The sequence below is a fragment of the Varanus komodoensis genome, unplaced genomic scaffold (assembly GCF_004798865.1).
Source record: "Varanus komodoensis strain SLA01 unplaced genomic scaffold, ASM479886v1 scaffold35, whole genome shotgun sequence".
Lineage (NCBI taxonomy): Eukaryota > Metazoa > Chordata > Lepidosauria > Squamata > Varanidae > Varanus > Varanus komodoensis.
In genome coordinates, this window is record NW_025335856.1 from 9,077,090 (window position 1) to 9,208,638 (window position 131,549).

Below are 131,549 nucleotides of genomic sequence, written 5' to 3' on the forward strand. Positions count from 1 at the left end.
TCCACTGGGGGAAAAAATAAAACCAGTTTTTAAACCACAGGACAATACTGTGTGGCACTAGAATGTAACTTGGCAAGTTAGTTTTCATTTAAGATGTACCTATACACATGTCAGTCCTACAGAAACATTTCAGAAGCATTTCAAAACCGAAGGAAAAACTGCCGGACATGAGAAATGGGGAAGGGAAACAGATGTGTCACTGATGGCACATGTACTAATCAGTAGGTACCGACCAGAGTTGTAACACAATTAGCATTGGTTTAGCTTTAAAAGAGAAAGGATTGGCTTCAACCTGAAGAACTGTTTTGCTGATTCAGAGTTCATCCTGAATTCAGAGAGGGGAAAGGATTTTTAGAGGGCAGCAAGGATCCTATTGAATTATTTCTACCATTCTTCAAACATTACGTGTACCTTGACACTTAGTATCCATTTTCTCTGCATAACAATGGTGCTACAATATTCAACAAACGCTTCCTAGGTCCTTCTGTGTTAACACACTTCAATAGGCATTTCTTCATCTCTGCTTTAGTTGCAGTATGAAAAGTTCACAGCTGCCTTTGCAGTCCTGCTTCCAAATGTCCTATGTGCTTCAGTAATTAAAGAGGAATTGTGAAGTTGGCGGGTAGTTGGCGTAGGAGTCATTTCTACAATTTTGTATACAAGATCTCCAGTTGCAATCTGCAGCTAAAGATTGAAAAGCCAGCAGGACTTTGTACCCCCCTACAGAGTAGGAGAAAGCACTACAGAAAATTTTCACTCCCAGGCTGCAATTGCTCTTCTATTATTAACCATTGTCTGTTTTCCACTCTGCTTCTCAAACATTAAATATTAATTCCAATCCATACTAAAAAAAATAAAGTAAAAATCCCAAGGCTAGCCAGTGGGTCCAATTTATTCAACCATGCTAAATCATTAGTATGCGTGGCATAAATCAGGCAGTGGGCAGCCTCCTTATGGAAGCATTTTAACTTTCCCAAGTTAAAGTTGCAAGCAGCTACTATAAAGGAAGGCTTTAGACCAGGAGATAGGAACGTCTTTTATCCTGAGGGACAAATTCCATTTCAGAAAAATTCCTGGGGTGAAAAGCCAGGTGGTGGGCCGGACCGAAGACAAAGTGGATGGGGCCGGTTAAAAGGAATGGGATCAAATACTGATTAAAAATTCAAATCAGGCTATTCTAGCATACAGCTATCCCTGCCAGTAAATAAGCCTTAAGAGATGCATTTCACCCCTTAAGAAAAGGAGAAAGAAAAACCTCCAAACAGGTGGGGGTTAACGGGACAGGGCATGTTCATCAGAGAAGCCGCAGATGGGCAAGCACGGCCAAGATTTGGCCTCTCAGTCCTGAGGTTCCTCACCCCTGCTTCAGAAACTCTGTTCAGAATTGCAAAGTGCCTATTAAATGCGTGGAGCTTTTGGACTTACAAGCACCTGCCTGGGTCTCTTGTTCAGGTGACACGGCCCTGCTTGTAAAGAAGGCACAGAAGAGTACATTCCTCTTAATAATACATAATTTCAAGTAGGCAGGCAGGCAGGCAGGCCAAATTGCTAAGTGAATGAGTGGGTGGCGACAGTGGAACCTCTGCCTCACTTGATGCGGCAAGAGATACTGGGGTGGGCACACCTATATGCACCCATTGCTAGGAAGCAGGATCAGCAAGATGCAGTTGCATTCGCACCCCACTCGTGAATTTGTGCAGACAACTTGGTTGGTCACGGTGCGAACAGGATGCTGGATTAAATGGGCCCTTGGGCTGATCCAGCATGGCTCTTTTTATCTTTCCATGAGATCTGCCACATCCCATGACCCCGGCTGCTATCTGGGAATGATACGATGACTCTCTACAGCTTTCTGGATGTCAAAGAAGCCAATAGCTCTCTTTAGCCAATATGATGGTGTATAAATGCTGATAACTAATGAAAGACGTCTTATGCCCTAAGCACACATAAAGTAGAGGCCTTTGAATCCAGGGATGAGGGTTCAAGTTTTAGTTCTGCTCTGTGGAGGACCCACAATGGTTGCAGTTGAAGGCCCACTGGCACATGTAGGACCCTCGTTTTGGGCTCAGTGCATCCCATATGACTTCATGGTCAGAGGACCATCTAGAGTGGCATTCAATCCACTTCAACCCACAGGGTTGCAGTCTGGAGGGGAACTTAGAAGCTCTCTGGACAAACAAGTTCTATTTGCATGCAAAATCATATATGACAACTTCCGATAGACCCGACGTTCCCCAAGCACTTGCTTGCACAGAAAAATATTGCATCTGTCAGTCACAGTGATATCCAATAGATACCAAGAACACCAGCATAATTTTTACGGCCACTGTGAACACAGGAATCGCTGTTGGCCTTAGCTATGATTGCCTGGTTAACATGCTGATTTTTTCCCCCTGGAAACCCATATTCAGGACAGGCAACAAAGCTCTTGTGCAGCCACAATTTATTATGTGATCCAGTCCTGGTTGTCTTTAGGCAAGTCACTACCTCTCCTCCGCATATCTCGTATCTGCAAAAAGGAATAATAACTGACCACAAAGACTTGCTGAGAGGGTGAATAATATACAGCATATAACCATTCAGCAAGTTAAAACTGACATAAAACCTTTTTGGAAAAAAACCCCTTCAACTCATATTTGCCTGAGAAAGCTAAGACCTGGAGTCTAAGAACCAAGTGAACATTCAGAAATAAGTCCGTGCTTTAGGGACTATTTCATTTCAGACTCGGAGTGCTCAAACTTCCCTGAATGCATCCCCATATTCAGCAGGAGGAACCATTAGTCCTGTACATCCAGGGGAAGGGGGAGAAACAAAAGCAAACCTACCTGCAGCTCCAACTGAGCAGCCAGCATTGGGAGGAGAAAGAAGGTATTTGTTACGAAACAGACTGTAGAATAAAATCCTTGTTTTCTGCAATGCCCTGCTTCTTGAAGGAACTATCAGGCTTGATGTCTGATATTTCAGCACTGAGAAGCTTGTTTGTCCAACAGAAGGAGCAGGTACTTTTTCTCGCATAGGCCGGTCTACGGCTCTCCAGAGCAAAAGCATTTTAAAGAACCTTATGTGGCATTGCTTTTTTCCTCTGCAACTACTTTGTCTCTATGTATTTTCAGCTTTCTGAGCATGACCAGACTACCCACACTTTTATGTCTGAGCTTCTTGCATCCATGTCCAAGCCTCTTGTTCATTCCTTCTTGTGAGCAGGATAACAAAACAGGAAGCCATAATTTAAAACTGGCTTTTGAATCCTGGCTTATTTGGAAGCCATTATCTGTATTGCCAGGTACATGCAACAGGAAGCTTTGGTTAGCTGAAGCTTCCTGCTTTATTCTCCCATACACACAAAACAAGGAATGAAGCAGAAACAAAGGAGCTACAAGATGCTCAAAGCTCACACACATCCTTGGCTTACTAAGACTACATTTAGTCATGGAAATAGGGCTACTCCCGTGTGGTGTAGTGATTGAGAGTGCGAGATTGGAACTCAAGAGATCTCAGTTCTAGTCCCCACTCAGCCATGGAGGTAACTGGGTGACTTTGGGCCAGTCACAGTCTCTCAGCCCAGCCTAGTTCACAAGGCTGCTGTTGTGTGGATATTTTCAAGACAGAGAGAATTATGTAAACATCCTTGAAAAGAAGAAAAGTGGGACATAAATATAATAAATAACTACCACAGGGAACTAGCTACAATGGATTATCATGTCATCTGAACCTAGACTTCTTCCTGCAGAGTGGCTTATTTTTCAGGAGCATTCATCCTACAATCCATGGCATATCCAAGGGTTTCTTGGAACCCTGGAGAGCAATGTTATCATGGAATATGGGGGACTGCTGGTAAACCTCTTGGCTAGAGCAGTAAACTCCCTGCTACACTTCACTGCAACCCTAACCTGGTGCCACCACCAATGCCCAAGCAGCTCTTATTTATTTATTTATTTATTTATTTATTTATTTATTTATTTATTTATTTATAAATAGCATTTTTATGCCACCCCCATCGCAACAAAGCCTCAGGACGGCTCACAGCAAAAACAAAATACATAAATATAACAATTAAACAGTAAAAATATCAAAACCCGGTGCAGCTCGGCTTAAAAGATTTAAAATCCTATAAATATGAATAAATTAACAATCAAAATGAGTTTTAAATAAAAAGGTCTTAGCCTGGCACTGAAAAACAAATAACGACGGTGCCAGGTGGACCTCTCTGGGGAGCGCATTCCATAGATGGGGTGCCACCGCAGAGAAGGCCCTCCTCCAGGTACTCACCCTCCTAATATCCTTCATGGAGGGTTCCCGGAGAAGGGCATCTGTAGCTGATCTCAAGGGGCAGGAGGGCATATATGGATGCAAGCGTTCCTTTAGATACCCAGGTCCCAAGCCGTTGAGGGCTTTATAGGTCATAACCAACACCTTGAATTGGGCCCAGACTTCAATCGGGAGCCAGTGAAGCTGACGGAGAACTGGGGTTATATGAGAACAATGCCCAGTCCCCATCAGCAGCCTGGCAGCTCTATTCTGCACCAGCTGAAGTATCCGGACCATCTTCAAGGGTAGCCCCACGTAGAGCACGTTACAGAAATCTAATTGGGAAGTTACCAATGCGTGTGTCACTGTCACCAGGCAGTCGTTCTCCAGGAAGGGACGCAGCTGATGTATCAGCCGAAGCTGAAGGAAGGCGCTCCTCGCCACTGCCGTCACCTGGGCTTCTTAAGACAGCTCAGGGTCGAGGAGCACTCCTAAGCTGCGAACCCTGTCCCTCAGAGGGAGTGCAACCCCATTTAGAACAAGGCCCAAGTCCCCCATCCCGCGGCCCGAACCACCCACCAACAGGACCTCCGTCTTGTCTGGATTTTGCTGGATTGACCCTCATCCAGCCCATTACCTCGACCAGGCACCGGTTCAGCACAGCCACTGCCTCACCTGGATTGGTAGAAAATGAGAGGTAGAGCTGGGTATCATCAGCGTACTGATGATTCCACAGCCCACACCTCCTGATGACCTCTCCCAGCGGTTTCATGTAGATGTTGAACAGCAAGGGGGACAAAATGGACCCCTGCGGAATTCCATGGTATAACTGCCATGGCGCAGAACCATAGTCCCCCAGCACCACCTTCTGAAATCGCCCATTGAGATAGGAGCGGAACCACTGCCACCAACTCCCAATCCTGCTAGCCTATCCAGAAGGATACCATGGTCAATGGTATCGAAAGCCGCTGAGAGGTCCAGGAGAACTAACAGGGACGCACTCCCCGTCTCTCTCCCTGCACAGGTCATCATACAGGGCGACCAAGGCAGATTCAGTGCTGTACCTGGGTCTGAAGCCGGACTGAAATGGGTCCAGATAATCAGTTTCATCCAAGAGTGCTTGGAGTTGTCCCGCCACCACCCGCTCTAGCACCTTGCCCAGGAACAGGATGTTGGCTGCCGGTCTATAATTGGCGGCCACCTCTGGATCCAGGGATGCCTTCTTTAGGGCTGGCCGGACTACCACCTCCTTTAAAGGGGCAGGTACCCGACCGTCTCTTAAAGAGGTGTTGACCACCTCCAGGATCCAGGACAGTTGGTGGGAAGAAAGAAATGCAAGCAGCTCAGGCCAAACAATAGTGATCTTCAAGCAAAACCTTCTTAGCAAGTGACTCTAGTCACTACACTCAAATCAGCTACTTTCCACTTCCTCATGGCCTGGGAATCCACCTGACTACCTCAGAATCTGCCAGATTACTTTGTAGCTACTGGTGCATGGACCTCTTAGGTGTGTTCTATCCCATCTTGCCTGTTTACCTAGAATGATTCCCTAGTTTTGCAACTGATTACCCTCTTTCATCATTGCCACCTTAACTCACCTTAACATGTCCAAGGTCAGATCCTGCAAAGGCCCAAACTTCACAATCCCTAACACTAACCAACTTAACAAAAACAACCCTGATTCAGAGAACTATTTCAGTGAGATTTTAGACTTTTATTCCACTCTGAACATGAGATCCTTCTAATGCCACATCACAAACTGCTTTGGAAATGCCTCTTAGCTTCAAAGACACTTTGTCATGTGGCATGTGGAAACTCCTTTGAGCACATGAAACTCGTTGTATGGTCTTTTAAATTTATCATAAACTACGTCCAGGATCCAGCCAGGAGGGAATGAGGTACGCTATATCAAAACCGCCTCTAAAAAAGGAATAAGCTTAAAGAGGCAAAAGAAACTTCTTTAACACTACAGAAGATGGAAATCACATTCAACAAACCTTAATAATGTTGCAGTACTGAAATGTCAAATACGTACATGGCAGTAGCGAAGAAATAGCTTTAGTGAAGTCCAGCAAAATGATCTCCACAGCTTGATGCACATAAAATATCACTTGTTTTGAATATTCACTCTTCTCACAAGATATAGTCTATTGAGTGACTATATCCAACGTATTTCAAGTTCAAGTCAGATGAAACATTTAAAATAAGTTCATGTCTTACCTGATTCTGCTGTGCTTTCATATAAGGCAGTGAGACAAAATGGATGATCTATTTTTCAAAGTGTCATATGTGAAAAAATTACTGAAAACAATATTTGATAGGTATTGCTACCTCTGAATTTGGGAAGGTGAAAATCCTCCAGCCCATGAGAACTGGTGCATGTTTCATTTGTGGTTTGTCACCATGTTTGTAGAGTACCTTCTATAACAGCAATTAATTCATACTGATATAATTAATTTAAATCTTGCTCAATCTCCTGGCAGCAACAGGCTTTGTAAAAAAAAAAAAAAAAAGTCATCTTGTACTACAAATGAATGTAGGCTTGACCTGTTTGCAGCTGTTTCTTTTTGAAATCTAACACACAGAAAGGAGCACGAGGAAAAAAAAATAGGATATTAAGCTACATAAACTGATCTCCCAACTGAATGGCTTGGAGGATTACTTGTCTGAATAATTTCCCTCTTACACTTGATAGAAGAGCAACATGCAGCTGCCAAAAAGTACAGGTTCAAAGTGTTTGCTCTTGGTATGCAGAATTCTCAACACTGCCTTTAATCTCACAGAGAAGAAGAGTGGGCTGCAGCCTTGAGAAAGAATTTTTATCATTAAAAATAATCTTTGCTGAAGAATAAAAATGGATAAGAGCCAAGGTCATGGTAACTCTTTGGCAACATCTTCTAACACCAAGAGATCTGTGACATACATGCAGATGGTGTTGCAAATGGGCCATTAGTCTACACCATCTCGTCTGGCTGTTCGAAATACTCCATCCCCTGCCAGCCTGGATGGACTGGGTTTGCAGGAAAGACACATCCAGCATCATGAATCTCATCAACTCCAATTGGTGCCCAGTTTTCCCTGGCATTGCAAGAGGCACCAAACAATGTGCATGATTTGTCTTTTCACAGCAGTGGGATAAGCTCAGACAGAATGCCAGGCAGGATGTTTGAAGACTGACACCAATTTCAGGTAAAAGGTCAGCAGTAACTAGCAGGCAAACCAAGCTTCCACAAAGTAGCAACAGTCTTTTTCTGCAGCGTCTGTCTTTGTACAAGCAATGAGAGGCACTCAGCCTGAAATGTTGGATGTAGCAAATTGGAAACTGACACCAATTCCAGATAAAAGGTCAGCAGTAACTAACAGTCCGATCAAGATTCTACTAGAAAAAGACGTGTGAACAAGACTCAGGAGTCTGGGGTATATTTTACACTGCACCATCCTTCCTCAGTTTGACACGAAAGAAACTCTAATCATACATCCCACATAAGATGAACGTATTAAGTAAATGCATATGTTTTATTTCTCAAAGGTTCTTTACAGGATACAGATTTTTATATAATTGGGAATATTCTGGCAAGGTGAAATAGGAAGAATAATGAAATGGATGGGGAGAAAAGGGACTGAGCTTAGGGCAAGCAAAGAAGATGGGCATGGGCTGACCCCCACTGACTGACTGCAAGAAGGTTGATGGGAAAAAAGTGGAAAAAATTACAAAGTGAAATCTGAGGTCCTTGGGGTGTATTCTTACACATGGTTAGATTCCAAAAAGGTCCCACAGTTCCCAGCATTCCCTAGCCAGTACCAGGAATGGTAAGACTTTTTCTCTCTTACTAGGCGTAGGATTTTACCCTTAAGGTATCAGTTTTAAATAAAATGCCACAGTCTACACTTACGACTTCAAAATAGGCTACCAACACTTTTAATTGCACTGCTCCTAAGAGGCCAGCCTGATATTTCAGGAAAAAATGAAACTAAACAAAGCAGGAGCAAAGTTTTTTGAGACCATGGAAATAAAACTGTGGGCAAATTTTGCCTGCATATTTCCTTAAGTTCTGCATATTTCAGTAATGCTATTCCTTACCCCTTTCCCTTCAGCCAAGTGGATCATTTTAGCAATACGTAGATGAATCAAAAATCAAAAGCGCAGGAAAAGGTACTCAAAATGATGGCAACCCTAAATGCCAATCAACAGACAAGGGGGGAATACAGACAGCTCCAGCCAGCAGCTGAGTTCTCCACTTACTCGGATGCGCTTCGCTCGCCGCATGTCATCAGCTGTCATCAGGCTCTGGGTAGCCACCACAGTTGGTTCGTGTGGCTGGAGCTGCAACGGGTGACTCTCAGGCTGCTGTTCCAATGCTGACGGAGCCTCTGGTGGCACTGGTGTCTGTTCCTGTTGGTCCAAGCCATTCAGTGTGGTTTGCCCAGTCTCATCAAACTGCCCCTTGCTGGAGAAATGCAGCAAGTCCTGAAATTGCAAATGAAAGGGGCAGAGGTTGAATGCTTCCAGTTTAGTGTCTCCATTTTCTCACTAAGATGTTCTAAAACTTCTTGTAATTTATTGGATTTTTTTTCTAAAAGTATACCACCCTGATTTTTTTGACTAAAGATGTACTTTAGAAATATTTTAACTAAATAAATAAAAAGTGCCCTGAATGTTGGATTAGATTGTTAAGATTTGGTTAAAAACTTGGTTCCTATTACCTGTATTGCTAGGGCCACTACTCAGAGTGCATAGGTACAACAATACAAGCTTGGATACTAAGGCCCACAGATAAGAATCTTCCTCATTCTGGGGAATCAGGTGATCCTAGAACATCTGTTACATCCTAGTAGGTGAAATAACTTCAAAGGTTGCTGTCCATGTTCAGCAAGGGCAACTTATTGATAAAAGAGTTTGACCTAGCCAGCAGTACTCTCCAGCTGTCCCCCCACTCCACCATTCCCTTTTGCAGATGTTGGGGACTCCAGATGTTAAGCAACTAGTATCTGGAATCAATTACACTTTTACATGATGTTACTTCTGTGTCAACTTTAGTTCTGGGGAAATAATCAGGAATGAAACCAAGCAGAGCTTTTCTCTGTTTTTGATGCAAAGTCTTTCATCTGCTCTCTTCCAAAGTACCTGAGTCTCTTCTACACTTTTTCCTCCATTTTCACTGGTTACTTCCAAGCTCATGAATTTTGGTGGGCGGCCTGGTCGCCTGCCTGGTCCAAATCTTCGTTTTCCTCGCCCACGACCTCTGCCCCTTGCTCTGAAAAACAAATAAGAGGGGGAAATCAGTATTCCTCTCAGACTTTTTGAACATTTGCCATCCTGAGACCTCAGTTAAGGACGGGGTAGAAATGCTTTTAATAACAAACCAATAAACACTCACCCAGTTCAGTCAATTTCACAAAGGCTTTAACCAGAGGTAGGGAGCACTGCCCCTCTAGACATTATTGAACAACAAATCTCATTGGTCCTAGACAGCACAGCCAGTGGCAAGAATGGGGGGAATTACATCCCAACATCAGGATGACCAGTTTCCCCATCCTTGTTCTAAGCGATAAAACCTGGCAATAGCTTGATGGCACAGAGCAGAGTTCTATCCCCTGTCAAAGAAAAATGTTCCTGTGCTGATAGAAAAATGGGGAAAGGTTGTATGAAGGGTTCGTCCAGTTACCAACAACAGCCACTCAAGTGCTTCTGAAAAGCCCACCATCAGGGCATGGCAGCAACAAATCCCTCCTCCATTATTTCTCCCTTGCATCCAATAGTCAAAGAGGTGCTGACTCTGCAAAATGGTCCACCTGATTGATACAACAGTCAACATGCCAGTGTAGATGTCCAAAATGGGCAATCGGCAACAATCCCTAAAATATCTCTGCTGTTTCTTACTGGCATGGATAATTTCTCACAAGAAGGCAAGTACATCTCTGCAGCAAATTCTTCAAATGCCAGCTGGAATCATGAGCTGTTTGACAGGAATGTTGTGGGGTGGCAGAGTGTGCATGGGTGGGGGGAATCCAGGATAAGCTGTGATGCAGGTAGGCAGTGATGCACCAATTTCTGAGCCCAAAATGGGCCTTGGGAAAAAGACACAAGCTTGAAAATGGGGTAATAAAATTACCTAAAACACTCAAATAACAGGGCTTCCCTCCAGAAGACGATTATGTGACCAGTTAACAACTCGGTTAACTGGGTCTGAGAGACCTGGGCTTCTAGATGTCAACCTGGCCTTGCAACGCTCTGGGATATAGAAATGCGCCTCGGCTAAATGGTATTTTCTACACAGCTGAGCCCTGGAGATTGTAACCTATCACATATAACAGAAATTAGTCTCTGAATGCTGTTCCTGAGAAAGCTCTCTCTCCTGCTCTCAAACGGGAGTCTTCAGGGGACAACAAAACTAAGTAAGTAGTGATATCTGAAAACCTCAGCTTCTACATGTGAGCAAATACCTGCTGAAGAAGTCCAGCTTTTCATCATGGGAATTGAGGTGCTGCTGGAGCTGTTCTGAGCTCATGAACCGCCGATTACACTCATAACATGGCCAGTTCTTTTCTTGCTCTCGAAGAACTGTATTAGACCAACAAATAATAAAATTTCAAACACCATGAAGCATTTCTGGTTTCTGCTAAACATAATTTACAGTTTTATAAGAATAACTGGGGTGACATACAGATTATCTTTTATCTGTCTCTACCATGAGTTGGATTCAGAACAATGAAGAGCAAGATAACCAGGAAGGGTAACAAGATGCACAAAGAATTATCAACTATCTACTTTGCCTACTTTGATTTTGCCATCTAATAAAAGCTGCTCAGTAGATTGCCCACTGAGCCTTTGCAACTTAATTTCTGCTAAGTTTACAATGTTTATTTTGCATAAACACACTCAGTTTGTTCCTTTTATCTTCAATCCAATATTTCATATTTTGCACAGCACAGACTTTTTGGTTAGGAGAGGACACTGAATAAATGTACAGATAATTGAGACACAATAGAAGTGGTATGGTAGGACATTTTCCTGAAAGCTAAGAGGGGAAACAAGAAAATTGTTCAATTTTGGGAAAACATTCGTAACAACTTCTGCTATTTGGGTGATATATGGAGTGTACCCACTAAATGATGCTGGCACAAATTGCTAGAAATACTGGTAATTGCATGGAAATGTATATATTGCATTACTCCCTGCACATTTTTAATCATGTTTCAGTCATGAGGATTAGACAGTTGCATTTTTGTTTAAATTATAAAGACACTCTCAGGAAGAGGAATTCTGTTGATTACAGAAAAAGAACAGCTTAATCTATAGATCAGACTGGACTTCTCAGATTTCCTATCCATTAGCACCTTTCAATAAAGTGTCTAAAGCCTATATTTGTTTCGTTATTTGTTTTTTGGCGCCAGGCCAAGACCTTTTTATTTAAAAGTTATTTTAATTGTTAATTTATGAATTGTATATATTGGGTTTTTAAGTACATGCTGAGATGTCTCCAGTTTTTTAACTCTAATTATATAACTGTTTATTTATGTTTATTTATTAAGGTTGTAAGCCGCCCCAAGGCTTTTTGCAAATGGGGCGGCATAAAAATGGTTTAAATAAATAAATATTTGTTTTAGCATTTTGTTGTTGTGAGGAATCAAGGTAATAGTGACTGTGCACCATCAATCATAATGATGAGAACTCAAAGGATGATGATTTTGGTACTTCTGTTGCAAGCCATGTTTGTTAACTGCAGCTATTATCAAGTGCATCCAGAAAGGCAGCCTCCACTAACATAAAGCATTTTGCATGGAAATAAAAAGCTTGACGGCACAACCTTAACACTGATCAAAGCATTATTGGAGCCTGGCTGTAAGTAGACATGTACAATTTTATTCCTATCGAGTATTGGAATATAACCTTATTTTAAACTCCCACTGGAAAAGTAAGAGGACGATACCTTTCCTCTCTTCCTCTGATACATCATGGATCTTCTGATTGACGAATTCTGCATATGAGGCAGCATACCACACCTGCATCAGATGTACACAGAATTAAAAAGAAATAATGTGAACAATACTGTGAGGTGGTTTATGCTAAGAGATACCGTCTGTTCCAGCATTGCTGAAAGGTATTCTTGTCTGAGCAGTGGTTCGGTTTTAAAGGCGGTTTCTTGAATACAACCAGAAGCATACTCCACACTCATGTTTCACTTGTGGATTTCCCATTGGCAGCTGACTGGGCACTGTGTGAACAGAAGGTTGGACTAGATGAACCCACAGTATAAGCCAGGGCAACTCTTGCCCTCCCTGCCTTTCCTTCTCCGTGCTCTTCTTTCCATGGGCGGGCAAAGACACTTTTATTACTTTTTTGTAAAAGCAGACCTTTGGCATGTAAGCAGGTCTGTGGGGCTGGTTGCAGTTTTTATTGCTGTTGTTGTGATTAAAACAATAATAAAATAAATACATTTAATCTACTTTGTAGTTAAGAATGCAAGCCATGTATGCAGCTTTCATTGTGGAAAGACAGGGTTCAATTCAAATCAATTACACATCAAATGAGGGCTTTAGACTCTGATTCATCCTGGCCATTTTGGGTGCTTGCAGGATTAGGATACAAGACTGTAAAGGAAGGGGAGACGGCAGGAAACAGGAAAAGTCCAGATGGCAACATTCATCTTTTGACTGTCCTCCAATTCTCAGGCTGCAAGCTTAACATAAAAAGTTATTCTCCCAACTGACCCTTCTAAGTTCCATTTGATTTGTTTTCAGAATGGAATAAAAATAACTTCACAGGGATTGGAATCACAAGCAGAAAAATATCATTGCACGCACAGGCCAGGTTGCAAACCTCACAAGTTCACTGATTGAAGTAAATGGTGGCTCGTTAGCTGAAAAAAGCTGTAGGAATGGGGAAAAGATGATCACATACATGGGCAGGCACAGCAGAAGTGCCACAAAGGAAAAGAGAAAGAATGAATTCAAAGTAAACCAATTTGCAGCACATTCTTTTAAGGCCTTTTATCCAGGATGCATGATATCCGTAGGACCCATTTACACAGACAGTGTAACACCAGACTTATTTTACCCTCCAATTTGCTTACATGTTCAAGGGGAATCAGTGGCTAGAGCGATCAGAGCATCAGCACAGACCCAAACAGAGCAAAAGCTCATGACTCATTTCTCCTTTCATTTCAGCAGAAGTGATCATGTTAAAAATAAGCTGCATTCTTATTTTTTTCCCAGTGGGCAGACTTCACAATTCCATAGTGGCCTGAAAATGAGTCAATTTACACAACAAACTGCATAACCAAGACACCTTGGAATTCCTCAGTTGTGAAGATCAGGTAGTTGTGTCAGAACAAGAACCATGGGGACAGTGACTGAATAAGTGCAGCCCAGACTATCATTCAGACGACCATTCCCTGGATTGCTGCAGATGTATCATATATTTTAAACAAAGCAGACCCTTTAAAATATCGATAATACTGTTAAATAAACAAGACCGATCATAAACTTGATGATCATATGGTTCTACCATGCATCTCCCACAACTGTGCCATTTCCAGAACATCTCTGCTCCCAATCCCTTTCTGATCAGCACAAACCATGAGTGAAACCATCAGCTTGATGTGCAAACAATGGCTCTAAGTAGGAATGTGCAAATCAGCAAAATCTGAGCTTGCCACAGTTCTCTGAGTTCCAATGCAAAGCTCTTTCAGACTCAAGTCTGTATCAGATTTCTTGTTTTGTTTTTCCTTCTTATATGAAAATCCATGTGTATTTTCACGAGCATCTTTGAAATGTATGTTTTCTTCTCCCATTGATTAAACATATTTGTATACAACTTTCAAAAGTATATGATATTTCATGCAAAATTTTCAAAAGTGCATGTTGTTGAACATAGTTTTTTGGTCTGCAAATCATATGGCTCAAAAATGCAAAGATTTTGAATGCAGACTGCGTCTGAGTACGTATTCTGTTCAGAAGGTATTAACTGAATAAATCTTGATCAAAAGCAAATTGAAACAAGTTTCTTATAACTTGTTTAAGTTTAGCTTGTTCTGGTACATAAAAAGCATACCAGAAGCTAAAAAGCCCACCAACCCCAAAATGCATGCTGTTAATTACCTGCCACACTGAATAAAATGGGGCCAGCTGATTAAAAAACCCCCTAAAGTTTAAATGTTCAGTCTACTCTTTAAAACTTGCAGCCTTACTTTATACAAACAAATACAGGAAATCAATGTAATCTCCTTAAAGGAAGGTCCCCTCAATAGATATACAATAAACTCTCAGCATCCCAAGCAGGCACATGGGCAGGCCAGCTGAAAGGTACAGTAAAATCAGAGATGGGTACTTGTAGTTTGTTGCCATGCATAGCCCATAAAGAAGCAGAACGTATTTCTAAAGATCAAAGGATAAAAAGGTTGCGGGACAGAAAACAGAGCCATGCTGATGGTGATGCTGCCGTGGTCTTAATGCCTCTGCTGCACTCAAAGCTCTTAATTGTGCTATCACCCCTTCTCACCAAAGCAAACTGATAAACTGATAAAGATACTTCCTACCAGGCTAGGAACCTTGACAAGGGGAATTCAGTGTGTTTTGCTTTTTGAAAAGGAGTTATACAATGAAGATTGCCTCTTACCTTGAGTTCCTGTTTGGGCTCCACATTTTTAATTGTAGTGTAATAAATATGATGGCCATATTGGTAGGCTACTAGGTTTTGTTCCAAGTGATTCTGGGCAGGGCGTACAAACATCATCCAGTTGCAAAGAGACTCGCTGGACAGCTCAAACCAGAGATCCTCCTTTAGGTCTCGATCTTTCCTGTCACCTTTGTCCAGGGACACCTAAAGTGCAATTAAATATATATGCACAAAGTTGATCAGGGTGACAAGCACACTGTTAACGATACTGCTAGTCCACTATTAAAGAATAAATATTTATCACCAATCTGGAACAAATGGAGAAGATAAAGCATGAGAGTGCTTTATGAAGCATTATAACCTGTGAACTGAGATGAGCCTAGATGCAGTGTCCTGCGGGGGTACATTAGTTTAAGGCATGTACTTCAATTGATAATGTGATTTATGTCACCCATAGAAAAACAGCAGCATTGTGTGACACCTTAAATACTAAAAGGAGCATTATCACAGAAGCGTCATTTGATGAGAGAGAGAACGTTTTAGGTGCTACAAGACGCATGGCTGTTTTTGCTGCAGTAGCCTAGCCTGATCACCCCCCTGACAATTATTTAAGACATATGCTCATTCCTTTTATACTTGTAAAACAGGGTTATTAAAAAATCCAGCTGGACCTACGTATACACAGACCCTTCCAAGGCTGCTCGAACACACGGGAAATGCATGGCAGTTCTTACGGAAGCTCTATAGCCAGTTCTCTCTACTGCTAGAGACAGGTATCTATACCCATCTTTGTGGCCTACCTTCTACATTTCATGAAAGTAGGCTCCAGCATATGAATGCTATGCCACAATGTAAGACAAAGTGAGCAAACTGTGATCAGTCCCAACCAGCATAGTTAATGAGATGACTGAATTTTCAAGCCAAAACAACTGAAGGGTCTCAAGTTGCTCAGCCTTCTTTAAAATGCCAAAAGGTGTTGTGTTGTTTCTCATCATTTTGTCCTCTACTACATAAAGGATGCAAAGATGCTTCTGGAGTTACATTCCATGTGACATGTTTATACTGAATGCATATAAATGCATGATTATGTTTCCATTTCTTGTGAGTAGATAAAACTGGTTTGCAGTACAGAACAAAAGGCATTTCTCAAAACAGGTAGGCTGTATAGGACCTGGATGGCTGTGTTTACCTTTAGATGGATATAGCAATCTTTAAGCTCTGACTGCCTGACCAGGGGTCCTTCCACAGGTCCGAACTGTGTGCGCTTGGGAATGCGTCGTTTGGAGAACACTCCTCCCAGGAATCGGTCTATGTAAAGCACTAAGGGGAGACTGGCTCTTGCTCTTGTCAGCACTGGCCGGTTTGGGATTGGATGCAAGGGTCCATGTTTTGGACAAACCGACGGATGTGCATTATTGCACTCTTCACACCCTGAAAGACAGAGATACAAAGGACAAAAATACATGATGTAACCTCACATTCACACACGTCAAGACTAACAGAATGTACCAAGTCAAAACCAAACATCTGCAATGTCCCACACACAGGAAGTAGCTGCATGTTCTGTCTCCAAAAGCATGAAAGGGGGAGAAGGTAGGTAGTCAGACATTTGTTATTTCATTTTCCAGAAGCCCTGCCAATATGGCCAACACTCATCAATGCTGGAAGTTGGCCCCAAAGACATGATCTACTTTCTTCCCGCATCCATTATTTAAGTGTGTTGCCCCTTGCTGCAGCACATTACAATCTCTTTGACTATGAAAAATATGCCTTAGTTTAAATCCATCTAACCTGAAGACATTTGGATCAGTGAGACAGGAAAGGAAGATAGAAGCTGACTCTCTCCTTTCCACATCCGTTTCTGAGATATGTGGCAATTTACTTTTAATGGCACCATCTTTGCCCTAAAGAGCTCCCAATAGGGAAGCAATGGGGGCTGTGGGGGGCAGCCCAAGGTGTACTCAAGTCCCTTTGCATCTTTCCTTTGTCTTCTACTTCCCTCTGCCCTCAACAACCTCCTTGTGCAACACAAGGGAACAGCACAGATGGTTCTTGTAGCCCCTTAGGCCGACACTGGTAGCTTTGCGCTAAAGCCTGTGCAGTAGAACATCAGTGTGGATAACTGTGAGGAGCTGACTGAGCTTGTTCTTGACACAACTGGTGGCTCTGTGGCAGCAATTTCAACACTTCCTATTGGATTTTTATTCTCTGGCTCAAAGCACCGATGTATTCAAGCCAATTGTTTATCTGGTCCTAGAAGAGTACAAGTCCAATCAAGTGGTCTGCAATTCATACATTGCAGTAATTAGCCAGCAAAAGGTAAGAGTCTAAACCAAAAGTTAACAGCTTCCTTGTATGCTTACACAGGTCATTTGGGTCAAAGGGACGAGGTGGATCTGGGTCCCATTCTTCCATGTCTGAATCTTCCCCTTCTTCCTCTTCCTCCTCCTCCTCCTCTTCGTCCTCCTCCTCTTCCTCCTCCTCATCATCATTTTCCTCTTTTGCTTCCATGCCACCCATTGGGTTGTGCAAAGGTTCTAGAGGACCAGGATCTTCCACGGCCTCCATAGGAGGCAAAACCTGGCTGTGCACTGGTATTGTCACCTTAAAAAAAGATTAGAAACCGCATACTGTTATTCTGAGCAGCCAACCAGAAAAGAATGATACTGTCCTGGTAACCACCTCTTGCAAGGTACCTGATCATCTTCAGTAATCCCTTTGTTTTGATTCATAAGACTAGTGAGGTATGTGCACTGGATTAACTTTTATTAAAATGGGCATGTATATTATAAGCATATTCAAACTACCAAAAGGTAGGATTCACACAGATATTCCGAAGGGCACAGCAATTATAGGCAGCCTATCAATACATGTAAATAGATAAATAAATAAATAAAAACCCTGCCCCACAGTAGCATCTTTAGGTCCCTCCCCAGCTAAAGCTGTCAGATGTCAATTTGGCAATGCCACCTCAAAGCCTCCAAGGCCGCTGGAAAATATGGAGCTGCTGCATCTCCACTCCTGCTACACAGAAACAAAGGGAGCTGCTTAATACAGAGTCACACCTGTGTCCACCTAGCCCATGACTGTTAAGATCTGCTTGCACTGGCTCTCCAGGGTTCCAGGCAGGAGTTTCCTATCCCTAGCTGAGATTCTGGGCTTCAGATCAGGTATATGCTCCATGTTAAGCATGGGTTTTACCACTGGCAGGGGTGGTGATAGCTACCCAAAAGAGCCAGAGCTCAGGGATACGGAACAAAACATTGGACAAATTTGCAAACCTTAAAATACATTTATTCTAAAGACACTCTGAGTGTGCACACGTGCGTCTGTCTGTCTGTCTGTCTGTCTGTCTGTCTAAAGGAGCCTGTTTCCTAAAGACACTCCTATCTGAAAAAAGGGATGTAAGGACAAGGCAGAGGGGGCATTTGGTTTCAGAAAAACCTCAGGCGGAGAGATTGAAGATGGGGAAACAAGAGGTGAAGCACATATGGACAAAAGGCCAGCTAATCCAGGAGGATCAGATGCAACAGAGGTCATTAGGACCCCGCACCTTTATTTCAGCAATAAATAAAGCCGGGTGGCAGGACAAATTGCCTCCCCAAGATCTGGGCTCCAAATGAAACATTTAGGCTCCCACTGTAGTTGGCTGCTCACAAACACCCACTCTAACCTCTGAACTATCCTCTTTCACCTTGTTCCAACATCTTCCCTGGGACTGCAGTAGCTATAAGGAGACAGAGCTCCAGCTTTACTCCACAGCAAGCAGAACAAACAAGTGGAGAGGGGGGTAGAATCCTCTACTGTGGTTTGGAATGTTGAAAGGATTAGGCAGGATCTCTGGGTTGTGATCTAATCTGGCCAATGTTGTGTAACACAGCAACACTAGCACTTTTCCGGTCACGGGTGTGATCACATCTCATCTATTTCATTCTCCACACTTATTAAGTGCACAGGAAAGTCATCAGGAAGATGAGCTTTGCATGAGGAAAAAAGCCAGCAGGTAAAGTGGTGAGTAAGGTCTGGTGTCAAATTTGGCTCTGGGGCAGCTGAGATAAGTCCCTGTGTTCAGTGACCAGCCTTAGACAAGTTACCATCTATACTTGTTTTCCTAACTGTAAAGTGAGTGCATATTAGGTGCTTGTTTTCATAAAGCCACATATAACTTAGTCTCAATACTGTGAAAGTATTTAGCATGCTAATAATAAGGTGGTAACCAGCAAAAGGAGCACATTAAATCAGCAAACCTTTGAATCTTCAGAAAAGCCCTTGGCAAGCCAACATAGCCCTTTCCTTATTCTGTCTCAAAATGAAGCCACCCAGGGTCTCCATTTTCTACTTTAATTAGTTTGACATTAAAATGTGCCCTTAAAACGATCCTGCCTATAATTTTCTCACTCGATGAAAGCAAGAGAAAACAACAACCAATGCACTTAAAATACAGAGTTCAGTTAAGAAACCAGCTAATTAAAATCTAAAACCTTAATAACAAAAAAGCAACCTCATCACTGCTCAGGGGCAATGGGTGCTCTAATTGTAAGAAACACTATATTTTATTTTCTACAAAGAAAAGAGTTAAATGCCCACAGTGCATTGCAAAGCAGACAGAAGTCAGTATAATGTGTGGAGACACTGCCCTGAGAGAGCTTAAGGAACAAACTAGTCGCAAAAGATTATGATTTTTCAATGAAGGTACGGTCCTACGCATGTTTAGACAGAAAGGGCATTTGCTCAGCCAGGAGCTGTATGACTTTTTCCCATCTAAACATGCACCTTAAGAATTATAAGCAAAATCTCAAGGAAATATTTAAACAACACTGGAAACATCTAGGGCCATGTATACTCCACATTTTAAAGAAATATTGAACCCAAATGCTGTGCCAAAGACACTCAACCCATCTCTACAAAATATCCTACAATGAATAAATTACAGTTCTCCGCATTCCTCATCCAGCATGCATACCCTGGATATATCCAATTCAAATGAACCCAAATAGTACACACAGAATTAAACAGTTTTCAAGGCATGCTCAAAAACTGGCAAAATGGCAATTGGCAGGCCCCACTGGAAAAGAACTTCCACAAGTGTGAAGTCACCATGGGAAAGGCAAAGCAACATACCAGCATCTGCCAGTTTCATCTTCCTTAACGTTGGGCCAAAGAATGGAGTCTCTGATGCAGGTCCAAACCTTGCAGGTAGCTCATGTGAGTTACCTGCCCCCAGCATATATATGTGGCTAAGGGGGTGCAGTAGGCATTGGCTCATGTATCCCACTCTGCATGCAGCCTGCCTCCAGCCATTATGTTGCACCTAGCCCTAGCGGATGACCTTCAGTGATGCTTCTCTATTTTAAATAACCCACAAAACAGAAGAAATGGGAATCTATATATTCACATTGCAATGAAAGGTGAAGCACAGAACTCTAATTCAAGAGGGAAAGCATGCCTGGCAATCTACCCTGTCTGTTTATGGGCCCTGCTCCAGAGCCATGTGCTGTGGGGTTTCAGCAACATTGCGGAAGACAGAGAGGCTTGTGGAATTCCTCGCTCTGAGCCACAGCAAAAACAGTAGAAGAGTGCGTGATTGAAAATCAGAGCACTCATGTTAGTGCCGTGGTACTTTTATTAGCCAGATTTCTTTGTCTAGAGCAAGCTCCACAAGCTAGATCTTTCACGAATGTACAATGCAGCTCAAGCAGGTATCAGGAATGAGGTATCAGGTAGGAATGAGTATCCATCATTTTTAAACAGTGGCAAAACACCTGAAGACACCAAAGCTATAGCGCCCTTCCTGTTTATTTTTCTCTGTATAAAATGTGCTGCAGCTCCGGCCATGAAGCCCTCACCTCAGGTGGCACATGCCTGTGTGTCATGCTGCCTGCTCTGTCCCATCTACTGCCCCAGTTCACTTGCCACCTTTAGGTGCAGTGGAAGACGCTGGCTCATGGTTCAGTCCTGAAGACATCTGCCAATCCAGCCACCTTCTGTACGTGAAACAGGAGGGGACCAGACTGAGCCAGCCATTCTATTGCAGCTGCCGGTGCACTATTTTAAATTTGTGAGGACACCTGTGAATTGCATCCCTCGCAAGAGAGTTTGCCAAAGAGGACATTTTGGGAAGGTGGAGCGGATGATCAAAGCCCCGGTGCTTTACCATCCCTACAATGGCCTGTTGCCAAATCCCATACACCACAAATTTTACTTTTTTATACTTTTCACTCTGCACTGATAAACTGGGAGGCATGGCAGACCCTTCCGAATGCCAGACTTGGAAAAGGAACCTCCGGTTGCTGATGCCCACCCTGGAGGAAACTGCAGGTCAGACGAACTCCCCTAAACGCTCAATAAGTATTCCTGCCAGGGATACATTTAATATTTCATATGGCAAGCCTCTACTGTTTTATATTGCTATTCTTCTTGTCTTCAACATTTTCAGCCTAAAGCCACTTCTCTAAAACGCTTTAAAGAATAATTTTAGCATGGCCAAGAAAAAGCCAATGGAGCAGAAATGATTTTCCCTGCTACCAGGCACACACCCGCAAGGCAACATTAACAAATTTGCATGCCTGCTGGCAGAGAGTAGTTCACACAAAACTTGCCACTGCAGCGTATCAGAAGGGCACTTCCTGCATGTAAGAGAAAACAGTGCATTCATGTTTACGTAAGTTGGGAGGAATGATGAGATAAGTAAGGTTTTGGAAGACCTGATTCAGTAGGTCTTTCCAAAAACAGCAGGAACCATGATTAATATTTTAGCAGCTTTTGTAGTTCAGGAATTTCACACAAAAAGAGGGTATGTGTAACACCTGCAGGGCCAGCAGCTGCTCTAATAAAATGATAACCATTCACAAACAGGAAATCTTTCCCTGGGAATCTTGGTTTGTCAGCCCAGTTTTGCCATCTAGGCTGGACCTTTGGAAAGGTGGCTGAGGATACAGTGACAACGCATGCTGGCACCAACATGTTCCTCTTATTATCATCAGGCTGCGTAAGGCATCATGCATGCAACTGCTTTAAATGTGCATTATTTGTGCCATATTCAAGGGGATGTGGATTTTAGGTTAAAGTACCTCTTTACTGTTATATCACCTGAAATAATGCAGACAAAATGGGAATGAATGAGAGCATGATTTATTTGTCCTAGCCTAAAGAAAATGGACTGATGGAAAGACTGCCAATAGTTCATATGCATTTTTGTTTTGAAAACATCCATAATAATGTTTCAACTATTGTTCAGTAGTTTCAATGCTTCTGTGCCTTTTTTATTTCTGCTCAAGTAAGATACATCTGTTCAACTAACATGTTTTCTTGGTTGTTTGGTTTTCCATAATGCATGTGATAGATTATTCATTGTCTGTATTCAGTCTGTTAATGTGAGTATATACACATATTTATCAACTTGCTCGTCTACTCAGAAGTACAAGACACTGAGTTGCATCCAGGATCTGTCATCAGTGGACAGAAGAGCTTCTCTCATGGAAGGTACAGTAGTCCCCCAAAATTCGCAGGGGTCGCATTCCTAGAGCACCCGCAAATTGTAAAAAACTGCGAATTTTGGATGTGGTAAACGTTCATTGCCCAAAGCCTTAGAAGGTGCAGGGCGTTTGGGCAGCATCCTAGGGCTTCAAGAAGAACGAAACGGAGAACACTCAGCGAACAGCAGAGATACGTCACAGGGCAGCAGCCATTCAGTGGTTTGTGCGAAATTGCGGGGGTTTCTGCGAACAATGTAGTTCGGTTCCAAGGAAAATTCTGCGAAAGTCTGAGGCCGCAAACGCTGAACCGCAACTTCACGGGGGTACACTTTACCTCTGTGAGAGTCTCCAGGATTGCATTACGATAGTTCTCCCCATTGCCATAGTTCACCCTATTAAGCAATGTTCCTCAACCCTCTCTGTAGCTTTCAAGGGACTGAAGGGGCCACCATGGGAAGGAAGGGGGAAGGAGGGGGTGAAGGAGTTCTCTTCTGCCAGTCCAGCCGCACACACCTAAGCCTGGATCAAACCCAATCTCGTCAGTGGGACTTATCCCCAGGCTACTATGGGATTGCAGCCTTTGCTTTTCTTTCAGTTATATTTACAATGGCATTTCACATGTCTAATCGTATATAAGCCCCACTGAGCTGAAAGGGATTTCCCCCCAGATAAATGCACAAAAGATTGCAGCCGTAGTCTCTTGTACAAAGTCTTTCTGCTGTTATCATCTTTCCTTTCTCTCTGACAACGCTTTTCAAACATTCTTTAGCCAAATTTAGAAACATTAATGTTTTCTGTCCTCCTAGATTTCTTTTTCCACCTAAAACATTAATACCACCTTACCCCGAATTAGATTTAGTTTTGATGACTTAGCTAGAATTGGACAGCCTTTCTCCCTACACTCTTTTATCATAGCCTTTCTCTTTGCTCCTAATTTTAAGGTATCTGAACAATTTTCTTATGCGTTGATGACTGTTCCTCAATTCCTTCCACATCATTTTAACTTTCTCTTTAGACAGTGCTGCTTTCTGCTTCTTTGTACTATATATACCTTCTAAAGTGTGATCGGTGTTTATTCCCTTTTTGGCAATACAGTGTCAAACTCTTCACTAGGTTATATTAGAAATTCTGGCTAGAAACCATTTTAGAAACTGAAAGAATCACACATTCCCTCCACACAAACCTAGGAGAGGTTCCAGATTCTTGAAAGCAGCTTTTCTGGGGCTAGAGAGGGGCACAGTTGATGGGGGGAACTCAACACTCCACCTGTGCTAGTTGATACTCAGAAGGGATGCACAAAGGATAGTCACTTTTCTTCCCTAGGAAATTGTTGGGTTCCGTGCAGGTAATACATCTGCCAACTCTGTTGCTTTTCAGGCAAAAGAGCTGATTTACTGAAGACATATTTATTAAATCTTAGTTCCTGAACAAATGAACCAGATTTGGAACACAGACTGGATCAATAACATTTACCAAATGGGTCTTTTGCTTCCTGTAAGGTCAGTAATTTGATTTACTGGGAAGGAGGCAGAACCAGAAAGTACAGCAGGTGAACAGGGAAAAGATGCAACATCATCCATTCTTCTTTTGGCTAGTGCTCCCACTTTTCCAGTTTTGGACAAACAGCTTAGCTACACAGTATACTTACCATGTGAAAGCAGTCAAGTTCTGACTTTTGAGAATTTGGAAGGCTTCCTCCCAACATATGGCAGTCAAGGAAATCTGAAGATGACTCGGTGGGAGTCACACTAAAAAGGAAAGAGACACTCCATTTATCTCATTCAGCTAATCCCTCTACCAGTTGGGGAGCAGGGGAGATTAGATGAGAGAGATTAGCAATTATCATAAGAGTCCATTAGGCTTCTCTTTCTCTTAGTATGACTGCAAGCCAAGCCCTCCTGCCTCCTTTGAATGTCGGGAGGAAGTCTTCAGTCTCAAAACTGTCCGAATCTGAATGCTTTATTCAGGGACCTGGTTCGCACATAACACTACCCTGTGGCTTATTTAGCTCATGTATGGTTTGATACATGTATGATTTAGCTCATGTACAGACAGTTGAATGAACTATGGGTTGATTATTTCCCTCTTCCTTTGCCGACTCTGTCCCCATAACCAAATGAATTTTTGCCTTGCATTACTGCCATGAAGAGCAGCTTGGTTGGTTTTTGTTTGTTTACCACTCTTGCCTGCTGTCTCTGTAGTTTGGCAAAACAACCCAAAACAGCCCAGATTGTTACGAACTCAACGACAAACCATGGGATCTATTTTTGGGTTCTGTGTGGTTAACACACCATGTGCCATTTGCACAACCCATGGGTGAAATAACCCAGGCCACAGAGTGCACGTAGGATCTAAAGAACCAAACCATTAATTCATGAAGTCTTGTGCAAAAATTGTTAGTGTCTTCCAACGTGTGCTGGCTTAAATATCGATTGTTCTAGCAGTTTTTAGAATATCAAAGTGAAATTTATTACCTCATTTTATAATCCACTAACAGAGCTATGAAATGGTTTGCACTTACTACTTCCACACAATTGTCTTTTATATAGTGGTTTAAAACTAAAAAAGGATCACAAGCTTGCCACCTTAAATCATTCGGTTTCCAATGGCAAAGGAGATTAAATTAGAAGCTAGCACTTCTCAAAGAAATGCATCCTCACCTCTTCGCATCCTCCAATCCTCACATCCCCTAGCCCTCAATTTCATGCTATTCCTAGTCAATTTCACACTAGTGAGCACATCACGCAGAAAACCAGGACTATATACCTCAGACACATCAGCAAGTAATTGGAATTTTTAGCCTTTACAGTTGTATCTCAAATACAAACGTGAAAAAAGTTCTGACAGTATAAAAGAGGAAATGAAGTTATCTCCTAAACTGTGTGGGAGTATGAATAAAATGATCAAATGGGTTTCATTTTGCCATTTAAATGAAAGACATTGTCCTATATTTCAGAAGAGCAGGCCTGGGTTAGACAATCTTCCTAACATTCCTAATGCTAAGGGACTTGTCACTGATGTGCTAGTTGGCCTTTTAACTGGCCAGAATAAGAGCATTTACTCAATTTTGCATTGTCCGTGACTGTATGGCTAAGGCTGGAGATAGATGAGGTTTTTTTCAAGAAGACAAAGGAGGTGTGATGAAAACATCAATGCCTTAAACGTACACCATCACTGGTATATTTTTTCTTGTTCCACTATCATCTCTGGTCAAACATGGCAAGATGGGTCCTTTCAGAGAGATAAAGTTGGTGGGTATAAGGGACAGGACCTTATCAGCAATGGTGCCAACACTGTGGAACTCCCTTCCAATGTGCTTATGCCTAGCCTTCCTTAGTGCTTATGGTTAGATAGGCCCTAAAAACCTTCTGTTTCAATACATATAGACTGCATGACCACAGCAGATTTTAAGAGCTGTGCACATTTCTGTTTTATATTTTGCTTTTGGAGTACCTCTTACACTGAGATTTGAGGAATGACTCCTTTATTGTTGGTACTAGCAATAAAACCTTTTAGAACATTATTCCTATTGGATGGGAGAGATTATTTTGTGACTATTATGTTGTTAAATTTGTTAAGTTAGCTGTAGGGAAGAGTAAGCATTTTATTTTTCCCAATATGTCATTTACTGTTTCACTGATCTATTTTAATTGATTGTTAACTTTAATATATAATCTAGGCATCAGTGGTCAGCCAAATGTTCTTTTATTCTATTAGTATGTTAATCTGAGTTTTTTGTTTGTTGACATTTTATATATCTTGTTTTGTTTTGAGTTTGATGTAGCCTCACTGGCTATTGTGCAATCAACTGACTACTTTATATATACTATTTCTATTGACCCGCTCCTTTTGTGTGTAGCTTTTGAAGGTGCAGCCCCTAAAAGCAGCTAAAATGTTTTCAAATAAACAAATAAACTGGGTTTGTACATCATGATCATCAATGGCTTTGAAGAAAGAAAGGAAGAAAAAAGATCATCTCAGGAACAACTGGAATAATGAGGGTGAGATACAAAGTACAGCAGTGAAACCTGCCTCTAGGAAAAGAAAATCTCCACAGATCTGCCCAAGATTAACAAAAATAGCTGGGCTTACCTGCTGTGTAGCTGCATCCTGCTGAACATAAGCCACTTGGGATGGGTCTGTAAACAGAGTCTGCACAAAATAATAAAGCACAATTAAAAGGATCACATTTCTGTTTGGCTGACCTGAGGCCCAACTTTTCTATCAGAGAAGTGGCATTGGATAAACAACCCATTTCTTTTCATTTTTGCAATACCAATGGCATTGGCTACAACAATAAACTCTTTCCAATATTCTATCTATTTATTCAGGCATTCAAAATCCAACTTGCTTTATCATTCTCATGGACCCACATCAGGTAGCCTACCCCAATGCCCCACCCTGGCATTTCTGCATCTTTTTCAATGTCTGCAGAAGGAAGGACAAACATTTGTGCCATGTGCAATGACAGAGGTGGCGGCTATGTCACCTGTGCAACATCACCAGTAGGGCTATACAGTATGGCCTCTTTTCCCACTCATGTGATGTGAATCCTTCAAGAGGACGTACATGATATGGAAATGTACTCTCCTGGTCCTGATCAATATGCCAACAATCCTCTTCAACAGTGTGAGATGGTAATTCTACACTGACACAGCAGCTTTCATTTAGAAAGCATTATAGAGCTTCTGGGGCTTGGCTGATTGTTGGCATTTCTTATGGACTGATGGATAGAATGAAGGAGGTAATAGCAAGTAGCAAGATCCTGTACGTCCATTCAGGTCAAGTGGAAAGAACAAAGAAAACCTTACAAAAAGGCACAGTAATTAGCCCAAATGGAATTAGTTGGGATCAGGAAAAGTGAGACACAGGAGCTGAAAGAGTGAGAATGATGGCCCTAAGTTATTCTGTAGAGCATGAACTGGGGTTTGAAAAATTAGTAGGCTGGTGTTACCAGAGTCTAAATGGTTTGTCTAGGACTATGGTTTTCAGACATTGTTTCTGGGTTTCCTTAGAAGCTTATTAGAGGGTCCTCAATTAGAAAATCAGTGATGACTAATAAGGCAGCTAACTACTACTGTTCTTCTTGGGTTCCTTGCCAAACTAATCAGTGTGGGAAATAATCCAAAAAGTTAGAATATTTGAAAACCACTTTCCTAAAGCAATACATCTGATACATTAAAAGACTATATTCTAACATATTGTTAGAAACATACAAGTTTCAAGAATCCAATGATTATTATTAGCTACCAGAAGCTCGCTACACAAATAATGATGTAAGAAAGGATGAAGAATCCTATTATTTTCTAGAATACAGATGACTTGACACTCTACACCAATTCTGATGCTGTTTTTTGAAGGAAAAAATAGGCTTAATTTTTTCAGTTTCAGATGGACAAGATGGATTGGGCTTCGTACTCAACAGCCTACCCGCAGCTTTTGATTACAACATCTGCACTCTCATTTAGAATTAACAGTCCGAACTCCCCCTTCACCAATGGTTAGATGATTATGCACAGCTGAGAGCTATTAGGCATTCACATGGCTTGGTAGGCAGCTGGCCCTGGTCCTGAATGAAATTAATTCTCTTTGCAGCCATGAGTAGGCAAAAATAGTGCTGTGAGATGACACATGCCTGAGTGGCTTCTACAGGATGGATGTAAACCAGTGTATGTTCCGATGAATCGACTGAGGTGTAAGATGTGCCATCAGCGGTATAGACCACCTGTTGCGAAGGGCGGTCCTGATCATCACTGTACACAATCTGAGCCACAGTTCCACCTTCAGGGACAAAGTGGACCTGGAGGGGTAGAGAATAAACATAAAGAAGTCTCTGTGTAAGAATGCATGGAACACCATTTTCAAAAGTATATCCACAATGGTCTAATCTATGCAGAAATGGCATAGAAATAATAAAGCACATTCAAATACAAATGCTAAACCCAAAATACTATACTTTCATATAAAATGGGACATTGGAAATAAATCACTAACAGTCCAATTCAAAACCCACTTAAAGTGCAGTATTTGAATAGAAATCAATTTTTCCCATGTGTGAAATTACAGCTAAGTTCTTGCTTTCTTAAAAAAAACCCTGTGTGCCTCTTTTTCCAGCTTCATGTTGCACAAAGCTCTAGCTGCTGACATAAAAGTGCAGTGATGGGGGAACTGTGCCAATACAATGCCTATGTTGTTATGCAGCTGTTAAAAGTACAAGGCTTCTAAGAGGGGAGGGGGAAGCAGCAACTCTAATATTGGACCAAATCAGATTAGATCCTACGTGTCCATCTTAAATGGCTTTTTATAGTGCCAATTAAGCTGGTTTGCCTGCTGATAATGTATTTATTAACTTCTTCTGTGTAAGCACCTCTGACATGGTAGACTTGGTTTACTTCTGCTTTCTGACTGTGATCTGGAAGACATGAGTTAACATTAAGAGAAAATATGTGAAGTACCCCTTGGTCTAATTTAACTCAGGTTCCCTCATGTCAGATCTAGAAAGCAAGTAACTGGGAATTGGGAGTCAGGACCTAACGGTGGATGATTATTTAGATAGCAGGTGTGGAAAACATGACAAATTATGCCAAAGCTCAAGCAGGCCTTTCTTTTTTGCATATCTACAATCTTAGGGAAACTTAAGATTCAGGTAAATGTTTATATCATGCAAAAATCCAACAGCAAAGTTCTTATATTTCCAGTGATATTCCCCCACATAAAATCCTTCTCTAAAAAGCATGTTAAGCTATTGAGAAGAAGCCATAGTCGTACATGGGTCCAGGAAAATGAACAATAAAATCATGTAGCCACTAGTCACCTGAGCAGCATTCTGTTCCTGCTCAGCTGATTCAGACCAAACCTGTGCAGTTTCTTCTTTCAAGTTCACATCATCACTGCTGTGGGGCTCCATGAAGTGATAACAAATTATTCAAATTGAGCTTTTCTGAATAATTTCATCTGTCTGTTATGTCTTGAGATGATGTAATCTTCTGTACCATGGCTATAGAAAAAATGGAAGAAGATGGTGTCAATGAACTGAATACATTCCAGTAGTCTTGAAATCTGGTACAAAGGAATCCATGAAGCTTCCTTATTCAACATGTGGCAAAATCAGTACAAATAAAAATGCAACCCATACAGTTTCCCAGTGCAGGCCTGAGGGCCGAATCCAGCCTCTAAAATTCTCCATGAGGCTCCACCATTGTTTCCTGTCTCCAGGGGTCCTGGCCCTAGCCCATTTCCTCAAATCACCAATAATATAATGATTTCCATCTTAGAAAGGGTACATAAAAGCATCAGACATGCCCACTAGAGACAAGTGACTCCTGATTTCACATGTTGGAAGCCTATTTCATTTCTAAACTGCTGGATTCAGAATGCAATATATATTTAGGAGGATACAAAATGTTTTAGAGCTGTCACAGCCAAAATAGATACAAAATTATTCCACTTTTCACAGTATATCCCTTGAAAATACGTCTTTTTGGCCCATCGGTTTTCTTCCCCAAGTCAAAGTTAATTTCCAGTGAATGCAAAGATTTTCATTGAAATTCAAGACACACTTGCTATTATGCTGTCCAGGAGGGGGCGCTCCATGCAGTAAAGTCTGCAGCTCACAGGTTAGCAGGAAGCAACTGGTAGGCTTGTAATAAGCACTTTTGTGCTACTGCATTGAGCAAATTATTCCAATATAACCAAACTTACCCTATTTTAAAAGACAGAGCTGAATGTATGCAGCATTTCACACCCATGGTCGATTTTTGGAAGATGTGTAGATTACCCATTCCAAAATAACTTTCCCATGCATTGATTCATTAGATGCCTTTTAAAGGACATCACATAAGCAAGAATTGTTGCATCCACACTGGCCCTGAATGACACCCCTCCACACACACACAAAGGAGCCCTCAGTTCCTAATTGACTTGTTTTAATTTTCTATTTCATCATTTAACCAGTTCTGCTTATCAAGGGCTCATCTTCCTGACCCTGCATGTGCAGTCCCTCCTGGCATCTGAAATGCTGAGAAAGACAGAGATTAAAAATGAAGCTTAAATTCCAATTTACGTAGGCTCAGGAATCTTGACAAATTGGTTCCATGTACAGCTTTATCTACCCCTTGTGATTTTAACCAAGCGTCTCAATCTGCCAGTGGGAATTCTCAGAAGGGTAATTTACAGCTCTACTGATTGGTTCAGGCAGTCATTCAGCACCTTTCCAGTCCTCCGTCTCCAGTGTCATTATTAAATCACCGACTTAGGAATTAGTGCAAGGCCGAGGCCATTTGATTTTCAGCAAGTCCAATTAACTTTATTTTATACTGACTGGCTGGCTGAGCTGATCTAATAGTTAGCAACCCTTGCCAATGAACAAGAAAGAAAGCAAAAGGCTCCTCACTGACTCCTCCATCTATTTGAATTTTAAATGCAAATTATTTTTAGACATAATTTATGCCTACATAATAGCATTTGGCTTGTAATTAAAGGGGGAGGGGAAAAACAAGGAATGTGTCTGTTATTCATCATGCCAGCATTTCAATAGTCCTGCAGACTCCAAGTTGGTACATTTTTTCAACAGGATTTTCACAGAAGACTCAAATCAATAATGCAGGAAAGACAAACAATAATGCCCCTCAGAGGAACAGTAGAAAAATCAACACTGCATCAGTGTCTGAAAACAACACAATGCTGATTTCTTTACATTATTTGGTTGTATATAATGTTATGATGCCAGAAGCTGTTTTCGTCTCAATATCCAGGGGTTAGGAATAGATTCTAGTCTGCCAAACAGTAAAGGACACTGCACAGGTAGGGTACTCTGCTATGAAGTTCACACGCTGGTAAATAAGAGACATCTGCTTTGGTTTATGGCATTAGAGCACTGTGGACATGGAATTATGGACACTCCCTTGAAATAGGGCAGATCTAGCAGAAGCATGTCATGTAAACCCGAGGATACCAATTTCAACATGCCAAGGCGTTATTACAAGTAAGGAAAAACATTGGAAGCAAAACCAAGGATACTGATCTCAATATGCCAAGAAATGGTCACTGGGGTCCAGAGGACCATGTAAGGTGTGCCCAAGAGTATCCGTCCGGTATTTTTACTTTTATTCCTGACCAAAGTCTCTTGTATCATATGACAGACTGCTTTTGAATATCTGCATTTCAAAAAAACATTTTCTGTCTGGAATGGAAAGCTGGAAAACAACACCTATCTGTAGATGCTACATTGTTGGAGGATCTTGGGGTAATATATACAAAAAAGCAAATGAGTGATGAAACAGCAACAGATTTAACACTGTCAAGATAAACATTTTTTTCTGTCTTTCCACTAAGACAACTGGAATTTAATGAATGCCGTAAGCCATTAGCTGAATGGAGTTCCACCCAACTCAGTACTTATGTTAGGAATACTATTTTAGGGGGATCTATAAAACTCTAGTGGGCTAAACTGGGGACTCAGGCAACCTGGTTTAAGCCCTTTGTTTCTTGTGCAACAGAAGCAGCTTGCAATACATCAGCACAGAAGAAGCCGCCAGCCTGATCTACTGCATTGCAGCATCACTGGAAATGGCTGCAAGATGGTGCTACTTTTACCAGTCCTGAAAAGATCAAGTGACACAAGGAGCAACTGATCACTCAGACACAAACAGAGGTGCTTACTGAACCATCCATTCCCCTCCTGTTCCCCAGGGCACTAACTCTGATACTATCTGAGAGAAACATCATCAAAATATAAACCTTCCTACTGCCCCTCAGATCCTATCTGCACATAGTCAAAAGCCACATATGCATATTGCATGACATCAGGCACAGAAAAGAGAAGTAGGTTTCTGAAGAAACCTTTCACTTGCAAAAACAAACGCTCTTATGGCCTGGAATAAGTTTGGAGGTGAATGGAGTATGTCTGGGAACGTTTCAGAAACAAAGAAAAGGCGTGCAGAACTTCCATGGCTAAAAAGGAGGGCTGTGAGATACTGGCTTGGATCTAGACAGTGTCAGAGTGGAGTCACCAGAACCCATGCCACTTAAGTTCATAATCCATTGTTACTTAATGTCCCACTGGTTTCAATATGGTTTGGGTTACCTCAACATGGATCCTTTTTATGCACATACTACTTATTTTTCTTTTTTAAAATGCCAGTTATGTGCTAGTTCCATATATTTCATACATGAGTACCAGAAACTGGCTCTTTTGGGGTTGTTATAGGATTTCTGGGAAAATGGTGGAATATAGAAACAACAATTATTTCACAGACCAATGGTTTCAAAATGGTTTTCATTAACTGACATGGCCCTATATTGCAGCAGCGAAGTTAAGTCTACATAGAGCCTTAAAGCAGAGATTAGGAACGCAACTGTTTTGTAAGCAGCTAAAATGCTGTAACGCTGCCTTAAAATGCTTTATTTTCTCAGGTTTCTAAATGTTTTAGAATTCGCCCCTTCTGCCAGTCAGCACACACTGTAGAGAATTATCTGTTCTATCTCCACACTGTCCTTGTCGAGATCATTTGTGCTCCTTTCCCTTTTTATTTTCATACAGCAGGCAGGCACTTGACAGCTACCACTGCAAAACACGCAACATCAACAGCAGTATGTAGGTGACAGCTTGTGTTGTGTCAGAAGAAACGCATGCAGCCTTACTGCAATGTGAGGGCGATGCAATGGCATCAGCCAATCCCTTGCATATCTGCAGCATCCCTGAGGCAAGCATCGTACAGCAAGGTAGCAGCGTGGGTGTGATATGAGCGAGGGAATGTCAGCATGAAAAGATGCTCTGCCATTAGAAAGCCAGGCGAGCAGCAGGAGGATGCAAAAGCGTGTCATCATCCTGGAGTAGGAAAGTGAAGCAACGCTGACAGAAGGCAGTGAAAACAATATACTAGGCCATAAGAGAAAGCCCACACATTCCTTGCATGTCAAGAAAAATATGTTTTTAATTCAGTGTAATGCTTTCTTGGGAGCATGCTTCAGCATCTCCTTCTGTGGTTGATTATGTCTGTACCACACCCTTCCTCCAAACAAGTCACAGTAGTATTTTTGGCTTTACAGTATGATGTAAGTTAGGCTAAGATGCAGTGACTTCCCACAAGCCCAAGCTTCACGATGGAGGGAAATGTGGGTGGACCTATACCTGTTCCCCAGGTATAGGTGGACCTATACCTGTACTACCCTAATCCAATTCTAACTCTTGCTACTGCACTATGCTGAGTGAAAAATAACCCCATATTGCGCAGTTGCATGACACGCACACATAGCATTGGCACTTTATGTTGCCACTTAAGCTTGTTCAAATCCTTAAGGGTGCCATTCCATGCATATGTAGACACAAAAAGTCTTACAACTGCCAACATTCCAAAGGCAGCAACTCTCAGCCGAGGAATGCTGAGAGTTGCAGGACCTTTTTCTGTCTAAATATGCGTTGAATTACGCCCAAAGCCTTATGGCCTCTGACTTACACATCAGTGCAGTTCAGAAAGGAAACCAACGGCGGAGGTGTCCCCAACCAGGTGCATTCCAGAGGCTGACACAGGGGCTGAGAGTGTTGAAATCCCATCTCAGCCATGATCTCACTTAGGACGCCCAGTTTCGCATATACAAAAATGCTGCTCTCCCTTACAGGGTGGTCACTAAGGATTTTACGTGTATACCAAGTATACATATGAAGAGTTTGGAACACTTAGGGGAAATGCTCTAATATAATGATTATTAAACACAAAATGCTGTGACATGCGATCATGTGCTTTTTTCAGAATACCAGGGCTTCTTTCTTGAACTTACCCAGAGTTTATTTAAAAAATCATGATGGTTGATCTTTTAACCATTTTTTTAAGTGTTCCAGATGTTAGCAAAGAATTTCACTACGTGACCCTCTTCCATTCATTCTTTCCCCCTTCTCTTTCTGAATTGTGCCAGAAGGTCAGCTTTCTTCTTTTGATGTTTTCCCATCTTCTGTTTTCACACTGTATCTGTGACATAGATGTATTTTTAACTAGATCCCGTATTACTAGTTCCAAGAGCTTGCTTATGGACCCAGTACAAAAACAATATTCCTAACCCTTGAAGTTTAGTTCAAAGGAAGGATGATGGGGAACTAAAGCATGTATCATATATATAAGATTTGAAAGAGTATTTGAAATGAAAGGTGTAAAATGCAGAATCCTATTAAGATGCTTGGCCTATTGAGAAAGCTTGGCTTATCAGTTCTGTAATTTTAAAAATCCACAGGTGAAGAAGTAAAAGGATATGAAAAGAAGAAAGCCCTATTTCTTTTCACAAATACTCTATGGCTTTCAGAATTTTCTATTGCTGTAATCAGTTGCAGTACAGATATATTGTTGGTCCCTGTGATGCTTTGGATTGGTGAAGTTTGCATTGCGGTTCCTGGTCTACTGCCTTTTCCTTGTTAAACAGAACATTTTCTGCCTATAGCACTTCAAGTATGAGCTCCAGCTCAAAATTCAGATATAGAAACCCACTGCTGTAGCCCAGCTCTGTTAAAAAGTATTTTGTACAAATCACCCGTACCCCTCCTTTTTAAAAATGTCTTTGTTTGCTTTTGTACTGATCTGGAAAAAGAGTGGGTGGATAAAAAATTAAACTACATTTAGGAGGGCAAGAAGAAATCGTAAATGTTTCTAGGCCACGGGTGGTGAAAGCAGAAGCGAATCCCCCCCTTCCTGCTTTAAACCTTCATAAATCATCATCATCCACTCTTCAGCCAAGAGGCTCCCAGATCAGTTTGCAAAGACCAGTAATAAGACAATACTGTCCTCAGTCGTACAATCTAAACATCACTAACCAAGAGAAGGGATTGGAAGGAGAGAGAGAAATGGCAAATGACGGCTCAGGTTCTTTGTCACAATGTTCTTCTCAGTGCTTTGCCTGGCAGCAAGGGAAGATGAAAGTTCCCTGCGGCCACCCCTGTGGCCAACGGATCGGTCCAGGCTGCTCTTACAAATGCTAGAATGTTCATCCTGGAAGACAGTGGCAGAAGGCTCCCTATGGCCCTTGAGCACAATAGCTCTCCATCTACTTCAGGTGTGGCGGGGAGCTCTTGAAATCTGCGGTCAATTAAGCTGCCCTGTTCCCCCACAATACCTCTGTTCTAGGGGTATTGTTGGGGGAAGAAAAAGATAGTAACCCTCATTTTTTAAAGGTTACTTCTTTCTAGGTCAACTGGCATTGTAAATGGCAAGGCCGGAAGGCTTTGGATAGGGGTACTATAGAAATGCTGAAATTAAAGATTAGTAGAAGGCGGTAATACTTTGGCATGGTGCCCTGGGTCACAATGAAGCCATACGGCTTTCCTCTCTTCAGTGCAGTAAACAAAGACTCCACAATGTCTGCAAATACAGAAGTGTACTATCTGTTTCAGTGATGAATGAACTGAGACCACTGAAAGAGATGAAAGACCAGTGCAGATACTGGGGGAAAGATAAATGCATTAGGAAATCCTTTTCAAAAGCACCTAGTATGGACTAAGCTGCCCTGGCAGTGATTCAGGTACTGACTTTACCAACCTTCAATTTCTATTCTGAGAAATTTTGTTTGAAAATAAATCTGCTCAGACATATATTGAACTGAAGGAGTCTGAACCCGAGAATGAAAAATGGTCTTTTTGCCATTTTTATCACCACAGCAAGTAGCAATTATATGGAGAAACCATTTTTCTTTCAAAAAGTTGGAGCTTATGAGTAATAAACAAACAAACAAAGCCTTACCATAAACTTGGCTTTAAATCTAATCTCTTTAGGAATCAGAAAATTAGTACTGTGATGGAGCTATATGATTCATTTTAACATATTCTTGAGTTGCTCATTCTCTATATTACTTTTATTTGTAACTGCAAGAATGCAGTCTTTGACACAAAGGAAATGACGGCTCAAGCTGCAATCCTACATATTTACCTGAAAGTAAGTTCCTGTGAATTCAATGGGTTTACTTTCAAGTAGACATGCATAGGATAGCATTGTTAGCAAGGAAACCTTCACCAAGGAAAAATCCTATTTTGCAACTGATGTGGAAAGCACATATAGTTTCAGTATGCAGCAGCGGTATGGACGTGCAGCTCCATAACCAACTAGGTCTTCCCAGGTCCACCAAAATTGCCATGTGTTTAAAAACATGCATCTCTCCTTCATATCTTGCAGTGCTACACATTGAACATATGAATACAGCAAACATGCTTGCTGTGAAAGGTGTCAAAGATCCTTTTGATATACTTGGGTACAATGCTGATTATTTAATCATTTAAATACCTATATGCCACTGTTCCACTTTTCAGTTTACAGTGCAACTAAAAAAGCAATTAAAAATCTATTAAAATTTAAAGAACAAAATACCACCGAACAAATGCTGCAAACAACTGAAAACAAATGTGACTCAATGAAGAATGAAGAGCTACCATTAAAACAGCAGCACTGAGTTATCATCCAGTAAACACTGAATGGGTGAAATGCAGTACAGTAAATCACATTTTAACCATTAAAAACCCTGACTAATAAAGCAGTCTTAACATGGTACTTAAATTATACTAACACAGGCATTTCCCAAAATAATTCAAAGGGGCTGGATTCCATGGACAGGCCACTAATGCTTAACTGGCCTCCCTCCCTCTCTCTGGTACCTATCCATCTAAACTCTAAAAGTAGAGCATTCAGAAAAATATATCTGATTCACTACCATTTAAGGGGTAAATAAGTGACTTTTAAGCTATGTCCTGTTGTGGTCTCTGTGGTCAGCCTCTTGATCATTGGTGACAAGTTCAAACAGAAGAGGCATTCCAATGTGTTTTTGGTGGCTGCTATCCACTTGAAAATCTGTGGAGTTGCAGATTTGACAAACTATTTTTTTTCCCATTTCAGCTTTCAAGGGCTGGGGATGTATACCAAGCATGTATGTTCAGAGTCCCAAAATGAAGTGAGAAAGAAGCGATCTGGGCTTATTTAAATTAGGGTTTGCAAAGGTTGGTGCTGCTCCTAGCAAAGCAGAAATACGAAATGAGACAATACTGAACCCCCAATTTTGGAAACTTTAAATCCAGTTGTTATGCAAACATGTCTCAATCCCGGACTTTCACTAGGGGATTATAGAGAGAATGGAGGCAGTCTTTATAATGACCAAACGGGAGATAATTTTAAATGCTGTGCTAGATTTTTAAAAATCAGTTGAAATGAAATTGGATAGCTTTACCTAGCAGTTGGATGGAATGAACCCTTCAGAGAATAAAGTGCTTGTAAGGTCAGTATAGGCTGATGTTCTAGGTTTTTTACTATTCCAAATTTTACAAAGCTGTTAGCTGCCCTGAGCTTTTGAGGATGCAGTAGGTTAAAACAACATGCAGGGACATTTCCAGTTCCTAAAATAGGCAATAGGTTCTGTTGAAAGATCTTTCAGTAAGTTACCCCTTTCCCTTATGTCTTACTTTTCTAATGCTTGAATAGGTAACAGCAACTGGATCACACATCACTTTAAGCAATGATGTGGTTTATTGAAATCTGACTTGTTGTATCCAAACTTATCCCTGCAAACAAACCACATTAACCATCTAAAATATTCAGATAAAGCCATGCTTTGCTGTTGCCTTACAAAAGATGTTTTGTCATGATAAACCCAGACCCATAAGTTATCTCTGGGCTTGTATGTCATGCTGCCTGCCCTGAAATGGAGAAATTCGACAAGAACAACCTGAAAAGGAAACTGCTCTGAGAGCCGGCAAAATGGAAATGAAGGAAACAAGCTGCATTGTTTGCTCATCTACAAGACAAACAAGCCATGATTAACATAAACAATGGCTTAGTGTTGCATTGGAATAAATGCAACCAGTAAAAAAGAGGAATGAGCAAGCAATACTTGAATCATCATCTCAGCAAAGAAACCAGAGAAATGAAAGTTGCACTGATAGTATGTACCCTGTGCAAACCTTGCAGTGGTTCATGTTCACAACCTTGCAGTGGTTCACAAACCTTGCAGTTGTTCATGTATAACTCCACCTACAACAACTCAGCAATTCCTGTGGAAGAGCCACTCAAACAGTCCCACTAAACCAATCCATTTTCCTATCATAGACGTTGCCATCTCCAAAACCTATGGAAATAAAAGCCAGAAATGCACAGATTCCAAAGTGGAGGAATGACTTTTATCGGTAAAATAAATGTCCTGATCCAACAGGACCATCCAAGCAGCCTGCCAGGGCTTGGGCCAGCCAATCTCCCAAAACGGAGATTTTGAGAGCTGGCAACAAGATGAACGGGGCCTATTCAGAATCAGGCAAATCCTGTAAGACAGGTAAGTGGAGCAGTGCAGCAAAGAGAAAACTGTGAACAGTTCTGTATGTCATCATATATGAAAATCATACTGTTATCTTTGGTTCCTAACAGGGTGGATAAAAATCCATGTTTTTTAATCAAAACATTAGATTTTATTAAATTGGATTTTTAAAAATGCTTTTTGAGGAAAAAACCTACCTAAAGACAGTTTTCTGTTTAAGATACCTTATACTTTAAGAAGTTATTCATCATGAAAGGATTAGTTTTTAATTATGTAGCATGAGGCTGTATATTCATGCAATGTTTACATTTTTGAGTAAATGAATTCCATTAATCCATTCAAATGCCATGCTCTTCCAGAGGCTTCTGTGAGATTACTGAACCATTCTTCTGTCTTGAAGATATTGTCACAGATGCTTGGTTTACAGTTCTCAAAACTGTGAATGTGTGTCTGTAGAGATCACATGCCTCTTATTCACAACAAAAATGTTATAAAATAAGCATAGAGTTGAGAAAAAGACCTTAATCCCATTGCTCCTTTGCAAATCTATGTACACAGAATCAACACCCTACCTCTTAAGTGCCAAGTTTCAAAATATTCAATGAATGAAAGATCATTGGTAGTGGAACAGATCTGCACAAGAAGCTAAGTGCGAGGAGGGAAGGGCAAGCAGTAAAAATGAAGGTGAAACCTTCTGAGCAGAAAACGAATCTTTGGATCTTTTTCTACATAGCCTGAGGTTTATCTCATAGTCCTTTCCTTGGAGGAGAAAACCTATAATGGCAGGTGTAAAAGAGAGACATGCATGCAAAACCATGATTGAAATCTAGCCTTATTGACTAGTGATTTAAATCATGATTAAAATCAAGTCCACCCTGATGCATAGTGATATGTTATAATGCTACACTGTGCAGCATCCCATCCACATTAGCGTGGAAAAAGTGTATGTTATGAAGCACCCTTGAAAGAAGTCTGACCTGAGAATGGATGGAAGCTTTACAAGGGAATAACCAGTCCTCGACTCGGTGTCATAAAGTGACCGTTGTACATCAGAGCATTTTTCTGTTCATACCGTCAGCACACTGAAGGACTTATCTGATTTAACCATAGCAGGCACGCAGGACTGGGCACCCTACAGGAACCATGGGTATTGCTATTAACGTTGTTATTGCTGTTAAGGCCCGAATACTCTTTCACTATTCACAAGAACTTCAGGATGACAATGAGAGGCTAGTTTTGTATAAAATTATGCTGCTGGTCGTCATGCAGTTTTTCAGATCAAAGTGGTTCATTGTGCTTAGAAGCGGCTCCACAAATGCCTACAAAAGCTACATCCCACACTCAGCTTAATTATCACAGTATGTATTCGAGGGGAAGTCAGTGCATTTCCTGAGAGCCTTTAGCAAGAATATTCTTTCAGGGCAACAGAAGTGCTGGAAAGTGCTACAGGATTATAACCTCATTGACTACTGGGTCACGACTTTCTCTGCGTTCTCATTCATCAAGCACATTTAGTGTTTCAAAGAACGCTGGTGCTGCTGGCTTTGACAGGATGACAGTAACTAGGTGGTATTGGGCTGTAGAATTGATATATCATTAGTGGGGCAGAAACTGAAGTTGGACTTATGGTTATAACTGGGGAAATTACTTCAGGTAGTTAAGTGATTTATAAAGGGGTGCCCATGTTTGGCAAATTCTTAAGCCAATGCATTCTCTGCTGCACATTTTTAAACTACATGATCATGCAAAATTCCCATCACTATGACAGGCAAGGTTTGCATGGAATAAAAACCAATAAATCATCTATATTTGCAGATACTCCTGAAGGAATAGGATGTGTGCGATGCTACAGCATTCCTTTGGTGTGTTTGGGATAGTAACAAAGGTGGCACACAGGTTTTGGTCCCACTGGTTAAAGTCCCCAATCTGGCACTTCACTCCTTCATATAAACACTTTCTGCGTTTCTTGGTCACACTAAAATGAGATGGAATGTTGGGATTCTGGCAGATAGATATTGAGCAATATTATTAAACTTAATATTATAAATACTGAACTTATCCTGAGTTAAATACTAGTGTATATGATTTCCTCATCACCCTGCCTAGCTTATGGCTGGTGCGGAGAGGAGTTAGTTATATATACTAGCAACTACTCAGGAGCTGTGTTAGGATGGCTATCTAGCGAAAAAGGAGAAGACATTAACAAAAGGAAATTATTAACCCCCGAGTCTGGAAATGCAGAAAAACTATTTAGGAAAAAACCCCCAAAAATGTTTAAACAGACTCCAAAACAGCACAGCCATGACTGAGCCAACTCAGGCTAAATAATGGTAACTTGGGGGTGATGGGGAAATAGAAAACTAGGGAAGAGGAGGCATGGAGTAGAGTATACTGAAACAAAGTGTAGCAGGTAGAAGAAACACTAAACAAGAACACAGTGCTTTTGGTCTTAAAAAAAAGTGTCTAAAATTTTCTGAGCACTATCCAAACATTAACTGACAAACTGCTTCAACATCTAGTTCATTCAAATTTCAGGAGACCCCTGATCTAAAGGAATAGAAGACCTTAGGGTGAGCTAAAATCAAGAGGGCTAACTCACTGGTGTATCCTTGCTACTCTGCCTTGGTTATAGATATTAACTGTTCTGTTTATCTAAATATGGTAACTTTTTTTTGAAACTGTGCATGCTACATAAACAACAACAGGGCCCATTAGAGGGAAATGTAACAGTAGTAGTAACATACAAGAGGTTGCTTTATATTCAATTAATCCAATGAACTTCAGGGCCTCTGGCATTAGAAAAGCTATAGCTTTCAGTAAAACTCTTCTCACAAATATTCTGAGATCCTTTAAATGGAGATGCCAGATCACTCCTGAACCAAGCATGACTAAATTGTGGGCATTTCTCATTTGCAATGAGAATATATCCAGCTTTGTTCTATAAGTCTCTTATAGCCTTTCCTCCTTGTATAACCCACAATGCTAGCCAACATATCACATTCTTACAGAATTTGTCCTCTGAAGCAAAATTATCCGCAGAAACGCAAATCCCTTTAATTCATACGATATAATCTACTTGCCATACATGGATTTCCTTAGCTCAGTTTATGCTTCTCTGCTACAACATTTAGGCTTCTTTGATTCAGAACGCACAGTAACTTGTTTTCCCCAGATGTATTCGTATGAATTCATTGCATCCCACATAAGAGGTGGGTGGCATGAGCAATGGCTCTGCAGCAAATGGATACTGTTTTTTTGGCAAGAGGGGGAAGCAAGCTGTCATCAGTGCTAATGATAGATGCATCTTTAGCATTCAGCACAAGGCAAATCTGTCACGTCTATGTTGCATTGTTTCAATGGTGGCAATTTATGGGTCAATTTCCCCCTATCAAGACAATTCTATTTAAAGCAATCAATCTACCCCCAAAGAAAGCTGATCTGATAATAGCTTAATTTCCATAAACTAGAGAAAATAGCCAAAAGTAAAATGACAAAGAACGCAGTATAGCCAACATACACGGGTTAGGCCTTAGTGGCAGCTAGTAATTGAAACTGAGATGCCAACATCAATGTAATTTCACTTTCCATTAAGAAACTTGAACCTAGCATAATAAGGAGGTGCTTGATATTACAAAATAGCATAGGTAATCTCCCACTTTAGGAATTCACTTGAACAAAAATTAATAGCTGTGTGAAAAAAGATCAAAATAGTTTTAAATAATAATGTACTTCGAGGCACACTGAGATGATTGAGGCAAGATCACTGACTGCAGAATACCGGAAAATATCTGAATAGAAAAGCACTGCAGTCAAAATATTCCAGTTATTAGTGTAGCCCAACACAAATCTGAACAGTGACAGAGATACAGAAAGCACTAGACTGATGTACATACAACTTCACATACTAAATAAAAAGCTACCACTGGCCATGATGATCTATGGCCGAAGATAAAGTTCATTACTTCACCCCTCCATTCCTTTGATACTAGCCCTTTATAACTGGAATTAGGAATCAAGAGTTCAGTATAATAATACAAGCTCAGTATAATTAGAAAAGTTTTGGTCACAAGAGAACTGAGAATGGTTCGCCTCGGATAAAGCTGCATTTGTTTATTTATTTATTTCTACACTGTCCATTATGCAAAGTGGCTCTCAGGGCAGTTTACAAAGTCGTGACAATATATACAATAAAAACCATAATGTTAGCTCAAACATAGAAATGTCAATAAAATAGCAAAAAATAGCAAAAAATAGCAAAAAAGGACTAATAGCCACAAATTAAATTAATCCAGGGATATAGTAGCAATGAAATATAATAAATATCAAATAGATAAAATGATAAGTATTTTTAAAAATTATTTTTAACTATTAAAATATTGGGCAAATAAAAAGGTTTTTCCCAGGTGCAGAACAGAGTACAGAAAGGGCACCAGGCAAACCTCTATGGGGATTCCAAATCAGGATGCCACCACTAAAAAGGCCTTTCGCCTCATAGCCACCCTCCTAATTTCCTTCAGAGAGGGCTCACGGAGGAGGACCACAGATAACAATCTTAGGGTCCAGGTAGGAACATATAGGAGGTGTTCCTTTAGGTAACCTCATAAGGGGAGGTTAACAGGTTTATATGAATATTGTAGTACAGAATCCTTGAAAGGCACAAGTGCTAACAAACTGATAATGAATCATTGCTCTTTGTTTTGGTTGTGAATGAAATTGCTTGTTTTATCAATGCTATCCTGCTATCCTGTTGACTTGAATGCCCCAGTTTATGCAGGGCAAGGGTGACCAGATAGCTGCTGGGGGGCAGATGTTATCATGGAAAGCCTACACTGCAGATGCTGAGATCATGTGGTCAAAGGAATCAACCTGTTCAATACTAAGAGGTTAATTAAAAGAAAATGGATAAATATAAATAAGAACACAAAACATAAGGTTAATGAAGCTTTTTCTGCCAATTTACACACTAGTACTTTGTATTCTCCTGCCTGTAAAAGGTAAGTAGGTGATCACAAAGCAATGATGACAGGATTTTGGATTTAAGTCATGTTAGTATCTCTCCTGTTCAAGATCATGGTCCAATTCACATGTTGCAGTTATATGCAGGGGTTCCTTTACAAAAAGTATTTGTCCAACAGTTGAGCCATTGTGGGAAAATCAGCATATATTTCATAATATGTGAAAAGAAGGACAAAAATCATTTTTAGTCTGGTACATTATCAGGAACACTGCATGGCACTTGTGCATTTAGCTGGAAACACACGTGCAAGTTTCCAGTCTCTTGGTTGTCCCACCAGAGATGGTGCAAGCCCTAAAGCTTGTTTACATGCTGTTAAGATGTAGCTTGAGAAGGAGGTTGATGTGTTCATGAGAAAGAGGTTGATGTGTTCATGGTGAAGCAAATAGTCATGTTGCAATTTAACTTGCTTTGGCAGGAATTCCATGCTTGGGAAGAAACATACCTTGGATCATCTGAATGTCCACTCAAGTCTTGAATACCAAAAGAAAGATTACATGTGAAATGGTCCTGAGAAGATATCATGCTCATGATTGTTCCCATGGTACACAAACTTGGCTGAATAAATTGACCCACAGGACCTTACCACATTGCACACGTTTTCTGCACATCCACACAGTGAATTCTTCAACATATGAAGACACAGATCTACAAAGATGGGATGGTTAGCTACCTAGGCTACGTGCAGCTATCTGGTCTTTGCTCATCCTCTGACTTCATGTACTCACAAACACATCTCCTTTGCAATTGGGACTTGGGATGTTGCTCTCTTGCAGAAAGCCTTAAGAATCCTCAAAGATTCAATGGTAATTGGAGAAAAAGAGGGGAGGGGCATCTCCTCAAGCAATATGAAACTCCCTAGAACACCATTAGCTTAACCGTGCCATCTTTTCCTTCTCTATCATCTTGAAGGAGTCCACGATGATGATCAGACTATGAGGGAGTGGAAGAGGTGAGGAGGAAGCAAGCTCTGATATTTGTATCTTACTTCAGCACATTCTGGTAATATATTTGGCAAAATTGATACTGGAAACTTTTTTACCATACCCCGTCTGCCAATGTCAGGTGACACTGGAAGTACCTTTTTGGGGTTTTGTTATTTTCCAGATGAGAACTGCAACAAAATGTAGTCGTGCGGAATGATTATGTTCAACATTCCTGGCAGCTGGCCACCATGTCCTCCTACACAACACTCCATATTTGTTTCCCCTTGCATCTGGTTTTCCATTTCCACCACTCACTTACCCATCAGCACAGTCAGTTCTCAGTGGGCTGCTTGGGAGTTCCATTTCTCCCCCATCCCCACAGATGCTTGTATTTCTGCAAATCTTAGGATTCCCTAAAGTTTGCTGATACATCTCTCATTTGCAGTTTCATCTATATTAGAATTAGCATTCAGAGAACTGAGATTACTTCAGGTAATAATCTCTCTCATTATAGCAAACTGCTTTAAAGACCTGTATTATTGGAAAGATATGATACAAATGTTCTAAAATAAATGAACATTTGGTAACCTTATCAAATGCTGCTATAATTGCTAATGCATTGTATAATGGTTGAGGAATATGGGTATCATTGGTAAGCAGTGTCTGTTTTCATTTTTCAAAAGCCACATCAATTGTTATGTTATGGTAAAGCAAAAGAGACATCAGTCACCTGTTTAACTCTTCCTTGTTTATTTAAGGGCTGCTTGTTTTTTAAAAGGGATTTTTTTTTTTTACAGAATAATACAATGTGCATGTGTCAGAAAAAAGATACTAGTATCTTTTTGAAGAGGCCAAATTAATACTATTTAAATATTTGAGGCAAGCTATCTCAGAAATACATATGGATCAAAAGACTGGATGTAAACTTTAAACAGGAGGCAAAAAGGGGCAGACAGAAGCGGACTAAAAGTGAAATTCCGTTGCTTGCCCATGTATAAAACCAAGTCAAGATAATGTTAATAACTAAAGAAAGATATGGTCGATTGCTGGGGTCAAGTATTTGTATCAAATTTTACCATGTATGTAAAGCTGAAAGCTTATACTAGAATTACTATGCAATGCCATGCTTGCTTAGGAAAAAGTCCTACAACTCAAGGCTTTCCCCAGCCATTCATGCTGGCAAGGCATTGCTGAGAATTATAGATCCGTTTTTTTAATCTAACGATTTAACATCTAATCTAATCTAGTACTTCTTTACATAGTCTTTTAAGTGCACATAACCCTTTGGGTGCCAACCATTTTGTTTAGAAAGGAGAGTCTTCAATTCCCAGCATGCCCCAGCAATGTGCACCAGGGAATGCTGGGAGTTGCAGGCCTTTCTTAAGCCTAAACGTTCATAGAATGTCACCTTATTAAAGGTCGCTGATGCACGTGTACGTTACCATAGTCCAGCTACTAACTCAGGCTAGAAATATATGATGTAAAGGGTCCTCCGCATCTACCTTATCAAATAATATGTAAAGTTTTAGAGGATTTATTATTTTATTCCCACACATCCAACACAGTGCTGCATACATACACAAATACATCCCACGAGTATGTGTCTACCGGCCTCACAGAGGGGCCTTAAAATAAAATAGTCACTCAGGAGGAAGAAGTGTGCGCTCCCTCGGAAAGAGGAACGGAGCGAGAAAGCGCCGGAGGCGGCCGCTCCCTCCCGCTGCCCGAGCCGATTAAAGTGAGAAAGGGGCGCGCGGACGCTTCCAGCCAATCACAGCACAGAACCCCAACGCCACCGAGCCTCTGACTCCCTCCAGTGCGAGGGCGTTAACAGCCCCGGCAGCTCGCACCCAACGGTCATCCCAGGCCGTCCCAACCACTCTGGGCGATGGGAGGGGGGGAGAAGAAGCGGGATTGCACCTTACAAAGCAGTTAAAAGGGGCGGTTGGCCTGAAAGAACCGACGAAAATGAAGATAATCCAACCACGGAGGGAAGGTGGGGTGAAAGATCCTGAATGTTAGTAAAGGGGGGGATAAAAATGGCTTCGACACCCCCTCGCTCCAGTGAGGTGCCGGTGCCCGGACTATACCAAGCGGGGAAGAGGGGAGGCCCAGAAGGGGGCAGCCCTTTCTCCCCCTGTCCGGGGCGGATGGGGTATCCCGATCAGGGCGGGGAGGGGGAAGCGGACCGTACCTCTCCAATAGGGAGGGGGAAATGGCAGTACCCTATACCTCTTCCCCCACCCGCAGGAGCGAACGGTTTGTCCCGGCCCCGGCGCCATCTTGGGTGCGACTAAAACAACAACCCCAAAACCCTTGATGGGGCCTTGCGAAAATCCTGAGCTAAATTCCCTTCCCGGACCGGCCCATCGCTTTACCTGAGGGGGTTCAATGAAGGTGTCGTGTCCAGGCCGGTTCTCAGGGCCGCACCGCAGACCAAACCCGCCCACCTGTCCTCACCTCACAATGGTAGCTGCAGAGAGGGGGGGTGTCCGCCCATGGCTCATTACCATAATCTGCCTAGCAACAGCCGCCAGAGCCGCGAGCTGATTGGTCCATCGTCACGCTCGTCTAAAACGATGACGCCGGAAAAATCCTTAGGAAGCTCACACCAACTACTGCACGAAGCCTGAAGGCTTAGGGGGAGGGGGCAAAATCCATGGGGAGAGAGGAAACCCCCGCTCCACGTTCGGGCCTGCATTGCTAAGGCAGCAATATCCACCAATCACAGCAGATGTCTCAACCCGTCGTTAACATTGCAATAAAACCGCGCACCAATCACGAATATCCTCTTTATTAAAGCGTCCCTGGCAGGGCGGTCAGACGGAAACAACTCAGCGCCCCCTGTAGATAGAATGACTATAACGTATAACAGCGCCCTCTACTGCCGGGGTGGTGGTATGATGTTTATATCTTTAGGCGACCCCTAGTGAGGAAGATTTATTATTGCATCCTATTAATACCCTGCCTCTCTTCCTCGGGCAAGGAACTCGAGCAATTCCAGCGTGTTTCCAGGACTGCTGTGCGCCGACTGGTTCGCCTTGGGAGAGAACCAGCAGCCTTGCCAGAGTTGCACCCCGCCTTTCCCACCGTCTGTTTCACAGTCCATTTGATGATGCTTTAGCAAGAGCTTGTTATCCATGCCCACTGCACTCTTCTGCAATTAGACGAGTCTGGGTGCTGAGTACATTTGCTACAGGCACAAAACACTTCTTTTCGAGGGGAAGGGTGAGCGTCTCCGACGTTCAGATAATTTACTACGAGGCACAGCAAGGACCCAGAGCAAGCGCTTAGCAACGCGCGCGTCCGCAGCCCCCTTCGCAATCGAAATCTACGGAATGGCTTGGAGATGACGCTGTTTTCCCCGTTCCTGACTGAAATCCACCATGGTAGTTGTAGGAACAGGAACAGCAGTGCGTGCGTGTGCACGACAAGGTCTTCTCTTGAGTGAATGCTCCACAGAACCAGGAGAGCAGTTAGCTCCTCACCCGCCCCTTCGGTTGCAGAGAACAAGAGGGGTGAGCGTGCGGTTATCTCAGATTTAACAAACCTGCAGTCAAGGGCACGTCCTTGGCTGCAGGAGATCTTAATTTGATAAATGCACGCATTTGAGGCCTGCTCTAATGCTGAATTTGGAATAATCCTGAGTCGCACAGCACTGAGAGTCAGAGCTGTGCAGGCAGCCATCCCGCTCTGTGCAAACACCGCCCTGGATACCAGGAAGGGCTCGGAGTCTGGCTGGCATCCAGACAGCGCTGCGAGCAAGAACAATGGCAGAGCGAGGGAGCTGCGCGGGAGGGGCCCGGGGCAGCACACGGATCTCTGTGCGAGCGAGGCAGCAAAGCGAGCGGCCGTGCCTCTCGATCGTCTCCTCTTTCGGGCCCGTGGCTTTGCAAGGCAAGCTCTGTGTCCTCTTTTTCATGAACTGAATGGCAGACTCGCATAGATTACGAAGCACATTCGACTGGCGAAGGGATCTCTTCCGCTTTTGGTATTGCATTAACATGCATAAGTGACTCATAAAGACTAAAAAGCATTCCCCGGAATCATTGGTAAAAATGCCCTCTGCGCCTCCCCAGCGCCAGCCTGCATTTGTAATACTCCAGATACTGCGGATGTGGTCGTGTCCCTTGTTCTTGCTTATGTGGCTCCTCCAGAGGAATGCCCTCCAAAAACTAGGGTGCTTCCCATCAGAGTCACGCACTGGGCGGAAATGCTGCGCTTGAGAGCTGCCCGGATCCCCTTCTGAAAGACTCGGGAGCGATCCTGAGCCACAGCGTGTTGTGCAGGTGCTGGAGACGAGACGCTGTATAAACAGGACTCACTATTAACTTATCAGACATGCCAAAGCACCAGTGTGAGCCTGGAGATGGATGAGATAATACTAACTAAACTTTCCATCCGAATGGATTTGGGGGAAGTCGGAATTTGCCTTCATATGTCTCGGCTGAGGGAGAATGGAGATCTGGCCAGGCTTGGGTCAGCAGAGGGCTGCAGGACTTTCCACCTCAGGAAATTATCTTCCCTGCTTCGGCTGGCACACATGCAGAGCTTTCAAAACAAAAATAAAACTCACCCTTGTTGCTGTAGAGTAATACGAAAAAGCACACAAGCAGTATTGTAGCGAATTAATCCCAAAAAGTAATTCAAAGAGCTTCAGTTAATGCTACAGTTCCTATATTTTGTTCTATACATTCTGCCTGCCACAGATTTGCCTTCAAGATTTCGTTTTGTATGTGGTGTTAAAGAAAAACTCTCCTAGCTCAACTATAAACAAAACTGAGTTTCTTTTCTACCCACTGCATTTCTAAAACAGAAAAGTATCAAGATACAATTGTTTGCCGGAATTAACCATCTTTTCCTTAGTTTGAAAGTTTAGTCTGAATAATACAGGGGATAACACTGGTTCTTCAAATACTGAATGTGTTTGATTATTCTGTTGGCCAGTTTCTACAGCTTTGATCTGATCATGCCAGTTCCAGAGGACCATTAAGCAAGGAAGTGAATTGTGGCTATTAATTTAGGATTGCCATAGTAAAATATGTAAAAATCTGTTAGCACAATTAAATATGTCTGATATTGTATCAAAATAATTAGGATACATTCATTCTTGCAGAAATCTAACACTTTGATTGTATGTAGTTCAAAACACTCTGATTATGGTGGAGGGCTGGAAGTTTAAAAGGGAGCACTTCTCCTTCCAAAACTGGAGTGATGTAAGATAGATTTTTAAAAGAAATCGGAGTCATCTTTCATCCAGGAACTCTCAAACAGCCATGTCACTGAACAATGCTATACCCGCAGATAGTGACGGTACTTCCATATTATTTAGCAAGCTGAAATTTGGTGCCTGCCATGTATGACATCCTGATTTTTTTAACCTGAAAGTGAGACATGGTTAAATTAAACAGTCAAAACTCAGGAGATGATGTTTCCCTCAGTATAGGAGGCTGCTGCTGCAGACAAAACCACACAACCACACACAGGAAGAAACTTGGGCCAATAGCGTTCCATTATTGGAACTCTATTGGAACTCTACAAAATGTCCATTAAGACATTTTGCTTATCGTGAGGCAACTGCATATTTTCTAGCAACATCCAAGAATATGCATCTGCACTTGCAAAATGTACACTGATTTTACCAGCATTTAATAACCTATTTCCAGCAGGGCATCAGATGATGGGTGTCATGTTGAAGAGCAAGCTTGTTGTGCTACATCAGTTTTCATGCTTTATAAACTGGCTGCCACTGAACAGAAAAGCACCTTATGAACATTCCATGCAAACATATTTAATACTCAGATCGGTTTCCTTCTCTGCACTAGGAAGATTAGTATATAATTAAACCCCCACCTGGGTCCTAGCAGGATCCAGGCCTTGAATTTGTAAGTGTTACGGAAAAAACATTTGCTGAAGAAAGAGCCAGTCTAATCCTGCACAACCTTAAATGAGCAATTGCTCAATGAAAAATTTAATTTTACTAGGACAATTTATGTGTGCAATGGGTGTGATATGAAAGAAGTTCTGGAGTTTGGGCATTAAAATTGTATAATCCATTATCAGTGGGTTGATTGTTTCCCTGGGAGTTTCTGTCTTTGTTAGCATTTGAATCAACACATATCACAGCCACCCTGCTTACCAAGTATATCCAACTCTTCTCTGGACTGGGCTGGGCACAGGGCGTAGTTTAAGGCCAGCATTCTATGCATGAATTTAGGAAGCTGCGCTACACCACGGGCAGTTCATTTTTCTCCTTAGCCCAGTAATGACTAATTTCCTTATTGTCCTAATCAGGGCTGGGCAACTTGTGGTCTCCAGAAGTTTTGACCTAGAACTCCCATCAAGAGAATCCTTTTGAATGCACGCCACTAAACTTTGGACCCTCTCCTGTGGGAAGGACCCGTGCTTGTATTTATGCATTGCATGCAGACCTTATGATGAAAGGCCCTTTATGCAAACAATAAATATCAGCAAGGGATTAGAAACAAGCCATTGTTGATAGGGGCTTTCATGGCTTCCTCTAGTATAGTGCCAGTAACTTCAGTCAGACTGAGGTTTATCATACAAAGAACATTATGACAAAGGACTATAAAAACAAATGAAGCTTTTCTCCTAGATTGGTTCTCAAATTTTCACTGAGTACTTACCTTTCCTTTTGGCAAGGAATATTAATTATATTAGAATTATCAATCTGAAAACATCATTAAAGCAGTTACGGCTGAATGTGTCTTTTAATAGTCCCTAGCTAATGGCACCAGAACTCTTACCTAGCTTAAACAGAAGTCCCTCTTGCTTTATAGACGAAAAGTCTGTTCGGTGAAATCTTTCATTCTACCAGTCCAGTTTTTCCTAACCATAAGTCTTAAGGCTGTGCATTATACCTACTATCAATTTTATTTAAATCAACAAAAAGGTAGGCAAATGCAGAAATAACACAAGGGCATTAACACTGATGCATTAATATTACTTGAAAGATTATTCATTGCTTGCTACAGACGGGGATAATATTCAAGGTACATAACTTAGAAGCAAGCTTGTAATATTTAGTTGATGAATTGACACTATTCATCAATATTAAAATTCTTTCGCACTGTGTAAAAATGCTCCCAATTAAGTGGTTAGGTTTGGGGTTTGCTTGTTTGTATCTTTTTGGTTAAGTATTCAGTCTTTTTAACATGATCTCTTATCAAGGGTGGGAGGGGGAGACAGGCAGGAATAAAAGATATTTTTGCTCCTCACACAAGGGGAGAACGCTTCTTCCAAGATAGAATTCATCAACCTGTTCCCTGTACCTTTTCAGGTGGTAAGGTTTGCTGAAGCTCTGCACTTCAGCCTGTTTGCCAGAGCTTTGGTACAGGAGAGCAGGTTCCCTCTTAGCTCAGATTTTTCAGGGGTGCTAGAGCGGAGAAGGATCAGTACCATGGAAACCTCTGAGTGGCCCCAGAGGCCAGACAATGTTGTCTCTGTTTCAAGAGTGAGCATTAACTTGGAGTTGGCCACCTTTGGGCCAACAGTGACTTGGGCTTCTCTCTTCAGTGGGCCTGGCCTGGTTTAGCACACAGGTCACATGGAAGTGACTGTGCCATGCAGTCTTCCTCGCAGCTGGAGCCCAGAGGTGCTCAGGCAACTTCTTGGACACAGGGAAGCCAAGCTGGTGTTCTTGGTGTTCAACACACAATTCATGCCTGTCATTGCCATACAACCTAGTGAAAACTGTTATTTCTGGACTGCATTCACCACTGCGAGGAATCAGTGATCCCAGGAAAATGAATTCCTCTGCACATGCAGTTTCCATATTACCAACTGCTGTTTTGATGACTTCATTCTGTGCAGTTGTCAAGATCTTCGTCTTTTTGATGTTCAAAAGGAGGCCAAACTTCTCACTCACTTCTTTGATTCTTTGGATCAATCGCTTTGGACCTTCCTGGGTTTCTGAGAGGAGTATTGTGTCATCAGCATATCGAAGGCTGTTGATGGTTCTTCCTCCAATCTTTATTCCGGCTTTTGATTCGTCAGGATCCATCTTCCTCATGATTACTTCAGCATACAAGTTGAACAGAAAAGGGGAGAGAATAGATCTTTGCCAGACTCCTTTCACATATACAAATTTAAATGGATTGATTAAAACTCATGCAATTAACTGACCATTTTTTATCACTCAAAATCCTCTGCCAAACTTGGTATCAAGAATGCTGCACTAGATGATTGAGTAAACATTGCAAAAAGCAAACTTTCTCATTCTCATCTTGGCTGTCTGACCTGTACATGCCATGGAAAGTAAATGAGATTTGTGCTTCTCAGTGGCTTAGATGCTTTTAAAAATACCAGCCTGAGCGCTCACTGGGGGGTTTTCATTTTCTATTATATTCAGATTACTTCTCTGTTCTTCTTTTGTAGTCAGTCACTTACGTTCTTTAGAAGTCCCCTGTTGGCAGAGGTGGAATTTCTTGGACAAAAGAAGAAGATATATTTGAAACAGGATTAAGGAAATAATTTCGGTTCCTTCTTGTGGTATTAGAATCGGGTTTCATCACACCTTTTTAACATTACTTTAAAAATTGTTCTTTTCCGCCTTCCCATCCTTTCCAAATACCCCAAGTAACCAGGGGTAGGTTCAACCCCTGACTAATATCCCTGTTTTGCTTCTGTTCCCCTTTCTGCAAATGCCTTCTCAGACTCTTGTGAGCATATGCTGCTGGAATTGCCATTTCTTAAGATTCAGCTTCCTCCTCACAGACGCTACATAAGTCCGCAGCCCTGTACCCAGTTACCTGGAAGTAAGGACCACTGAAATCAATGAGGCTTCCTTCAGAGTAGATTCATCCAGGATTGTGCCAGAAATTTCAGTGCTGGTGGGCAGATGAATTTGACCTCTGCTGCAGCACATCAACAAATCCATGCACAGAGATTACGAAAGCATCACACAATCTGCCATTTCTCACACAGCATCTAATGAAGTATATTTTGAACCATGGATAACATATTCTGAGAACAAGTGTGTTTTCATACATGCACACATAACATACATACCTGTAAGAAGCATTGGCCTCTTGTGTGTGTATTCCTGTGTGCACGCAGGTGAATGGATGTGCATGCTTCTGTTTAATTGGCAGAGGACAAGCTGTTGCTCAGTAAAGGAAATGCATCTGATGGGTACAATTCAGCCAACAGACTACTGGAAGCAGCTTAGAAAAAGCAGTTTGGTTTCATGTTCAAATTCCTGTTGAGGTAGAATAACCCAGACTGACCAAACCTTCAAAACAATTGTCAGAGAGAGACAAGCTCTCAGGCTAATGAAGCAGAAGCGCAAGATGCTTCAGTTTTACTGTACCTTTGCACAAACGATTAGATTAGCATGAATGAAGCAGCATGTTTGCAATCCCAGATGCCATATCCTTGTCACAGCGAGGGTTTTACCTCCAGCTGATTATTTTTATCTCTTTCTCTGTATATGTCTTTGTTAGGTTTATCAATGAGTCTGTATCTCTCCTCTCCACCCATGGCCAACAAGCAAGCAACAGTTCCTTGCTGGCTCGTGCATGCTGGGAGTGTTGGGCTGGGAAAGGGTGCTTTCAAGCCATCCTACCTCTGGAGCCATTTCCTTTTCTTTGTCAGCAGGAAAGTGTAAAAAAATTGTCTGCTTACCTTCCTGACAGCCAAGGAAGTCAGACATGCTCACTGGGCCCTGAGGCTGCCATTGGGGGTGGTGCTTGAGCTTAGAACAAACCTTCTCTTCCACTCAGGCTGCTTTCCCAAAGCACATTGCCTGGAGGATAGCATCTTAACCCACACTGCAGTCAATCCATCATCCATGGCGCTATGATGGGCCTGGCAGATTATTGCTGGTCTTCCTACAGGTAACCCAGGGGATGCTGAAGGATGAATGACGTTCCCCCTCTCCCTGCTGCCACCGGGGTGGGGGGCAGGGGAGCAGCGATCGCTCAGCTGACTTTTGGGGTTCAGTGTAGCAGCAGGGAATTGAGATAGCCAACTGAAGCGCCCCCTGCTCCCCACTCCCCCGTGCCAACAAGGGCTCACCACAGCAGGGGGAAGCCTCTGGCAGCTGCCCCGAGTGCCACAGGGACAGCTGGCAGCAGTGTGTACCCATGAGCCACTTGGCCGGAGCAGCAAGGGGGGCCTGCTGCTCTTGCAAAGCTGCCTGCTTGTAGTTGGGCTTGATCCACAATGGGTCACGTTGTCCCACATGTTGTGGGTAAAGCAAACCAACTACAGTGCCTTGCAAAAGGATTTTCCCACCTCTTTGACTTGTCCAGATTTTGTTGTGGCAAAGCCTGAAATTGAAATGATGTTGGCAAATGAGGCAAATTGAAGTCGTTGGCCCTGGATGTACACAAGATACTTGGTCCTGGGCAAAAATATTTTTACAGTGGCACAAAAATTAAGAAAATGGAAACCCACTGGCCCCTGGCTGCATAACTATTTACTCTCCCGAGACAATACATGATAGAGCACTCCCCATCCAACTTGAGGGAGCCGGAGCAGTTCTGCCAGGAAGCGTTGCAAACAGTGCAGGATCCAGGGGTTCAAAGCTGATAGAGACTTACCCCAAAAGACTCACAGCTAGAATTTCTGCCAAAGGTGCTTCCATCGTGCACCGAGTCGGGTTGGGGGGAATGCTCATGTAACCAGTGAGTGCCGTTCTGTTTTTGCTTTCTTAACCTTTGTGCCACCATTTAAAATATTCGGCACCTTCATCAAGTGCTAACAATGCCAGTTACACCCATCTCAATTCCAGGCTGTAGCACAACCAAATGTGGAGAAGTCAAGTTGTTTTTAATGTATAATATGTTATGGATTTAATTATGTTTTAGTCTGTTTTTATTTCATGGAGTGAGCCGCCCGGAGGTGCCATGGCACAATTGCGTGGCATACAAATGTTTTAAATAAATAAATGGAGTGGGGGCAAATAAGGCACTGTTGGAACTTCAAGTCTAAGGGCCAAACGACATATGATGGTTTTGTGCCTGTGCCTTTAAACATGATTCTACTTTAATCGCATGCATAAAGCCAATTATTGCTCTTCTACCACCCAGCTTAGTAGGTCTTTTCTTATGGTCTTAAAGTCCGTACTCAGGGAAAACTCCGGAGGAGAAATAGGTTCTCTTTCACTCGCTCACACACAGAGTCTAAAAAAGAATCAGGTTCATCTGGGGTTGCAGTAGCCATCATCTTATTTTATTTCTTCATATCATGTGTCAGATGGAAATAAATTTTTCATAAATAACACCAGGAGAATGCACTGTAAATAGTCATGAAGTATTTGAAAGTCACCACCAAAAATGGCCCGGGTGAATCAGGGTGAATCATTGACTTGCACAGCAGGGGTAGAATCCATTCCTTTTTCCCCCCTGATCTTTTAAAATAGTTTGTTATACAACACGTGTTTCATGACAAGGTGTTGGTGCCAAGAAGAGTTATTCGCATCTTGGTAGCATGTGAGCGAACATCCCAACAACAAGGTAGTCAGGAACAAGCTAGTTGCCACAAACGGGACTGGGAGAATTCAGTGCCTAAAAATTGCGATGTTGGCACCAGGAAAATCTCCTCTGAACTCCAGAGACAGGGTGCTATCACAGGAAAGACCTTTCCATGGGCAGTCCTCTGCGTGACCTCCAGAGACAAAGGCATTTCCAGAAGGCCCTCAAAAAATATTCGGAACATGAGGACAGCCCTGCTGGATCAGATGGGCGCCTTGCAAGTCTAGGATTCTGTTCTCACGGTGACCCACCAGGAGAAGTCCACCACTGGGACTTAATGTCCTCCTGGCTGTGTTCCTCGGTGGGCACTGGGCCTGAGAGGCAAACTATCTTGGGTACTGGGCTTGATATGCAGCCTTTGTGACCAATAACTATTCATAGCCTCATTCCACATGAATGTATCTTCTCCCCTTTTGTCCAAATTGATAGGATTAAAGGAAAGAACCAGGAGTTTCACCCATCCCTCCCATGGGAAGGGAGCATCAGCACAAGTGTTCTGGCACGGCCTTATGAGGACCTCAGTGGCTGGGTGGAGGCAGCTGTTGCTTGATGCAGAAGAAGGCCTCTGTGTATCACTAAGTAAAGAATGAAAGAGAGGGAAGCAGGAAACCAAAAATCTGAGGAGACATTAGCCACACAAGGCTTGGGGGACATACTCCTAAAAGGGTATTTGTGTGCAAGAGAGAGAGAAAGAGAGGAGGGAAGGAAGGAGCAAACTCTGTCCTATTACCAGACTATCCCAGCCTTGCACCCTCCAGCTGTGTTGAACTACAACTCCTAGCATCCCCACTATCATAGCTATCCTCTGCTGACCCAAGTGCCCCCCACCCTCACAGGTTGCTTGAGCAGACACATGGGACAACTGGTCTTCCCCACTCTGGTGAGATGCACTTCATTTCCATTTGGACCATAGCAATTCTTCCTAAAAGTGTCTCTATATGCATAAATTAGCATATGCCTCCAGTAGGCAAATCTGTAGCTTTTCCTTTTTAAAAACTTCTTTTTGATGAGGCCTTTAATATGTAAGCAGACAGCCGCTGCAACCTGACAGAACCGAAACCTGGTTTGTTCTCCTTACCTGAGATGACCTGACCTGGCAGTTTTTACCAGAGAAATTGCAGTAGCAGTTAGATTCCACCCCTCGCCGCAAACTCGCGTCCCTCCTTGGAGCACGCAGAGGTGACTCCACGCACCTTTTGCCTCTAGGAGCTGCTCTGTCTTCTGAGACGGCCTGTTCCGTTCTAGGAGACAGTTCAGCACAGCGATACAAGCAGACAAAACCAAGCTATTTGCTTTATATACTAGCAAATTTTTCAGTTCCTTTCTTGCAGCCTTTCCATGCCAGAATGAGTTCTTTCTCATCCTCTTATTCATTTTATTCCATCCCAATTTCATATTTATTTACTTATTCATCCATTGGAGATTAACCTCTTAGGCCAAGGTGGGCAAATGGTCACTCTGGGACCACAGGTGGCCCACGCTCAATTTCAGAAGCCTCCTACCAGGCCTCAGTTCCAATTCCTGGCAAGAACAGTCTGTTCCCCTCCCTGCATTCTGAGTGGGGAGGAAGCCATGGGGAGAAGGAGATGCCAGAAAGAGGGGGAGAGGAGGGTGACCTACCTCCACACCTGCATTAGGCCAAGCTGCATCTCTGAGCCTCTTCAGCAGTGTCTGCATGCTAATAGCATGCAGAAGAGGTTTTTATGCCAGTTCCTGCCAGTGGAGATTTTACATTCTCCCCGGGAGCTGATTCCAGGCAATTCAGGATCGCTCAGGACCTGCTTTAAGCACCCTGCAAATTTCTCCTGCCATGAAGGAAGCCTCAAGAGGCAGACTCTTCCTCACCTGTTCCTCTGGTGGTGACAGAATGTGGCCTTCCCTGCTTCTTTCTTTTTCTAACAAGCTTTAATCCCACTGTTCCCCCAAAGGGAGTTCAGGATTCTTGCCCAGTGAAGGAAATCTGACAATGCAGTAAATCCCACTGAAGTCAGTGGTGCTTCCCCCAAATCGGTACTTGTATTTAATGCATCCAGGGCAGAATCCCACACATGTTCAGGCAGGGAAAAAGTCCTGGCACTATGTCCTGGCCAATATGGGAAAAGCAGTGGTCTCACAAGACTGATGCTAAAACAGCCCATGGGATTCTGGGGGCTTGTTAACCGTGGCAGCAACCCACCCTGCTGACCTTGCATTCAGACAACATGGTAAGCAGTGCCAGCAAGATCCTTCAGATCAAGCTAACTTAACTGCTGGTGATCACTGAACTGGGTCAGTGTGTGAGATGGGAGCCGGATGTTGTGGGACCCTGGATTTCACCTCCTGGTGCAGCCCTAGATGTTGTATCCACTACCGCTTCTCTTACCCGATGCTTGCCAGTTTCTGCTTCTCCTGGCAGCAGGGACTGGCTAGAGCTGGCTTCCTTGACTGATAAGAAGTTGATTGCTGATTAGGCCCTGGTGTTCTAGAGCAAAGGTGGGCAGAAAGTCACTTTACTAGTGGTTTGGACCTCAGTGTTTCACATTCCTGACCATTAGTCATCCTGGCAGAGGCATCTGGTTGCTGAAGTTCAGAACGTCCAGAAATCTATCTTCTGCCCACCCATTCTAGAAAGTCACCCACAGCTCACCCTCACATAAAAGGCTTCCTAAACCAGAAGTCTCCTTTTTCCCCTGCTCACATTTTTCAAAATGCCTTCCTCACAGGCACACTTCCTACTCAGCCTCTGAGAGCCCAAACGAAGAATTAACTGCCAGTATTTGCATTTGAAAGGAAACATGCATATGTTCACAGGCTTCTCCTAAGAACTTCCTGTAGCTCAGCAGCAAGCACCTTCTCTGTAGGCAGGGACTTTGGGACACTTACAAATGACTGAAACAAATCAGTAGAAGTTAGAATCAGATCTCCTCTTGTTTTGGGAAAGGGGATCAATTGTGTTGAGATCAGCGTCTTTGAATGCCAACCTCCTTTCTAATCTGCTTCTTTGTCACAGTACAGCACCTCCCTCCCCACTCCCCTCAGAGGGTGTTCTTGGAGTCCCAATATCTAGTGCGTCGCTCCAGGGTATATGGCCTTGGAGAACTTGACTGGAACCTTTTCCCATGATTTGCATTTTGAATGTGTCACATTAGGTGGGTAGATGTTACAACAGTGAGGGGCAGAGGATGCAAGGAGTGTGTGTGTGTGTGAGGAGCTTGGAAAAGCTCAGAGAATTCTGCCCTTTTCATCTTTTGAAGACCTTTTCAGCTCTGGGGGACTGAAAACGTGTGTGCTTTCCTCTGGGGAGAGACCAACATCCCCTCATCCCATTAAGAGAGGATTCCTCCCTGCCACTCGGCTTGGAATTATGAACCAGCTCTAGAGCGGCCGCTTGTGAATTCCCAGAAAGGGGCTACCTGTCTGGAGAAAAGGGTATAAAAAGGGTTTCTGAGGGCTCCCTCTGCAGTGGAGCCACCTGTGACACATCTGAACTGGAGCCTCAGAACCAAGGAGGCAGAAACACCAGAAAATGGCAGGGAGAGACTGGTTAGCATGGTGGGCCCTCTTAACGAGCTGGGTTCCCAGCAGCTGCCCAGGGGTGCCAGGTAATGGAGCCAACCCTGAAAAGGTGTGCATGATAGATATTGTGGCACTCTTAGTTCAATCTCTCAGCAGGGAGAGAGAGAGAATCCCAGTCTAACATCCATAAGAGGCTCTGCTCTTAAAGGCAACTTAGAAATAATTTTAAACAGAAATATTATTTTAATCATTACTTGTATTTACTTGCAGGATTTAGATACCTCCCTTCAACATTTCCATGGTAACTTACAAAATACACAATCATAACATCAAAATGTCATCACTTACAAGAGTAATTCACAAAACAGGAACCAGGGCAGTGATTTAAACACCGGTGCAACTATTGTGTAAAGCAACTTTAAAGGCTGAGCTCTGTGTGTGTGTGCGTGTGTGTGCGCAAGGGCATCTTGGAAGGCTCTAAACAGTGGAACAATTATTTGTAGCGCTTGGAGGCTTAGTGTCTGTTCTGGGGCTGCAAGAGGATCCCTTTATATACCCATTATGTTGGCGATACTGATATGGAGTTGAAACCTGGAGCAGAACTTTGGTCTGTCAGAGGCACCCAAGACATTTTCCTGCCTGAGGCAAAGAATATGATGGCAGCTGGAGAGGCAGCCAAATCATACTTTAATGCTGGGGATGGGATAGCACCTCAGCAGAGCGGACTCGCTTTGGGGTACAGACATGACAAGCAAAGCTCTGTCTGCTCCCCACCCCCCAGCCTCTGCTGCCTGAGAGTGGTCACTCTGTTGGTCTGTTGACAGGGCCAACCTTGGTGATGACAAGCTGGATCACATCAGGACCTTGGACAGCACTTCTAAAAACCCACATGGGCCAAAGGTGGTTGTATGAGAGGGGAGGACTAGATCTGTCTAAAGTTGGAGTTGCAGTTGAATGTTAGGAGAAATCTATTGATGGTAAAATCCAATTACCTGGGGGAAGTCCGCTCTTCTTGCAGGTATATTGCAGTGACCCTTTTTCTGCACTGAGCAGCAGCTTGGATGAGAGGGTCTGTAAGACCCCACCCAACTGTTTGAATAAATAGATGGATCAGTTTTACAGCTTGTGTAGTGATGAAGAAGAGGCAAAGCAGAAATTGGAAAAGGAAGAATGCTATGTTAAATTCCTTGCAACCATGTAAAAAATGGAGGCTTGCAAAAAATGGATATGATAAATAGGGTGTGTTTAGAAAATATTTTTTGATGTTTTAATGTTCCTGTGTGTCATGCCTTACCACATCTGCTGCTCATGGAATGAGTAACCACACAAACGAATGATGGACAGCAATAAAAAGGTGACTTCAGCATGCCCTGAGAAACAGGCTTGAAAGCACAGGTTAGTTTTAACCGGTCTAAGGGAATACTTGCTTAATTAAGCCCTCGGGCTTTGATTTCCCCCAAAGTATGTCAAAAGAAATCCCTCCAGACGGGCTCATATAAACTTATCCTCAAGTTCTCTTGCAAGTTGTCTAACCTCTTTCTCAATAGAAATCTCCAAGGATGGATCTTTGTCTCCTTCCAAGACATCAGGATTAAGTTATCCTTATGGAAAGGCTACCTCTATGGTCGTTGATTCACACCAGTGCCATGATCCTTTTGGGTTTTTTATCTGTAGCTGTAGGAAAAGGAATTGCACACACACACACACACACACACACACACACTCCACAGGCTCCCCGCCCAGCCCCTCACTTGCCAGTGCAAATTCCATCCATCTGGCTTAGGGCCTAGGGTTGTGACTGCCCTGCAGGATTCCTTATCAGAGAAAATGCCCTTGAAGTCAGATATCCCCAGGAAACATGCCATTTCAGAGGGCCTAGGGTTGCCCAAGATACCCCTAGGATCTCTGGGGAGAGAGCCTCAGATCTACACCCCTGGTAAGCATTGAGCTGCTGGTGAACCACTATCTAGCCCCCAAGAATACTCAGAACTCCAGGATGCAGGTTTATTTGTTTATCTGTTTGGAGTATTTCTAGCTCATCCAAACACTTTCATCTCTGGATGGCTCACAGCAACCCACAGGTTAGGACTGTGACCATGGAAAGGACATCCTACTCATGAGTAGGATTCTGCTGGAAGGCCTTCAGTGTCCCACAACCTTGTGCATTGCTTTTGGAGCAAGAAGAGTTGCTGGAACAAGGTCTGTGAACCAATTCTGGGTTTTGCGTTGCTTGCGTTCTCCTTTGCTGGACAATGGGCTGCGATTCTGTATTCAGACGTTCCCTTGGCTGGGTATGCGCTCTTTGACTGAACCTTCCTGGCATAGACCTTGGACTATTGAGCAATCCTGCTTCGGGATTGCCCTGGCCTGGATTTTTACTCTTTGCTAGCACCTGCTCAGCCTAGTTTTTGGACTGCCTTGTAAATCTGCTCTGGGAGCTTACCTGCCTTGGCTTGCCTGCAGCAAGACATAACCAGGGTGAACCTCAAATGAGAAAGTTTCGATTTGGGCAGGATTTTTAACTCAATTCAAACCCCTGCTTAAAAAGTGAACCTGGGTTAAGAGTTTGGGGGGTCATGCAGGTGACTTGCTTGACGTTACCCATGCACTGTCTCCCCTAGCCTTCATGGCAGTTAGAATTTGAATACTGGCTTGCTGATCTTAATCCTTTGGCTTGTGTACCCTTTTTTCCTTGGCATTTTATGGAACCAGTTTATTTTTATAAAGAGAAACCCAGGACTCTGCCCCTGTTTAGTTTAATTTGTTTACAAATTAAATGTTGACATGTGAGAAAGGAAGGGGGAGAGGAAAGGTAGAGGTGTGGATAAGGTAGGATCATGGGGACATGGGAACCGGCCGTATGCTGAGGCAGAACATCGGCCCGTTACTGTCAACAGTAATGTTGACACTGACCGGTGGCAGCTCTCCAGCGTATCTGGAAGCATCCCTTCCTAGCCCTACCTGGAGATGCCAGGAATAGAAACTGGGAACTTCTGCATGGAACATGAACTCCATGTTGTGCATGTGTGCGCGCATGTGGTTGTGGGGGCAGGATTATTACTGCCTGAATTTGTATATACTTCTGCTGCATTCAGTTCCACATACTATATCACACCTTACAGATTACTTTGCTTGCTGTAGTCCTAATGAATAGAGTCGTTGCACTTCAGATGATAAAAGTGACTGCATAAAGAGCATCAGTCTTGAACAAAGCAAATCCTTCTCTCTCATTAAGAGGCTAGTCATGATTTTGCTGGCTAAGTGATATTTTCATGTAGCATACAGTAAGGCTGCCTTTGAAGGCCAGGCTGCTTCTGCACTTGAGCTGGCCCGGACTCAATCTTTCTTCTTTCCAGCCTCTTCTCTAGCGCTTTGTGCTCTTTCAAAAGTGTCCCAAGTTCCATTTGTGAAGCAATATACGGAAATAAGTAGGCAGACACTGGCTTTAAGGAGATGGTTCTCTGTGACAGGATCATCATAATCCATCAGCTGTAATAGATAATAGAAGCCACTATTAGCCTTTAAAAATACTTTAATTAAGATACCTGTCTGGCATTGCCAGCTTGAAAGTCGGATTAATGATACACTGCAGAAGGAGAGAGAAAGAGAATACAAAATAAAGAAAATGACCTTCAAATGTCAGAGGGTCCAAGAGATTTTGCATCAAAGTCTTTCCAGTGCTTCCATTCCCCCACTTGCAGCCCTATCCTAAAGCAAAGCTACCTGGGAAATAAGGGATCCAACCCTGTGTGTGCCTTTTAAGAAGAATACAGCCACAGGGAGGGCTTTGAATGAAAAATTAGTAGCTGGGCACGGCTCAGAACTTTCACACCAACCGATTCTCCCCTGCAAACATTCTGCCAAAGTGTTTCAGGCCTATGTCCTCCTGCAAGCTGGATTCTGGAGACCAGGGGTGTGTCTATGTGGCTTTCCCCTGCAGCCCCTGGTAAAGGCATTGTGCTAATATTTCCCTCTTTGACACAGATTTATTTGTGGTAAGGAAAAGCAGAAGTGACAGTGCCAAATGATGGGAGGAGCACAAATAGAAGATGACATGATCCAGATTACCTGTAACATTCCATGCACGAGAATTGCACAATAAAGCTCATCTGGAAATACCCTGGGACTAAAGGTTAATGTTGCAGTCTTATACATGCTTACTCAGGGATAGACACTTAGGGATTTTAATATTTAAGCTGTATTCAAAGATGAGAAGCAAAATAAATGTCCTGCTGAATTGATTGGGCCTTACCTCTTACCTAGATGCCTAGGATCAGGCCGTACAAAAATACCAGCACTTTGCTTCTCACAATCCCGGTGTTGTTGCCAAAGAGGCCTGCAGTGCCGATTTGTTCTCGGATTAGCTTCTTTGTCCATATCTTCAGGGAGGGTACTTTATCTGCCAGCCTTCCCCAACCTGGTGCCTTCCAGATGTACTGGACTTCAGCTCCCATAATTCCCACGCAGCATTGCCTTATGGGAATTGCAGTCCAGCACATTGGAAGGGTTCCATGTTATGGAAGGCTCCTATATTCTGATAGAAAGGCCACTCCCACATCCCTATCCTTATGCAGACAAGATGGTGATGTGGATATAGAAGACAGAAGTTTTGGTGGGTTTGGGGGAACCTCAGAATTTGCACAAGGATTAAAAAATTGGAGGGGAAACAGTCGGTGGACTGCCCCAAAACAGCCCAGCCTGGAGGACGACATGGCTGGCTGGTGCCCTTGAAGCATACGCCATTTTGCTGCAGGTCCCACTTGCTTGTTTAAATAGCCTCTTACTGCCAGGGCCCACAAGGCACTTTACGCATAAAAGTGTGGCTGACGAAAAGTGTGGCTGACGATCCTATAGACACGGTGTGAAAAGAGGACGGAGTTAAGAAGAAGGAAGAGGAGGGGAGGGAAAGAAGCAAGTTGAAGTACCTCTTCTTACAAAATTGGCATTGCTATTATGGAATGCCCTGGGGTGGGCGGCAGTCCTGGGAGTGGTGAACCTCAATGGCACTTGGTCCCAGGTGTGCTGACGGAGTCTCCCCCACCTCCAATTTGTCACCTCTCACAGGTGCTGATCAGGACAATCCTGGGATGGTTCGCACGGGTGCACACTGGCTCATTGTCTTCCTTCAGCTACCCCAAGGCCTTTTTTGGCTGCTCACCACCAGTTCGGACGCCATCAAGATGCCGAAAAGATGTTGCCATTGTCCGGAACTGGTTATGTAAATGTGTCGCTTTCACAATGTTTTATATCGGAAGCTCATCTCATTGCTTGCTTGAGGTTAGTCTGGCGTGTTGTTCTTGCTCAGAACTTAATAGATGACTCAGCAACCTTCATCCGGCTGAGGTCATTTCCTTCCATTGTTAGCAAAGTGAACTTCATTCTCATGTTCCAAAGCTAATCCTACTCTGGATTCTCTCAGCTCCACCCCTCTTCAAACTTTTGAAGTCAAATTTGGTCCCGTCTGGGACTACCTTCCCCACCAGGCTGAGGATAATTGGAGTTTGGATCCAACACATCTGTAAGGTGCTGGGCTGGGAGGTAGTCGATGTATTGTCTGGCTTGCATGGAGTATTAGAATGAGTAACATCTTCCATCCATCAGGAGTCTTATAAAAGTCTTATAAAAATGATGTGGCGCAGGCTGACCTGACTGCACATCCTTTTAATTGGAGTGTTTAAGAAGAGCAGAGTCGGTCGCTGGATTTCTTTTCTTTTTTCCTCTCATGCTCACAGACATTTCTCCAAATATTTGAATACGAGAAACAGCCTGTGCACAGCTAGCTGTCACCAGTGACTTCACCAGGAGAGACCATAAGCTGCTCACTCACTGCTGCTGCTGTTCTGTATTGTTGCCTTTACTGTTAACAAGCCTGCAGAGAATAGCTTCCCACTGCAAGCAACTTTGATCCTGGAAGGAAATGGGCAGTCAGTAAACTGCCCAGTCCTATGCCCTCAGGAGCCATTCACTTCTCCAGACAATGAGCTTTTCTGCATGAGGCTATTGACACGCTGTATTGACTTTCAGTTTTATTGCAGAATTGAGAGCCAGTTGTGCCCTTCCCTGCTTTTCTATTACATAACCTCTAGATATGTGTTAACAGAATAGTGCAATTACATAGGTCAAAAAAAGGGTTTTCTTTCACTCTTATAAATAAGGCTGCATTTTCCCTGTTCAAAAAACCTCTCTGTGATTTTAAAAAAGAAGAAGAAAAGCTAGAGGGCCATGTTTTCTAAAGAAGCCATGAGCAACCATGAGCAGACAATGGCAAGCACTCATTACATGTCTTGTGCAGAAAAGCTCAATGATACTGTGGCCAAGACCAGTATTTTCTGCATATGCCAACCTCCTTCCATATGGCCAACAGGCATTTCTACAACTGTGGTTTTCAGGGCTGGCCCAAGAGTGTTTTCTGTCTGAGGACAAATGGTGCCAGCTCCGCATTCCACACGAAAAAGCTGCCTGGACTGGCGGCTGGGGGGAAAAAGAAAAAACCACACCAATGGGAGAGCATCCCACCACATCACACCTGAGGCAGCCAGCCAGTTTAGGGAGCCCAGGACAGACTGGTGGCGTTTGCCTCCTAAAGAGGGGGGCAGCAGGCGGTTCGAGGGATTGTCAGAGCGCTGTCCAGTGCAGAGAACCAGTGTTCATTTAGTGAATTGCACTGGAACTTGAGAGACGCAGGGTTTAGTCATCTGGTTCCCCCCTCCCAGTCATGAAACTCAGGATGTCTGGTCAGTCACAGGCTCCTTCAGGTATCCCGGCCCCAAGCCGTTGAGGGCTTTATAGGTCATCACTAGGACCTTAAATTGGGCCCAGACGTCAGTTGGTAGCCAGCGTAACCTGCAGAGGACCAGCGTTATATCTGAAAACCAACCAGTCCCCATCAACATCCTGGCAGCTCTATTCTGAACCAACTGAAGTATCCAGACCATCTTCAAGGGCAGCCCCATGTAGAGTGTGTTACAGTAATCCAACTGGGAAGTTACCAGAGCATGAGTCACTGTTGCAAAGCATTGCTCATCCAGATAAGGACACAGTTGATGGATCAGCCAACACAGCCACCTGGGACTCCAGGGACAGCTCTGGGTCATGGAGCACTCCCAAACTGTGACCCCTCTCCTTCAATAAATGAAATGAATAAATGGCTGCCCCCGGAGCATCTAATAGCACAGCCAGCCCTTGTGGTTTTAAATTCACCACATGCAGACAGCTATCCACGGTGGCAGTCCCTTATCAAGAACTGCTGGGGCTAGAGCCAAGAACCCTCCGCTCTGCACAGGTGCTCGGCGTGGTGAGCCATGAGGCTGCAGCATCCGTCTGGGCAGTGGACGGCTCCCAGGCAGGGCCACTCTCTCAGGTAGGACGGCTGCATCTGCTGCACATGGAAGGGGCTTCATCATCCCCACGGATAAACAGCAGACTCTAACACAGAAATGAAGGAGGGGGGCTCTTACATAAACATTTAAGTGCCTCTTGTGAAAGTGGCTCCAGAGGGAGACAAGGGTCAGCCGGGACTGGTCTGTCTGGGATGAACTGCTCTTTGGTTTCTCTCCTCCTAGAGCTGTCTCTTATGCTTGGTCATCATGTCACCTTTAGCATTTTGTTCCTTCCCATTCCGAGGCTTTATTTGTTTCTATGCCTTATGCCTTGCATTTAAGAACAAGTTCCCCCTTGCAAATAAGACCGCAGAAACATTACAATAAAATAGACAAATACGAGAAAAATGCAGTGCAGAATTAAAAATGAGAACTCAATTAAAATGAATCCAAAGCAGCCTTGTGGGATAAACTGGGTTTCTAGCCACTGCTTAGTGGAATTCCCTGGTAAGAGAATTCCACAATTGTGGAGTCACAACTGGGAAGACTGGTTCTCTAATCTCCACCGTTGTAAATTTCCACCAATGGCAGGAGAGTGATGATAGCATACCAGCACAGTCATTCCCGCAGAGAAACGAGTCATAGATGTTTGAGACTTTAATGCTCAATACCTTTCAACTGAACTCAGAAGGAGATGAAAAGGCTTGGAAAGTTTCAGATCTGGGAAAGGAAAGCCGAGTATTACAACAGCTCCATGTTGCTTTATTTACAACATAACACAATGGAACACTCCTGTGTGGAAATACCATCTCGATGAACCCACTTCATTACAGGTTGCAGTTGCATGTGTACCAAAACCAAAATATGAATCTTACAAATACACGTTTGCAAATGCATGTATCATTTACACATGAGCAGTTGGGAGAAGCCATAAGGTACAGCTCCTTGTTGATCTAGGTCAGGCATCCAAAGTGTTGGCCTACAAATCCCAGCATCCCCAAACAGGCACACTGTCCAGCACATCAGGGGGACTTGGGGTGAAGGGACACTAACAAACTCCAATTTTGCTACTACGAATGTGTCGATCAAGCAGCACCTCAATGTCCAGCTGCAGGTGGACCTCTATGTCAATCGCTTAGCAAAGTAGCACCTGATTTCTCTTTAGATGCCCTTCACTTCCAAATTCTATCTATTCCAGCTCCAGTTTTGCAATCTGTACTCTCAATTGCAAACTGTTGCGCTAGTCGGCTGTTCTTCTCCATACCACAGCACCAGGTGCCCTTCCTTGTACTTTGGCCTGGGTGATCGTAAAGGGAGAAATGCTGAGTTTGAAGTGGCTAGCAGCACTGTCTGCAATTCATGTTATTGATCAACTCAGCAAAGAACAGCTTGGAAACTGCATCTGAAGAACAATCTGTGGGTAACTGTGTCATGAATCGCCTGGGAAAACTACGGTTCAGATCAGTGTTTTTGAAGCAACAGATTAATCTTGTCAAAGGGACTTCATCTTCTTCAAATTCCAAAACAATGTTTCACAGTACAGTCCTAAATGTGTTTATTCAGGGGTGAATCCCATTTAGGTCAACTGCATTTATCCTTGGCTGAACGCAGTGTGCAGGAGTGTCCTACTTTGCAAAAGGCAATCCTTTATTTGGAGGGCTGTCCAGTCCAAGCCCGGATTAAAGATAATGATGGGTCCTAAAGTTGCCCATCAACAGTTAGCATTTGAGTAGCTGATTGAAGGTATACAGCTGATCTAATCAGTCTCCCCCCCCATGGTGAGTTGGTATCGTATTTCTACTTAAATCTTACATATGAATTAATCTATGCACATTTTATGGAAATCTGAGTCCTCTTTAGTCTCTTCTTGAGCATGCATAAGTGGCTGCAGCATGTGACACTTTGAATGCTCCAATTCTTTTGACTACTTACAATAAAGATACCTGCAGCCCAATTCTGTCCATGCTTACTTAAAAGCATCCAACCCTGAGATCAGTCAGTCCTGATTCCAAGTAAATATGCACAGGAATGTAGACTTTGGAATGTGACCTTTGAACTCAGGAACTTCCCAAATTACATCTCCCAGCCACCACAAATTAGTTTAAGCATCAACTGTCTATAACAGGTGGCTAACAGCACTGGCCTGCCTCTAACCACACGCTGCAAAAAGGATTGAGCTAATGTGAGCAAAATTCCTTGGAAACTTCAAATGTACTATGCATTCAAATGCTATTAAGCACCAGCTTATCACTCTTGCTGTAAAATTCTCAGTGCTGTTTAATAGGTTTACAGCTAAGAGCAACATCCTTCTAGAAGCATAAGCTTATTACCATAAGTGACTGGAGTACAAATGGGGTTGCCAAGTTTTACCAGTCCTTGCTCCTGTGCCATTAAAATAGCTGCTTTATCTGCCACATGTTATATCCCAAAGGACGCCTTGTCGGTCCTTGGCAAACAGACCACAAGACCACAGTGGAGAGGAGGAGAAGCTCCTTTATTTTACCTGCGCAGGGACCAACACTTTACTAAAGTACGGTCCCTATGTATGGTATTACAAGCCTTTTTATAGCATTTCTTTCTCTCTGGAAAAGTACTAACGTATGTCTTCGGCACGCCTCTTGCCACAGTTTCTGCTGACCACTCCTAATCGTGCTGGTATCCGGGTCTTGCAGGCCTCTTAGACATGTTATCTCCCCTGCCTGACCTTGCGCTCGTGCTTCTTGTGCATAGCCATCGCCACCTTGTTCCTGTTTTTTTTGTTTCGCATGGTCATGCTTGCGGGACTCTGAGAGGGTCGGGGTATACCCTGTACCTTTCAGATAAAGTAGTTAGCAAGTAGGTGTGCCGTGCGCAAGGGTTCAATAAGCGATAAGTGGGTATTCTGTGCTGCTAGCTAGCCCAGTTCACCACACTTGCAAGAGGCTGTGCTTTTCGCTGCATGGAAGCAAGCACGATGGTTTGCTATTCTCTGCAGACGGAGATGCTGTGAAAAGCACAGGAACAGGCTGGGCTAGGCCAGGCTTCTAGTCAGCTGGCAAGTATCATCATAAACCCTTCAATCTCTCTGCTGAAAGATTGTGTCTAAATCCTACGGCACCAACACATAAATGCTTAGGATAGGATAGGTGTTCTGACTGCTGTGTCAGGGCAGTGCTGCAAAACATGACATTAGCCTGGTATTTCAGTGACATTCTAATGGTGCTACAGGCTCATATGCTCGTACAAATACTTGGGATTAAGTTGCCAGTGGAAAGTATAATAGAGTTGCAAAGCTGCAAGAGACACAATGGTCCATTTACCCCAACTGCTTGTTAAAGCAGAAACTTTTGTGCTTAAAGCAGATGCCCTGAAAATCTCCAATAAAAATAAGAATCCGTGGCCTCCCAAGGCAGCATGCTTAATTACCAAACTACTCGTACAATTAGGAACTGTGCAGCTTCTTGAGAAATCCATTGCTTCCAGTTCAAATTTCACGGCTGGCATGGATTCAACAAGGAGCTTCAGAGCAGCCCTTTTCTTTCAGCCTTGGAACTGCATTGGCAAGATTTGTGTCGTATTGCTACTGACCCTTGGAGCATGATGGCTATATGTACACTGTTGTTACAGTTCTAAAAATGTGGACTCAAGGACCCGCCTAGTAGCTATACACCATGTGCAGAAGGAAAGCTGTTATTCCACTCAGGCCTACATAGGAGTAAGCGTCACAAATATATGAAGTAGATTTATTTCTTGCTTATATGATCCATAGATAAGGAAGTCAGTTCAGATCCAGACAAGCTGCATGGCCCTTTTGCCCTTTCACAGCACAATCCAATGCAGAATTTACTCAGAAGGCAGCCCTGCTGCATTTGGAAAGGCTTACTCCTTGGTGTGATTAGGGCTAGGATTAGGGTTAGGCAGTCCTAAGGATGTTTCTTCAACCCCCTTCAGTCTAGTCTCTAGTGCCACAGGTATGGCTACCCCTTCAATGGTGTAGCACAGCCTTCTGCAACCCAAAATCTTCCAGATGTGGGATGCAACTCCCATAATCCCCATCCAGCACAAAAACCATTCCAGCCATTGGCCATGATGACTGGGCATTGCAGTCCAACACATCTGAGGATGCTGGGGAAGGCTACGCTTTATTTTATTTATTTATTTTTTGATTTATATCCTGCCCTTTTCCTACAAAGGGCTCAAGGCAGCTTACATCATTCTCCTCCTCCATCTTATCCCCACCACAACAACCCTGTGAGGTAGGCTGGTCTGAGAGTCTGTGACTGGCCCAAAGTCACCCCTTCATTGGCTCCATGGCTGAGTGGGGACTCGAACCCGGATCGCCTGAGTCCCAGTCCCATGCTCTTAACCACTACGCCACACTGGCTCTCTTCAGCTAGCAACAGCTACTAATTCCAGTAGCTCTGTGCCGCCCCCTGTATCAGAGGCGATATACCTATGCAGACTAGTTGCAGGGGAACATGGGTGAGACAGCATTGCTGCGCGGATTTCCTGCAGGCCACTGGCCACTGTGCAAGCGAAATGCCGGCCCAGACAGAGCCATGGTCTGATCCAGCGCAGCGCTTATGTCACGAGGAAGGAGCCTCCTTAGGGGGTTGCCTCAGGAATCGTCCCCGAGCCCTGCCTGCTCGCCCACCCACACCCAGCCTCAGCTCTGCCTCACTGCCTTTGCAGTGGGGGAAATGGCTGAGGAGCGGCCACCAGGCTCCCTCCAAATATGAGACCGCAGTGCCCAGAACTTAGACTGAGGGGAGCTCTGGAGGACAACTGCTTGCCCACCTTCTGAGTAATGCTGGAACTGAGAGAGGGAGAGACTGGGCAGTACTTCACAACCTGAACTATCAAGCAGGGCTGTTGTACAGATGCGATGCAACAATCCTTAGGTCTACCACCATCCTGGGAAGGAAGCCTCATGCAATGACAGGAAACAACTTTAATGATAACTAAAGGTGCAATCCATCTGTATGTAGTCAGAAATAAGTTCTACATTTCCCAACATGCCCATGCATCATATTTTACAGTAAAATAACATGAGCGGGGCGGACGGCGCGCCTCCTTGCAAGCGCAGAAGTTCCGCGCCTCCGCCCGCTTTGAACATTCCGCAGCGTGCGAGGGCACGAGAAGGCTCGGACGGCCTTCTCGCCCCCGATTGGCTGGCGACGGGCGGAGGCGGGCGCAGGGAGGGAGACTCAATCTCAGCCCTCGCCTTGCGAAGAGCCGCCCCGCTCGCGCCTGCGGAGGCTTCGTCCCCGCCTCCCTGGCTTGATAGACGGCCGGTCGGCCGGGCCGGGCCGGGCCCGGAGAAGCCCCGCCCACGCCCCGCCCACGCCCCGCGGCCCCGCCCGCCTGGTGACGGAATCGGCGCCTCGCGCGGCAGTTGTTTCTTGGGCGGCGGCGGCGCAGGACGGAGCGGCGACCGAGCGGGAGGATGGCGGCGGCGAGGACGCCGGGCAGTGCCCGGCAGCTGGGGTGGCTGCTGCCGCTGCTGCTCGTGGGGCTCTCCGCCCCGGCGGCCACGCTGGCCGGCTACATCGAGGTGAGGCGGGCTGTCAGGCGGCGGCGGCGGGAGCGATCGCCCTCCGGAGGCAGCGCGGCGCCGCGGCCCCTTCGCGCCGCCTTGGCGCGGCCGGGCGGCGATGGCGGCGGCCGGACCCCTTCGCGCCCGCCGGCGCGGCGTCGCCCTCCTGCCCCTCGTGCTCGGGGCCGCGGAGACCGCATCGCCGCGCGTGATGGTCCCGGCGCCGCGGGAGCGCCGATCCCTGCCCGGGCGGGCGGGCGGGCGGACCCGCGGGCCGGTCATTCGGGGCGACGTGCCACTGATGCCGCGGCGGGGGCGGCTGGACCGAGCCCTCCGCGCCGCAGGTGCGGGGCTCCTCGGCCGTCCTCTTCGGTGCCGCCGCTCTCCCCGCGCCCCGGGAGCGACGGGTGGCCTTGCCGGCCTGATCCTGCTCTGGCTGCAGGGGGCACCCCCGCGCAGCGCCGGAGGAGGCAGAGCCGATCCGATCCGAAGAGGATCCCTGCCTGGCTGGACGTTCTTGGCGTTGCATCGCATCTTACTGTATTTTCTCACTCGGCTTGAGTGCCCGTTTGAGAAAAGGGTGTTTTATAATTCGGTTAAGCGTGGATACTTTTTCCTCTGTGTTTATTTAAAACTACAGCATCTGGTACAATGCTGCCTGCTCTCAAAAGCTCTAATGAGTGGGTTGTATCCAATTAGGATGCTTGGATTGCTGATTTTTAAAATACTGTTTTCCTTTGCTCTCCCTGTCCCCAAATTCAGTAACTTACCCCACCCTTCAGTTCCTTTGCCCTGCTTTTTTCCAGCCAACTTGTTTGTGTCTTCCAAGAATTTCCCCTGATTTGCTTGCCTTGCCACTGTGTCCACCTCCTTGTCCTCCATTTCCTTACTGCCATCTCTTCCTCTCCACGTATACCTTGAGCATTTTATCCCCTTGTAGGCTTTTTAGGAGCACACCCTTTGATCAGGTACTTTGGAGCAGAGTTTATCTGCTATTTCAATTATATAATAATGAGGATAGCAAGAGCTGGAGGAGAGAACCTTTCTTCCAAATCCTTAATCTGTCTGTTCTCTTAGCATACTTGGTAGTCATGATAGATAAATGGGGGTGGAGAGAGGCCCAAATGCGGAGAGATCCCATGCTGGCATTTCTGCAGTAGGGTAGTAAAACAATCAAATACTGACCCACATTTTTATTTCCAGATCTGGGCTAATATCTTATGTACATGTTTTGTATGAGAACTACCTTTCTGTAATTTTTAATGCCCATAGATCTGAACAGTACTGCTGAAAACCATTGCTGTGATAGCAGGTGTGTCATAGTAACCTTTTTAGATGCTGTAGTTTTCCACATTCCTCGAGGCTTGTTTAATTCTGTTGATCTGCAAGCTGAGTTCTTTTGTACCTGCTTGCTTCAACAATCTTTCCTGTGTTTGACATGAAAGTGATCTGTGTATTTGTTTGCACCTAAAGTATTTTTGTCCAAAAACAGCATCTCAGTAAATTAGTATTATAAAATGCATTTGCTGTGTTTCATTTAAATTGCTCTTTGATATGAAGATTGTTATACCTAGACAGCTCCTATTTTTGCCATGTAAAGCCTCTTACATACGTACAGCTTCTTTCTACTTGTCTGAAAAAGATTTGGCATGCGTGCTTGGTGCTTGTGCTTATAACAATATGGGTTTCTGCCAAATCTTTCCACTGAAGTTCAAGAAGTGATGCTGCAGTAGTAGGCTAAGAATTTGGATTGCTCTCTCCAGATGGGTCTGGGACTTAATCATCTGAATCTTTTGTTTTACCCTGTATGTGTGTGCCTGCATACATATGAGGCTTGACCTCTGCATTCTTGGCACAGTAACAAGAAACGTGTCAGATTGGTCTAGAAGAGTCAAAACCAACCTGGTGCCCTCTGTGTTTTCTATAATTCCCATCACCCAAAGATATTGTCTTTGCTTACTGGGGCTGATGGGATTTGTAATCAGAAACATTTGGGGGGTATCAGCACGAGGAAACTGTACTAGAAGCTTCGGTTAGCTTCCAGTTTTTCGGAGATTATTATTTGATCAAGACAATGTTAACCTCTTAGCTGATCTGAGTATTTTGATTCAGTTGCTGATTGCAGTGTCTTTCTGATGACATTTTTAGCAGAATATAATGAACCTAGATGAAGAGCTAACTTGTCTACTGTACTTGAAAGAGACTAAATGTCCAACTTTCTATCAAAATATTTTTATTTAAGAGTAATAAATGCATTCCTGCATTGTAGAATGTTTTTCAGCATTGGTTTGCTAAGATGTGTAGGACTAAGGAGGGAAATATATCTTGCAAATAATGCAATTCTAAAACAGAACTAAATCAGCCTTGTACTAATTGAGGTATATGTGATCTGTCATTAACATAATTCTTTCAAGTGCACAAGAACCATATTTCAGTCAGTTATTTCAGTCTTCATGTCCTGCATGATCTAATTCATCAGATATAACATGCAGAGTGCTCTTGTAAGAAGATTGTGCTAACTACCTGGAAATTGTCTTATTCAGCGTATTTACATTCTATAGAATTGAGCAGCCTTGGGCAAAAATGTTATATTAACGTTTTATTTTTCCTGTATTTTATGTAACTGCTGCACTTACACTTTGCATTTGTCATTCTGAGAATGATAAGATCATCTGCAAATTATATGCTAACTATTCAAATTAGCAATTGTAACTTGGTGGTAGTACAGTGACAATAAGTGATCTTGAATAATCTATATGAAGTTGTTCTGCAGCATCGATGATACGGTTCCATGGGATTGCAGCTAAAATCCCTCTTAGATTACTTGGCATGGCAGTGCCAGTTGAGAATTGGAGAATTGCTTCGGAGTGATGGATTGTCTCCTGCACCTGTGCACATCTGTTCAGATCATAGGGCACTTCCTCTCATATCTGAGATAAGTTCAGCTTGTGTGTATCCTGTCTGTAAATTACATCATCCTTAGGCATGAACCTCCCCTTTTGCTCCCCGTGCATTTCTGGTGTAGGCAAGGCAAATTATCTATTATTGATTGCATAATAGTAGTTGGCGTGGAAGTGGCTGTCTGAGCAAACTGCTTTGTGTGTGTAGCAACTGACTGTGCTGCCTAAACTCCAGCTTTCTACACTGCTGTTTTAACCATGAGAACGAAACTTTTGCTGATTCATTGACTCTTCTAAAAGGTTAGATATGTCTCTGATAATGTTCAACAAAGTTTGGTTCTGTTGTTGAGAAAAAACAGGACAATAGTTAGTTCAGTTGATGTAACATATGTCTTATAGGTGGATTTTCCTTCACTTGATTATCTCAGCTAACCAGTCTCTGTCCCCAGGGTGCTCATTAATCTGTTTAACATCTACGACATGACCATTTTCTTTCTGTCCCTAGTGTTGGATATATGTGAAACTTAACTCTGAGTATGACATTCCTAGGCTGTTAAATGAAATGCTACTTGTAAGTTAACCACTGTTGTATCACTCCTTCGTCCTATCCCTGCAATGATCCCCAGATTTTTATTTCGATATTTCTACTCCACCTTTCAAACACAAAGGACTCAGTAACAGTTTACAGTCAGTTAAATACAAAGTATAGTAACGTCAACAACAAGATATAATTGATAGCAGAACTAGATACCTTCAGAGAACAGAAGAAATTCATAATATGGGCAAATGCTTTTTAAGCAAATTATAAAAGCCAGACAAATTGGAAATCAGCAACCTTTATGAAATAGTGAGTTAGCCAGTTTTGTTACTGTTACTAAGAAGTCTGTGTTATGTGTTATGGGTTATGGACATCTGAAGGCAAAAAGATGTGGAGCAAGGCCATCAAAGATAAGTTGAGTAAATAGGCTCAAGCAGATGCAGTCAGTCCTGCCCCAAAGCCATATACCACTTTTTATTTGATTAATGAAAGATCTGGTTTCCCTAGAATTCAAGTGGAAATGTTTCCTTTAGTCTTATATGGTCTTATTAGCACAAATAGGAAAAACTGTATGGCAGGTGGATATTGTTGTGGACTGAAATTCAGGAACAGATAAATGAGCTAAAAACCCAGTCTATGTAAAGCTCAGAGGGTAAACATTTTAGATCTGTCCTGCAGTGGAAGCTGGCTGCACTGATACAAATTGTGCTTTTAAGTGTGCCTATGAAGAAGTCAGATTCAAATTGTTGATGAAGACTGGTAGTTTCGGTTCTGAATGCATTGCTTTCTGTGCATGCTTTATGCAAGAGCCTGCTTTATCTAATTTAACACATGGTTTCTGATGTCTTCAAGAAAACACAAGCTAAAGAGAAAGTTGTCAGATTCTACATTAGGTATAATGGCTCATGGAACATAGAAATCTTGACTTACCTTGATATACCTTGCTGCAAGATGCAAGCATATAACTTACCTTAACTGGAGAACAGCTTAAGAAAGAAATAGATCTGTTTGTGCTCAATTGTGAATAATATTTGAAAGTATAATTAGTTCTGTTGAAAGTCTTTGTGGAAATAGATTTTGCATTATTAAACATTTACTTGCTATTATTCATTCCAATAAAATTAATGCTCTTATATTATCAATGTCCCAACTTACTGAACAGAAAGTTGCATTTGAAGATGTGTTGGCATTTGGAAGGTATTCTAGAGATAGTAGGACAGAGAATGGATGTCATATATAGTTTTGTTCCCACACAGTATCCTCTTGAAATGGCAGCTTCCCAACTTTAATAGTGTCCTCTAAATCAGAACTTGCAATTTGTTTATAGCTCTTGGCTATACATTTTATATGTTCAGTCTCTTTTATAGCACCCAGCTCATTGTGCTCAATTGCTCAATAAGTTTTGAGCCAGCAACTTTACCCTTGAAGACATACATACAGCATATAGTTACTGTGTACTACTTCATTACTTAGCTTTTCATGTGTGCATTACCTTTATTCCCCATTCTTAAAAAAACATTTCACATCTTTTTGACCTCAGCATGTCTATCTTAGGCTATCACTAATAACACATTTTTGCTTGCTTACCTTATAGGTTCTATCCTGCCTCAGTGTAGGATTCTGAGACATTAGCTAGGAGGAATTGGCTTTCCAGGTGTGCCAGTTGGTTATAGCTCCAACATTTATCCCACCTGCCCATAGCTGCAACTTTAGCAGAGACAAAAGGATGCTCACTGATCAGTTTAAAATTATGGGTCAGGGAGTTGAACAAGTGTCCCAGAATTTGTGTTTCAGTGCTTAGATGTAGTTTTAATGTAGCTGGATTATTTTTCTTCATTCTGATCCAGGAGGTCACTGAGATGTTGTTGTTGTTGTTGTTGTTGTTATGGTGATTTATTTCTTAACTAATGTTTTAAGGTGCTTAGTAGAGAATAGTGTTGCACTGCAGATAAGTCATAGGAGTTTTCCTTCTTTTAACAACAATTTCCCATTTTGCCTAAGGGGTTGACCTTTTCGTGCTTGGTTTTCCTAACAATTTGATGGTGTCATGTGGCTTTCTGAATGCTCAATGAACAGAAGATATTATTAGAAGTGGGATTAAGTGCCACAGTAGACTTTTAATTTCAGATTGGCATGGGTGCACCACAGGTGCTAAGATCTCCTACTCATTGTTGGATCAACTATGCAACTTTATCGATAATTACTCTTTAAACAACATATTGCATTTCTGTATTGCCCAATAGCTGCAACATTTTTGACAGTTTACAAAACAAGATTTCATAAAATACAATGACATAAATATAACAGCATTAAAAAGTTAAAAAAATGAATAAAACACAAATTGAAAATGATAAAGCGGTAGCAACATAAATATTTTCATCTTTTTAATTAAAAAAACCCTGAAGGAATAAAAAACTTGAGAGAATAAAAAGCTGTTAACCTTGTGTCAGAAAGACCATAATGTTGGTACACGATGAGCCCTTCCGAGGAGAGCATTCCATATTTGTGATGGTTTTCCTTGGACTACTGAGTAGCTACCTGCTTCACTTCGTTTCTTTGGAATTCCTGGAAAGGGTTTGTGAGAATGACCCTAAGGTCCATGCAGATAAATATTAGGACAGTCTTTCAACTAACTATTTTGCATACTGCTCAGAACTTTAAACGTCAATACCAACCCTTTGATTTGGGCTCAGAAGCAGACTGGAAGCCAATCCAGATCACCAAGCATATTACCATAACCATCAGTTCCCATTAACAATCTTAATGCCTCATGTATAACACATTTCAGCAATTCAAATGAGACATTACAAGAGCATGACTAACTCTAGGTGGGCTATCTATCAAGATAAGGTCATAGCCATTATATCAGCCTAAGCTGGTATTAGGCACTGCACCACAGAGGATACATGTGCTGGGTGTGTTGAACACCCCGAACTAAGAACCTTATCCTTTGGTGGGAGTACAGTCCACTTCAGGACAAATTGAACACCACTTAGCTGGACAGACAAACCACATACTAGCAATGGCTCTTTCTTTAGATTGAATCTCAATTTCCTGACTCTTTCCTGTTTCACTACTAGACCAATGTACTAATTCAGAACTCACATGGCCTCATTTGGAATTGATCAAAAGGATCAGTATAGCTGGCTCCAACATCTTCAAACAACCTTTCCCGTTAACTTCAAGTAGATGTTGCAGAACATGGGGGATAAAGTAGAGCACTGTGAATACAGCATAACTGCAAGGGATGGAGCAATAATTCCCCAGTGCCACCTTCTAGATTATTGCTATTACAGTAGAAGTATGTACCTCCATCATCCATCCCAGATCGCCTATTCAGAAGACTACAGGAATTGATGATGTCAAAGCCAACTGTGGGTTCCATGTCAAGAGTAATCCTACACTGCAAGACAGTTTCTGTTCAAAAGCCAACTGAGATGAATCTAGGCCATCTGTAGTTGACCACCTGTACAAGTATGTTGCTCAGGAAAGATAAGTTGGCAATTGACTTATTGACATCTTCCAAGTCCTGGGTAGTCTTCTTCAAGAACAGTGTAATTATAGCCTTCTTTAAAGAAAGTGGAACCAGCCACTGTCTCAAGGAGGAATTTGCAGTGTATTGAATCCAGTTAGACATCCATATAATAGGACATAAAGAGCAAGGATCAAGCAAGCAGGTGGTCAACTGGACTTAGCCCAGCAGCTTGTTCACATCCTCAGGCCTCAACTGAAAGTCACCCACTAAAAGTTGAAAAGTCAGTGGTCTCCTCTATTAAAGGGGCTGCATTGTGATGTGCAAGTTGTTGCAAGTATGCCTGATGTTTATTTTTGCTCTTAGCAGCAACAAATGTAGATAATACATGAATTTCATTGGATGTTCCTGTCAAAAACTCAATTTTAAAGGGAAGTCTTGAGAGCTGTTAAAATTCTGTATTCCCTAAATGGGGGGTGGGGGTCACACTTTTCCACTTTCCCCAGCACCTGAAGTCTCAGGAAAGGGTGGAAAAGGTGGAAGACTCGGAGAATAGTCAGGTGCTAACAAGCAGATTACAATACACCTGACTACAAGATCTTGCTGAGAAGGAAGTGCTATATACACCATCTATTTTTGCTAGTAAAGATCCCTGGCAGCTTTCCTTCTCCCTTGAGAGGCTGTAGTTTGACATCTGTCGGATGGGAAACAAAGCAATAAATTAACCTATCTGTAGCCTTCCTTTTTCAATGTCATGGATGGTGCCTCATTTTGACTTTGACAGAAAAACCATCTAGAGTGTTAACACATTAAGGCTGTAAATTTGGAATATTTAGAGTTGCAAGTGCAAGGCTTCATACCTTGGAAAAAATAGCAAAGTCATCTGTGCAAATGTGGGGCACAAAATAGCAATATTGTACAAATACGAGACATAACCCTTCTACAGTGTGCCATTTGAGCAATGTGAAGGGCTGTTCTTTTGGAGATTGTAAAAGGGGAAAGCAAGCCATGGCAGTTCCAGATGAGGCGAGGGAGAGAGATGGGCAGAGGAGTGGTTTGTTTGCTGAATTTGTTTGAGAGCCACCCATTAGCACCATGTTCTTTGGGTGGCCATTACAGTAAGTAGCTACAAGATGGATCCTGCTGTGGAGTCCCCTGAGTGTGAAGGAGCAGTGACACAACTGACAGCAACTGAAGTGATCCGTATTGTTTTCGCCGAGCAAGTGTTCGCATTGTGCAAATGTCCCATGGGTTAGATGCCACCTTCAAATTTTTATTCATTTGGATCTGCGTTTCTTGAAACCTATCTATAAATTGCTAGAAAGTTGTATTTTCTCGTACATATTTATATTGAAAAGTGAAACCGCTGTTCAGTTAGTATTTAGATTAATTGGAATGTTCAACCTACAGTTAACCCATAGGGTTGGGTTCAGGTGTCATGCAGTGACTTTGGAGGATGAATATGCAAGACGAGATTCTATTCACATTTGGGAAACTGAGCATGAATTGGAGTATCCCTAACCATTATTTGAAAAAATACTTTTGATAAGGAATAAAATAAATCTTAGAGAAAGGAATTAAATAAATAAATAAATAAATAAAATCCTGTGACTTCATTAGATCCAGAAATTTTATACATCTAGTCATTCTATAAAAGTTTTATTATGTTGTTTTTAGAAATAATTTTCTAAAATGGGCAGTAAAGATTGGATAGAAATATATGAACACCTTGTCATTTATTAAAGAAATCATAATTGAAAGTTGTTCAGGTTTTTTAAGGGGGAAAGGCCCCTGAGCCAAAAAATGGAGAAAATGTCCTCCCCACCACCACCACCACCACACGCACACTTTTCTTTTTTACTCTGTGTCTTTGCATCTTTATTTGCTTTTAGCTGATTTATGGTTTTGACTATCTTTGGTCAGGTTGTTAATCAAAAGTGCTGTCATTTGCTTAAAAGCATTTATCTGTCTGTGAAACTGTGTGCTAAAGTATGCTTAAAACAGCAGCCCCAAAAACTAGTTGCCCTAGCAACCCTAGACTTGGCTCTGTTAGAGTCTGCAAGGTGATCGTTTTTAACTTGAGCTGATTCTATGATAGCATAGAAGATCTTGAGTGCTGTAGCTTGCTGCTCCCAGTGCCAGCCCAGAAGCAAAGGTAGTGTGAAGTTAATGGAATGAATGGCAATAGAGCTTCCTGGAAGGCTACATCTGGGTTGGCCCACTACCCCTCACACAGTTACAAGTTCTCTTGCAAAAGCACTTTATGTGCTTACTGAACAATTAACCCAAGAGCTGAAATTAAGCAGAGATTGGCATATAGTGATTAAATTTATCCAATTTTATTACAGTAGTGAAAGTTGTAGCTTAGCATGTATTCCTTGTAAACTGTTGTGGTTTTGGTAAGCCTGTTTAGAAATTATGGCACAGTCAGTGGAGGTTAAATGGCGAAAGACCAGAAATTGCATTTCAGAGGAAAGCAGGCTTAGAAAGGAAATGGGAGGAGTTCGAATCTTTGTCGAGCTTGAACTGGGAGAGCACTGATTTAATAAAACAGCTCTGGTGGAGACAGGAATATGGTCACTGCGACTGCTGTCTCTAAAAAGAAGAGCTCTGGTATTGAAACCTCTATAGTTGTAAAATTTTATTTGTATTTATTTAAAGCTTTTATATCCTGCTCTTCACAATGTCTGTAGGATGATATAAATTCATGATACTTTTATCTTGAGCAACTTGAGAACTTTTGGTTGTACTTTTTGGGTATATTTTCATTTTTATATGACTGTGGATATTGTTTCACTGATTAACTAAATTTCATGCTGCTTGCTATTTTATTCCTTTAAATATATAAATTACACCTTCACAGTGAACTATACCTTTTCATTCATTCTAATACTTAACACAGCATGTATTGCAGAATGCGAAACTAAATGTAAAACCTACCCCATAAATTATTTGTTCAAAATGTTAAATCGAATGCTGTAAGATTCTTTTCCACATAGCAATGAGAATGTGCACGTTTGCTATTCTTGTTTCAGTATACAGAACAGGAAATGACTAGATGCTTGAAATACTGTATTTGGAGGTTGTGTTCAATCTGGCAGATTTGAAAGGTATTTAAAATCACAGTTAGAAAGTAAAACACAAGTAAATGCTGGTTATTCATGTATTCCAGTGCTCCAAATTTGCAGCTAATACTTAGCCACCAGCTTTCTTTTCCCATCTTGGAATATCGCATCTGTGATCCAGTTTAATCTTTCTCAATATTTATGATATTTTAATGGCAATATTTGAATTCTGAAAAAAAATTGGGGATCTTGACAGTGTATTTTTTAAGATAGCAATTTAAAACTTGTTTCAAAACTCTTCTTTAGTAACAGGTGAGGGACAATTCATTTTTTTAAACAATATTTTGTTAACCTGTTAAAAATGGAATTGTGCCAATGGACACACTGCCAACTTTAGTTCTACTATATCCCCCACTTCAGCAGGACAGATATTACATACTATTTCCTGATAACTCTTGTTAGTTCTCTTTATGATATCCATGACTACTATATTGATTTTTCTTTGAACTAAGAGTAGGTGCTTTTCCTGTCTTTCTGCATATATAGATAGCATTCAGTGCTTTATGTACTCATAACACATTGGCTTAATTAAACTTGTCTGATCCAAACACGCCTGTAGGCATGTTTTGCTTATCTTGCAGCAGGTAGCACTTTAGGTTTGTGAGAAAACAATGACATGCTACCAGGATCTTGACTGAATAGATATCTTTTCCAGTTGCAAAGCTCAGCTCTGTCTTCCAGAACTGTTGCCTGATCCTTTGATTTAAAAAAAAATTCACATTTGGACTTATCACCATCTTAACTTATCACCATATCAGTCTGTTACATTTTGAGCACTGGTGGTGGAATTGTTATTTCTTAGGGAACTCTCATCAAGCATTAAGAATTTTTGCACTGAAATTAATTGGGCACATTCGTTAACGAGCTACTGCAGCATTTGAGCATAATCCATGTGTGATTCAGGTCTGAGATTTGCTTGAGATGGTTTATCAGGTTGTTCACATGCAAATATCTGAATTTCTCAGTGACCCATGTCTAAGCTAATCATATCTGGCATGCATACCCCTGACTCTGGCCTTAAATAGGATATCTGTTCAGTTTAGTACAGTGCTTTGGCTTGGGGGGAAAATCTTTAAAAATTATTCATCGTTTTCCTAGCTGTGGGCTGCAAGACCTAGAGTTCATCAGTCTGCTGATCAATGTGTCCTCCGGATCAGCTCATAATTGATGGGTAAAAGTCTCATGTTGGCCCATCGGCTCATGCTCAGAATAGAAGGAAATCAAAATTAGTTGCATATTGCTACATCCTCTTAAAAAATGACCTACAATGAATTCTGCTGCTTTTTTGGGGGGGGATGCATATTTTGGGTAAGATGCACAGGACTATCTGCTTGCAAATCTGTAGCAATTTTAGTTATTAATTTAGAAGGTTATGCATATAGTGACTGATAGCAATTTTGCACATTCTGCTGGCACATAATAAGTTTTCTATCACTGGGTGCTGTATTCCATCTGGAGGTAGATGAGAAGTTCAGAAGTGTGCACATCTCTTCACATCAATGGCTGAGAGGACGTCATACAGTAAATACCTTGCTAGTATGAGGTAGTCTTAGAAAGCTGTTCTCATCTCTTGCCTCTTTCTTGACTTCTAGTCTAACTTTTGCATTACATTAATCAGCCTCTTAATTCAATGATTTGTGAATAACCAGATGTAAGGGATCTGTGGAAGTGGAAGCTAGTAGTTTCTGTTACTAAGATGCAGTAGCAGTGATGATACAACTGTTTATTGTGTTTATGTTGTTAATCTGTTTCATAATCTAACCTAAAATTCAAAGAGGTTTGCATCTAGAGTGCAACAGTTAAACAAATTACTCATAACACATTTACTTTGCAATTATGTTGTAATGGTTACAGTGAGGGCTTGCTGAAGGTGCTGTGATAAAGGTTTTTCATGGTCAAACAATACTATTTAAGCTGGCAAAGATCAGATCCTTTTTGCCAAGCCTTACAAATTAATTCTTAGTTTTGTAATACTATTTAGCAGTTTATCTAAGCAGCAGAACAAAGCCTCCCCCTCCCTGGTTTCCTTGAGGAAATGCTATTCTTTGGTAACTGCTATATTTTAAGTTATAAGATACACTGGTAACCCTGATATGCAATTGGAGCTTTAAATAAATGATAAATGATTCAGAAAGTTGATTATTAGTTTGTTCTGTAGAATATGCTTGGATCTATAACTTTTACAGGTACCTTGTGCCTTGAAAAAGTAGAATACAGATTTTAAAAGGCTTTGGGACTAAATCTGTTTAGGTCATTTGCATCTCCAGATGTTTCTTTGCATAAGAGGTAGAATCTGGGTCTGTAAATGTGAAGACTGCTTGCTGCCTTAGGTCATAGTGGGTACCATGATATATCTTTCCCCATGCAACTTTCAGAATATAATTGCTGTGCTAGATTGTATGGTTGCTGTGTAGTTCCTCATTCCCTGTCCTACTTGTGCTTTTCTTTTGTTTCAGCTTTTTTCAGTTCTTGTTTTGGATCAAGCTGCTGCTACTTTTTTTACTATTGCATTTTGGTTTAGCTGTGTTCTTGCCTCTAAAACAGGTCTGTAATTAGCTTGTGATATACATGGAGTTTCTGCTATGGCCTCAGTGATGATTTCTGTGCTGCCTAAAGGATGCTCCTTCAATCTGTACCTTGTTCTCTCCTCCCAGCCATGTTGTGGTCACTGTTTCCAGCAAGGCAACACCGTGTATCAGAATGCACCACATTCTGAATACTGTTCAGCATTAAATCAGCCCTTGGTGTTACATCTTGTTAGCTATAATTACTATAAGGCATAATCAACTCAATGTGTTTTACTTCTGACCTGAATTGACATTTCTCAAGTCAACCTGAGGGAAGCTGAAATTGCCCATCATTACTTTTACTGCTATTGAGAGGGTTTGGAATTTCAAGGTTGTTGCCATTTTGCTTATGTGAGCCACAATATATCCCCACTGTCTGAGTTTTAACCCATATTGTATTGGCTCTATGGCTTTGAAGAGTCTTGAAATTATTAGTTTAATGATAGGATCTAGGTTTAGAAGTGGCTGGGCCTCTTTTGTTTCATCATAGTTTCAATGCTTCAATGTCAATTTCAATATTTGGATTTGATTTTGCTCTAACAAAGCTGCCTGAATCCCATGACACCAACCATTTTAATTGCTAGAGCTTTCCATATATTTGTTTTAACATCTTTAGAAATGAAATGGGCAAACATGAGACGGGGCCTTTTTAGTTGTGGCAACGGGATTATGGCATTAGCTTTTTAAAACTGTGCGCCTTGCCAAGTCACTACCTAGTTAGCCAGGGAAGTTTTTAGAAGCTTGGCATTGTAGTGTTTCTGCAATCATGGGCAACACACGGCCCCCTTAAATTCCTGCATTCTCCGATTTGTTGTAAAAGCAGCAAAACTTGGGATTGTGCAAAGAAACAAGCTGCACAAGGAATGTATGCCTTGTTTACAAGCAAAATCACACTTCAGGGCTGCTGTTGAGAATGTGATTTGACTTCCCAAGCATGGTACTTGCAGTCCTAAAAGCCTTTTGGGAGCACAGTTCTGCTTGTGAACAGGGCATGGAGTCCCTCGTACCTGGTTTCTTTGCAAAACCAGTGTGGTGTAATGGTTGATCGTGTGGGACCGGGGCATAGATGATCAAGTTCTGAGTCATGGAGCCAACTGGGTAACTTTGTGCCAGTCATGGGCTCTCAGCCCAACCTACCTCACAGGATGGTTGTTGTGAGGATAAGACTGAGAAGAGAAGGAAAATTATTTACATTGCCTTGGGTTCCTTGGAACAAAAACGGTGGGATATAAATATTGTAAATAATATAATATAAATAAGACCACCGAGCTTTGTGCCACTACCACTGCAACAGCAAACTTGGTAAGAAACTTGGAAGAAATCCTTCCTTCCTTCCTTCCTTCCTTCCTTCCTTCCTTCCTTCCTTCCTGATGTAACTTTTTCAAATTTATTTTTGAAATATTTATAGAATGTTTTATCAAATTTTATCAGGACAGCAAGCAGTGAATATATAATAAAAAGTAATAAAGTATAATCATAACACAGAAGGCAGGGAAGAAAATCAGTCTAAATTGCCTAGGCAAACAAAAAGGTTTTGACCTGGCATTTAGATGGTAGCACTGTTGATGTCATTAATACATCCTTAGGGAGCCTATTCCACTGACTGGCTGCTATCACAGAAGGTTCTTTTTCTAGCTATTACACATTTCCTCGAAGAGTACCTCCTGCAGGTCTCAGGACCTAGGCAGGCTGTTATGGAACAAGTGTTCCTTCAGGGGGCCACACTGTTTAGGGCTTTATAGATTACACAGACACCATGAATTGAGTATAAAAGAAAAGCTACCAGTGCCGTTCCTTCAGGATCTATGAAGCGTGATCCCATATGACCATACCTGCCACCATAGTAGGAGGTATGTTCTGATGAACTTATAGGGCAGCCCACACACAACACAGCAGTCCAACTGAGAAGCTACCAAAATATGCACTTCTTTGTCCAGGCTATACGTGTCCAGGAGTAGTTGTAGCTGGAGAACCAGATGAAATTGGTAAAAGACATCCCTGCAGTGATACAGCTAGATCTGGGAGCACAACCTGCTCTTTCAAGGGGACTATGCTATGTCTAGAACAGGCTGTATATTCAATTCCAGACATGAGATCTACCTACCCAGATGGCTTCCATCTTCATAAGGATTCGAATGCATTTCACCGACATCTAGTGTGTTGCCATATCCATTCTAGCATTTGGCATCTCATGACTCAGACGACATGGCGAGATAGAGCTGGATGTCCTCAGCTTATTGACAGCACCTCATTTCAGTGCTTGGGTACTGAAGCAGCAGAGCCCCTTGGCCAGAGAAGCAAGCTTTCTTGTTGGGGTAGCTTCAGACAGCACACTGGCTTTTCAAACCTCTGACGGTTTAGTGTGTTGTGCAAACCCAGTCAAGACATGAAAATCCCAAGATTTATCCCTGCTTAAAAACATTTGTGAACTTTACCTCATGGGTGGATGGACAGTGCTTGCAGTATCTGTTGCAAATTGGCTTTTGGCATCCACACAGAATACCAAACCATGCAACCTTTCTGCTGAATGATTCTACTTCTTAAAAACTGCAGTGTAAGAAAGATAATTAAAATAGGTTCAACTTATGAAACAGTTTGCTCACAATTGGGAAAATTGCCCACAAATTGCCTAAGAAGCATGGAAAACGGAGAAGTCTACAGATTGGTACTTCTGTTCACCTTTCATAAAGGAGTTAATGAATACTTATAAAAGTATTGTTGGAAACTTGGTTTGAGTGATTGTTGACTGTTTTATAGCATGTGTGTTTCTGTGCATGCATGTGCATGTGGAGGCCCTTTTAAACAAGCGTCTAGAACTAAGGAATCCACTGTAGCTTCCTTCATGAATTAATGACCATAATTCCTGTGGGAAAGCAGTAATTTGTCATACTTTGACAGAGACTAATTGCACAGGTTAGTGGAATGGGGGTGGGTGGGTACTAATCCGGTGTGATTCATGACCTTAAGTCCTTGGACTTCATGCTTAAGTTAATTCTACTAGTAAAACTGGTCTGTTTATCAAATGCACATATGCCTTAAGATTTTTTTTTAAAGGGGACATTGAAATGCAAGGCAGAAAAGGGATAACGTTTCAATTGCAGAATGCAGACTTGTAGAGAATTATCAGTAAATTGCTTATATGTTATTTGAGATGCCATAGTGTAAGACAATAGTTAATTTATTTGATTGGCATGACTGGTATTTAAGTCTTGTGTGTGATCTAGTACAGTTGCATTCCAAAGTGGTGAGGAACCCAAACAAAACCTTCATTGCAGACATTTAAATAATACCTTAAATATGCAAAAAAAGCCAGCACCCTCCCATCTTAATAGTTTATTGTGAAATAAGCCTTTATGGAGTATACCACAACTCATTTGTAGGTAGATGGTTAATCTTAGTGGGTGCTTACATGCACATACAAGTTTATATAAAAATAAATATGTGGTCGAGATAAAAATTGTAAACTGTTTAGCAAAAAGGCCAATGAAATGCAAGTATTATACATTATGTAAAATGTCAATGCTAACAGGAACCGAAACATAATATTAATAGAGCTATCTATTTGTAGCAGCTTATATTATAACAGTTATAGTTACAAACACAGTTAGATTTTCACATTGACTAATGTAACAAATTCATTGATGAGAGAAAAATACAGGTATAGCTTATGACATCAGATTCTCAAATGTAAAATCCCAAAAGGCTTGTGAGTTCTTCTAAGATCTTTCTTTGTTCACAACTACAAAACAGAATAGATTAAAACTTGGGGGAATAACCAACTCAGTACTGCCACCCAAGGCTTTAACCTTAGAACCAATTATTTTCATGTGGCAGATCTTAATGCCTTCTAATATTTAGGTTAGGTGGCGGCAGCAAAGCTGCCGTGAGCCTTGATGTTAGCCACGCATCTGCGCCTCATGTGGATCTGTGCCATAGGCTTTACAACAAAAATAACGGAGGAAGGAGTTTCAGCATACTAAAGATAACTCTGCTGGGTTGTGACATTTAAATTTAGAAAAAAATACTGGGTAGTATTATCAGTGTTCGCCAGATCTGACTACAGACAATAATTCTTCCTCTCCTGGACCCCTGCCCATGTGCATTATTGTAATTATCGGCAATTTTAAAAAATAAAGCAATAGAGTCTGGACAAGCTGCTCATTTGCAGATCTACTGCTTGCTCTGTCAGGCAGCAGTTAGTCTTTCCTGAGTTCAAGCTACCTAACTGCTGAATGGAAAGGCAGGAAGAGTGGCTAAGAAAAAAACAAAGCTTGAAACAAAATCTGAAACAAGAATGCAGCATTCTTTCCACATCAATACAAAATATTTTCCTATGACTGCTACTCATCTCTCCTTAGTCTCTTGCTAAGACATGTACTTCTGGAAGTACTTCACCAGCAACCAGAGCCATGAATCAATTTTTATTTATTTACTACACTTCTATACTGCCCGGTTGCCAAAGCTTTCTGGGCAATTCAAAACAGCTAAAAGCTTGCAATACAACCTTACAGAACAACACTGGTAAAAGTTGAAATCTGAAACATTACTGAGAGTTTATTCAGTCTCCACAGGGTTCTAGTCCCCATATGTAGCCATACTGGGCTACAACAGGAATTTATGCCTTACTCTGGCTAGGATGCATATTAAAACTTGCTGCTTCAAGTGTACCTCATACTATGAAGTCTAGCTCTAATTGTCCTTGTTCATTTATCTCCAGTATAGTTTCATCGAAGAAGGTACTTGAAAGATAATTTGAACGCAATAGGTGATGGTTTCTATTTTCTGCATTTCGAATGAAGATGCATCACAAATCAGTCCAAATTTCTGGATTGGTCCAAATTCTTGGCTGATGCAGCTGAAGTGATTTATGACTAAAGGGTCCTGTATTTGTTGCTGTTTCCAACCTAGTAAATGTCCCTTCCCCCATTCCCCCTCATGATGACTGCCCCCCTCTTTGAGTGTTTCTGGTTGTCTAAATGCAAATAGACTGAAACTTTAGAGTGAGTGGATCAAGTTTCAGTGTGGGTGATACTGGGCTTACTTTCACACATTGTGAATGAAAGTTATATTTTCTGAGAAATTCCAAAATCCAGAGTCAGGCACTTCTTTCTTTGAGGACCAGCCAATTCTTGGATTCAGAAGTTGGGTGGATGGCCTCTTCTGGAAGTACTCCTTGATCTAGCTGTGTCACGGAAGGCCCAGGTGGACTCAATGGTGCACCGTGCCCGTCTTTGACTAGGAAACCAGCTGTTGCCCTTCTTGGACAGAGAGCTTAGGCAGTGTGCGTCCTTTCACATGTTCTTGGTAGCCTCAAGTTTGGATCATGATAATGCATTTTGGGGGGCGGAGGCTGTCCCTGAAGACAATTTGGAAGTTAAAGAAATCCCCAAAAAGTTATCCCAGTGATACTGATACTTGTCAGGAATTATGTAACAGAGATCCAGAGGAATGATACTGATTAGCCGTTTGTCTCCAGACTGCATTGTCTCCAGATTTGAGTCAGCTTGCACAGCTCGAAAGACTTCATGCCAGTGTCTGAAGCAACATTTTTCTTTGTATCAACTTACTTTCACTCTTAAATCTTTGTGGGAGACCTATCTCTACCCTCTACTGAGTGAAATATGCTGAATGGTTACACATGATGCAGTTTTCACTCTAGTGATGCCCTGACTTAGGAATACTACAAGGACTTTGCTGGTTCCAGCTTTACTATCGTTTCAGTATCAGACGAAGATGCATTGTTTTCCCAGGTTAGATGTGTTGTTGCTAATTGGTTTATTTTTTATCCTTGTATTGTTTTAATAGTGGCAATTGCCCTGGAATTTTTAAAATCAAAGGCGGAATGTAAACAGTATAAAATAAAATGTGCGCAAAATCACGGGCAAGCTTTCATGATCTTCAGATCTCTTTATCAGGCAATATCTTAATTTAGTTATGATTGTTTTACTGTCACCACATTCTAGTAATGCTGCCTGGCTGCGTTTCTTCCTCAGTTGCTGCTGGTCAATATTGCCCAGGAAGGCACAGAGAGATACAGATAGTATTCCTCTGTCAAGCATGCAGAGGTTGAGGTGGGACAGTTGTGTTGTTTTACCCTGTTGGTTTTACAACATCTACATGAAGCATTTGGGAGAAGTTATCCAAGATGGATTCCATCTAGCTCCATATTTCCTTTTCATCTAACACAGGGTGTGAGAGTTAATGTTTGGTGCTATTGGTTTGGCAGAGCTATTGACTGGATGATGACCAGTAAATCGAGACATGATCCAGAACATATGGAAATGCTATTTATTGGTAATTCATTTGCCACGGAGAGTGGTGTTGAGCCTGTTCTGAAAGGAGTTAGCTTCTTTATAAAGGGTCAGATTGGGGTGGGGGGAATACTCATTGATCCATAATTGTCACTAGAGGCACAGGTGGTCTCTGTAACATGGAGTATTTTTTACTACTTTATGCATGCATGCTATCTGTTATCATACTTGGACAGAGACTTTCAATTCAGTGATCCATGTCCTGTTAGCTTCCTAATTTCTTCACTACAGTCCTTTGTGCATGCCTTATGGACTTACTTGTTTAACACTCAGATTTATATGCTACCACAGTCTCCTTGTGTCACATTGGTGGCCTCGGAATCCAATCAAAAAATGCTGATTTTAACATTCAAGGCCCTACATGGTTTAGGCCCCTGGTAATTGAAAGATTGCCACGTCCCACATCTTCCTGCTCAGACCCCGAGGCCCCCTGGAGAAGTGGCCTGCAAGTGAGTTATACTGGTGTATCAGTACCAAGGCCCTTTTCGGTGGAGGAAGACCTGAGGGGGAATGTGATGCCCTCTCCAGGCAGGTCCATGGACCATATTTCTCATGTCAAGCAAAGACTTTCTAGTTCTTTAAATCATATCCTTTTTAATGGTTTAGCTATTTTTGTTCTTTACTCTCTTTTAATGTTGTTTGGTGCTTTTAATGTTCTGTTTGTTTATTCAATGGGTTGCCCAGAGAGCCTTTTATAGGATTGCTTCCTAGATAATGTGGATAAATATGCTGCCATAATTGCAAAGAGCCTACATTCCTGCCCTCTCACCCACAGGGATAGATATTGTTTAACTATGGATTTGAAATGTTTGGCCAAGCTGCAACTTTCTGTAGCAAATACCTTAAACTTTGTTACAGATGCCATTTTTTGGTTAAATTTGTTTGTTACTGTGCTTATGCTACAGTGGCAGGATGTTACCAGGTATTTGCTTTGATAATCCCCTTTGTTGTCTCATGAGTGAATGAACTGAACTGAAGTTCTCTTTAAACTGTGTTTCTCATAGAAATAGTGCGTAGTGATTTCAGGGGCATATTACTATTGTCTACCCTAAACCATGTTCCTGCAGAATTTGCTCTATGGACTTCAGCAAAGCCTTTGAGTGTAGGGAAGCTGTAGATGGTCCTGAAAGAGATGTGTGGGCCTCAGCACCTGATTATCCCTATGCATAACCTGCATGTGGTCAAGAAGTCACTGTCAGAACAGAATATGGAGGAAAAGAAAGGTTCCCCATAGGCAAAGGCATCAGACAAGAGTACATTTTACCTCACTAAGTGTCCGATCTATATGCAGAGTATATCATAAGGGAAGCTGGATTAGAATCTGATCCTTCTGAGATTGATAGAAGCGTGAATAATTTATGATATGCAGATAATGCCACATTACTGAGAGAAAGCAGCAATGAATTGAAATAACTCCAGATGAAAGTGAAAGAACACACCGCAAAAGCAGAACTGCAGCTGAGCATCAAGAAATCAAACATCGTGGTTACAGAAGAATTATGCAATTTTAACGTCAACCGTGAAAAAATGGAATTTTCCCATTTTACATACGCTTGGCTCAGTCATCAGCTCAGAGACTGCGGCCAAGAAATTAGAAGGCTGAAACTAGGAAGGGTAACAGTGAAGGAACTAGAAAAGATCATTAAGTATAAATGAAGTTTCACTGCAAACCAAGGCCAAGATGATCGATACTGTTGCTTTCCCAGTCACTATGTATGAATGTGAAAGCTGGAAATTCATACATCGAAACATGGTGCTGGGGAGAAGCTTTCCAAATATGCTAGATTAACGGAAAGATAAACAAGGGGGTTCTAGCTCAAATCAAGTTAGTGTCAAGCTAAAATGACACAACTTAAGTTGTCATATTTTGGGGATATTACATAAGAAGGCAAGACTCACTAGAGAAGACAATAAAGTTGGGCAGAAGATGAAAAGGAAGACCAACTCGAGCTACAGCTCGAGTTCGCAAGACCTGAGCAGGGCTGTCAAGGACAGAACAGTTTGGAGTGCGTTCATTCATACCATTGCCATAAGTTGGAGACAACTTGACGGCACATAACAACAGCAAGCACCTCCAGCACTTAATTTCGTGTTTCTTTTCTGTGGTTCATGGATCTACCTGATCTTTTTCTGAGCAGCTAAACTGCATTGAAGGCGATTGCCTGTTGGCTTATTCACTTCACTTATTCACTAAAATGTCACTATGGCAACTTGTCTCCAGTGATCTGCAAACTATTTGAACAATCTGAAGTGAAATGGTACATTTCCCTTGTATCTGCAATGATCAGTTGAAAAGATGACAAAAATAAACACTTCAGCATTAATGTTTAAACACTGTCATCTCTGTTCAAAGATACATGTTTGAACAAGGTTTAAGTTACTTCGGAATATATTTTGGAAGAATTTCCAGTAAGCACTACTGACCTTGCAACTTCCTCTGCTCAGTTTCGCTCTACATTTTAGTACTTTCAAAGGAACAAAGCTGTCGTGTTGGCTCTTTAGAACAGACCTTAAAATCCTTTGCATGTTATAATCCAAAGACCAGGACTATTTTTGCACAATACCACATGTGAACACTAAGGTTAACATTCCAGGCACGCCCTTTCTCCTGTTGCTGCTGGCACCCTCTCTTTCTGAAATGTTTAATTTCAGAGCTAGCATGGCGTTCAAGCAAGATGCATCTGTGCTTGTCTTTCCTTGATATTTGAATACTTCCATGTTGTTCAGAGTCTGCATGTGAATATAGAAATGTGGGATAGAAAGGCTTGCTCAAGCTTCCAAGCCATACGAGAAAAAAAATGCAGCCTGTTATGTTTTAAGTGCATGGTTTTTAGCTGTACATTGGTTCCATTCAGTAGAGAAACTACACAAAGGAACCAAAGGGATCTTTATTTTACATTTCCATATATGGGTTAGAATCCATTTATTCTTTTAATAGTATCTGGATTCTGTAAACTAGAGACTGGACCACAGAGAGTGCACAACAGTAGATGTTTCAGACATCAAAAATGGGACACATGAAAAAGACTGGTTCACATAACAAGGCAACCCATCATGGGTCACTAATGATGGTGGGTTGGAGTGTCATCTGAACCTGGGATGACTTTTTCCTGGGCAAAAAGTCATTCTGACAACCTGTGTCTTATTTTGGTGGTTCTTGACCCCATGAAGGGTTGTCACTTCATCCAAACCTGGACAACTAATCTTACCATAGCTGCAGGGAAATAGGGAGCCACTCAACAAGAGTGGCAAAAACGTTGAGATTTCTGCTGTATTCTTGTTATTTATTTATTTGGACAGTCCATAGTCAGAATTGCACAGCTCTGAGTATCCTAGATGTGCAGCCATGATTGCTCCAGAAGGTGTCTCCTGTCAAAGTACAGGAGGCACCATCCATGGATATTGATAAAGCAAGCCTTGCTTCTCATTTGACAGCCGTCATACCTTGAAGAAAAGCTGGGTGGGGTGGGGTGGTCTTTGCTACAAAAAGGTGGTGGTGGGGGGTGTTTATCATTGCCGTTCCAGTTAGATCCTCTAGATTGTTTGTTTGGGCCTGACTGTTCTCAGTGCTGTCCTCCTCTTCCATTCCTGTGCAAGACATTAGGAAATGAAGGCAGTGGAAAAGTGTGAGCCATCTCTTTTATGGCTTCTAGTTAAAGTGGGGCTTTTAACAGGGAGATATGCATATTTCATGGCTGCATATACCAGGGTCAAAAAAACGGATTTGGAAAAAAGGGAGAAGCTGTGGTAACCACAAAAGGGGCTGCAGCCTGAGCAGGGAAAGGGAAAAGAGCAGGTCTTGCCATGGAGCCCCTTGGGAGATGATTGAGGGAGAAAGAATAGAGAAAAACCCAACAGTAGTGCTTACAGCCTGCACTGCATCCTCTGGGTGGGTTGTATCGTATGAGCACAGCCCTTGAATCAAAGGAAGGAGACAACATCTTCTGCTCCCAGTTAATGAAAAACTGCCTTGGAGCCAAAATCATTGGAGTTAAAGTGTTGAAATTGTCCCTTGGTACTGCTTAACACAAATGAAAAGATGCACAACTGGGGCAAGTGGGGAGGACAAAGGGTCTGTCACAGATTCTCTGGCTTGCTAGCAAGAACACCAGCAGGATCAGATTCTGTTGGCTTTTGCTGTGAGTTGTGCTTAAGTGCCTTAATGATGGGCATAGAGAATAGGGCATGTTTCTGTCCAGTTATAATAGGCTGGTCATCAAGGTAAAGCCAAGTTGTTTATCATTGTGTGAAACCATTTAAGAAATCCCTTGGAATACACTGGTCAGGTTGCGCCTGAAGAAGCATCTTGTCACAAAGAAGTTAAATAACTGCTGTGTGTACCTTTCAGGTTTTTGGTGCTTGTCCTTCTCCCCTAAAGGCAATTTGTGCTTATTTCCTTGGAACATTATGTTTGAGAGTCCTGGCCTTGAGGATTTTTTCCTAGTTTGGGAAAGGTCTTGGGCAGTCTGGGAGGAGTGGGCCTCAGAGAAAGATGCAGCAAAACAGAAATCCTTTAGTGGGTCACTGGCTGAGCTGGTGTCTTATCACTGCCTGGTTCATTGAAAGTGTGCAAACTTCTGTGTTTTTTGGTGATCAGCCTGAATGCCAAGCTGTGGCTTTGCCTGTACCAGCTAAGCCTTTACTCAGTAAGGTGTGACTTTCTTGGATGTGAAGTTATTTGTCATTACCTTGACTTTTGGAATGTGCAAACAATACGGTGTAACTATGGCTAGATGCATGTTCTCCAGTTATACTAGGTTTGCTAATGCACCATCCGAATGCTATAGTATCATTTTAGAACAAGAACATATTTGAGTCAATTACAATATTTCCTGTGCAGTAGTTATAAACCACTGTGCTGGGTCTGGGAGATGAAATAGTTCCCCTTGCTAAACCCTGTTCATTTTCTCTTCAGCTGCTCTTCAGATTAGTCTTAGAGGAAGCTTAAAATTGCAGCGGAGATTGAAAATAGATAACACTCATAATGAAGATAATTTCATCACCTAAAGCTGCAACCCTCATGTTGATGTTATCCCGAGCAGCAGGCCTGTGGAGTAGTTCTGCAGTTTTATCCCTTCTGGCACTGATGATGAACTAACATTGTTTGGTTTTAAACTGTCTTGTCTGTATACTCAAATGTACTCATTCATTTTTACCTTCTCATTGAGGGTATGTGTTTGAAACATTTGTTTCTTTTAGATTGCTGGAGATAACAGGCAACCTTATACCAAGTGGGCACTCTAGGTCAAAAAGATTGGAATAGCCTGAAGAACTAGGCCGCTAGTGTTCTTGGTGGACAGGATGTAAACCTGTCATTTCATCTGGTAGCTGCTGCCTATGACTTTCCTAGGGCAGAGCAGTTAATAAGCCCTCAATAGGAAAAAGGTTCTTTGCCTTTAAATCTAATTTAGAATTGCAGCAATGCTTTAAAGGTAGACTGGACAGTTTAATGCTGGAGTAAATAATTACCAGTATTGTGCAGTGTATTGGGTAGCAGAATGATGTCTGGGAAACTCGGTCCTGTGGATGGCCTTCTAGCTTGATTTTAATGCAGATGGTTAGAGTGCATTTTGAGCCAACAGCTGAGGTATTCCATGTAGGGATCTGGAAGTCAATACTCAAATCAGAATCTAGCTGTAGCTCATAAGTACCAATGACAAGTTTGCATTGATTTTTAATGCTGTATCATGTTGGGAGGAAGACTTTAATGACTGGAAGAGTGTGTGTGTATATGATGTAAGAGGGGTGTTTTTTTAAATGGAGTGCAAAGCTCCCCCTCCCCTGGTAACAGATGCTTTTACAGTTCTAATTCTGCGGGATTTTCTAAATTCTGTGGGATTTCCATGCAGTTCCTTGTATGTAAAACAAGGTTTCTTTTCTCATAGGCACTTGCTGCCAATGCTGGCACAGGATTCGCTGTGGCTGAACCTCAGATTGCCATGTTCTGTGGAAAGCTGAACATGCATGTGAATATCCAGACTGGAAAATGGGAGCCTGATCCTTCTGGGACCAAAAGCTGCTTTGGAAGGAAAGAAGAAATTCTGCAGTACTGCCAGGAAGTAAGCTTCAGACTCTGTCGCTAGTTTCAACCATCATTTAAATGCTGATAAGTTTTAGCTTGTCATGAGTCATCAACTTCAAGTCAAGAACAATTATTTTGGGCTTAGTTATGAAAGCCTAAAAGCACGGGAACCATGGTACCTCTGATTGCTCAATGTTAGTAAAGCAGAAAAGTTTCAGCATCTTTATGTTTTGCTATTCTGGAACACTTGGAATGCGTGTATTTTCAGTGACACATTTGTTGAGATCTACATTGCCATGTGCCTCGTTTCCTGGCACAATTCGCAATAGTCTCAAGTACACAGGAAAGTGACAAATAGCATCCCATTTGCAGTTCTGGTTTTTTTTTTTTTTTAACTTCAAGGTAAAGGTAGAAACATCACAATGCTGGCCATTGTGAATCTGGGAGGGTTTTCCCCCTTCCTTTTTCTTTGCCTGTCAGTGTACAAATACTTATTTTTCTGCTAACTTTCAAGTCCTGATTGGACAGCCATCTGAGAGGGATGGCTTAACTTAGTTCTGCACTAAGTGGGTGGGGGGGGGGGTTGGCCTTCCTAGTGTTCTATGATTCTAATGCCTCGTATCAATCACTTTCAGTCTCAGAAATTGCCTCTTTTGTGTAGGAAGCTCTCAGGTTGGAGATCATATTTGATTTTACTTTTTAAATATCAATCCCTATGGGATAACGCAACCCAGTGGACTGTTTTGCATGTAAAACCTCATCTGAATTAAAACCTGGTTTGATAATTCACAGAAACTGTTGCTCACCTGTGTGGATGTGACAGTAAGTTTTGTGTTTGCGAAAGCGGAAATAATTCAAGTAAAAATGTTTAGAGGGGGAGGGGGAAGCATATTAGCAATCAGGCTTGTTCATACTGTTCATACCATGCTGCTTTAGAGTTATTTGTGAACTGCCCCATTGTTTGTTTAGCTTCTGACTAGATAAGAGGTTTTTTTCACATTCTGTGTCCTTCACCGAATTCTTTTTAAAGGTCCTTTTTCTTGACAAAACTATTATCTATTCTTTGTGTATTTAATACATGTCTTATTTTTAAAAATAGATCTATCCAGAGCTTCGGATTACAAATGTGGTGGAAGCTAACCAAGAAGTCAGCATCGAAAACTGGTGTAAAGAAGGCAAGAAGCAGTGCAAGGGCCACACTCACATTGTTGTACCTTTCAAATGTCTTGGTAGGTGCTGCAGATCATATACCTCGCTTCTGTTACAGCTTTTGTTATTCCTGTTTGTTAGTGCCGCTCTCCGCTCCAACGTTTGCATATCCGATCTTCATGCCAGCATTGGTGATGCATATTGACCTATAATTTGCAAATATCTATCTAGCAAATATGTAGAATACTTTCCCTGGTTTTATTTTGGTTGGCTTCACTGACAAATTAATCCACTAGGATTGACATCGATGTCTGTCATTGATTTAACTGGATTTTTGTGTAGCTGACTCTTCGTCATGAGATGAACCAGAAACTTTGATGCATTGTGGTGCACTGTATTGATTGTTCACAGCAATCTGAGAAAGGTGCCGTCTGTGTGGTAAAAGAACCTTTTTTTATCTGGAATTAGCTGTTTTTATATCAGTGTGTTATGAGTCCTTTTCTGGGGAACAGCTAAGGGCTAATCTTGATTTGGAATTGTGAACCTCATACAGATATTTTTAGTTCTAATATTGGCAAGGTGTCTCCAGTTTCGATTCATGATAGTTGTAGCTGGCTGCTGTTGAAAGCTTAACATCTAAAGCTTACACTAGACGCTTAGAGTATCTCTGCCAAGGTAAATGATGATCACTTGTTTACAGTGCAACCCTTACTTATCTCTATTTGGAGCTTCTCAGGCATAGACAGTCTAAATCTTGCCTTGCTCAAATTCTTAAAGTCCGCACAGTATCCATGCCTGTGACTGGAGTATTCAGAAGGAATTACTTACTCTTTAGAAGCTTGTGTTGTACACTAGTGGTTTCTTTAAACACATTGAAAAGTGGTTGCATGAAGGTTGAGACAAGGTAACAATCAATTGTTTTTGTAGGATTTACAAACACAGTCTTGAGTAACACCTCCTGGAGACAATCTTATGCATAATTAGGCAAAAATAAATCCTACAACTCCCAGCATCCACTAGATAATATAGTTTACTGGGACTTGCTGATCATTGCAGGACTTATTTCTGCCTAAACATGTATAGACTTGTGCCCTGGGTCGATTTAAGCATCTTCACCATTGTGACAGAGGATGTAACACAGCAGATCCTGTTCATCAGTACTGTAACACACCAGAACATTTCCTTTTCTTCATTTCAGAATGGATGGTATATATTACACAGTGGATTACTCAGCCCATTATATAGGTTTACCTCTCCAGGAAGCTCTGTGAAACAAAGCTCATCAGCTGTAATACTACACAAAAGAAAAGCTAGCTGAAGAAATCTGTGCTCACCTACATAGTGATTCTGAGGTCTAAGATTTTAATGCTTTGTTTATGCTGATGGCAGATTAGAAAAGATCTAAGGGATGCTGTGCTGTGGAGCTTCTGAGTTGTCTGAGACTCTAAGAAGTGTGACAAAAACCAAAATTAAAGGAAAAACCCCCAACAAAATCTTTACCAGCTCCCCCCTCCCACATTTTTCCACTCAAATGTGTGCATGTGTTTAATTTTTTAGCATGTTAAAGATTTAAGTTATGGCCCAGGTTGTAAAACATGCTTAAAAGGTGAAAATAAGTAAAATGCCGTGCATTATTCATAGTGTGGACTCTCTCTTTGTCAAGTGGAAGAAGATGGCACCTGAGAGGAAGAAGTATTTTTTGCAGTTCAAAGCAGGACTGGAGGCATGGGAACTAGGTCCATACTGACTCACACGCGCGCGCACACACACACACACACACACACACATGCACACACACACACACACACACACACACACAATGGCTTTCTAGGGGAGCACACCATAAAAAAAAAACCAGTTTCCCTCTTTATATGGCTATATGGAAAGAGTTTTCCTGCCATTTCATAAATAATGCAAATGTTTCTGGTTTAACTTAGTTTGACAACACAAGAGAACTTGAGATCCAGCTTTAGTAGAGTGAACTCAAATTGAGAGGTGGTCTGAAATTCTCTACAGAATAAATAAGCATTATAGCCTTAACCAGTATATAAACTGAAAAATTGCTATACTTTGATAATTGTATGTATCAAGTTTTTGTTATACAAACCTCCAGTGAATGAAATGCATTCAGGGAAACATGTCCACAGCAGTGTATATATTAGTGAAAAATGTACAGAATATTTACTTTAGAGGAAACCTACTTTGGGAGGAATATGCACCAAATATATTTGAATTTTCACATGGAATTTGAAAAAATGCCAGCTGTAGCAGAAATGGAACTGAGGACTGAACTGAAGACTGGGAAAAATGAGAAAGAGCCCTATAATTTACAGGATCACCCATCTCTAATATGCATAAGGAATAGACTTTTAAAATACTTTCAGAAGTATAAGACTATTGTAAGCAGGTGATTCTCCCTGTAAAGGTATAGTTTTCTTTCTGTCAAAACACTTCCTGTTCTCATTCTATCTGTACCTGTAAAATGTATCACTGTACTACAGAAATGTAGACTAGGGAAACTGTAAAATTAGAGGCATACTAGGCATCATTTATTACTATTTTGTTACAAAATGAGATATTTGGTCATAAGCTCCTTCAGATGAATTGCTAAACTTTCTTATGATGTTCTGTATTCTAGGAAAGGTTTATTTTTGAAAAAATCACAGTGGGGCAACCAAAATGTCACTTAAAAGTGTATAAGCTTTGCACACATACTTGTGGCATTTTGGCTGGTCCTAACAAAGCTTTGGGCATGGGATTATTTTTTTTCTCTTGGGTAAGTATAGTCATCTTTGTTTTTAGGGGAAATTATTTCAGACATTGGTCACCTTGAAAACATGTTTAGATAGTATATTTCTTGCCTTCTTTCAAAAGTTAACTTAAAATGTTGAGGCCCCAGATCAAAAATAGAATATTTAGAGCTGAATAGCCCAAAACATAGAAACATTTCAACAAACGGTTTTGGTATGTTTATTGGTTGTATGAGCACAGGAACAAGTACTAGTTCTCTGAGGTGCAAAATTATAAAAATGTCCTGACGCAGAAAATAAAGCTTTTGACATGTGGGTCAACTGCAAAATCATATTGTACAATTCTTGTTTTCTTTTCCAGTGGGCGAATTTGTCAGTGATGTTCTCTTGGTTCCAGAAAAGTGCAGATTCTTTCACAGGGAGCGGATGGATGTGTGTAAAAGTCACCAGTACTGGCATAGTGTAGCAAAAGAGGTAAGTGGAAGCAGGAGAAAACAGATGACAAAATGGCAACCATGACAGAATTTGAAATGTTTTTCTGGGGTGCACTTCCGCCAAATCTGAAAGACAAGCTTCCTGGTACCGAACTTAAGCATTATTGAGCCATCAAAACAAAGCAGCTGAAATCATGGTCCTAAATCAGTGTTCAGTCTGATTTACTAACTAAAACAACAACCCATCATAATTTCATAACTAAAAATTGTGGTTTCATTAGGTTAGCCAGTTTGAGAACTCCCTGCTTGTGCCAGTTCCATCTAAGTATGTTACGCCTGTACTAACAGTGCAGTTCTGCTCCATCAGGGGCTCCTTGGCCATGAAAGAATTATTCAGGGGGACACGTGCTAGACTTGGAACACGAGATACTTTTATCCAAATTTGTGGAAGACTGAACTATTAAAACTTTGAAATCTTTATGTGAGAATCGTTTTACATGCTCACAGCTTGCATGCTAGGAAGGCTCATCACTTCACTCCCTTGATTTTAAACACACAGCTATTACATGTTCTCCATACGTAGATCTATTCTGAATTGCATAATTTGGTTTCATTTAAAATGTGCATATTAAACCTTGAACGAAGTTTATTGACATTCTAGGACTCAGCCCAGCTGAAAAATGTATCACAGTGAACAACAGCAAGATGTATGACTGCAGAGTTCGGCTTCCTCGGTCACTGTTAGGTCCTAGCATGAAGCATCTTTCACTGATTGCTTCTTTAAAACAGTTTGCATTTTTGGCAGACTGTTCCACTGTGGCCATCTTCAGCTTACACCGAACTAGACGATGTATAAAGCAGCCATTAAATGTTTGATGTCAGCGGTCTATGGATGCCATTTTAATCTTGCTTTAATTCCTCCTGTGTAGGCCTGTTTGACTGAAGGGGTAATTCTGCATAGTTATGGCATGTTGCTTCCTTGTGGAGTAGACCAGTTCCATGGCACTGAATATGTGTGCTGCCCTCAAGCCAAAATTGTTGATGAAGCACTTTCTGAAGAGGAGGAGGAGGAAGAGGAGGAGGAGGAGGAAGATGAAGACTATGACAGTTACAAAAGGTAATATTTAGTTTTCATTATCCATGTTCTGTTAGAAGTATTTTCTGATAAACACTGAGTTTGGTGCAGGGAAGAATTGGAGAATTACTGAAGATGTTGATTCCATATCAAGGGCTGTAAAGTGGAACTATTTTGTTTAGTGTATTCATTTGTAATTATTTTTAGGTTTTATTTAGGGTAGAACTCTTTCATGGTTAAATGTTACATTGTTATGATTCTTAGCTTGTGTGCAGTATTTGGTGTATTTGTCTTATGCATACCCAAAGACTTTTTTATTATTATTAATACTATTACTACTGAGTTCAATGTTTTATAACTCCATGGTCTTTTGTCTCCTGTTTTCTCACCCTGTTCAAAAGGACGAACTTTTCCTGCAACCCTTTTCTATTTGGCACGATCAAGTGTTGTTTTTCATAGAATAGCAGAGTTGGAAGGGGCCATGAAGGCCCTCGAGTTTGTGTTAGCGCTGTAGTATCTATGATGCATATACATATTGCTAAAAATCTATAACATAGAGATCCAATTCATAAAATAAAAGCCCATTTTGAAAGTAGGCATCCAAAAAGCCACTGCTTGCCATAAGAGCCATAGTTGTAAGAAGTTTTTGCCCGTTCCCTTCAAGCGCTGCCTGCAAGGGTGGGCGGCGAAAGTGGGCACAGGCCAGCTTGGGATTGTTGTATCACCCGTTTGCTTGCATGCCTTCCAGTGAGCTGCCTACTGAGGCAGATACAGAGGAGATCACAGCAGCAGTTGTGGAGATGGATGGGGATGAGGATGAAGAGCAAGAGGAAAACGAAGAAGAAGTGGTGGTGGATCGGGATTACTATTATGATGGCTATAAAGATTACGATGAGGAGCCCCCGACTGAACCAAGCAATGAAAAGTCTCTCTCTGAAAAGGAAATAATGAGCGATGTGAAAGGTAAGCAGGCTGCACTGCAGCGTTTCCGTTTCTGTCTCTTCCCGCAGCTGTCTATTGATCCTGGCAATCCATATGTTGAATGTTCCATTTCCAGTTCAGCAGCTCTCTCTTTTGAATATGTTAATTGCCAGAGGGACAGTGGAGAAGTACTTCTGTGTCACTCATTGCAGGCAATTTCTCCCCGCACTTGAGTCTGAGACATACGATGCCTGCTGACCAACAATCAGTCAAACCTGTTTCCAAATTTCCATTCAAATACATTGGAGTACCGAATGCTATCCATACTGCTGCTTCAGAGCTTGAAAGAAATGCTCAGGTTCAACCTTCCCTCTGAAATGTACTGATCTTCTGCTTACCGCCCCAGGTCCTGTTAGCAACATTGGGTGTGTTCCCCAAGCTTCTGCAAACATACACAGTGTGTCATGTTCTACTCCTACACACTCACACACACATGCCCCCGCCATCTTGCTTGGCTTTCAGATATTAGTTCTCCCCACTGCTCCCTCCTCACCCTCTCCTGGTGCCAGGAGGTCACCGGCTTCACAGCAGTTGGAATTTGTAGACTAATTCCTTTTCAGTGATCCCAGGGCTGCTGCAGACCGTGCTTTATGAAACACAGAATTGCAGTTCTTACTAGAGTTCAATACCCTTTCCATACTGCATGCAGGGGCTCCCATGACTGGTCTGCTTCTGCCTGACATCCTTGTTTCTGGGTGTTTTGAATGAAGAAACACTGTCAGATGATTGCTATGCAGACCAAATAGGAGCGGCGCATGGGTCTTCCACCATAGTAGGAACTAGAGTTGAGTGTCTTTGTCATGAACAAGACATCCACAACTGTTTTACTCTGCCGCTATCCCTTTGCCTCCAGATGTTTGTTTATTTATTTATTAAAACATTTTTATGCCGCCCCATTCGCCGAAGCCTCGGGGTGGCTTACAACATAGATAAAACAAGTTAAAATCCATATAAAATAATCTTAATTAAAACACACATTATAAAATAAGCCGCCCTGGCCAGATAAAATTCAATTGTATTTAGCATTTAAAATGTTGCTTAAATAAAAAGGTCTTAGCCTGGCGCCGAAAAACAAATAACGACGGCGCCAGGCGGACCTCTCTGGGGAGCGCATTCCATAACTTAGGCGCCACCGCTGAGAAAGCCCTTCTCCGAGTAGCCACCCTCCTAATTTCTCTCACGGAGGGCTCCCGGAGAAGGGCCTCTCCCGCCGATCTCAGGGGGCGACTGGGCAAATATGGATGTAAGCGCTCCTCCTGTTAGAGGTGGGGCACATGCCAGCTTGCGGCTGTTGTATCTGCTACAGTATCCAGTACTGCTCATGCACTGTTGGGACCCACCATCAGCACAACTGGAAGTGAACGCGTCTCAGAGCAACCCCTGAAATGAGTGAAAGAATACTTGTTTCTGGAACTAGATCAACGGAACTTATGGAAGAGAGCTCTGCTAACCTATCCTTTCCTGAAAACAAGCATTTCAGCTCATTTCTGGGCTTGCGGTAGGAAGTGCTAGCTTCCTGCTGTGCTGATGGTCTGTTCTACCTGTACAACACAGTCAGTGAGAGGACACCGAGCTCATGTGATTCTCTTACATTGTTTCTTCATCACTTGGGTAAGATAGATATGCTCCCCACCCCAGTCAGGACAAAACTAAGTTGTCACAACAATATGTCTATTTCATGTTCTTAAAATGGTATTAGTGGCTTAGGAATGTCATCAGTTCTCAGCTTCCATAATTTGCATGGTTTTAAAGAAGCAGCTGCTGAGAAACATTGATAGCAGACAGCTACCAATGGTTTAGAAAGTGGAATGCCTGGGTTCAAGGAACTGGGCAATTAAGGGGCACCCCTTGCACCAATGCCACCTCTTTTTGAATCAGCAAGAATCTATTTCTTGCCACACAGCCTGCCTTTTTGCCTAACCTGCCTGAGAGAAAGTTTTATGCATGGACTGACTGGATGGGAGCTTGCATGGTGTCATCTGGCCCACCTTTCCCCTCCTACTCTTGGTGGAAGTAGAGCAGGTCAAGTTGAGTGAGATACCTCTGCTGCCCCTGATGCTACCTTTGGCCCCAAGCAAAGTTTTTATATTTTTTTTGAGTGGTGGGAAAAATGGAAGTTTGTGGATGATAGATCTGCAGTGCCCCAGGCAAATGTCAATGTTTCAGCTAAGACTGACCTAGAGCCATCATTGCTGTTGAATTAGCTTAGCAAAGCTGTGCTTGTCACCAGCTGATGCTTTAACCATCTCCCACACAGCTGTCTGCTCCCAGGAGGCGATGACAGGTCCCTGCCGGGCTGTGATGCCTCGTTGGTACTTCGACATGTACAAGAAAAAGTGCATTCGCTTTATATATGGAGGCTGCGGAGGCAACAGGAACAATTTTGAGTCAGAGGAATATTGTATGGCTGTGTGTAAAAAGATGAGTAAGTCCTGCCTCCCACTGGCCCTCTTGCAGCAAGCTGTTGTCCTGTCTGTCTCCTCTTCCTTGACCAGGTCAAGGAAAGAGCTGTGTGTAGCCTTGTCCTATGGATTCTGGTGTCTGCTGAAGTGGTGTCTGTCCTGCAGTAATCTCTCCCTGTCTCTGTGCTGCTTTAGGTTTTATGCCCAGCCTACATTTCTGCAGGCAGGGAAGACTAGCTTTCCCTCACATACTCGTCTGCCACTCTAAACACATCCTGCCCTTACAAGGTTAAGGCTCAGTAAATCCTCTTCCAGGGAATGGTTAACCTGTGATCCTGATTCACCTTATTTGGCCTCTTTTCTTGCTGCCTTTCTCATGCTTCAACCAACTTCTTCATCTTAGAGAACAACTGGTAGAGATTTTTGCTAGTGTTCTTTTTTATTTTTTGTCCAAGTAAGAGTCTGCTTCATTTTCTGCACCATTAGAAATACGGGCACAGCCTGATGACTCTGATTGCTTGAGGCCTTTGCCACCATTTATATTAGCTCTTGCAATACAACCTCCCACAAAAATTAACCTATTGTTGAATTCCAGCACTTCCATTTTGGCTGTTGCAGGGACCTTTTTGAAAGACTTTTTGTGCTTCTTAGGGCTTGGCAGTCAGTGTATACAGCAATAATCCCGTTTACAAAATGGATTCCAGGCAAATGCTTTTGAAGGGTTGATCTGATTGAAGTGGTGGAATAAAAGATGCAGATGCCAGGGGCTTTCAGGACAAAGGTTTGTCCCATTCCAGAAGGCTTTGGGGATGGAAATTGGGGGCCTGTATCAAAGCCTGTCTCAAAAATAGTAAACAGGATAAAACACATCTAGTTTTGGCTCCCACTTATGAAGAAATAATGTCCTTTTGCATGGGCACTATGTGCTGCCTTACCACTGTTTTACTTAATACCTCTTTTCTGTGTTGGAGTAAAAGAGCTGTGGGTTCAAGTACCAAGTTAGAATTCTTTCTGTGGTCACGGAAGCAGGGTTGTATGGCAAGCCTTTAGATACCTTGGTTCCAGTTTAGTGGTTCTTGGTTTTTGATGCTAATTGCTCAGTATTTCACAGTGGTTCAGGAAATCTTGTTCAAAGGCATACTGACTTTTCACTGAAGGAACAACTAGTGTGAATTTGGCCAGCTTTACAATGGCACAAATATGGTACCTTTCATGTTTTTTCCCCCCGTTTTTAAAATGTTAGGGCTTCTGCCCTACTAGCCCTCCAGTTGTGACTTGTCTTGCTGTCTTTGATGTGTTGCATACCTGTTTTTTGTTAGCCTATCACCTGGTAAGGCTGATGGAGGCAAATGAAGCTTGAAGGGTGTAATCTCTCTTTGGGATTGAACTGCCAAACAAATCTGGGTGTTTCATTACTATTTGGATGTAGCTACATTTATCAGCAAATGTACACAGTTTTGTATTACAGGAAAAAACCTTGGGAGAGGGGAAAGCAGCAATCTTAACAATGGCTTTAGTTACTGATCCTGTGTTGTATGTGCTTCATGTCAAGAACTGGGAAATATTTAGAGACACCCCAATATATTACCTGGCTTGTAATAGTGTGGTTTAAGGTGCTGCAGAAAATTGGCTATTGATAGAAGCCAAAATGGAATCCTGGAATGGACAGTTAGATTATGTATTTCTTTTGAGAAGATCAATTGGCAAAACATTTTCCCTTCCCTGGAACCTTTATTCGTGGCAGCAGCTACCTAATCTAGGGCCATTGACACACTGAGTCCCTTATTTTATTGTTTTCCCAGTTCCTCCCACCCCTGCACCTACTGATGAAGTGGATGTCTACTTTGAAACACCAGCTGATGACAATGAACATGCCCGCTTCCAGAAAGCAAAAGAACAACTAGAGGTTCGACACCACAACCGCATGGACCGAGTAAGTTTCCTCTGAACTGCAGTGTTGCTAATCTTGTTCATCTTACTCAGTTTAGCAGCTTTGTTGTAGCTAACCAGCTTTCTTGTTGCCATTGATGCCAGGTGTTACGTTTCAGTTTTGTCAAGAACCTCTTTTTAAAGTTTAATCTTATCTTCTGGACAGTGTAAGCTTGTACTCTGTAAGTTTAATTAAATTAGAACTTCTGCTCATTGTAGGGTTTTTCTCTAGCTCTCCCTAAAGTCACTGGCAAGTTGTTGTTTTATAATATCATAGTGAGAGATGCTCTTGGAGTTATACTGAATAGCATGGTATTAAATATCCAAAATTAAGTTGCTCTCCTAGTTTGGAATCCATCATATATGACTGGATGGACCGTTTTTAAAACTCTTTCTGAACTCTTTAGGTTAAAAAGGAATGGGAAGAAGCAGAACATCAAGCCAAGAATCTCCCGAAGGCAGAGAGACAAACTCTCATGCAGGTAAACCAGTGCATCTCTTGAGAAAGGGGAACTATTTGTTCTTGGAGCTTGAAGATACTATTCTTATGATTTCGGAACATATGGATTCTTGCTATAATAATCTGTCTAACTCAGAATGGGACTGCCCAGCTAAATGTCTCCACTGGCTAGTTGCTGGTTTGGGCATGTCTTCTTTTATGGGGGGCCTTCTTCCGTCCTTTGGATTGGTGAGTCTCACAATGCACTTTTCCTCTAACTAATAAGACAAGATAAAAGCAAGTCCTCAGAATGTCAGTAGCCTTGCCAAAACAGAATCCAGCCATGGTGTCTTCATTTGAGACTGCTCAGATGTGGTTTGTTTGAAGATGCAAAGTTTCTGTTTGTGCAAAGCTAGTGGAAAGCCATCAGGGTGAAAAACTATTCTTCTGCTAAAGAAGTGATGTTTCTTTTGAGAGTATAGGCTCAAGTGTCTTTTCAGTACTGCTGCCTTAGAAGTGGATTCATGCCAGCTGAAGAACTTTGGAAGAGAATTGGTACAAATAAACCAATCCTAAATAGTGTTTTCCCCATTGCTGTCTTCAGATTGCTTTCTATCACAATAAGAAATCAGGTTTCTGCTTATGGCGGAGAATCATACTCCGGGTGTAAAGAAGCAAAAGCTATCTTCTCACATTTTGCAGCTACTAACTGATCAATGTATCTTGCAGTAGCCAACTGGATAGCATTAATTCAGCTCTTTGCCACCAGTTAACAAAGATTATAACAGTATCTTGCTTCTGCAGAGATTCCAGGCAATGGCTAAATCACTGGAGAAAGAAGCAGCCAGTGAGAAGCAACAGCTTGTGGAGACTCATCTAGCTCGCGTAGAAGCCATGCTCGATGACCGCCGTCGCATTGCCCTAGAAAATTATCTAGTTGCTCTGCAGACTGATCCTCCGCGGGTATGTTCTCCTGGAATGTTTCAAATGCATTACTATAGTAGAGCTGTCATTAGGTCTGGGAGAGGAGCAAGCATTGGCAGCTGGTGAGAGAAGACCTCTGGAGAAAGACAAGCACCAGTAGAGATGCTGTGAAGGCAGTCAGTTTGTGTGCATTGCTAATACAGTGGGTTGGTGCACCACATTAGTATAATAACTGCTGGCTTTTACTATAAATGTGAATTCTGCCCATATATGTCTTCTTGGCTTAGCTCTTACTTCTTACCTTATAGTATTGCAGCAGCTCATATATTTCATGCCCACTGTGAAGCCATGTTATTTGAGGAATTAGAATCAGAGTCCTTTGACTTACTCTGTAGGTAAATTATATGGGATCATAATGTATCCTGCTGATATAATTGGAAATGTTTCCATTCTCTATCTGGCTCACCAGTTTTCTCTAATTTCTGCAGCCCCACCGTATCCTCCAAGCTTTGAAGCGTTATGTCCGTGCTGAGAACAAAGACCGTTTGCACACGATCCGCCATTATCAGCATGTTTTGGCTGTTGACCCAGAAAAGGCTGCACAGATGAAATCACAGGTATAGAAGATTCCTAGGAAGCATTTTATCTAATACCCATAGCCATTCCTAGGCTCCTAGGATCTATCCCTGCTGAATGCAGAATTGAAGAGGATATCTGAAACATTTAACCGTGTTGCATTTGTGCACTGAAGAGCAGCATCCAGTTCTCTTCCACTATTGGATGCATCATTGCCAAATGCTGTGACTTGCAGTTTGTCTCCACTTCTACTCTTATGCTCAACTGTGAAGCTAGCTCAAGATATTATGCCCGGAAATGTTGCAACAAGACTTGAGATCACATGCTTCCCGCTTTCCTCTCTTCAGTCACCCTTACAAGGAGATTGGAAGGTTTTGTTACATTTCTTGATCAGCTACAATTGCCCTTTTTGTCTAATCCTGACAAAACGTAGTGAATAGTAATTATGGTTTCTGGGGTGGTGGCTGGAGTGTCTAGTCCCCATTCAGCCATGAAGCTCACTGGGCCACTGTGGGCCAGTCACTCGCTCAACCTAATCCACCTCATATGGTTGTTGCCATGAGGATAAAATGGAGCTATTCAAGCCACCTTGGGATATAAATGCAAGATGCTGCTGATGTTTCAATGGCTGCATTTGCACATCACACTAACCTGCTCTGCAAAGAAGCTGCGTGGTGGCCAGGTTTGCACAGCACAGCAACCCGTTTTGGGCAACCAGTGCTTGGGCTCGCTCACACTAACCAGTGTTGTGTCTTGTGGAATTCCTTTGGGCAGCAGCTGGAACCTTTGTGATCACTTTTTTTTAACCGAGTTCATATACTTTTGGTACAGTGCCAGTTTGTGGCATTTATATTTTGACTGTGTGCCTTTGTCCTGTTGGTTTGTTGATTGCAGCCTGTTCCTTGGAATTAGAAAGTGTCCTTTTGTTCTTGCTGATTTTGGTACCTGTCACAACTCATCCATCATTCGTCTTAGGGTTATCCTAGCTTGAGGGAGGGCGTGCTAGCATTTCACTTATCTGAGGCTTCATCGCTAAGAACTGCTCCATGTGGCTATTAACAAAACAAAACAAAATGTTCGTCTCACTTGCTAATGCACTATATTGTCTTTCTGGGCACTTTTGTGAAACTTGTTTTACAACTCTGGTTGTCTTATCCATAACTAAGAGGACAGAAATTTAAAAAATGGGGTGCATGGAAAGGCCTTTACCAAGGCCACACAAGGTCACTGCTGTAGCTACATTTTGTCTTACTTCTATGTAGCACATGTGCGTGTATATGTCTTTGCTTTCACAAGACTGCTAAAGGGTCTAAGTAGTTACTTCCCATTGAATTATGTTGCCTGTCTGCTTTAGTTGCAGAACTGAAGGATGAACCTCAGCAAAAAGCAAAAGTGGGTGGATGCTTAAACCATAAAATCTTAAAGGTGCTGTAATTCTTAGTATAGGCTGCACTGTTGACCAGTTGGCTTCAAGAAATATTCATGATACCATTCAATTCTCTTTTATATTTTGGCTTTAATTTGACTGTGGAGATAGCTTTTGGCTCTCCAGATGTTTTGGCCTACAGTTCCCCAAATCCCTCAATGTTAACTATGCAGGCTAGGCCTGATGCGAGCTGTAGGCCAAAATATTTTTGCTTACCCTGGTATTAGATTAACAGGCTGCCACACAGAATAATTAATTGCTTTCATCTTTTAAGGCAAATATATGTCAGATGATCAAAGCAGGTCCCTTGAGTTCATGGGTGTTCTACCAGTTTGGTCATCCAGATTAATATATTCCTTATCAAGTCCATATAATCTGTTAAAGTGCAGCACCCTCTACAGGTCAAACACACAGTAGCCATAAATTTAAGAAGCCAGCCCCAACAGCAGAACAGTTGTTGCCTACAAAAACAGGAACCTGGTTTGTGTAGCAGGAAACCACACCTTGCTCTTATGTCCAGACAAATCGCTGCATGAAGACCAATATTATTTTCCACATAATAAGAATTTAGTGTGTCTGCTTTGAAAAAACATTTTAAAGCTACATGTTCCTTTTGGGAAAAAAATATGTTGATTAGGTAAGTTATTATGTGGTTAGAAAATGATGCCAGTTGTAGTAGCAGAATAAGTAGTCCTTGGATCTGCAGCTGTAGATGCAAATTTAAAAATACTTCTTTTACTACTTGAGCGGACATATTATCCTCTTTTGAGAGGATAATATGCAACCAAGATCCTATGTTGAATATTTTAGTAAAAGTAGGTAAAAGGAGTACTGCATTGACTAAATAATATCATACAGTGTGAAAAGTCAGTCCTTGTGGACTCTAATTTCTCCAGAATGGAGTTTTCAGTCTTCCACACTTGAGAAGGGATTCAATTAGCAGCAATCATTTTAGTGTAACATGTTTTGTTAAAGCCTTTCAGTGCTTACTCAGGCTTCAAAATTTTCAGAAATTATGTGTTATTTAGATAATGTGTGTCTATAAGAAAGTGTCTGATGCTGTGGCTAGTTCCAGCTTCACCACTCCCTTGAATATGGCAGAGTGACGGACCTGCCGCTCAGATCTGCCTGTTCACTGGAATTAGATACACGCGGTCTTTGCAACGAAAGTTATCATGTGAACAAAGCATCACATTGCAAGTATCCCCCTGGCAAGCAATGCCATCCACATAGAAGTTTGAACTGCGAGGCGCCTTGAGGGTCACTAGTCCTACCCCCTGTCAGAAGGAGCAAAGTCTTTCACCTGTTTGCAGTTGTACCTTCTTTCAGATGTGGTGATGCCAGTAGCCAATGTGCTTTAAAGCCAGACCATGAACATGCCTAACCTTATGGATCACGTTAATTAAAAAGGAACTTCAGTGGGTAAGAGATGCTTGGAACAAAGAAAGGCCAGTTTCTTTACTCCCATACTTAACAGCTCCAGGAAGCATTGCAGAAGTGGCTGTTCCAGGAGCTACTACTTAGATAGATGGATCGCAGCCTAAGATGCTAGAGCATTTCTGTTCTTCCCAGTTCTCTTAAGGGTTCCAATTTATGTGGTTTTATTGTATCCTTTCATGTAAAGCAACAGTAATGCAAGTGCAAACAATCTTAATAATTCCTCAAGTTTTAAAGCTAAAAATTGTACTGATCTGCTAATTACGTGAATTCTCCATCGGTAGGTGATGACCCATCTTCGTGTAATAGAGGAGAGGATGAATCAAAGCCTGTCCCTGCTCTACAAAGTACCTTATGTGGCTGAAGAAATCCAGAATGAGATTGGTTAGTATCTATGCTCTGAAGACACAGGTTGGCTGAAGACAACTTGAATATTATTACTGAGCAGTCAGAGCACCCATACGCCATGCCAGTAGTGGCTACATACCTGGCACCCCCTTCCAAGGGGGAAAAAAGCCTTTGCTACTTTGCTTTTCAAGTGTGTGCAAAGTCTCACTTGATCAGTCCATGCATGTTGCCGCCTGCACTTTGACATCATAGACTTTCTAGGACACTGCATGAGAACAACCCCACGTTTCAGGCAGCGCAGCCATAGGTGTGTACCTACAAAGGACCAAATGTTTTAAAAAACAAACTTGTGCTCATGTATGCCACACACAAACACACTTCCTGCAGGAAAAAGAAAAGTGGCTGAGAAAGCAGAGATGGTTGTTCCGCAGTGCTGTTTGGGCATTGGTGGAGCAGCTGTCACCGACAGTCGCATGGGGCTGCAAGAAGAAAAATGCAAGCAGAAAGGTTGGGGTTGGCATGGTGAGGGAGAGGCAAGTTGCGTTCTGCTGCACCAGGCCCTAGGATATGGGCTGGAGGACCTGAGGGTGGGGAAAAGCGAGGAAGAGCAAGCCTAATCAATCCACTCCATGTAGCTTATTTGCAATGCAAGTCGCCATGCCATGCATCCTTAGGTTGCCACAAAATGATTGTTTTGTCTATCAAAGATTGTCATCCTGACTCTCTTCTTACAGATGAGCTGCTCCAAGAACAGCGGGCTGACATGGACCAGTTTACTTCTTCTATCTCAGAATCCCAAGTGGACGTCCGTGTGAGTTCTGAAGAAAGTGATGAATCTCCACTCTTTGATGGTAAACCTTTCCGTCCATTCCAGGTGAAAACTTTCCCAGCCTCATCAGAAAATGAAGGTATGTGGTACTGTGAGCACATAAGTATAGCATGACCTTCTCCAGCGTGGTTCAATTCAGATGTTTTGGACTTGAGCTCCCAGCATCCCCAGCCAGCATAGCCAGTGATCAGGAATGTTAGAGTTGTTCCAAAAAAACCTGGAAGGTACCAGGTTGGGGAGGGCTGTTGCAGAGCATGCTGCTATATCTGTCCCAAATTAAATCCATGCCTTTCTGTGGTATTCAGAATAATAAATGCACTTGCCCTCAATATTGTACTAGGTACCATATTTTCTTGTGATGTAAGAATAAGTAGACTAAGTGGTTTTCGTTGCTTTCAATGTCACACGGAGATGCTACCAATTCTTAATTGCTTGTTTGAATTTAGGTTTCATTTACTTTGTGAATATTTGTAGACCTGCTCTCTCCCATGGGTTGTTTTTAAGCCTGACTATGAATTAATTCCCAGTTCCTTTCAATTCCTGGTTCTTTTCAAGTCACTGGGCCCTTAGCTCAGAGCTTAACCTCATTACTTGCTACAAGCTTACTAGAAATGCCTTTTCCTTGCTTTCTGGTGGTCATATGTTGGGGTAAGAGAAACTTGTTTTTAATTTCTAACCTGAATGTAGCCCAGGATCCAAAACAAAAATTGCACGACAAGCCTTTTTCTTTTCTCCCCTCTTAATCTCCTTTCTCTGCTATTTTTTGTTTTTGTTTTTGTTCTTGTTTTTTTCCTTCTGCTATAGATTCTCAGCCGGATTTGTACCACCCAGTGAAAAAAGGTTGGTTCTAAGCTGATCCCTCTAAATGCTTTCTATCATGCCCCCCGCCTTTTCAGTGTGTTTTAATTGCTTTAGCTTTTAGTTTCGTGACATCAGTGCCATCTCTCTCTCTCTCTCTCTCTCTCTCTCTCTCTCTCTCTCTCTCTCTCCTGCTCATATAAAGCTTCAGAAATGAATCGGCTGTCCTGTTTAACAGACTCTTGTTTTGTTGACAAATGTTTTGATAATGGTGAATGTTACGTGTTCAGCAACATTGGTGCTACTTGGTTTAGGTAGAAGAGTTTGGAACATTTTCCAGTTTTGTAGTAGCAAATGTGGGGGGTAGTGCTATATATTTGAATTAGTTTGGTTTAGAGGTACATGTAATAAAATATTCTTTTCATCCGATCGTTTCCCCCACCTACGGGCAATCTGTTCTACATTGTCGACTTGATTAGGATAAGGGACTTCATATGGAGAGGCAGAACTTGAGGTGGTCAGACCCCTGGGAATTCTGATAAAACACCGCCTCATGTTTTGAATGTACTGTTCTGCTCAGAATCTGTATAAAGCACTTCTGTATGAAATACCGGCACACAGTGTTACAGAAGCACTAGGTACTGCAGGAGGAGGCGTGGTGGTGCTGGAGGCAGTGAGGGAGGACGGCTGACCTGTTGGAATGTGTCTCCTAATATTCCACGTTTACTTAGAAAACCTCTCTGGTTTTCTGTAGTATTTGTTGCAAGTTCCTTCTGCATGGTTCATCATGATTGGATAGCCGTGTGCATTCTGTTTCTGCTCCTGCAGTTTCTCTTGTGGGGTTGTGTGGTCTTGATTTTACTGACTCCCATGAGCAGTTCCGTAAGAAAGCGAATAACCTGACTGCAATATTGGATCTCTTTTGAACATAATCTGTGTTAGAAACCAAAGCCCCATGGCTGCATTAAGGACCGGCAAGCCTTTTCTCTTTATTAGAATGTCCTAAGTTTTGCTTTTTAAAATTTGGTTCTCCATTTGCTCATACCTTAGCAACTGCCAAAATTAAATCGGCAGGCTGCTAGCTGCAGATGAGGACTGGGACTTGGGATGTGTAGGTTTTGTTAAACTCATTCTCTCTGTCTTGTGTAGTTTATCAGGCATCTTTTGTTCTGTCGTCCTGTCGTGGATGGAATTGAGTTTTATGTGTGAGAATTTCGCTTTTCTTTGCATTTGTACATTAATCATAATGATTCCCTAGTTGGGATGAGGGACAAAATGTAAGATTTCATTTGATTATATTGTGGCAGACAAGTCACCTACCTGTTCTGTTCTTGATGCATTAACAAGCAGAGTTTAAAGTCCTCTGTTAGCTCATTCCTTGAAACAAGGGATTCTGAAGCAATAGGATGAATTATAGTCATCTTCCTATCTCTGAAATCTTTGTTTCAGTTTTCATTAATAAGTGTGAACATCATCTCTCCTGGCCAAAGTAACTGACTAAAATGTAGGGGAAAACGATATTTTGCAGTCCATTCCTGGCTAAGCTGTCGATGTAAAATGTGATATATTTGATTCTGCCTTCCCCCTGCTCTTTCTTATAGTGTATAACACTACTGCAGTTTCTTTTCAGAGGTATGTGAGATGTAAAGACCTTTCCTTCTGAGTGCTAATCCACTTAGGACTGTTAAACAGTGCAGAACTATCTGAGGGTACCTGTCACAGCAGCTGAATTCCCAGCCTATAGCATCTACTGGCCTCTGAGAACTGGAGGAGTCAGAAGATGCCTAGAAGTGAGCTGACTAGGAGTGGCTTCTAGGCCTAAGCTTGTTAGAAATTGTTAATCATTAACTTTCACAGTATGTTACCTGTACTCAGCAGTCTTGAAAAGCAAGATGGACAATCTGGAGTGTGCTTGGAATTCAAAATAACATTTCCTAAAGAACTGGGAACAAGAGCAAAAATAAATTCAGGAACCATTGTCTAGATTGCTTTGACATTTGCAGTCAATTAAAAAGCAAGCCAACACCCTTCCCCCCAAACCTTGGTGCTTCAGCAGTTGCTCCAAAAACAGTTTCCCTCCCTTAGGAAATCTAGATAACAGGTTGCATTCATGTGTGCCTGAAACCAGCAAATGTAGGGCAAGAAGTGCGATCCATTTATGAAGTGTTTTTATAATATAATGACCTTTTTGTGGAAGGACATAGATATGTGTAGAGTCTCAAAAGAATCCAGTGGCTGCCTTGGATCCTTCTGTAAAATCTTAATACAGGCTAGCTTTTTGCAGAGTTTTATTAACAGCTGCTCATCATGTTTTGGGTGATTTGGAGGTTGCAACAGGTATCTTCTGCTATTCTGATCAGTTGGGATTTGTAGTTCAGATCCCAACTACAGCAGAGCGGTCTTGTTGATGCCCTTCTCCATTATTATGTGCAAGGTTTCAGCTGATTCAGAATTTAATGTGCTGCTCCCTTGACATTGAATCTGGACTTCAGCCAGGTACGTGGCAGGACCTCGTTAAGTTGGGCTCTCCCACACGAGCGACATTCAAAGAGAAACTGGAGAGCCATCTGAGTGAGATGGTATAAATTGGTGTCCTGCAACAGCCGGGGGTTGGACACAGTGGCCTTCATGGCCCCTTCCAACTCTACTATTCTGTGATTCTATTTTTCTGAGTTCGGTAGGTGACCTTCTTGGAATGAGTTTCAGGCTTGGTCCTCAGATAGCTGCTGATACATAGCCTCTCTGAAGGGATGGAGAGTCTGCTGTGGCAGAAATACCTCTTGGGGAAAGAGACAGCACTTCTGGACTCTCATTGCTTCGTGCCATATCATATCAGTCAATAATAAAATAGCTGTGCAACTGGACCTTCTAGAAGAGCCATCATTTCCATCACGTGTGCCTCACTTGCTAGGCCTCTTCGCTCATTGCCCATTGTTTGTCTCTCAAGCATAACATGTTGATGTCCTTCTAATACTTGCATAAGGAAAGGAAGCTAGGAAGTGTTCCTATTGTGGTTCGCATGAGGGTGACAGCACCACCTGGATGCCACAGGGGTCTGATAAGTGGCCCATTCCTTTGTCTGATCTTATACTTGTTCTTCTTGTGCAGGGTCTGGCATGGCGAACCTTGATGGGTTGATTGGAGCAGAAGAGAAAGTAATTAACAGCAAGAACAAGCTGGATGAGAACGTGGTACGTTTCTTTTTTGTATTTTTCACTGAAACGCTTCAGTCTGGGACTAAAGTTTTGTTGCTTGCTTCTGAGCCTCTTGCTTGACAGTCATTCTGTTCATTATACCATATGGTGCAAGGGAGTAGCAGCTTTCTGACATGCTGCTGCTGCAGGTTTCTGGTTTGTGTCAGTGACAGAAGGATAAGATGGTGAAGAAAACAATGCCTCACTGTAGAAAGTCCTGTCAAGCTGGTTAACAAGGTAGAACCCTTTGATACTTCGGCACAGATTTGACAGACAGATCTGTCAGCTGTATTGAGGGGCTGCAGCTTTGGACAAGTGCCACAAGAGAAATGGGCATTCTGTAACTGTAGGGCTTATGCCAAGATGCAGATGAACCGTGTTCGTGCCCTGTCTGTTCGCTCTGTGAAAGCAGTGAATGTTAACTTATGTAAAGTCAAATTGATCTAGCCAGTTCATCAAACTCAAGCCAGATTTGTCCTGTGAAATGTCCTCATGTATGTAGCTCTGCTTAAAACGCACACAAGGCAGAGCCAGCTGGCGACTCCATGATGTTAGAAGAATTACTGACCGCAAGAAATAGTTTTTGAACATATGCAGTGCTCCATGCCAGAGTCCACTTCGGTCTGCTCAGTGCGTTGCATGATGTATGGCAGCAGTGTCAGGATGTGATGACAATGTGTGTGCCGGGGCCCTTGGTGGCAGAATGTTCAGTGCCAATATGAAGGGTCCTCTCACACACACAGATATATGCAAGGACTTTTCCTGGGTTGTGGGAACTCAGATTGGCCAAGGTTCTTGCCTCTGTCCCTGTGAGTATGCGTGTTTGTGTGCACGTGGGGCCCCGCTGCAGTGGTGCTAAATATGCAGCCATTGTAGCATGGCTTGTAGGCAAGGTCCCTGTCTCCTTCACACCCAGTGCCTTCCTTTATCAGTTTTCCAAGGCTCTTCCACAGGTGGGATTTGGCTCAATGTATGAAATCTCCTTTAGAGAGCATGAGAGAGGTGTGTGATAACCATGTAAATTAGCTATTTATTCAGGAGAAGTTGCTCTTTTTTGCAGATCAAAGGTGACTTTTTAAGCAAATCCATTCCCAGTATTCCCCTGTCTGTCATTAGGTCCTGGTATAAAATTTCTTCATGACTGTTTTCAGGTTATTGATGAAACCCTTGATGTGAAGGAAATGATTTTCAATCCTGAGCGAGTTGGAGGACTGGTGGATGAGCCGGTAAGTATATGGCCACCAACCCAGGCTTGATTTTAGGGAAATTCAAACCCTTGTCACTATGTACACCCCTTTTAATTCCGGAGGTACTATAAATGTTGCAAACCAAAAATAGATCTGGAGTTTTCAGCAAGAAATATCCTGGGCCACATAGAGCACGTTGAAGGTATGGTGGGCCATGGGCATAGTAGGTGTGTCTGAGAAGGTATTTTAAAGGTACCCACTGCAATCTAGACAGTGACCAGGGCAGGTTCATTATCAGATGCATCTCATGCCAAAGCCAGGTCCCTCCTAGGCCTGTTTACCAATGTTTGTTTCCAAACACCCGTCCCTCCACTTTGTCTTCTCACCTTTTCAGGAAAATGTCAATTCCCTGCGTGATGATTTCAGCTTCAGCAGCAGTGCTCTCATTGGCCTCTTGGTGATAGCTGTTGCCATTGCCACCGTCATAGTGATCAGCTTGGTGATGCTGAGGAAGAGGCAGTATGGAACTATCAGCCATGGAATTGTCGAGGTGAGCGGGGGCTTGGGGTGCATTGCCTGAACAATGAATGGGGGACGTGGGATTGAAGAAGGTGACCGGGCAGAGGTGGCATGTTAGGAGTGTTGAATCTCTCACTTGCGCTGCCTTGCTCGTTTAGCCGTCTGTGTCCATATATAGTTAAGGCAGTTCTCTGCAAGTGTAGAAAGCAAAACCAGATTTTTGAAAAAGAAACTCCTGATACTTTGCTTCCCACATGCGTAGAACACAGAAACTCCCAGCAGCTGGAATTGGTGTTGCAGAGCTTGTTTGTTTGGTTTTGAGACAGCGTCCTGTAGAGATGGTGGAAGCAGATTTTCTTGTGACAAAGCTGAAGACTGGTACTCATGCCTTCGTTTAAGTCTACATCAATAAGTCCACATTGCTTCATGTGGTTGTGAGGTTACTGTACCACTTCCTGGCCCACTGACTGTTAACTTCGTTTTCTTGAAGGTTGACCCAATGCTAACCCCAGAGGAGCGGCATCTGAACAAGATGCAGAATCATGGCTATGAGAACCCAACATACAAATACCTGGAGCAGATGCAGATTTAAAGTACGTTGAAACTGCGGTGCCCTGGCCAGCAAAGGCTTTGGGTAGGGAGGGCCAAAATGGTCCAGTATTTTGGATCAACTACTGACCAACTGTCGCTTGAAGAGGACTTCATCTTACATTCAGAACTCCTGGAACATTTAAGACTTAATTACTACTGTAGAGTTGCAATTTCCATTCTTTTAAATGGGTGAGGAAATGATAATATAACAATATATGATATATAAACCTTAAATGGGAAAATGGATCTATTGCAGATATTTGAGATGTAGTTTTTTTTTCTTTTTTAAGAAACCTAATCTAATGAAGAGAAATCCCAGTGCTGTTGTATTGTCTGATAACAAGTTCTCTGTATAAATGAGAAATGTTTGTTTTCTTTCTGATACACCACTTGTATATTCAAGGTCATTTGTACCAACCACATTGTATAAACAAGACACTTGTGGCTCTTTGGTCATTCTGGCTTTTATATATAAAAGCAGTATTCCTTTTTTCTTTTCTTTTTAGAGAAATCTTTTCCCCAGAAGTCACAAAAAAGAGAATGGGGAATAACAACAACCAGCAAAATTCGTAACGGAAACCTTGTATAGATTCTGAGATGCCAGTGACCTGTGCGATTGTGCTGCTATGTGGCTTGGTTTTCAGAAATCCTAGACCCTCTCGAAGTATGGAGGGTAAATGCTTCTGCCATTTTAGGGCCTTTTAGTGGAAAGCAAGGTCATGGCTGGTGCACATTGGGACTGCACAGCTGCCTTGCTTTCTGAATGCAGCCTGGCTGTAGAGTTGGAAGCCTTTAAGTCTGATTGCAATCTTGTCCTTTCTGCCTGAACCAGCCTCCTTTAGCACCTTGCCTAGTGTAAGCCTGCCCCTCTTTATTAATGTGCTAGCAAGCCCCCCACCCCTTCATGGTAAATCATGGTCATTACGGGATTGGGAGTCCGATATGTCTTCCCAAGAAAGCTGGGGTTGGTGCTGGAGGGTGTGTGCATTTAGGGAGCCAAAGAATCATTGCAAGGGCTCTCTATCTGGGATGGGGTTAGGGTGGGTAGAAGCGAGAATGACGGATAAATGGAGAACAAAGGGAATCAGTGGGCACTGACGTGTCAAGGGAACTTGTTCCATTCACCATCATGTCTTTGTAATGCTTGTATAGTTGATGTTAATGCTCACAGCTTTTTAAAAAATTCTGGAGGTTCTGGTAACCTGTGGTGTATTTTTTTTCCTATTTTCTGTGACTTTTCTTTATCCTCCACCCCTTTCCATGTCTCTTCCCACTATGCACAGATTTACTTAACCCACAAACTCCTTAGTGTGATCTGTGGGGAATGTAAAAAGTTGGAAACACATCAATAAACACTTTAACTTACAGAATGATTCCTGTGTCTATTCATAGCTAGCTGGAGCTCTGAGAAATAGCATGATAAAACATAGCTCTTAATCGCACTTACCAAACACCTGAAGGACCACTGGAATTCCCCCTGCTTTCTGCCTTCCAGGCCTCCTGCACCCTTTGAGCACCTTTTCTGCCAGGGCAATAGGAAACAGGCATTTGTGTTTTTTGTCTGGAGGCTGTGCCAGGTCGCATCTGCTCTTCTGGAAGTGAATCGGTTTCCAGAATGCATTACAGTATGCTAGGTCTGTTTGAAATAGAAAATGTGGTACTTTGTAAAGGACAAACGGTGGCATGTGGCCCCAGTGGCACATCGGTGTAGGTAGCACTCTGAAAATTTACATATGTAAGTCATTCTGACATGCTTGCTCACAGGTTGTTTTCTTCCACTTGCAGTGAAATGATGTTCAGCAGGTAGGATCATTCAGATAAGCATCTTTAACCTCCACTCTAAGAGTTTTGATTAATACTATCAATGCCCAACAAGCTAGATTGAACTAAATGCCAAAGTGGTTTGGGTCATTAAGCTGTATTCAAGAGGATCAGGATAGGTTAAAACATTGTTGAAAGCAGTGTGCTCAAATGTAAAGTCGAAACAGAAAACCATGAGCTTACCCATAACCAAGGTTAAAATTGCCCTCAGAGAAGCTCTGTCTTCCACTCTGAGAGCTTATCAGTCATCCAAAGGGAAGCATGCTTTATGTTTGAAAGATACAAATTTCTGTAATAGTGGAATGGCTTGAAATGGTTTTTTATATGCTGCTCTCAAAGTTGGAGACTCTGCTCTTGCTTACCCAGGGATGACAAGCGATTGGGTAGCTACCATGTCTTTTGGCATTAGTATTCAGAGTGCTGTAATTATGCACATGAAATTTCTCTCAGAATATTGGCCCTATGAAATGACATGGCTAGTTATTATATGGCTGTTGTTTGCATACGGGGAAGAAAATCGATTTTTAGTCTTTATTCAAAGCTATTTAAGAAGTTTTATTTCAGCCTTGACTCTTCCCTTCCCACCTTTCAGTCAAATTGCTTAATTCTCCAGCAATTTGATCTCTGAACTGAGTCCATCCACTTTCACTGTATATGCAAGGTGCTGACTATTTGAAAGAGAAGGTAGGTGAAATATACATAACATGATTTGAGAACATAAATATGGCTGGCTTTTTCTTGGTCAATTATTTAAGCTGTCTGGAGAAAGACTATATATTGCTGCTGAAAATCCTTCTGTTGACTGATGTCTCTTGAGTCATTTCACCATGTTGAGTTTGCATGAATTTCAATGCTCTTTGAAAAGCATGGATTGGTTTCCAACATGGTTGCTGAACTTCTGCTTTGCAAAGTTTGCTTAATATGGAGGCTTAGAGGAGTGGAGCTGGGCTGTTGTTGTTTTTTAAGCTAAATATGGCATTAGAATTTATAGAGTGGACTTAAATTATTGAGTTAACTTGTGTCCTTTGGTGCGGGATAAACACGAGTTTACTCAGTAAGTGAAAGATGCAGCCCCATTAGCCACATCAAACTGATACACATTACTATGAAACAGCACTTTCGATCTTGGATCCAAATGATGCCATAAGAATCCTAATTTGCTGTATTGTATGTATGTATGTGAGGCTGCCTGTGAAGCCGGTTTGGACACTGCAGTTAATCCAGGACAGAGCGGCATGGCTACTAATGAGGACTGACGAACACATCATGCCGGTCCTCCATCTGCTGCCCGCCTGTTACTGCTCAAGCCCAATTCAGAGTTCTGACATCAACACACAAAGCCCTAAATAGTTTGGGGCTGGAATATCTGAAGGAAATCCTTTCTCCATATATCCCTACCAGACCACTAACATCTTCAACAGAGGCCCTTCTCTGTGAACCTCCCCTAATGAAGGGAAGGGGGAGATGTCAGGAAGGGCCTTCGCTGCATTGCACTCCACCTGCGGAAAGCTTTCCCTAAAGAAGTGCACTTGGTGCCTTCACTACTTAGTTAACATCGCCAAACTAAGTTTTTGTTTAACACTGGCCTTATTCTGCTACTGCTGCTTGCTTATTATGTTTTTCTGTTTTGTTTATTATACTAGATTTTTTATACAGATCATTTTATTATTTTAATTCTTATGGTTTTGTTTTTTTCCCCACGATTTATATCCTGTCCTTTTCCTACAAAGGGCTCAAGGCAGCTTACCTCATTTTCCTCCTCCATCTTATCCCCCCAACAACAACCCTGTGAGGTAGGCTGGGCTGAGAGTCTGTGACTGGCCCAAAGTCACCCAGTTGGCTCCATGGCCAAGCGGGGACTCGAACCCAGATCGCCTGAGTCCCAGTCCCATGCTCTTAACCACTACGCCACACTGGCTCTCCAGTTTTATCCTGGTTGCTTATGATTCTTATTGTGAGCTGCCCTAAGAGCCTTTGGGCTATAGGGCAGCATATACATATGATAAATGAACAGCTCCGAGCTACACAAACCAGCTGCACATGTTCCAGGACCACCACCAAGGGGACCTTTCTCCTGTGCTTGCCAGCTTAATTATATTCCCGGCAACCATTCAAGCAAGAATTCTGAAACTGGTCGGGATGAACAGGCAAGATCAAGTCTTGTAATAGCTTGATTTGAACCCATTTGGTATGTTTACATCAGTATTTTGAACTGGGCTTGGAAACACTCTAATCACCAATGCAACTGGAGAAAAGTTTGCTTTTATACAATTCTGGCCTGCACAATTATACAGTTCTGGCTGCATTTTTCACTAACTGGATATACTTTAGAGCCTTCAAATGAAACCTCCTGTAAAATACATTACAGTAGTTACATAGTACGTATGCTTATTTCGAAACAATGAAAGGGCATTCCTAGTATTTGCATGTTTTTTCCCTTGCTTGGTATGAACTAAGTCAGGAAATTGTGGTGATCGCGTCTTAAGTTGCCAACTTCTAACCAGTTCTGCCATTTGCCACAATGTATATAACTGTTGTGAACTGCCTGAAAGCTTCATTGGACAGTGTAGCAATATAATTTGGATAAATACATGATGCATTGTGAGAGTAGCCACCTCCCACACAGATGCAAATCTGGCAGTATCGAATTGCATGATACAGTTGCAATATTTTGCTAAGGGGACATAAAAATTCAGCCAGACTGCTGAATATAACATGAAATGCATTTTCTATTGAGTTATTTTGAGGTGAATTTATAACAAAAATGGAAGAAATCAATCAGAACTGATTGTTTAATATGAACAGGGTAGGTTAAATGCAAACAGTGTTATGAATGTTGGACAAGTCTAATCATCTGTTCTACAAAAGAGTGTTAATTACATATGCCCAATGGTGAGAAATACTCTGGATTGTTATTTATTATGGTTGTTGGTTAGAACCATTACAGGCATATTTCAGTCAAATCAAGAAGCCATTATGCTCATTGTGTAGTCTTGGGTTAGTAGCCCTGTATCATTCTCATATTGAAGTTCTATTCTAAAGTTATTTGGTTTATACAAAATTAGATCCAGTTTGAATGAAGACACGATGTAACATTGGACAAGAAAATAGAGTTATTTATGGTGTAGTGCTTGTATGATAAAAGCTTTGCCCCTGAGTTTGATGAGGCTTTATTTTGTAATTTCTCAGTTTTATTCTTGCCTTGCTTTTTTGTCCCCCCCCCCCCATTTATTTTTTCTTAAAATTTGAAAAGGAGAGATTGGCCTACAAGCAGGTTCTTGTTACTGCTTGTTCTATTCCCCATTCCCCATGTGTGGAACATTGCTGGGCACAAGACTGAGCTTAGATATCAATCCATATCTATCCTTCATGCTTCTCTACCTGTAGTTAAATGACTGAGGGACCTGTGTCTCTCCACTTATTGGATTGCAAGTCCTAGCATCTCACACCGTTGACTATGTCGACTTGTGTGTCTCTATTGACTTTAAGACTGCAATCTTATACATGCTTTAGAAGTAAATTCAATTTAATTAAATGAGGAATCCTTCTGAGGAGATGGCAACAGATTTGCATGGTCCTGCAATGTAAGTTGGTCCTCAAGGATTAAAATAGTACTTCTGCTTTAGGAACACGATCGCTTTCTCAGAAATGCCCTTGTGAACAAATAGTGAATGGAGATTTTCTGATTTATTATATTTATCTTCTGCCAAGGTGGCTTACAAAATTCAATCTTATTCTCACAACAACCCTGTGAGGTAGGTTAGGCTAAGAGTCTGTGAGTGGTCCAAAGTCATCCAGTTAGCTCCATGGCCAATGACTTGAATAACTTGTGGTGGGCAGGCAGATAATAGATTTTGCTAGCAATTTAATGAACAGCTTTGAAATTGGTGTATCCTTCCCTCAGAGAGAACACAAGGAGAACCTTGCAGGGTCAGACCAGTCCAGCCCACCATTCTGGTCACACGCAAGCCATCCAGTTTCCCACAGGAAACCCGCAAGCAGCACATGAGTCCAACAGCACCCTCCCGTCCAAGTTGCCCAGCGGCAGCTGTGGGTATGGGCAGCGGCTTTGCAAGTGGAGGTAGCACAGAGAGCTATCGGGACTGGTAGCTGCCGAAAGCCTTCCCCTCTAAGAATGTGTCCCACCTCCACCAAATTGGTGGCTCCCGGCTGTAGCAGCTTGGCTCCTGCTTGCTGGTAGGAAGAAGAGGCGTTGCCCTCAGCCCTTTCCTTAGTGTAGTGGGGCAGCAGCATGTGCTGCAGAACTAAAGCAATGGGTCCTTTTTATTCTGAGTAGCTTCAGGCAGAGTGAATATGGTTCTCTCCCTGCCCATGTCATCTTCACACTAACCTTGCAAGGAAGGCTAGGTTGAATTGGTTAGGCTAGTAACTGGCCCGAGGTTTCCCAGTGAGATGCATTCCTGTTCTTTCTTACTCTCAAATTACCTTTATACCCCAGCCTTCTTCCGCTGCCAGAATATTCTAGGCAGCCTAAAAGTTTCTCTTCATTTCATTCTCACAACAACAACCCTGTAGGCCGAAAGGTCAGTAACTAGCCCAAAATCACCCAGTGAGCTTCATGGCCGAGTGGGGCTAGAACCTAGATCTCCTGTGTCCTGGTCCAACACAGCCCCTGTTCCACACATGGCTAAATTGCCATGTGATCATGGGTTTCCCCTCCAGACGGGAACTCCAGTCTCTTGCAAGTTGTGAGACTCTAGGCGTGATGTTGGGAGAGAGGTTTCCCTCTACCCTCTTTCAAAGCAGCAGAGTGCTCTTTGGCAAAAGCTCTTTGTTTCGGATATACATCCAGCAGACTATAGCCAGTGAAGAAAGAGTCTCTGAGCATGCACAGAGTGGCTCATGGAACCCAGATAGGAGCTACTTCCCAGAGTCCCCTTTTTGAGTAATTCTGGAGTCAGGCAAGCCTAGCTGTCCACAGCCGCTGTAGCTGGATGTGCCAAGGATCAGACCAGGCTCGCCTGGCTCCTTGGGCCCCTGCCCCCTTCTGGCACTTGCAGACTCCGGCCGTTCCCAGGGGCTGCCTGAACACCTGGGGGTGGTGGCCAGGAGATGAGCCATTCTGCCACTGCTGCCTCTGCTCCCCAAGCTGTCCCCCTGCCACCCAAAGACTCTGAGCCAGCCTGATCCAGAAACACTCCCCGAGAACAACTGCCCAATGCACGGGGAGTGAAGGAAGCTGGGGTTAAGGAGTCTGCCAGTTCCAGTCAGCATCCCGGGCACCTTGTTCCCCCAGACTGGTGCTCAATTTAGGCAGCCACAAATAGCTGTCTGGAGGAAATATTGGGGCTCACCACTGCCTCACTCCACATCTTGTGTTGGATGCCCATCAACCTTAGGGTTTGAAAGCTTAGGAGCATCTGCCACAGGGGACAAGCGTTTATGCCCGTAAGGTATGTTCTCGCTACACATAAAATGATAGTTCTGTTTCCCTTTCACCATGGACCAAGTAACCAGTGTGCATTTTTAATATCAAGAGTGATGGAAAATGTCTGCCAAAATGTGGAGATTAGTAAAAATGTCCTCAAGGAAAAGTTGTTCCGTTTTTCACTTCTCTTCCAAGCCAGTCTCTGGGAGGAGAACCGGATCAGGTGTTCTGTTCTTCCACAAGCAGCACGATAAGTCCAGTTCCACATCAATATTTTCGTAGTTTGTTCCACATTCATTGCTGCACCTGCAGAATCCCAGCCGGCAAAAAGATAATATATTCAACAGATAGAAAGAAATCCAGTTCAGCAAGTGGCGTGCGTTTGACAACAGCTTGTGTTCCACCCCTGCCCCCGTTCCACAACAGAAGGCAGATCTGGAACTGAGAATGGAGAGCTTTATTATAGTGGTAAATGATTTATGGGATATTGTTTTCTATCAAGGAGGTTTCTATGGAATGGCTACTTCTGCTGTGATTGGCAAAATAAATCACAAAAATAAACGGCAAAATAAAAAGGATTTGGCCAGTGCGAAAAACAATAGCGCTGCTTGCCGTTGATTGGGTATTGTTTGACATCGAGCTGTTGTTACTCTGTGTGGTTCCTTTGTGTGCATTTCTCTGTTTATTGCCCAATGGAGCAGCTATTTTCTTATTTTCTTACGTCTGTGTGGTGGCTGATGGCCAAAACAAATAAACTGAATGGTTTGGTATTGATGTAGGCTGTTTTGAAGTATTGATGGGTGAGAAAGCAGGCAGAATTTTTAAAACACAATCATGTTTTACAGGGAGGACTTCAAACCATATACCTTGTTCAAAAAAGATAAATCAGAGCAGGCAGCCCCCACTTCACCCCCATCTTCAGATGGCTGCACATTTAAGAACAGTTTCAGCCAATCATGTTCATTTCCAGGAGATGGTTCATTCAGTTCACAGATGTGCCTTACATATCTGTATATATCGAATTAATTAATTAACTAAATAAATCAGTTTGGGTGTGTAAATTCCTACCAGCTATCCCTGGCCAGCCATGGCTAGCTGCTCCTTTAGAAAGCACTCCAATCGCTGCAACTTTTGGAGCATCCAAAATTGGATTTTGCCTGAGAGTCTAGTACAAATGTGTTTCCCAAGGGTGCTGAATCTATTCTCAAGGGCCTTGAGTTTCATTATTCTTTCTTAGCTTAGTTGCCATGCAGAGGGAAGTTTTTCAAGGGAGTTTGTAGCTGATGAAGAAAGGGTTAATCCCCCCCCCCTTCGAATCCCTCCATGCACAGCCATTAAGCTCAGGCAAAAATGTTTTCCATTAGTTTGAGATAACCAGAGGTAGGGTGCAAGCGAATCAATGAATTCATTTTATTTGTGATTATTTGGATGAAAAATTGACTGGCTTCTCCTGCAGTGACACTTATAACTATATTTATACTCCCCTGCCCCCAGTCCCCAGGGACCGAGACTCTAGGCTGCTCACAGCATTAAAATTCACACAATTAAACCTTTTCAATCCCAGGAGTTATTTCAACATTTGCTCATATAAAGATGAAGACACGTGAGCACTTTTTATGCAGATTTTGTCCCCGGGGCCTGAGCCCACCTCTTCCAAGTGCCTAGCGCACCCTGCTCCTTTCTGCTCATCACTCACCGGTGACTAAAAAAACCACTGACTGCCATAGAGAGAAGACCGACTGCGTAGTGCCAAAAGAAGCACATGGTGAGGAAGTTCTTGTTCCCAGGATCCGCCTGATTCCAGCCTGGACCTCCCCATGGTGGGTACAGGACAAACCCAACCTGAAGGAAGCAAGGAGGAAAGTTCATCACCCAGAAGCATAAGAGTGTGTGGAATAATTCCAGTGTGAGAAGCCAGGCATTTGATTAGGAGCAAGAGCAGGTCAGTCCTGGATCCTGCATATGTCGTGCAGATGAATGAGAATAAACTGGGTGGACTTAAGGAAGGGGTAGGTAAGCTGTGAATGGGCCATTCTCCTTGCCCTGGTGCCATCTCTTTCCCTCAAATATTGATCCTTGGTGGTTTCCCAGCTTTGTGCCCTTTCTCTCCCGTTCTAAAAGGTGGAAAGGCCATCGCTAAGGCTTAGTGACTGCCAGGAAGTGCTTTAAACTAAACTGTGCTGGCCTTTTGTGAGCCCTTGGCGCCCATCTCTTGCCTTTGGCTCCAGTCATCCCTGGAATACACTCGCAAGGACTCACTAGTTCGGGTGGAGTGCTCAGCTGGTATTTGGGAGATGCGGGCTGTAGCTCCCACTTGGCTATAAATCTCACTGGGTACCTGTGGCCATTTCTTGGTCAGTTAAGCAGCTTGCAGCTTAACCTTGCTGTGGCAGGGTTTTGTGAAGATAAAAAAGGAGAGATGAAGAAGGACATTCGCATCACCTTGGGCTTCTTGGAGGAAAAGACAGGCTAAAAATGAAATAAATAACTAAATGGCCGAACCAAGTTCCATGGCTTTAAGTGGGCCGTGCAAGTGATGGGAAATAGCTGTGCAGAACATTATTGTAACTTCAAACAGCAGCTGCCAGGAGGTGGAAGGAGACGGGACCCAGCATCAGGATGCCAGGTGGGCTCCCCGCTCCCCCCTTGGTTCGTGGTTCTCCAAAAAATCAACCCTTTGGAGCGACTGTTTGCATGCTAAGGGGAGCTCCCATGGGTGTAGCTCTGAGAGTTGGGAGAGCAGCATTCCCTTGCGCAGGGCTCAGGCGCACCTCCCTCTCACTCGCTGCAGTCCTGGTTCCCCGCGGCTGCTACTTGCATGGCCCGTTCAGCACCACATGCCGTTCTGCCCTTGAGACTGTGGTTGGGTTGGAAGGACCCACTTTCAGGGAAGCTCACCGCTACATGAGTTACTGTTACTGCTTTTGTGTCCCCTTTTCAGCAGGGAAGACGCAAGTCAAGATCCTTGACATGTTCTTGCAAGTGGCAACCTCCTCGCCCTCCTCAGAGCGATCCGAGTGTACCCAGAGCAGCAAAACTGCAGCATTTCCTTCCCTCGGCAGTCCGAATGGCTTGGACTCTTTCCAGGGGAGGCAATTAAGCAGGGACTCAGTGGGCTGTCTCTGCTGTGGCTGGATACTTTAACAGCTGCCTTTATCTTAATGCATTTCTCATGGCAACACTTCTCCTAAGGCAAGCTCCCTCACCCTGGCAAGGAGCCTCGAGACCGCTGATTTAAGGCCGTGGTGGACCCGGATGCATCATTCTCAGCTGAAAGCATCCTCCTCCTTCCCCCCTCACAATTCTTCAGGCAGAAGGACCACTGACCTGCCAGAACCAGGATCCTTGGAGGATGAACAGGCTGGCTCTGAAGAGCTCCAGGATGGTGTGATCTCGGAGGAACACTTCCAGCATGGCACAAAGGGCCGCTCCAAATATAGCTATGCTCATGAGGGAGTAGAGGTGCTCTGTCAGTGTGGCATCCTGGTAGTCATGGAAATGGAAGAGGAAGCCTGCCAGAATCCAAAGCAGAGTTGCCAATTACTCAGGAGCATTAGGAAAATTGGAAACTTCAAGGGTTTAAAATCAATAAGAAGAGGGAGGCCAACCTGCATGTTAAGCAGTGGCTTCCCTCTGCAGTTGCACAAGGTTTCCATAAATTTTCTTCGTATGGGGAGCAGGCAGGCAGGAGAGGCACTGTGACCTATTCTGCATCTGGCTCTGGTGGAGACAGATAATATTTTAGTTGGATTTCTCTAGCACCTCATGCCATATACCCAGGGCTTGTTGTGCTTTATCTGTGCAATGCAAGCTTGCCGAGCCACTGTGAGACATTTTACTGACTTTGGTAGATCAGACAGAATAGCTTGCTCTCAAAGAATGTTTGATTTCAAATTGGTAGATAGAGCAAGTAACCTTAATATTGTGCCATGCCTGGTCTTCCTATAGGACCAAAGATACGATTGAGCCAGAGATAATGATCTGCTATAAGGTTTATGATCTCTCTCTCTCTCTCTCTCTCTCTCTCTCTCTCTCTCTC

At 42.5% G+C, this 131,549-nt stretch overlaps 3 protein-coding genes across 9 annotated transcripts in view; 1 reads left to right on the top strand and 2 right to left on the bottom strand.

Annotated features, from left to right (window-relative positions):
• The window catches only part of PRDM10 (PR/SET domain 10), a 64,303-nt gene extending 17,176 nt beyond the window's left edge, over window positions 1-47,127 (bottom strand). The window contains exons 1-11 of one of the 3 annotated variants that reach the window (XR_006415618.1): window positions 46,929-47,127; window positions 29,156-29,338; window positions 27,977-28,141; window positions 26,434-26,493; window positions 17,230-17,470; window positions 16,056-16,297; window positions 14,867-15,070; window positions 12,180-12,252; window positions 10,693-10,810; window positions 9,374-9,503; window positions 8,492-8,716 (exon numbers count right to left, since the gene is read on the bottom strand). Coding sequence is in view for 2 of the 3 variants with exons in the window: in XM_044439565.1 (XP_044295500.1) it covers window positions 8,492-8,716; window positions 9,374-9,503; window positions 10,693-10,810; window positions 12,180-12,252; window positions 14,867-15,070; window positions 16,056-16,297; window positions 17,230-17,470; window positions 26,434-26,493; window positions 27,977-28,141; window positions 29,156-29,248 (1,551 nt within the window). In the remaining variant the exon portion in view is untranslated. Of the gene's footprint in view, window positions 1-8,491; window positions 8,717-9,373; window positions 9,504-10,692; window positions 10,811-12,179; window positions 12,253-14,866; window positions 15,071-16,055; window positions 16,298-17,229; window positions 17,471-23,989; window positions 24,079-26,433; window positions 26,494-27,976; window positions 28,142-29,155; window positions 29,339-46,928 lie in introns of those variants that run through there. The other 2 variants (XM_044439565.1, XM_044439567.1) reach the window with 2 other exon arrangements.
• Window positions 47,128-72,260: 25,133 nt separating this feature from the next.
• Window positions 72,261-121,667, top strand: APLP2 (amyloid beta precursor like protein 2). 5 transcript variants are annotated; one of them, XM_044439444.1, is made up of 19 exons: window positions 72,262-72,395; window positions 97,176-97,349; window positions 98,412-98,541; window positions 101,573-101,685; window positions 102,575-102,762; window positions 103,469-103,683; window positions 105,959-106,126; window positions 107,906-108,036; window positions 108,440-108,514; window positions 109,276-109,434; window positions 109,884-110,012; window positions 113,119-113,218; window positions 113,917-114,090; window positions 114,816-114,851; window positions 117,918-118,000; window positions 119,155-119,229; window positions 119,585-119,740; window positions 120,200-120,302; window positions 120,807-121,667. In XM_044439444.1, exons 1-18 carry the CDS (start codon window positions 72,288-72,290, stop codon window positions 120,299-120,301), a joined length of 2,316 nt encoding a protein of 771 aa, XP_044295379.1. In that variant the 5' UTR covers window positions 72,262-72,287; the 3' UTR covers window position 120,302; window positions 120,807-121,667. The 5 variants fall into 5 exon arrangements, with proteins under 5 accessions (XP_044295381.1, XP_044295379.1, XP_044295378.1 ...); XM_044439443.1 differs by having other exon boundaries at window positions 120,200-121,667; XM_044439446.1 differs by lacking the exon at window positions 105,959-106,126 and having other exon boundaries at window positions 72,261-72,395; window positions 120,200-121,667.
• A 5,927-nt stretch (window positions 121,668-127,594) lies between these two features.
• The window catches only part of LOC123028073 (transmembrane protein 45B-like), an 8,333-nt gene continuing 4,378 nt past the window's right edge, over window positions 127,595-131,549 (bottom strand). Inside the window, exons 3-5 of the mRNA XM_044439578.1 lie at window positions 130,838-131,022; window positions 129,207-129,352; window positions 127,595-127,816 (exon numbers count right to left, since the gene is read on the bottom strand). Of these exons, the coding sequence (XP_044295513.1) occupies window positions 127,690-127,816; window positions 129,207-129,352; window positions 130,838-131,022 (458 nt within the window). The 3' untranslated portion in view covers window positions 127,595-127,689. The remainder of the gene's footprint in view (window positions 127,817-129,206; window positions 129,353-130,837; window positions 131,023-131,549) is intronic.

What these genes read in the sequence shown, in the direction of transcription:
- APLP2 (XM_044439443.1), top strand. Translation starts at nt 72,288, where the DNA reads ATGGCGGCGGCGAGGACGCCGGGCAGTGCCCGGCAGCTGGGGTGGCTG. An exon ending in GGCTGTGTGTAAAAAGATGA is followed by an intron (nt 106,127 to 107,905) that starts GTAAGTCCTGCC and finishes TTGTTTTCCCAG; the next exon opens with TTCCTCCCACCCCTGCACCT. An exon ending in TGCAGACTGATCCTCCGCGG is followed by an intron (nt 109,435 to 109,883) that starts GTATGTTCTCCT and finishes TAATTTCTGCAG; the next exon opens with CCCCACCGTATCCTCCAAGC.